This window comes from Lepeophtheirus salmonis, chromosome 5, assembly GCF_016086655.4.
Source record: "Lepeophtheirus salmonis chromosome 5, UVic_Lsal_1.4, whole genome shotgun sequence".
Taxonomy (NCBI): Eukaryota; Metazoa; Arthropoda; class Copepoda; order Siphonostomatoida; family Caligidae; genus Lepeophtheirus; species Lepeophtheirus salmonis.
In genome coordinates, this window is record NC_052135.2 from 43,312,739 (window position 1) to 43,456,917 (window position 144,179).

Sequence of the window (144,179 nt, forward strand, 5' to 3'; positions counted from 1 at the left end):
CCTTCCCAACAAAGCAAAGGCGAAAATCCTTTGAAAATAAACAAATACATTTCGCTCTTTTGAGCACATAATCCCCTATTGCCAATATGTTAAAATGTAGAGAGCCTATTGATAGAGAATATTTGAGAGTGATACTTTTGTCTTCTGCAATTATGTTAGATATGCTGTTTTAAAAATACCGAGGATGGGTGTTGATTCCAAAGATTATACTATTGACATTGTTAAATACAAACTGCCCTATCCAGCTTTCGGATGTATGAAAGTTTTCATGGAGGGCGACTAACAGATTGATAACTATGTTTTGAAATATTTAGCATATGATTGTTTTTATATAATTTTGTGTCTGTCTTAAAGAAATGTTTGATTGTTTTTAGGTATAGGTTTTGGCTAGGAGGTCTAATTTGAGGCTGAGATGCTTATTCATGTTAGTATAATGCAATTCCCTATAGTAATTTATAAACTTAATTCATTTATATAATTAATTACATAAATAAGTCAACAAAAATGTATATTTTATGATCTATATATAATTCTGGATACACTGATTACGAATTATTTGTTTAAACTTTGATGTTATATATTTACTTATTTTCAATATATTATAATTTAATATCACGGAATTTCAAAAACTTTAACCCATAATCTAAAGAAATTTCTGGAAAAAACAAAACAAATTTTGGCAACGTACTTTTTTAAAAGGCTGTCATATCGACAAATTTGACAACCAAATTTTAGTCCGGTGGTATACCCTTCCCTCCCCCCTGTAATCATGGATCTGACTGCTGAACTAGGCCATGGAAAATTCTAGATACCTAGAATAATTAAGCCCATTTTTTATTCCTAAATGAGGGGAAATTACAATAAGAGTTTTCGAAAATGGGTTTATACTAAAAAAATTCAAATAGAAGTTTATCGAAAGAATATATTTAATACAAAATAACTAATTACAGATTCGTGATTAAAACGTCAAGTACTACTACAATTATATAGTTTGTTTTTTTTTTTTTTTTTAAACTAAAAAAAGTTTTATAGAGTTATTTAAAAATTAAATGTAATTTTATAAACTAATATCACGTTAATCTTCATATTATAAAGATGATAACACAATTGAACAATTAGAGGGAGGGGATTTTTAAAAATGATATGAAGATATTAATCGAATTTATCTATGACAGCAGAAAAAATACAAAATGGAAAAAAAAAAAAATCTTTGGAGATGTATATTTTTAAATAAATCTTTTTTTTTTTAAATTAATCATTGAATATTTTTCTAAGATATTATTCATTACTATGTATTATTAGTATATTATAAGGATCTAAAGAAAAGTGTCGTTTTCATAATTTTCAGCCTAAAAATGGAAACATATCGAGTTCAGAACAAGACACAGAATCAATAAAAACTTTTTTTTAATCATAAAAACACTTTTATATAAGTTTTATAAATCCTACTTTTAATTTGTGGATTTTTTTAAGGGTAAAATATGATTTTGAACGATAATAGTTCCAAATTACTATAATCCCAGATATTTCAAAATTTAGGTGACTGAGTGAAAAACTGGGATCAGTTTTGGATTCTGAGCTCAAATAAAAATTCATTTTTTGGCTTTAAATCTTTTGTACAAAGTGTTCCCCTCCGTTATTAGTGATGGATAAACAAAGCTGTTATATACCATTAACTTACTGGTAATTAAGTCAATATAGACATACAATATACATATATCAAAATGTATTTTTCGTACATCGTCACTGATGATTATATATTTCAATATATCGAATTCAATTTATTAAGCTATTCATCAAGTAAGTTTTTTCATTTGTACTGGCTGCCATTTTATGTTTAATATAATATGCCTAATAAAACATATGTATTTTATACGAAAGATAGCATTTCTAGCATACATGTTATTTAGTTTAATCAATTCATCTTTTCTCCATTAATTGTGATGTATTTACATAGAGACAGTCAAACTTATATTTATAAAATATGTAGTAAAGCTTCGCATTTCCATCCATATTCGGGATAACCCATTTATAAATGTCCCAAGATGAGATAGTAAATACTAAATACAGATAAATTCCAGTAACTTATTTTATATTCGAAGAAAATACATAAATTTGAAGCTAGTTGCAAATTAATCCATGTTTCCAAAATTAGAAGGTGAACTTATAACTAATTAAATATTCATTTGTAGTGCTTTGTTGGGCATCATTTGATATTATGTAGATTATTGTAAAAAAAAAAAAAATCATTCTTTCAACTTTTTATTTTGTTGCAGTTTTTTGTATTCAAATGTAATTTGTAGAAAACTACTGACTTATGACTGTTATTATAGCTAAATAGATTAAAGCAATAGCCAACTGTAGAAATTTATTCAAATTAGCATTGTGTTTCGATCTGGAAATCATAGATCCGTCTGATACCGTTATAATTTTTATTGGACTAAACTAATTCGAACCTTTAAGGAAGTTATGCCTGGAGCAGTATAATAGAAAGATCCTATCTAGATCGGTCTCATAGTAAAATTTGGCTTTGATCGCTCCGTTAAATTTCATTAAAGACATATTTTATTGATGCATTGTTTATGACGTCATGTAGTTTAAACAAATAGTGAATATTGGCACTATGTCATCATATGAAGTTTAATGTGTTCCATATGTGTCCAACTTCTAAAATCGGTCCACTTTTCGAAAAGGATTAAATTTTGATCAATGGTCTGAACTGTAATATCATACCAAATCGATCTATAAGAACCCACTTAAGACCAAAGATTGTGTCGTTAAATGTTGGCCTGTCTAATTTCAGATCATACTTTGAAAGTTCTTGTTATTTATTCATAAATAATATTACTTAGTCTAATTTCTTTTGATGTCTAACTCAAAATTTTATTTTTTAACTTTTGGAATATTTGTCGAGTAGCATTCAAATGAAATTAGTACAAAAACTACTCATTGGTATAATCTCTAATTAGCTTTTAAAGAATAACAAACATTTTTTTTGTATGTTGCGTTTAGCTTTGGCACGTCAGAGTCTAATTAACACTTTGTAATTAAGGCACAAAAAACATTATTCTGTTTAACTTACACAATAATAACATACATAGTTTCAAAGTTATTTCCCAAAATTTTCATGAACATTCAATTTTATTGATCTTTATAAGGAGAATATGAAATAAGATCAAAGTTAACAAATACAAACGTAAGTATACATAAGTATTATACATGTTTACGTGTGTGAGTATTAGCAATCCGACTCTAACAATAGTTGTGGGTATATTTGCCAAGTTTAATAAAAAATATCTAACAAATATTTACTGTTTATTTATTTTGTTTTAGCAGATATATTTTATAATAAGTATGTATGTCTTGTAAAAGTTACAATTTTGTACAAGTTGTAACTTGTATAAGTAAATTGTACCTCTGGATATCAAAAATTTAGAGTGAGGCTTGTCATGAGAATAACATTTAATAACATTCCATGGATGGTCAATATAATGAATAGTGTAATTTTTGACTATTTTTATTTACAGTACTAATTGATAAGACGTTTTCTGTATAATAAAGCTCAAATACCCACAGGCATACTACTCGTAAACACATAAGTAATTTTAATTTTTCAAATGAAAATATGGCATCAATTCGTATTAGTAAATTAAAATTAGCCATCTTGTAATTAAATAAGGCATTTTATGACGAAAACATTTCTACTTGTACAAATTTTTTATATAAGTTGCAACTTGTACACAGCATAAATAATACTCAAACAGCTTTATAATAGAATATTCTTGAAAAGAAAAACTCATCCATCAAACAGATGATTTTAGACATTCTCAGAATGAATTAATCAATTATAAATCCGCTATCCTTCAATTACTCTATGTATTAAAAAGCCTAGTCAAACAAAACTGAGATGTGTGACTAATACATATGAAAATAAATAAATATTCCGTAAACTCATTACCCTGGGGTCAAAAAAGTGAAAATTTGCACGTATTAAACATTACTATTACCCATAAAATATATATGAACACATATTAGAGTGACTCTTAAATTGGTAAATTTCAAAATATTGGAGGGACAATGTCCAAAATATGTTCTTTTTTTGGTAAAACCTAAAGAAATACTAAGTGATTCCCAACCTTTTGATCCTTGCCGAGCTACTAGGTACATTGGGGGGAGGGGGTGGCAGCTAATTTTGTGACAAAACTTAGATATATAAAAGGGATATTTTTTTTATGAACTTATGTATAAAGGATATTTCTTTATTACCTTGAATAACATCACGAAACCTTTGACAATGAACCAAAGATTATTTTTTGGGTAATCACTGATATATATGTTATACATCGGTCTTGAGGTTTCTAACTTTCACTTTTTTTAGAAGAAAAAAGAAAATTTATAAAAACAAAATAGTCAATAGCTATAAGGGGAAATTGAGGAATTTATAAATCATATAGATTTCCCGGCAAATAATTATTTTTGAATAAAAAAATTATGATAATATATTGTTTACCATGTATACGTTTAATAAGAAATAATTATGTTAAGGGGAAACAATTTCATATTTTTAAAACATTTTTTATTCATTTATTATAAACTAGCAGTAGTAAACAATGCGTTGACGAACAGACTAACCCTGCTTTAATAATATAGAAGATAACTCCATGAGAAATATTAAATTTGTATCGCTGCTTTTCATGAGCACACTCACACGCAGTTACTCAATACTTAGATGATCTCTTCTTAAAAATAAATAAATAATAATAATAAAAGCCTGATAATTTTTTTTAATATAACACGATGAGCTATAAAGAATTAACTCCTTCGTTCCTAAACTTCATCTAAATTCAAATTTTTAAATTTAATACATTGTACTTCTTTTTTTTTTTTTTTTTTTTGTATATATGACTTAACCTACACGCCTGCAAATTTCATACTCTCTTTTGTTAAATTACACACACGCTCGATTTGTTAGTTCTTAAATAAAGTATCTAGAGTCAAAAATGACTACTGATAGCATAGATAGACACAAACTTTTCTTTGTTTATATAAATTGCTCCATTTTGACGTAATTTAACTTTTTCAGGTAAAATGTATTTGAAATAAAAAATAATTGTTAAATTTATCAACTTCAAATTGTACATATTGTATAACATTAGCTCTAAACTTTCTTTGGAAAAGCGTTTTTCATAGTAAAAAAGTGGATATTTGTTCTTGCATAAATGATTCCATTTAAGCCTATCTAACATTTTGGAAAAAGTCAATTTATACTTAAATTTACTTCCTTTGATTTCATTATTCAACAATTTCATAAATAATAATGCATTGAGGTTAATTACTTTGAATAAACACAAAAATACTTTTACCTAATGTATTATGAATTTCATAGCTATTGTTATTATTTCTACTGTTTATGACTATCCTGCAGATTCGACCTCAATCCTGCTACAAATAGTTGTAATGCACTTGTGTGTAAAAACTACCTAATAATCATAAGCATTAACAAGTTTTTCAGTCATCCAAGGTTGACTCATTGTCAGGACTACCCTAAAATACAATATATATGTAATTTATTTATACACAATATATTCAGTACTAGAGTTTTCATCATACCAACATTTGCCTACCAATTCCCAGGTCCGGGGTGACGGAAGCCCACAACGTCATTAACTTGACTATTAATACAGTTTAGAAAAATGGTACCCAAAAAGGCTTGACCTTTAAAAAAAAAAGGTAACTAAAAGATAAAATAAAACCTTCATTTTGAAAAGAAAGGGTTCATGTTATATTTTCCCAAAAAAGTATCATCATGTTAGTGTCATGTGAATATTGATTGCATTCTTGTTGTAAGTCCTTGAAAAAGTATCAAATTTTAATACATCCTCGACAAGGAATCATTTTTACAAATATCATGGAAAGTATCTGCGTCAATTTACTATTTGAATGCTCATTTCTGCTATTAATCTTAATTTTGGCCTAACTGAAGTATTTATTCTTCTTATAAGCATTGGATCCTTCATGTTCCAGATTGATTAAAGATACGTCATATAGCAGAAATTGTTCTAACAAAATATTTTATGCACGATTCATACGTGTCCTTAAAATTTAGAGTCAAGTCGGATAAGACGTCAAAATTATAGTATATATACAAGTCCTCAGGATATTGTGTATACCTTAATTCCGAGTCAACGAAATAACTACTCATGTCCAAACTTGACTTGGAATCAGAGCGGTATGAACTCAAAATTTATGTCATTTGGCCTTTGAACCACGAGACAAGTTGTACATTAATTAATTGAATTCTACGAATGATGTATTCACATTTTGAAAAATAAATAAAAGTGATGTATTGGTGCCAAAATTTTAAGGATGCATCGAAATTGGATACAAAAACCTTCCCATCTTTGATAAATGATTTCATCATAAATAAATTTTCTATAATTTTAATCAATCTGATTTAAACTTTAATTCGGGGGCGTCCGCAAAAATATATTTTCGAGAGGGCTTAGCTTTTTTGTTTTGGGGAAAAAATTGTGAATTTTAATTATTTGAAAAAAAAAAATCGAGATATTAAATTTTCGGGGAATTTTTTTAGAAATCCAATGCTCTTTAAAAGAATTTAATATTTTTGGAAAAATTTGAAATATTAATTTTTTGGAAAAAAAAGATCAAATAATAGTTTTTTGGAAAATAAATTCAAATATTCTTTATAATATGTAGGATCTTAGAGTTTAGCAAATAATTTTTTTTTTTATTTCCTTGATTGCAATTGTATTTTTCGATATTTGATACATCCCCATTTTGTATGCAGAACTGCATTGTAAAATGGAAGTTAAAGAATTTTCGGTCCAAGCTGACGTAATAGCACTTTAGTAATTAAAAAATGACTATAGTTAATAAATAAGGATCAAATAATATATTCAGACATATTCTTATGTAACATGGACGTCATTACTGTCAAATTCTAAAAAAAAGGTATAACACTTGTGACACTTTGACTTATTAAACCTTTTTACGATTGCATAGATAAGCACAACAAACTTTTGGAATTATCAAAGAGTCAGTGTATTATCCTTTCCCCTATCTTATTGAGTTCAAAGCAGCAAATTCTACGTTTAGGAAGCTGTAACTTTTATTGAATCACTCAACCTCCCATCCAAAAAGAAACATAAAAAACTCGAAATCAGTTAGTAGTAAGCCAATTCCCCCCAACTACATAATTATTATTACATAATTGTTGGGAATTGTTCAAAGCTTAAAAGGGAATAATTCTATTTCAGACAATCAACGTTCATAACACTGATTAGTAAAAAAGACGCATAAACATCACTAGAACAAGGTTAGGCAACAAGAAAATGGCTGAACAAGCACGACAGATTTATTAAATAAATAAATATCTCTCTTTCTACTTCTGGTGACTTCCTTAGGACGAATCTTGGTTATTAATACAACATAAATTTTAATTAAAGTTATCACCATCAAAGAAGTGGTTGCTCGATATTTCTTAAACGATATTTTACGAAATATAATGTCAAAAGCAAGTTTTTAAATTTTCTAAATTATTACGACATAAACGTAACGCATGTTAACTTTTTAAATTTATGCAGTACTAGTAAAGGGTTACCCGGCGTTGCTCGAGCTAAGGAAGGGGAGGGAAATCTACAATTATTGAGGACTATTTCATGGAAGTTTTAAAACTTGTTACAAAAATTGGATTTGAAACAGTCGCTGTCACTGTGGACACTCATTCAACAAACAGAGAATTTACCGCAAGGAGCTTGGAAAAGACACTTCATCTTCCTTCATCTGGAAACCATACTCGGCAACTGAACAAAAAATATTTCTTCTCTTCGATCCAGTTCACATTTTCAAAAAATTTTACAATAATAAAGTATTATCATGTCCATTCTATGACGATGAGGGTTTTGTCATCCATAGAGACTTTAATAATGTCAAGAAAACGTATGAGGGACAATTTGGGTAGTATCGGCAATTGGAGATTGCAAATACCATCTTAGCTGCCGACAGTTCCTGGAAGCTGAAAAAAAGATTAGTCTGTCTCTACTTCTTTGGGTGGTAATTACAACTATATCCTAGATGAAGGAAATTTTCTCGTCGGAAACTAATGAAAAAATTGACGAAATTGATCACAATGTTAAATTTTTTTTTACTTCAATTCTGTCAGATTGTTTTTTGGTTTTAAATATACTATCAAGCCGCAATGGTATCGTTTATTACCTCAGTAGATATGTAACTCGTTCCATATTGAAGAAAAAATCTCTCTACTGTCAAAAAAAAAATCTTCGCCGGGAAGCACAGCTTTAATAATGAAGAAATATTTAGTTCTTTAATTGGTATGTCTCATCCAAGATCAGTTTTTGTGAGGGCTGTTAAAGAACTATTTCTTTCTTCTGACCTGACTTGGTTCTGTGGTTCATGTTACCAAGGCTATTGTTTGAGTTCAAATTTTATCAATATATGTACCATTTTTTCAATATGTTTTCTAAAAAATTTGCCTCTGATTCCAATAGTAAAATTCATTCAAATAGAAAAAGAAATAATCTATCTAAAATACGTAGTACTTCAAAAAAGATTAAAAAACTTAATTCTTACTAATAATTTAATTATTGATATTAAATATATTATTTTGAAAATTTATGTAAGTAGTATTGTATTTCATTAAACAGAACAAATAATCAAAATGAAATAATGGTGAGAATCTTCTTTTGTTTAATTCCCCTTTCCTCAATTTTCTTCCTTTAGTATGTCAAAAAAGGGAAGAAAAAAAATAGCAGCGGATATTCCCTGTTTGGGACTACAAAAAGTGTCAATTAAACTCTTAAAAATATTACTTTTTATTTATCATTCCTTGATTTTTAAGGTTGATTTGTTTTTATTTATGCATATTTTTATTTTTATATTCTATAAGTTTGATATTTTTCATTCATTATGTTCATTACATTATTTAATTTCTTTTTTTTCTATAAAACTAATCAGTTGACTTTGAATAATGGCTGCTGTTATAAAAGGTCGTGTGGTGTTGTTCCAATCCTGGATATTAATCAATGAAGTATCATCCCGATTGCGATTAGGTAAACAGTATGTTCGTAAACTGATATCTCCCAAATCACTTCCATCTCTTTCGTCACTCATTTTTGATATCCTGAATTGTCTATCTCCTTGCTTAGAGCTTCCTAGTCATTCCTCAAAGTCAACTGATTAGTTTTGTCTCTTCACCACTTCGACTTCTCAAAATACCATGACAAACACAAAGTTGTGAACGCGCAGTAGAAGAAGTAACCAACGCTTCTGCTCACATTTGTGGACAAGAGAGATATAGCAAAGCAAAATTAAAAAAATGTTTTATTTTCCCTATTAAGTAAACAAATAAATAATTCAAAACAATTTTTTATTCATTGTTTCTTTCTTGAAAGGTAATCGAAAATAAAAGGAATTAAAAATTCAGGATAAATGAAAAATATCAAACTTATTGATTATAAAAATATAAATATGATTCAATAAAAACAAATCAAAACTAGAAAATTACGGAATAATAAATAAAAGGTCGTATTTTTAAGAGTTTAATTGATTTTTCAAAGTCCAAAATTATAAATTGGTAAAATAGGGTGTCTTGTTTTGCATAAATGAACAACCAAAGTATATTTGATAATGATATATTAAACACTTTGAATTAAAAATTCAGATTTTAGTAATAAAAATGATGAGAAACATCAAAATAAATGCGAGTAATATGCGGTACCAAAGAGAATATATGTTCATTGGCAACATATTTGGAACTTAAATACTTATATCATGAGGCAAGTTAAAGAAAGATTGCTTAAATATTGTTGAAAAATATATGTTTCATCTATAATACTTAATAAAGAATAAAAATTATGTAACTCGATTCCATGCAAAACCAATTTTTTTATTTTTTCGACATGTTAAAGATTTTTAAATAAAAATTGGCATCTTCATATCTTTTTAAGTTAGGATGTAATTTATGACGTCAGTTAAAACGCTTTATTATGAACTAAAATAGAGTATTCCATTTGATTTTTATACTAATTTATATAAATTTAGGTGCATCGTTTAGAATTCCTGTCATTTCAGACTTAATTGTATTTTATTATTAATTAAAACTATATAGTTACATAATATTGAATTAGTAACACAAACCAACAAAATTAAATTCAAACCGATATTGATACTTAATCTGACCTCTTAGAACCAAATAGTTTTTGTAAATGAAACTTTATTGGCTTATCTTCTAATCAACTCCTTCGACCAGTTTTTTTTTTTTTTTTTTTTGAAAATACAAGGCATTATTTATCTTCAAACATAATTCTTCAAATACGGTGGTTTTTGACATTTAAATTACAATATCTCAGGAATGGATGATTACATATGAATACAGAATTTTGGGAAAAAATCAAAATTCAAATATTAAGTTATTCTGAAAAAATTTCAAAATCCACAGTTATTGACAAAAATTTCAAAATCCACAGCTATTGACAAAAATTTCAAAAATCACCAGCTGTTCAGAAAAAATTAATTTTCTTCGAGAATTTAATCAAACATTTAATATCAAATGTATAACTTTTAGAAAAAAGAATTGTAATTCTATAACTTTTCACAAAAAGTTATATTTTGTGGAAAAAAATTAAAAAAATTATTGTCCAGACATTAAATTTCTTGGAAAAAAAAATCAAATATTAAATTTTATAGTAATGAGGAAAAATTCATTTTTTGGGGGTGTGGGGACAAGTCCCTCCAGCTTGCCCCCTGCGGACGCTTCTGAAATAAAAGCACACATTTGAAATCAAAACAAAATTTTGCAAAGAATAAACTAATTTTCGTGTGGTTTTTTGAAGATTCAATATATTTAAAAATCCAAATCTAAAATTCTCAAAAAAACGATTTGAAGACTATGTCAAGTACTACTGAAATAAATTTTTGGAATTGGAAAGGTGTTTTTTTTGCTTCATTGTGTAATTGATAGTTGGCAACAACAACGAAAAATACAGAAGGATATCTCTCAAATATATGTAGCTATATATTTTTTTTCGCTTTTGTCCTTTCCATTTTGACAGTCTAGTTTGCGAGTACATACAAGTGAAAAAAATTAAATTGATGTAGATTAAGTAGCAGTTGCGTCAAATACTGGCATAAGTTGATGTACTTTTGTCTAATTCCTCGTTATGCTGTTGTTAAGGATTTCTTACCAAATATAAAATATTATAGAGGATTGACAATACTTGAAGAGATAAGAGATTTCAATGAATTACGCAAATATCTTTTAAGAATTTAACATTTATTTATTTTTCTCCTCTTTCCTACATTAAAATTTATTTTGATTGATTGGTTTTGTTTTAGCCCCTAACTTTCTTTCATAAAGTAATTAAAATCTCTAAACAAATAACCTAGGTAGATACTTCACAATGGTTGCTCCGAAAAATGGACAACTCCTATGTATTCATGTCAGCTGTCGATTTGTCTACTCCTCATAAGGCTTATGAACGTTGATTTATTTTGCTACAATGATCATATATGTACCTATACTAGTATGAGCCTGCCCATTCCATGGACGCACAGGGGATGAAAATCAAAAGTGGGATGTGATGACAATAAACTAACTTACTCCTAAATTGCCTGAAGTGAAGATCGCTTAATGCATGCACCAATTACAAACCAACTTTAAAATTAGTGAACATCTTTCCGTGATAGATTCAATTATATTCAAAACTTGTTTGAACGTTCGTGTTTGCTCATAAAAGACGGAGCAAAATCCCGACTATTTGTTGCGGATATATAATTGTAAGTTCTTATTGGACTCTTGGACTCAGAGTAGAATTGGAGATCGGCATCTGAATAATACTTGAAAATGTCCTTGTTTATATCCTTTTTCCCTTCCTCTCTTGTCAAAGCTGATTGTAGCTGATATAATGAAGCTTCATGAGAATTATTCTTTCTCTCCTTCAAAACATTCTTCAAATTGTTAGGGTTACCATGTAGATTTTTGGTTTCTCTTTTTTTAACATTCATATTCCACACTGGATTTTCACCTTTGTTTATATATATATTGTGATCTTGATACTACCAATAGTAAATTAAAGGGCCACCTAAATAACACACCGGATGCCCTATTTTACATCCTTGGACCATAAAACGATCTGGCATTCTCACAAAAATTAAAAACTCATGTTGTACATACTCATTCATGGAATTCTAGATACATGAAAGTCTATTCACGTAATTTTGATTCTCTTTCGTTTCCCATTCGAGTCACTCACAGATCCTTTTTTTATATACTTAGAGTTCTTATGGCATAATTTGTATTTAGATAAATTTTTGGTGAGTAATTCTTATTTAAATAAACATATTAAGAGATATCCGTGGTAAGTAATCAGTTTTTTTTTTTTTTTTTTTTGTTAATTTAAACAATAACGATTAAAGTTTGTGTTAAAAATAATTGTTTCGATTAAAATTGGTAGATCTAAAAATGTGAGGAAGACCAATCTTTATTGAAATTTGTATTTGGGCCCTATTTTACTCTGATATTGTAAATAATAAAAGAAAAACGGACTCATTTGGGAAAAGGACAAATACTGTTTCTATTTCAGGTATCTGTAGTTTCATGACTCATTCATAGTACATTCAAGGGAGTAAGTATACTAAGTTATAAAAAAGAAAAAGGGCTTTAGAATGCATAGAGGAAAAAATACATAGAGACGACAAGGTCTGCAAAAGTTTCAGTAATATACTCCAACTTACAGTTCAAAGAAATGACGTCTCAGATGATTTTTAATAATATATATTTATTTTAATGGACTTATATCAGATCCGGTGACGCCTTAGGTTAGAGGCATCATGACTTGGACTTATATCGGCGCATGAGGAATTGGACTCAGAAGCATAATAACTTCGACTTGGAAAAAGTATTTGCTCTAGACATCTAAGGATCTCTAAGCGACTGGGATGACAAGAAGGATGTATTACATGAATTGGAAGAGGTCGATTCATTTAAGGCGTTTAAATGGCCTCCGGCAAAGTGATTAGAGCATAATAAATAATGAAAAGAAGTCCCTACAATGAGCAGTTTTTATCTATTCATCCCGAATCTCTATTGACTATTATTATTAAACTTGAAATTAAATTGGGGGTTAGGATTCAATCTATGTTTTACCTGGATCTCTAGAAAACCTATGGAAACTACGTCCAGATGACGAACTTTTATCCAAATGGAAACAAACATAAACAGCACAATATTTTAAGATTTTAGAAAAAGTATATAACTATAATTTATGAACAAATACAGAATATGAAGTTCGTAAATTGAGATGAGTAGTCCCAACTGTGGAAAGTATTTTCAAATTTGATCCATTATTACAAAGTTGAACAATCAACTTCTTCCCTTTAACTGTCATTGAAAATAGCATAACCCTTATCGATGTGTAGTTCATTCCTGCAGGCTAAATTTTTTAATCTACTACTGCCAATAAAAATGAACTTCTTTCTCTATGAATGAATGTTATGACCAAGGTTAATAGAAATAGAACGTTAGTCCATAATGCACCGTATACGACTGATGGTTGACTTCCACCACGCTTTTTAATATTGACGTCATAGTCTATGAGGGGTTGTGTGTGATGTCAAAATCTGTCTTTCTTGTGCAGAGTCGGTACGATACATCAAATTAAAATTTTTAGCAAGCCCGATTACATGATGGACAACCTTGTATCTCTATTAACCTTGGGGATGACTGATGAGTACTTTAGTCTAAAGGAGCGTTCACTCATAAGCACAAACAAAACTCATTTTAACATAACAGTGTAATTGTTTTATTCAAATCTTTAACATACATAGATGAATTATGATTGGAGATGGGATTTGTGTAAGAGCGTAAGGAGAAGGTGGGAGAGAGACAAATGGTTTACTGAATTAATACCCATATTTATATCAGCTGCTTTTTATAGGATTTTGGGGAGAGAAATTGAATTACTGCTATAAAAAGGATAACCCTCTACATTTTAAATAGAATTAGTACAGGGAAAATATTATTATTACATTTATATTAATAAATATTTGTTTAATATTGCATTTTAAAATCAATTTACACCAAAAATAGGCGGGAATTCTTCTTTGAAAGGGAGATGTTAACACAGCACCCACGACTTATTAAATAATGACAAAAAAAAAAAATAGAAGAGCACACATATGAACCGTTCTTTTTTTTAATTGTTTAACTTAGCTTTTTGTTTACACAGATTCCTTCTTTAATTATGATATACAAATGAGACCAATAACAAATATAAATAGTGTTATTGATATACGCATTATTATGACTATAATGTTAACTATTATATCAACAATATTTATATGATTTACATCATTGAGCACAATATACAGTAAACCCAGTGACTTGCTGTCATATATACAGACATTCAGAATGAAAAACATATAAATATAATGTTATTTATTAGGTGTTTTCTAGTTTATTTCAGTCCTTTATATTTGTTACAAATCATTATGAATCTTATTATTGATCTCATTTCTTGAAAAAATTTCAAATATCCAAACTTTGAAAAAAAATAATTTTATGATTTATCTATTGTGTGTTCTGGAGAAATAATTGTTATGACCATAAATATATTTGTTTATTTTTTACTCTTACATCCTTTGTTTAGTGTATCCAATAGCAATACTTTATCCATATACAAATTTACATGGAAAATAAATCAGAATACTACGCCCCCCTCTCCGCGTAAAATACAAGCAGGGTTGGGTTTACTTTGTGTGGGCCCTTTTCTGTACTTTTTTAAAATTTGAATGTTTTTTTTTCCTTTTTTTTATAGTGAAGAAATTTACGAATCTTTTTTTATGAGAAATCCTTTCTTCTTTTTATTGTCGAGGTGATATTTTAGGAAATACATTTTTTTTTTGTGAATGTTTTTAGGAAATAAATGTGTTCTTAAAAGAACCTGTGCAGGACCCCTTTTTTAATAATCAGGTACAAGCCGTGGCAACCTGCTGCTACATACTAAGATCGATGATCTTTTGCAATTTTTAGGAGGGATATCATGTAAACTATTATTGTGGCCTTTTCCTGATGAACCATATAAAAAAAGTTTTTATCAATTATTGGAACCCATTCACTCTAGTGAATTTTTCTTCTCCTTGTTAAGAATTTACACTTAGAGCTTGATAGATCATACAGATAAAATTAGAATTGTTGTAAGATATTTCATCCATGACTAATGATAAACTTTTCATTTTTATAGATGACGCAACTTTGACCGTATGACAGCATTAATTAATTTCTAACATTTTATTTTTTGAAAAATTTCTCATGTGTATTGTTCAACTCTCCATTTGAGAAACATAAATTGAAAGGTTGACCATCATTTTGCATTGCTGCAATTTCCTTGTAATAAATAGGTAGTATGTATTTTATTGACTTCATAAATAAGCTTACATTATGCCATTGAAGATGTTCTGCTATATTGTAGAACGTAATCTAAATGATATTAACCCTATTAAAATACCGATAGTTGCAAATATGAAACATAACAACGAAACACGTATTTATTAGAATATCCAACCATTTTTCTTCAATTTGCAATGTTTATTTTACGTTTTCAACGACCCTCTTGGTAAGTATGAGTATTTATTTGTAGTGATGCTAATCCAAAGCATTTTCTGTAAGTTAAAAATGAAACCAAAGTTAACATGGCAACTTTCATAATTTGAAGAATGTTTTGAAGGAGAGGAGCTTAGCTGTCATAATATTTCATTAGATCAGCTACAAACAGCTGTAACAAGAGAGGAGGGGAGAAGAAATAAACAAGGTCGCGGGTAAGAATTACATACTTCGATGTTGATCCTCAATTCTGCTCTGAGTCCAACAAGGAATTGCAATTATAAGTACGCAATAAATCCTCAGGGTTACTTTGCATTTTTTTATGACCACACACAAGTGTTCAATCCGTTTTCCTAAACTATATCAATGATAGCTTGTATACTGTCTTGTTGTAGAAAAGAAAGGTCACTCCTCAGGAACTAAATAATAATGATAACAGTTTAGGATGAGAAAATACACTCTCCAGGTTACAAAAACAAAAAGGCGAGTTAAAAAATGGGACCGATTAGCATCACGTGTTGCTTTTATGATGTTGCATCAGTACAACTATTAGTGCTCACTTTAATGGGAATATACTTAATAAAAAACTCATTGTAATGATATTTAAAAAAATATTTTATGATTATTTTGATACATATATTGTAGTTTCTATGTGATATATATTTTTAAATTTTATGGCCTTCTTTCTTACTTTGCAAATGTTCAACAAAATGAGTTAGAGGTATAAGTTCATATTTTTAATAAGTCAGACATTATAAATATTCATAAAACTTTCCTTGACACTCCGGACAATGTGTTACAAAAAGACTTGTCTAGGGAAAAAGGAGGATTGCAAAGTCTATCACTTGGTTCGTATCGGCTTAAGGGAGGGAAGAAGTTTTAATAATAGCTGTAGTAAAAAGAAATCAATTATTTTTCCAATAAATGGCTTTAGTAATGTGTATCTCACATTTTATAAATGCAATCGGGTTACGACTCAAAGATGAACACCAACAAAAAGAAAATACGTCATATTTGAGCTTTTTTCTTCGATAAAGACGAAAACGCAACCCAAGCCGCTGAAAAAGTGAATAGTTGATATCGTAGCATCTCATGGCTGTTTGCAGCTAATTTAATGAAACGTAATGACAGCTCAGCTGTACTTCTCCGAATCATTCTTCCAAAATTGTCAGGGTGACAACGTAAACTTTTGATTTATCTTCTTTTCTTTTTTTGGCATAATAGCAGATCTTATTAATTTTAACTATGTACAATATACCGGGAGGGGATCTAAAATCCGGAATAAGTTTCGAGCTTAATATCTTAGCAACCCTGAAATCTATGTTTATGAAAGTGTGTTCACCAGATTTAGCTGACAAGACTGGGATAACAAAAAATACAAATCCTCGAGATGTGTTCCGAGTACAAACACTGTGCAGTCATTATTGTGTGCCTTCGTGCCAGGTGCACGCCCAAGGACGCAAATAACTCCATAGATAATGATACTAGAGAGCTTATAGTAATATAAACATATCCAGTCTCAGGATATAATTTTAATTGGTGCAGTTTTTCAGAATTGGGTTATGGAACTGGACTTATTGCGGAAAAAAACAGAATTTTGAAGACCTTTATGTTTTGGGGGAAAGGAGATGTGGCCTCCTAACTTGCTGGAACTGAACCCTTTAGACTTCTATGTGTGGGGTGTCTTCGAAAGTGTTATGTATTTAATATTTCCTTACATGTTTTTATCTTCTTATATATTCGTCTATGTATTATAAGTACTGTGTTTTACGTATTATAAATAGTCTCGTCTTTTGTAAATATATTAGAGTATAGTTAGAATACACATGAACATATAAACTGTGTTACATTATTCCTCCACGTGAATTCTTCTCCTCATTTCTCTCGGTCATCCTGGATCTCGCCTACTATAAAGAAGTTTGACTCCCTCCCTCGTCAAGACGCAAAATTGGCGACCAGGATGGGATCAGGATCACGTGACCTCCCTGCTGTGGGATTGTCGGCGAAGCTAGCCCTGTTGGAGTTGGATAGCCCTTTTTCGTCGATGGGGAGAACGCTCGTTCGTCTACGGAAGGCGGAGCAATATGGACTGTGCCTCAGTTTGGGCCTCGTGGAGGAAGGAAGAGAACCTTGGTCACTTTCAAGAAGTGAAGTGTGTGTCCGGGTCAGGGACCACATAATTAAAAATGGATTTATTCCTACGCAATTTTGGTTCTCTACTGTTCCTACTCTCCCGTTCACATCATTGGTTAATGGATGTGGAACGGTCTCTCTTCTGGATCATCCCGAGTTGGATGAGGGTACATCGAGCAAGATGTCTCCCAGGGACGAGCAGGGTGCTCGGGTCCTTAAAACCTCAACAAGGGTGAATGTTATTTCTCCCAGGGACGAGCAAGGTGCTCGGGTCCTTAAAACCTTTATGAGGAGTATTGTCCTCCCTTCTCCGGTGCGCGTGCTGAGAGCACGGCACGTCTATGGAAATAAAGTTTTGCAGTACAAGGAAGAATGTTTTGTCCGCGCCTGGACATGGATGGAGCGGATCTATAGGCTGCTGTTCATGGAGAGGAACCTGTTTAAGCACCGCCATGGATTTGGTGCTTAGGGGGTGATGTTATGTATTTAATATTTCCTTACATGTTTTTATCTTCTTGTATATTCGTCTATGTATTATAAGTACTGTGTTTTACGTATTATAAATAGTCTCGTCTTTTGTAAATATATTAGAGTATAGTTAGAATACACATGAACATATAAACTGTGTTACATTATTCCTCCACGTGAATTCTTCTCCTCATTTCTCTCGGTCATCCTGGATCTCTCCTATTATAAATAAGCTTGTGTCTCTCCCTCGTCAAGACGCAACAGAAAGTGAGAGAGAGAGTCCTATAAGCCTGCACATAACACTGTTGATTCCTTGTGAGCTTCCATTATCGAAGTAGTGGCCAACATGGACAATGAGTTCCTTTATCAAGGTCTGTGCCAGGTCTGGTTGGTTTGAGTGATAGACTTCACTATGAACCCTTACTTGTCAGAAAAAAATATTTATGAATTGTTGAATTAATTTTAGAAAATAAATGGTAATATACATTATTCTTAAATTGCCCGGATTTCAAATCCCCACCCTGTATAAATACGTAATACTATAAAGTATACAGGAATACAGTATTATGCAAAATATCTTTCTTTTAAATATCTGCAATTGGAAATAATAATAAAGACAAAGTATTTTTATATTGTGCAATGATAAATATTGAAGGAGATAATGTTGGGTTAAAATTTATGTATTTCGCATCAACAAATTAGTTGAAATCTTATCAAATCTCTAGATAAATAAATTTATTTATTGTCCATTATACCTTTTGTTTGATCCATTACATCCATCCGTGATTTTGAAGGCTATCTTTAGATGACTTATTTCCTAGCGAATGGTACGATTAAAAACATAGCAACCTATAAAAAAAAAATTTCGACGGTAGAAAGATTAAAAATTTATCTACATTAAATATAAAATGAACTTTCTCCATTTAAGTAATGAAAATCCAGCTTTTTTATGGGGATCCTCAAACCCCTTATAGACTTTCGAACACGCCTCCTGCAAGTTTTTTCTCATCATAAATTGGTATTTTTATAACGTTCCTGTATTTATTTTATTATACATTTTTAAAACAATTTACAGCAAAGATAGGCTAAAATTTTGGCCTTTCAGAGGGAGATGATAAAATCATGACGGCCTATTAAATTATGAACAAAACAGAAGAAAAAAATCGTTTATCTTTTTTTTTTTCCTTTATAAATTTTGTTTTTTCATTACAAACATGTCAACTTTGTTCATACTATGTAGATAGTAAATACCATTGAGCAATGTATTTTTTTACTTCATTTTATAATTGAAAGCTTAACATTTAAATGGATACACCTTAATAGATGAAGAACCCGTGGAACATCATAAATTTATTTTCACTTGTTGGATTAGATCTAATAAGATTAAAAATTTCACTTATGATTAACCAACAAACAGATAAGCTAACTTATTACGTACATAAATGCCATATATTAAAAATAATTCGTGTACAAACAAATATATCCTTTAAAGTAACATATATTATTATATATCTACTCAAATTTTCTTTTTTTTTTCTAATATGACGCGCTGAGCTAATGCTACACACGCTCTTTTCTACATTATTATTTCTTATATCAAGTAGTCTCGCAGTTCTAAAGGTAGGTTTACTGATGTACTTACGCATGCAAATCGACCGCATATATTCTTTCGTATTATTATTATCATTCCAAAATTTTCTACTATAAGTAACCTTTAGATTTTAAGCGCACATTCCAAAATGACTTTAAAGCACATAAATACAAACTTGGCTTTATTAATATAGACTTACACATTAAGGTATACGTATAAAATATGAATACACATTTTTATCTGCATAATACCTCACTCATGAGTTTTAAAAGCCACTGCTGGTAAGTAAAAAAAAGTGAAATAACGTCATAACTATGTAAAATAAAATTTGCATCTACGAGTCATAGACTATGACGTCATTTTGCTTCTTTTTTGGATATAAATCCCGGCAAAGCATATGTAATTTACTACTCACAAGCATAACACTATTTTCTAGAGCAATCCTTGTTTTGTTTACAGTATATTTTCGTTTTCTTATTTGCTGTAAAATGAGCATGGGTTTCAAAATAGTCATGGAGTGGCAATACTTTTACAGGAGATTTTATTTGTAAAATTTAATGCCTCTATACGATGACTTTTTTATAGTTCTATTCTATAGGTTTACAAAAGTATATAGATTTTAAAAAAGTAGCTCCTTTTTAGGGGAATTTCTGATCTTGTATAAAAAATTTCAGATCTTCTGTCAATTAACTCATTCTTCGGAATATATTTTGACGTCTCGAGACGAATTTAATATTTTCTTTATATAATAATTTCATTATTAAACTTGATTTATCTTCTTTTTTTTTTTTTTTAATAAACTATATTTTAATTTTTGGTTTTGTTTTAGGGAAGTAAATTTTCTTTTGTTTAATCATTTATATAATTTTGTCCGTCTCATAAAATATTGATCGCAAGGGAGGGGGATGGTCCAGTGTATGTATATGCGTTACCTAAATCTGTGTTCAACATTTTATCCAATATTTCCTTGTCAGCTGTTGATTTTTCTGATTCTTTTATCTCAATCTGTGTTCGGAATGTTGAAAAGTGGAATTTGAATTAGTTCTTGCTATACTGTGAACAATTCCATAGTTGAGAAAAATTAGCCAATTACCAAATGATTTTGTGCATTTCTTATGTTTCTTTCAAAAGGAAAGGTTGCATGATACAATAAAGGTATGGTATGAGAATTAAAGCTTTAAAACTAAGTGACGAAATGCATCAGCTGGTTTGAGTAGATTCCTGGTTGTACTGATTTATACAAGATGTTGCTTTTTACGGTATCACAAAGACGTTACTTTACCATTTTCTCTCATGGCGTATGCACTTTTTCCTTCTTTCGCAGAATTTACCTTGTTAATTAAGTTAAATTGGTGAATTTATGAAGGTGCGTAGTTAGTAATTGAATAATATTCAACGTTCTTAATAGTGGACAAAGAAAAAAGTATTGCTACAACCTCTACTTTTTACAAATATTGATCAAGTGTTCTTAGTTGAGCCACTAGATGGGAATAATGAGAGATTCGAATTAAATGAAACGTCGATATGTTGTTTAAAAATTTAAGGGCAACCAAAAACTAATGTGGTCACCCTGGCAATTTGAAGAATGTTTGGGAGGAGATCAGCCTGTTTGTCATGACGTTTCATTAAATTAGCTGTTAGCAGCTATGAGATGATGGAAATAAATACAGACCTTTCTCACCGTCTAGCAATGATATAGGTAGGAATCACAGCGATTTTGATCCTCGATTCTACTATGAGTCCAACAAGGACTTCCTATTATAACTCCACAAAAATACACTTCGTCTTTCACGCACTAGTGATTATTTTATACTTATTGTTCTCCCTTCAAGAATAAAAGAATAATGATGATAGCTTTAGTTAATAAAAAATTCTTTTCAGGGTAGTTACAAAAAGAGCACGATCTGAAAATTTCATATTTTTTTAACTGGGCTGCGAATAATCATGGAAGTCAAGATATCTGGAATAAAGACAGGTAAATTTAATTTTCTCATATGAGTCAATTTTTCTTTTATGTGTCCTTAATACCTAGTAAATAAAAGTAAAATATGAGCTAAATATATTGTGCTGGCTCATATTTTTATTATGAATTTTAATAATTTTATAAGTAAGTGTTTATTTCAAAAGAATGACCAACGAAAAATGTAAGTAAATACAAATTATGCACTAAGCACCGTAAGCGTATAAACTAAATTATATTAAAGAAGAAGGAGTATGACTCAAGTGGAAAAAAGGGGAAAAATGACGTCGATAGACTTCAGCCATGTATCTAGTATTACATAGAATAATCATAGCCACTGCCTTTTTTTCCTTTAAGAGGGGAATGAAAAGAAGAAGAGAATAAATAATATTCCCCCGCCATCAGTTTGTTATGTTGCAGCTTACTGAGGGTGACTATCGATATGTAAATATTTGAGGAAAATTCTGTTTCTTCACAGCTTGTTTGTGGCTTCTTCGCTTAGTCAAAAAAACAAAGGTAATTCATAATAATCAATTATCAACAACTTATATTATCTTATAAAGTTTTATTTTTAGTGCGTCCAATTTGATCCAAAATGCCCAACAATTGCTGCATACCTCATTGCAAGTCACGCTATAAAGGCTATCTAAAAAGATATGGTGTCACACTGCATGTCTTTCCAAAAGATGCATCTATTAAAGATGCCTGGCTTCATGCAGTCTCTTCACAAATGAAAGGAGAATACGAACCCTCAATTTATTCAAGAGTGTGTTCTTTGCATTTTGATGATCAGAGCTTTGTAAATGAGTCTTCAGATGAACGAAGAAAATATCGACAAACATCATCCAAACAATTAGTACGAAGATACCTGAAAAGAAATGCAGTACCGAACATTATCCCTAAAAAGGAACCCTTAAAAATAAATAGTTCAAATGATAATCTAGTATCATTAAGGTTAGGACTGGAACAACTAAAACAGGAAAATGCATCAGTTGAGGAAAATAATATTTCAAATGATACTTCAGTATCATCTAGGACAGGCATGGAACAATTAAAACAAGAAAATGCACCGGTTGATGAATATAATATTTCAGATGATACTTCAGTATCATCAAGGATAGGGCCTGAAAAAATAAAACAGGAAATCGAACCGGTTCTTGAACATAACTCTTCAGATGATGCTTCGGTATCATCAAAGATAGAGACAGAAAAAATAAAACAGGAAATCGAACCGGTTCTTGAACATAACTCTTCAGATGATGCTTCGGTATCATCAATGATAGGGCCAGAAGAAATAAAACAGGAAGACGCACCAATTGATGAACATAACCTTTCAGATGATACTTCGGAATCATCAATAATGGGACAGAAGAAATAAAACAGGAAAACGCACCGGTTGATGAAGATAGAATAGATTCATATGACGAGTTAATAGTGAAACTAAGTTCCGAATGTCTACCTCCAAATGTTATTCTTAAAAAATTAGATGATCGCCTACTTTTTTACAGCCTTTCTTATGATCGTGGACCGGTCCAACCCTACTTTACTGTTATCGTTAAGTTGGATTTATCTTTTGAACTTTACTCGAAAGACATTTTTATTGACAATAACGCTGTGAATCATCTTACTTCTAATAAAATTAAAAGTGTTTCATCCTTATTGAAAGTTCTAGCATATATGAACTCTTTCAAATCACTTGAATTAGAAAAGTCCGTCAATGAGGCCATAAACACTCTAAAAGTTGTCATAGATAAACAACATGCCACAAATCAACAAAAATTAACAAGAAAAAAACTAAACTTTATCATCCAACAACTAGAAATCCTTGAAGTTAAGCCTAGTAGGAGACGCTATACTCCCGAATTACTTGCAACTGCAATGATATGGAACAATATTAGTCCTGTTCTATATAAGAAACTACAAGAAGATCAAGTCCTGACCCTCCCACCCCAAAAACATCTCTCAAAACTGGCTAAATCATTTATCAAGGGAATAGGATTATCTACGAATAAAAAAAATGATCTGAAAACACGATTAAATACGCTTTCTATTGCTGAACAAAAAATCGTTTTTGTTTCCGTAAGAAAAATTTTAGAGGCTGAAAAATAAAGTTAAGCAACTTTAATTGGCCTAATTCAACTTTTGTTCCTCTAAATTTTTGTTTCAAATGTTACATTTTTATCATTGTTCAATATTATTTATTTTCTATATATTGAATTTCCAGTTTTGATTTTAGAAATCCAACCTAACTATATTTCCAGTATCTATAAAACAAAAATAAAGACATGTCATAAAAACTAATTTTTTTTGTTTCTTTCTATAAAAAGCTGTCAATTATTTTTGTTTCTAAGTTATCATTTATTAAAACTATACACAAATGAAATGTTTTAGGTTGTATTCGACACAAATACTGTGGCAATTGCGTAATTAAACTTTGAAGCTAAGGCTAGGATAAAATCAATGGATACGTACTTTAAATAATCGATATATTATTTAGACATTAGCGGTTCATAAGTAAATTTAATTTTTATTCGGTAAGTAACATTCTTATCTTTAATATAGACGATGAAGAAAAAATGGCTAGGGGAAAAAATGAGTTTTCCTTATTTCAACATTTCTTACCCTTCATGAGGCCATTTCAAAAAATTCCGTGGTCATTTAAGATCTCTAGAATTCCATAGCTACAGTATACACAAACTTGTAGAAGTTTCATTTTCTTAGTTCTTGAGAAAAATTGAACAAAAACAAACCAATGGTAGTTACTCGTGATATGTCGATTACTAATCTACAAAATTGTAAATAAAAATATTCAAAACATCACCAAGATACTCTAAGTATCTTGAACATCACATACAGATACATCAGTGAATCTAACCAGGGCTGGCCTTACGCTACTGCGACCGCAATGACCCCGCACTTCTTTTAGTCACTTCATTGAAAAAGTCAAAATCTACTTTATTAAAAATCAACAAATGAAATATGGGAACAATTTATTAAAAATGGTCCTATCTAAGGAATAAAATAAAACATATATATATGAAGTCCCCCGTAATAGCCATGTCAACCTTGAGTCTAGTCGAGGATTAGTCTTGTAACTAGTACACACAACCCCCTCCTGACTGAAAAATTGTTGCCAAAATTTGTAGAACTTTACTGAAAGTTCATAAATCTTATTATGGGGTCGAAGTAACTGTTCAGATACGCAACGTTATGTGAGGAGTATAAATCATATCAAAACACACTTCATATGATGCAATAAGTGTCCACCAGTATTTCTTAATATAATTATCATAAAATGCAAACAATGCATCATGGAAGCCATAATAACAAGATGTCAAGTAATATAAGTATGTATGACGGGGTAAATCTAGAGCAAACAAGAAAAAAAATTAAATGGGAGAGCTATAAGCGAGGAATGTACATCACCATCATAGAAGGTGTTGTTATTAATTCTATAACATAATAGAAAATTCGAGGGGTTCACAATTTAGGGACAACTCTTCCAATGGGAAATTTACCCCCATAAAATTAAACAACTTCAAATATTATTTGAAGTTTTCTAGAATTTTATAATTATGTGAAGTAAATTTATCCCTTCTTCAAATTTGGAAGATTTGAAAAACTGTCCTGCCAAGTTTCTAAGGCACTACTTCTGAGATATTTGGAGTTTATACTATGAAATAAAAGACGGTTTCAGTACTATAAAAAAAATGGGATGTCATTTAAAGATTCATAGGTAGTACTGTGTCAGTCCTTATGTAGTGCCGTCCAGTTCAGTCCTAAAAACTTAGGTCCTAGATGACGTCACTCAACTTTATTATTATTTTTTTTTAAATTATTTTTTGTACTAACAGCCTCGAGGACAAGGTCCTAAGACTAAATTGAATAAATGAGGACTGCCAAAACACTATTCATAGCCCATGGGAGACTACTATCCTGAAAAGCTGAAAATTATATTAATTTGCTTATATTATTAAATCTAATAAAAATTCACATTGAAACGAGACTTAAGGATAAAATCCTCAGTAATTAGGCAAAAAAAGAAATTTATTATATCAATATTAATTACAAGAATTTGAGAAACAAAGTATGGTAATGATTTAAAAAAATGATGCAAAGTCTAGCCATCAATTAAGGTTCTGAATTTTTAGAAAAAAAATTGGACTAATCACAAAATCCATTTTAATTTATACAAGTGTTAATTGTATTGGAATAAATTTTATTTAGTACAAATCCCAGTATGAATTCCATTAATTTATTACAATAAGAGGAAGTTTTTAGGAAGTGTTTTAGTCCTCATCACTATCAAGTGCAGCACGTCGACGATCAAACTTAACTTTTGTCTCAACAGTAGAACCAGAAAACCTCTGTAAAAGACCAATAAGGTCATTTTCACTTAATTTTCCAGCAATTTTACCAGTTCGTGCCATCTGGATGATAGCAGATTCTATGCGTTGTCCCTTTTCAGGTTTGGCCAAAGACAGAGTATTCACTAAAAAATATATACAAATTTGAAATTATAAGTATATGACATAATTGATTCCGCAATAAACACTGTACGTCTTTTAATGACCCGTTATCATAATTATTCAATGAAATATGTATATGTCCATTAAGAATAGAAACATTATCTTTTTTGAGGTAATAAATATTCAGCTCCATTAAAATTTTAATATATATTTTATATAGTATTTAGGACTGTAATAACCTTTTTCCCAGGCTATTACGAGTCTGTGTTCTAAATTGGCTATACTAATGTTCTCCTCAACGTTACAAATGATATCCCAAGATAATAATTTCTCTAGCCATATATCATTTGGGACTAAATATGGATGACAGCAAAAACGGTATTTATTTTTATAAAGAATTATTTTGTTGTATTATATGATAATACGTCCTGAGTAGCTTAGACAAATAGTTATATTGAGATTGTCTACTTTCCACAGAATCGTCCATGCAGTTCTGAATTCATATTTGAGAGACTGATTTTTTATAGAGTTTTCTGTATTATGAGTTATAATTTATAGTTTTGTATTGGTATAACTGAAAATCAGGGGCCCATACAGCGTATTAACTAGAGGCTCTCCCATAAAAAAAATATTAGTATATTTATGAAATTATTGATAGTTTGTTTTTGCGGTGTCGGGTTGAAAATATGCGGGGGGGGCAGTCAATAAGTAGTTATATATGTCCATATAAGGGAATTTGGGTAGGAATTGTAATTGGATTTTTTTAATAAAGGGACGTTTCTTCATTTTTTATTAAATTAAATTCTTTTTTTGAAACGAAATTCGGGTTATTCACACCTTTTTTAAAGAAAATAAGTGTTATGATTCTTCTAATTTTACTAAAATGATAGGACAGTAAATAAACATTTAAATATTAAATGCTAGGGCCTTTGTTTGGGTCAACCTGTATCAATATGAATTATTATGAGTGATTTGAGTAAATAAATTTACGTCTAGCTCGGGCTTCTTGACTAAGAACTTGAGATAAAACGGAGTTTTTCATGTCCTCCATAGCATTTTGCTGCTCTTGTGCTTTTTTGGCTCCATCCTGGCTGGAACCCTATTAAGTTAATTACATATTAATTATAATCTATGTAGAAGATCAGTAAATTTATATAATTATAAATAGAACTTACAGATTGAGCCTGCATTTCAGCCATCCTCTTGGCACGGATTGCAGCCAATTCATCATCTTCCATGGTTGATAAATCGTAGTTTCTCGAAGGTACGAAACGGGTGTTAAGCTGAGAAAACTTTTATTTTTAGCTATTCTTTTGAAGAATAGTAATAGACTAAGCAAATAACTATTACGGTTCGAAGAGGATTTACTCATAAAAAGCTTTCTCAAAATAATCTCAGTTAATAATAAACAAATAATAATCAAAGAAGGGTTTATCACATAAAGACATGAGGCTCATAATTAATACAATATCATTATAAAATGAGATGTAAATCGTAGTGTAAATAGTGGAAAGAGGCTTGAAATAAAGTAAGTTATCCCTACAAATGTTTACGAAAATAAAATAAATGCCGCAACCTCTCGCAACTATGACGTACTTGGACTTTCAAATTCTAATAATACTAGGACTGATAAAAATCTTTTCTTAGTCTCAGAATAATATATAAAATAGTTATTTATTAATAATTATTATGGAAGCAGGATGGGTGTGACCCAACTAAGTTGGCACGCTTCTCAATAACTGAAACAGTGTCTGCTGCTAATTCAGTCCAATGATAATAATTATTAGCTTATGCTACAAATTTTTTCAATGACAAATGTAAATTATTAAGTTCCTCTGGTTAGCTTGATCCGGGAAATAATTTCTGCTTAAATAATAGGATTTTATTGCTTCATTTATTTACTCAGGAATCTATTCATCAACTAAAGTTCTGATAAAAACTATTCTATTGATAGAAGTACATCTAATATCAACTTGAAGATAAATTGATCTAATTTATCGGTATTTTAAAAGTCAAGTGTTTACCTGAAAATTATTGCATATTTGGCAGAGCCATAGTTTGGCCTTGTCAGAATACTGCTTATCTTAGAGAATACATTTTTGATTTGCCTGTACAAAGTCGAGGAGCAATAAATAAGATAGATGAACAAAAAAAAAACACGGACGAAAATACGAACGATTAAATGAACGCCGTTCATTGACTTTAATTTGGGGGAACTTCTTCTTCTACTAACAGAATTTACCTGGTTAATTCAGTTAAAAGGGTGAATTCATGGAGGCCACGTAGTCAGCGGCCTCTATCAAGTTATTACTTATTGAGTAATACTAATTTTCAAAGCTCATAACCTACTTAAAAGGTCGGTAAGAGTAAACTCTTTTACAAATATTGATTACTTGGTCTTCGTTTCGCTACTTTACTTACAGCTTTGTACTTCAAAGAACCTCACGACTTCAAAGAAAATCAATACCACTCATCTGTATTCACTAGTATGTCAAAGAAGAGGCATCCGTGGTTTTTTTGTTTGTGATGATGGATAATAGTTGCTCAGAAATTTCATATATAATTTATTTTGTTTAATGATTCACTTAAACTTTATTGTATCACGCAACCTTTCCCCCAAAAATAAACAGAAAAAAGCCTAAAATCAATTGGAAGTTTGCCCATTCCTCCTAACCATGAAAATATTAGCCTTTAATTGTTTAGGATTGTTCACAGCTTAACATGAGAAAATTCGAATTCAACCCAATCAACGCTGAGAACACTGATTAAGGGAAGATAAATATTGACAGATGACAAGAACATACGATATTTTTTCTGTTAGCACTGTTCCAAAGCTATAAGCCTAGCGGCGAAAAGGGGGGATGACAGGGGAGGGGGGCTTTAGCTACCTCCAATATATATATATATATTTGAAGATTCAAGTTAAAAATTAGTAAATAAACTCACAAGAACAAATTAATTTAGCCTCCAAAAAATAAAAAAAACTGTAATGTCCCGAAAGAAACTTTTTCCCCCGCCAAGTGCGTTGAATATGTCTTTAGAAGACCATATGCAGACCCCATGAATTCTCCCTTTTAATTGAATTAACATCGTAAAGTGTACATCTTCCAAAGGGAAGAAAAGGTTGCGTATGGACAAGGACTGCTTGCTTATGGCATATGGAAAAATGATATAGTGACGTCATTTGTAGTGTTATAAAAAGGGACATCTTATGTGAGAAAAACTATCAGTACCACCATGAATCTACTCAAGCTAACAAAAGCGTTTCGCCACTTTGTTTTAAAGCTTTAGCCTCATACCATCTTATTTACTGCAGTTTATAGTTCCGACTCGAATGTCCCTGATTAGAATGATGGATGAGTTAATACAAATTTATAGAATACACGCTGTTGATATTGTTTAATCAATATTTTCTAAATGTAGATTTTTATAACTTGTAGTTTGTACATAGCTATGTATAATAATTATACAAAAGAATGTCGTCGAGTGAAAAGAAAAAAGTGCCCAAGGATAAGAGCAAAGGTAAAGGAAGACAAAACATTGGGGGATTGTTTGAAGATTCATCTAAGGTAGCAAGTAAAACAGTGGATATCCTGGATGAGGCAGCGATAGAAAACGCCTACAACATTTGTCACAATGTCCAAGATTTATTATTCTTTCGAGGATTTTATTGGGAAGGCCAATGTAAAAAAGGGAAAGGAAAAGGTCGCAAAAAGAAAGGGAAGAAGTGAACTCAAGTGTATAGAGGCTGTTAGTTTTTTTGTTTATTAGAAAATGTTGAAAATTTGATCAATTATATTATATATATAAATCTATTTCATTGTTAAGTACACTAGTCTATATCTTTATTTACCTTGAGTCCTTGATCCCAATGTTAATGCCAATGCTGATTTTGGAGTGGAAGAGGTTTTACAAACAAATGTCTAACCAAGGGTTGGTTATTTTCCAAATATTTAACGTCCCTCCACACTTGATGATATAAATTAGATGCCCGAGAAGGGTATTCTTCTAAAATATAAAAATGGTTATAAAAAAAAACAAGTAATCTGAAAAAATTTCAGAAAATTTCACAAAAAAATGCTGCTGACTTACGATAAAACCAGCTCTAGCTTTGCATTATTAAGAATAATTTTATTATAAATTATGAATTGTACAAGTATATATTCAAGATTAACTTGTAATTGCACAAATAAAAAACCTCTGTAAATATTTCTTCCATTAAGTCTCGCATATTCTAAAACCACTAGTTAATTAGAGATTTTATTCTTACTTTAAGAAATCACTATCCACTAGGGCAAGCTTATCGACTGACAGTCCAAGGTCCTTCTAAGTGTTGTAATTGGACCTTAGGTTTTTTTACTTTCATGATTAAGGTAACCCCGAGGGATAGAGACACCAAAAAAATGTTCCCTATAAAAAAGTCCCTTCAAATAGGTGTAGATAGAGTGCCACCTACAATCTTCGCAAGGACGCTAAATTGTCTAAGGCCGGCCCTGTTCAGGATTTTATGTAATACAAAATAAACAGAGAAACACTCATTTTGTAGACTTGAATTCAAGCCAAAAAAATGAATTTTCCTTTCAGCGCAGAATCCAAAACTAATCTTTGTATTTCTTTCAGCCATCTGAATTCTGAAATATCTGGGATTATAGTAATTTGGACTTAGTATCGCTCAGAGTCATTTTTTTACCTTTAAAAATCCCTAAATTAAAAGTACGATTAATAAAACTGATGTCATAGTGTTTTATGATTAAAATGTGCTTTTATTGATTTTGTATCCTGTTGTGAACTCAATAAATTTCCATTTTTAGGCTGAAAAATGACATTCTTCCGCAGACCCTTATAACTTATTCAAAATAAATAGTGATGAGGAATATCATATCAACGATAATAGTCCCAAATTATTATCATCTCAGATATTTCAGAATTCAGACGACTGAGAGAAAACTGAGATCAGTTTTGGATTGCGCTCAAAGATAAATTCGATTATTGTTTTCAATTCATTTGTACAAAATCCCCCACCTAAGCGTTCCCCTGTGTTATACATACATTGGAGCTTGTTTAACCAGACAATAATTCATAGTAGTTGAGTAGACATTAGTGTTGAGACTCGGTCCAGCATCGATTTTTTTTTTTCGGTTCGGTCTTAACTGATTTTTCTAGACAGATTTGGACCGATTTTTCGGCTAATCCGCTGTCTCAGACCTTGGACCGATGTTTTTTCGGTCTCACTTTGTAGACCGATTTTGATTCGGTCTCACCTTATGGATCGATTTTTTTTTCGGTCTCACCTTATGTACCGATTTTTTTCAGTTTCATACATTATAAGAAGCCAATTTTTTTTTCTAGATCAACTGTCATTCATTTTTTTCCAAAAAATCTCAAAAGTACACAATAAGTTCTAGAAAAAATACTTTATACATATAAAAAGCGCCGGTAGGATCAAAATTAATCTGAGCTATCTCTGTTTAAATTTTGTATAGCTTCATTGTATTGAAAAAAAAAAATATGATGTCATGTTATAAACAATTTATCTCTAAAATCGGTCTAGACCGATTTTTTCAGGACCGAATTAGACTGAATTTTTCGTTTGGACCGATTTAGGCAGAACTTTTCCTTTGGACCAATCTAGACCGAATTTTTATATGAGACCGGTCCACACCGAACTTTTTTGTTAGACCGAACAAATTTGATCCAACAAAAAATATTACGGTCTCAGACCGGTCTAGGATTTCCAGACCAAAACCCAACACTAGTAGACATGTACTATTTTGATTTTCAAATATAAGATATCTGGCCCGATTAGTCTAGACTTTAGAACGAAAAAAGGAGATGACCAGATAAAAAATACGGTTGATCATCCTAATCACTTTATTAAACTTAATATATATGTATTCTCAGGTACCTCAATATTTTCTATGTGGGTTTTGTTCAGAACCACCTTTGCCTGACATATTTTGTTCTCCAAACCAGGATTTTTTTGAATTGGGACAAATAGAAAAAAAAATTGACCATGACTCATCTCGATAACTACATCATCACTCGTTTTTATATGGATAATAAGTTAATAAGGAATTTCGAAATTCACTTATTTCCATATTACATATTGAGATCAGATTTTTTTTGCTAACTTCAAAACAATTTGTAACTACTTTTGTAATTGGTTCCACTACTGTTTAAAACAGTCCGTGCTACAAACCAACATGTAATTAAGTTGTTTTTTTTTGCTTCAAAAACTATCAAGAGTCAACATGCCACCCCCAAATCCCCTGCTACTCTTTGACTTCAATAATTAATTTACCACTGAATACTAATCCGATTAACTCAATTTAATTATTAAATTTAGCAGAAAGAAATATATTTGCAAAAAATATAAAGAGGTTTAAAAATTTAAGATGATACTTGAGTTTCAAAAGAAAATGAATGAAAAAAATACTCCGAGGTTGTAAATTCAGAAAATGATTTACAATAGATTGTGTGTAATCACCACTCTTAAAAAATCGTAGCTAATGCAATTCTAATACATAGATGGGTATTCCACAAAAGTGCTGGAACACATATTGTACAAATTTGCTTCAATTTGAAGAACGCCAAGTAGCCTGTACATATACATCAATATCTAGAGTAATTGGTTCCACGGATATACCCGACTGTTTGAAACAGTCTCTGCTACGAACTCACATATAAGTAAATTGTGAATTCCATTGAAAAGGTCTTGGAATGAAACTATACCAATAATAGATATAATGGTTAATCCTGGAGAGATCGATTCTGGACTAAACTGTTGTCTAATCAGTGTTGTCTGGAGTTCTCAAACATTGGAGCGGCAAAACATATTTCCCTCTTGTTGAAAAAGAAAAGAGGAAAGTAAAATTTTTCTTTTATAAAATTTAAATTATTGGAGGGGCAAATGCTCCCCACTTCCAACGGCCGTGCCAACTATGACAACCTATGAATGATAATTAATTTGAAACCTCTAAGTTCAACATGTCATGTTTAATTTTTTTATTTATGTTTATCAAACTAAAAAAGTACAACCTGTATTTGATTCATAAACTTTTCAACCATCATAAATTGACAAACTATAATTTAAATTGGTTTACCATTACACATAATGTATATACAACTTTCAAATATCAGATGTTTAAAATGCTACCTCATAAAAGTATAACAAAATATTCAGCTTTAGAATAGAATGTTTTTACAATTGCGGATCTCCCCTCCCCCTTCATAAAAACAGAATATGCACATTACTTAAGGCGGAAGTTAAAATTTCGCAATTGATGTGAGCATTTTTTGAAAATATGTACCTTTAGTGTCTCTTATCATTACATTTAAATAGGTAGAGTTATAAAAAATATGACTTAGTGGAATGTCATCAGTGCATCACCAGAAGATGGGCTCCTGTAGTCTGTAGTCAACTGAGCTTATTGAATTTTGGCTTCTTTGCAGAAAATTTAATATTTGATGGATTTTTCTAGAAAGTTTAATATTTGATGGATTTTTCTAGAAAGTTTAATATTTGATGGATTTTTCTAGAAAGTTTAATATTTGAAATTTAATTTAGTTATTCAATTTTTTTTCCTAAAAATTTAATTTTTAGTTAAAAGCTGAGGATTTTTAAAATTTATTTCCACAAAATTCTTTTTTTTTTAATGAATAGCTGTGAATATTTGAAATTTTTCTCCAAAAAGTGTAATATTTGACCAGAAGGTTTTTTCAAGTTGGGAGGGGGGCAAATGATATAATAGTGACGTCATCAGGGGCACAGGGGCGCCTGCAGGGTTTTTTTTTTGTGGGGAAGGGAGCAGGGCTGGGCCTTTTTGCTCTTTTGACAATTTGGACTGCAAAGTTTTTTGTTATTTTTTTACAAATGCCAAATTTGACAAAAAAAAAAAAATTTCGAGCGACAAAAAACTTTTTTTTTAAATTTTAGAATACAAATATTTATAAAGAGTCGAAACTTGAACAAATAACATTAAAAAAAAAAAAAAAAAAAAAAAAAATTGATTTTTTTTCTCTCGAAAATTTAAAAAATTTTAGACAAGAGAATTCTGAAAATTCTGAAAAAATGGGGGATATAGACCCTTGGTCCCTATGGTTCCGGTGACACTGTTTGAGTCTCACAAGAACTTATAATTCTCCAACAAATCATCAGTGTTACTCTCCGTCATTCATGACTCAAGTCCTTTATTCTAATATGTTCCTTACTGAAGAACTAAAGAATAATGGTAACAAGCTTGCAAAATAGAATAAAAACACTGTTGAAATTGCCAGCTATAAAATTTTAAGACAGTTATTTTTTTACAGCTCCACAAATAGCTTATTTTTGTACGTACAGACATGGGAACTTGGACTGGAGTCCATATTTTCACGCAAAAGGCACAAGAATATCACATTTCCAATTAATCTCATGCTTTCACGCCACAAATTACATTTCATATGCATCATCAATCAAAATAGTTCAAAATATGTATCTGTTTTTAAATCCCAATATTTCAAAAGGAAGACACCTGCAACCATCGTAGAGGCCTAGAAGCAAATCACAAGTGCAGGTTAATGCTTAATCTGAATTAAATTATTTTTTTTTTGATTCATACATTATTCCCCATTTAGCAAAGAATAGTGGGGACTTAATTGAGATCCCGATTAATTAACGCCATTGTACATCACGTAGTACGATTCAAAATATCACGCCGAACACGACGTTAACCCACTTACACAATAGTTTTGATTGTATATTGTTGTCAATTGTTGATGAGTCTACATTTTTTCCCTAATCAGTGCTCTGAACCTTGAATAGTTGAGCCATTACTTGTTAAGGTGTGAACAATTCCCAGCAAATATTAAACAATAATTTCACCCTTGAGAATAATTGGCTAGCTACCAACTGATTTGGATTTATCTTAGGAGGAAAAGTTGCAGTATACAATAAAGTTAACGACGTTAGAGTTCATATCAAAACTTGACAGTTTTGAATAACTAATTTATTCTGAACTCAAGAAAAACCTTAATACTATGGGCGTTGTGCACTATATAATAATTAATATAGACAAAAAATAGATAAAAATATTCAAGGAATATTACTTTTGAGGGAGGACTTGAGACTCGATTTGGACTTGCCGTTGTAGAAGGAGTTTTTCCTGCTTCTGGTTTTTTATTATACTAAATCCAACTCATTTTTCAAACTTTTCTTTATTACCAGTCATGAAACATAGGTATAATTACACAATATAAACAATTTATTGCAACACTATGCTAAAATCTACATGAAAAAACCCCTTTCTAAAATTTGCAATACATTTTTGGCCTTGTTGATTGTAAAAAAAAAATATTATTATATTTATATTAAGTTCCTACAGCCTATATTCAATTCTAAGATTTGATATACATCGTTTTCTTCATATAAAACTGTTTGTCTGGCTTCACACTCTTTGATGTCTTACTGTGTCTACCAGATTTTTTTAAATAGTTCTTCTTCAGTTCCTTTTCCTTTTTCAACTTGAGCCTTGCCTCCTTGTTCTTCCAGTATTTTAATATATAGGGCTCCTTGTCCAATGGATAAGAGTTCAAGGTACTTTGAATTTCTTCGTCAACAGTATCTCTCCGTCTTCGTTTCTTACCTAAGAAGGAGGTGGACCAAATTGGAGTAGAGGCTGCGGCTAAAAATACACTTCCCGTGAAAATGTTGTTGCCCACATTTGACAAAGAGCTTGATATATAATTAGTAAGTCTTCCAAGAACACCTGGGTCAGGGGTAGTCGTTGTGGTTGTTGGAGGTGGAATAAAAACAGTCGTGCGTCTGGTAGTTCGCCTAGTTGTTGTTGTGGTCGTTGTTGTTGTTGTTGTCGTTGTGGTAGTTGTTGTGGTAGTTGTCGTCGTTGTGGTAGTTGTCGTCGTTGTGGTGGTAGTAGTTGTTGTTGTTGTCGTAGTGGCTGTAGTCGTTGGAGCAGTAATGACGGTTTTTTTGATAATTTTAAATCCATTTAATCGATTTATACTTCCTCCGGGAAACTTTTTAATTTTTAAAGTATTCTTTAGAACAGCATTCTCCAAATTGGTTTCCTTTTCCCCATCTTTAACCATTTCTTTGTCGTCCTTTATCATATCGCCTTCCTCTTTAATAAATCCCTCAGGTAATGAGACTTCTTCCACCATTTCAGATTCCTTCATTATTTCTTTTTCTTCTTCTCCTCCATTCATTGGCATTACCTCTGTTACAATCGTTTGTTCTTTAACCTCAATAGGCTCCTCCTTCACCATCTCTTTTTCAATAACTTCACTGTCTTCTAAATCATCAAAAAAACTATCTAATCCAACGTTCAATGTAGCATCGTCTAAAATCTCCCCAATGCTATTTATTTTCTCAACTGATGATCCAGGCAATTTTTCATTATTTTTTTCATCTCCAGACATTTTTTCCTTAGTCATCATGTCATCACTCATTGTAGCATCAGAATCCATGGAGTCCTTAGTATCCATGGAGTCCTTAGTATCCATGGAGTCCTTTGTATCCATAGAGTCCTTAGAATCCATTGAGTCCTTATTATCCAAAAACTCCTTAGAATCTATTGAGTCCTTAGAATCCATGGACTCCTTTGAATCAGTTGAGTCTGTAGTATCTGTGGAGTCCTTAGAATCCATGGAATCCTTAGAATCCATTGAGTCCTTAGAATCCATTGAGTCCTTAGAATCCATGGAATCCTTAGAATCCATTGAGTCCTTAGTCGACATTTCCTTATTCACAATATCCTTAGTGGCCTCGATTTCGGATGTTTCTAATACTTCAGGAACAGACTCTTCACTCATTTTAGAGGATTCGACCATCTTTTCCATATCGTCGTCCTTTTCTGTCTTTTCATGATTAGCCTCCACTTTTATGGAATCATCCTTATTGTGATCCATCATATGTTTTTCAATATCATTTCCATTGACAGTAACCAATTTATCAGTAATCATTTCATCATTTAAGACAATCTTATTCAGGATGCCTTTAATTTGATCCACGACATTGTTTTCATCTTGACTCTTTCCCTGTAAAACTGTTTTAACAAATAGTTTGAGAGGTTTCTCATCATCTTCAGCCCTATAAATGAAATTAATAAGAATATGAAAAAAAAAAATTAATTTTGTTTGATAAAAAAAATGATTAAATGATCCAATTTGAGTTTAGGCAATTTGTCTGTCTGTCTTTCTGTCATGAGTATTTTTGTTAATTCAATGTCTTGGTAAGTAAAATGATGTGAACAGAATGTGTAAGTAAAATTTTATTACAAACTTTCTCAAATTAAATTTGAAATAAATAAGTAAATTTCTACATTAGAATAATTCGAATATTTATATATAACCTATTGATTTTTTTGATTTTTTTTTTAACTTTGATCCAAATTTGAAAAGATTCTATGTAAATAACTTCCTAATATCATATAAATTTTTAAGAGTTTCTATGAGATAAATTTGAGACTAAAAATTTGAAAGGACTATTTTTGGGACGAGTTGAATACATCGGTTTTGCTGTGGATGAAAGTGTCTGACTGGTTAAAAGAGACGTTATATTCTTTTTGAATGGTTGAAAAGAAGCTGCTGTTGAGTCAGTTATACTTCCTATGGCATTATAGAGCTCTAATAATTGTCGGTTATTAAGTGCATGTGATTCTTTAACCTCCTTTGACTTCTCGTGTAAATTTTGTACGATTTCTGATATAGTATCACTTTGAAACTTTTGAGCATCTCCCAACTTTTCACGAAACAATATGTTTGGTTTTTCTAATATTGGCACAATAATAGCTGGACTACTCTTTCTATTCCTGTAAAAATATAATATGTCCTTCGCAGTTAACCAATCCGAATCGTTATTTATATTTACAAGATCCAGATCTTGAGTAGGTGTGATTCGAGCTCTTCTATCAATAATTTCATCCGTAATATTCTCTGGATTTGACACATAAAAAGCTGGACTATACTTCAGAGTCTCACTATTTCTCTTTCGTAAGATATCTGATAAAATGGATTTGAAAAGTGTGGAGTTACTTCTCATGAGATCATCGATTCTTTTTCTCGTAAACAAGTCATTGTCCACAATCAAAAACTTTTGAAATCTTTGTTTAAGTGAGTGAATTATGGCCTCATTTAACTTAATCCCATCCTTTCTTTGTCTGGCAATTTGTTGAGATAATTCCCAGTATGGAGAAATACCAGCTGAACGCTTTGTTTTAGATGCACTCAATAAGGGAGCCCAATATGGACTTGGTCCGGGCTTTATTTGAGTAAAAAAATTGGCCAATGAAAGTGGAGTGTTATCGTTTAAAGCTCTACGTGGAAAAGGTCCATTTAAGTCAACTGAAGAAGAATTTCTTCTACTTTGACTTGGAGTGGATCGAAGAATGGTCTCCAGTAACGAATCCGGTTTCTCGTGATTTAATCTATCTTTCAAGAGTCTTGATAACATATTGCCCTCGGATAAATTTTTTGGTTCATCTACTTCCTTTGGTGGAGTTTGTTTGTTTTTGGATTGGGATGGATTCATGACATATATATTAAAGTTGAAGACATTGATTACGGGTGCAAGGGAAGAACTTGAATTTTGTACTATCACTCTTTTTTCTTCGAAAATTTGACTAGCTAAAGCAGATATATTTTGAGGCATGATTTCCTGACTTCTATTGAGGATATATTGAAGATTCATATCAGAGTTATTAATCCCTTCTTTCGACATTTCTTTTGAATTAGGAGTATAGTTTTGAGAAGAGTGATTGACAATGTCTCCAGTAACTTTTTCAATAAGATCTTTCAGATCAAGACCAGCAATTTGTGACAAGTTATAAGCATCCCCAAAAGTATTTTTTTTACTAAAAAATGCTTCATTTAAGAAAGGTGCTTCTTTATTTGAGGCTGACAGTCCTTTTGGTTCCATCATTGTTTTTTCCAGTAAATGCCCATTGTCATTAAAATCATCTGTGAAGCTGGATAACTCATCTAATAAACTTTCTAGACTAGGTTCATCGTCGTTGTGTAGTTTGTCGTCATTAAGATTTGTAAGACTAATTTTTGTCTTATTATTATTGACTTTTAAAAGATCATAAAGAAGTGCCTCGTCTGGATTAGGTTTCAAATAACTCAACAATGGATCATTCCGTGAATGTAAATCATACCTTATTTGTTCCGCTAATTGACTTTGTCTCCCGGATACGGCGAAGCCTGCATAGAATAGATAATAAAACCAAATAAATACTTAATCCAACTCTATAAATATTCACATAATTGCATGCAAATTATTACTTTTGTGTTTTAGTATATTATTATTTAACATCCTGTTTACTTTCAATTTCATTTTCTCTGCCAGAGTTAATTAGAAACATTTTTTTAGTAAATAACTTTGAACAATATTTTTATGTCTATGACTTGAGTAGTTATATAATATTAAATTAAAGTATGTGGAACCACAAAATGCACTAAGGAAAAAGAAGAAGAAAGTTTGGTATTTCAAATATTTAGTATGAAAGTTGACATTCAACAAAGTGAATTAAATATGGGTTAAAGCTACTCCAATCCAGGTCAAAAAATAAAAAAATAATTAAAGTGAGGGATTTACTATTTTTTGCTTCGTTGATTCTCATGAATAAGAAAAATAGTATATTTATATTCAACAAAAAATTATGCCAAATCAAGTATAAATAAGTACGGAGATATATTTAATATAAAATAGTTATTTCTGCTCTATAAGACGAAATTATTTTATTATTATTATTTGTAAAAACAGTAACTAAAAGATTGAGAAATTTTAAATCTATATACATATTTATATATAAACGAAGACGTATTATTACTCAATAAAAAGAAAAAAATGCATAGAACGGCTTTTTTTTTTCTGCTTATCATTTGCGAATAGATAGTTATGCACATTGAATATAACTGAATAGCCAAAAGTAATTTTTGAAAAACTCATAAAAGAGAAATTTATATTTTTAAATTAGCTACAAATTCCCATAGTGATTCATAAGAAAGAGAAAATAGAAAACGATTAATAATCATAAAGTGGATGGGGTTACCTGTTGCATGTTGAATCAAAGCAATTAGACATAGGGCAGGAATCAAGCTATGAATTTGATATATTCTCTTCATAACGAATATTGCACTAAAAAAATATATGGAACAGAAAATATTTATTTATTCTATGATATTATCTTTTGAAAAGATATCAATCATTAGAGCAATTATACCTCGGGTCTGTTGAATAGAAATTGAATATGTATCTATGGTCTGGTATTATTCACTTTAACGGTTGATTTGAAACTAAGTGGACTTCTTGAAGAAAAAATAAGTTATTGCATTTTCTCCTTAGATCCATGTTTTCTTCTCTTTCCTTCAACAGAGATCCCTACGCTTCCCTCCTTGGAGTTTTTTTTACTCGCGCGTAAAGTAAGGTTTTGAATTTGGGCACCAAAAATATGTTTTCTATGTATATTATTCATATATGATATTACTATACCTTACCTCACAGAAAATTAAGGATATTTATAACAGCTTCCATTTTTTAACTCCAATAATAGCCTTTTTTTAAATAGGGTTGAAATATTATCTTCTGACATAGTCGTACCTTTATTTCCAGCCATATGCAAATATCTAAAAGATTTATGCCCCTTCAAGACAAAAACAAGCAAGAAAGGTCTTTCTCAAACTTGAGTCTAGATTATGCTCATTGACGAATTATTATCAATTTTTATTAATAAATTATCCGGATAAATTTCTTGAGGGTCATCGCAAATTGCACTTAAAGTAACAAAATCTCCTCCCCTAATTAAACCCTGATACACATTTTATTTGAAAGGCCATATCGGGGTATAATTGGGTCTCATAAATTAAATGAAGTTTTTACAACACAGTGAACAGTCTGAAGTATTTTATTTCATACCAAAAAATTTAAATATGACGCCTAAACTTGAACGAAATATGCACATAAATATTGGGCTGTATATTTTTACCAATGTGATGTATTCATTATTCTCAAATTTTTCGACTTTTAAGAGTATATTTTAGGCGATTTCGAGTAATTTTCAGAAAATTTTGGGCTGTTGCAAAGTCGAGTTTTTTCCCTTCAAGTAATACACGGTTTCAAACTATTGAGTGCCTTTTCTTCAAAATGAACAAACAACTCATTTGTGCCTAGAGGCTGGAAAAGTCCTACATCAATTAAAATGATGTATCATCTTAAGTTACCTGTAAATTAATGACTTGACCTTAATCTTCATGTAGGACTTTCCAACATAATATTATGTACATAGATGATAATAGCTAGTGTAACCAATGCAATTCCTCATAAACAAATTATATAATAATTTCTTTGCCCCAAAGAATCAAGGACTCTTTAATCCACGGTCTAAATATCGGGTTCTTAACATTGCTGAAGCTACTGAACACAATCAGTTTCATATGAACATTAAACGAAACCTTTGTTATTAGTCAATCATATGAGATCATGTGGGCCTTGAACTCTCCCAACCCCCTGAGACTGACTCACAGAAATATTTGGGGTTTCGATCAACCCATGTTAAGTACTACTGATCAAAATCAATGGCAAAATATCCATTCTTTAGTCTAACTGCGTTTTTGGCTTGAAAGATTCTACTCTCGATCATTAAAAGTCTTGGTCTCATTCAGTGTTGTAACAACGAAAGGGCATTAAGAGTCGTGCCCAACTAAAGTTATACTTGTGCCCCAAAGTAGAATATAAGCATATTTGAAATTTTCTTTTAATAAAACAACTAAATTTTTGACTGCATTCTAAATTATAGTCCTTAACAATCCTTTTCAAATGTGCCCTCAAATTTTGGGCTTAAAAAACTTCAAGAACAAATAAGTAATAAACTAATCTTAAGCTATTACACCCGCAAAAAAATTCTAGTCACAACCCTGGCCCCTCCTAGAATTTAGAGTATCACTCTTTGTAATAAGGGTTGTTTACAGGACTGGTCTCATTGCTTATACAAAAACCAAAGCCACAATTTTTAAAATATTATTAATTTTTTCCTGATCTCGACTATCCTGGCTTGGTTTGTTTTGATCTTGAATAAGGTGTTTTGAAATACAGCACTAAATATGTATCCGAAACTCAAGTTCAAGAGCCCAAAATGATAACAACCTCGAAAAAAATAAATGTAATTTGTTTAAAATAGTCACTTCTTAAAGATTATAACTTCATTTTCTCACATCATGAGTGAATAAATTCATTTTCTGAGACATTATTTTCTTGTTTCATAAAATATATGATATTGGTTATAAAAATCTTTCAATAGTGGACAAATGCTTCATTGAGTATATTTAAATGTGTATTTAAAAATCGATAGATTGCGACAATGAGCCACTCCTTTGTTGGATCGTATTTGAAGATCTCACTTACGATATATAGCTATTGATCCTACATAGTTAATTAGCGAATGAACTATCCATTCTATGAACTAATATTACTCAGATTTGGATCCGTTCACACTTTTTCCCTTTAGCCCTTCTTAAAAAGAATCAGTTCAGGCATTCATTCGTTAATTTCTTTCCGTTGATTAATAGGTTACGTGGTTATTTACAGACTTAATCCATGAAGCCTTCTGTACCCCATAGTGTACAAAAAAATATTATTTGTCTTAAAACAATGGACAGACAATGATCGCATTGGGAATATAACTTATTCTTCAGTGAATCCTTTACTTTTGAACATGTGAACAGGAATTCGTTCATTCCCGTTCAAGCGCTCAAAAATGAACGGAGTGCATTAAGTTCCCTTATTTGCCGTTCAATCTCATTGACGATATGGTTATTGATAATAAATAAATAGTGAAAGAGTAAAATATCACTTCTATGGGAGTACTAATGGACATAATTTGTCTTAGTACTTTTTCTGTTGTTAAGCTGATGATATCTATAGTCTATCTTTCTCTCTCTTTTGATTGGTTGCCATGTTGATGTAACTGTACTCAACAATGTAAAAGTAAATAAAACAATAGTAAAAAATAGAAAATGTATATTATTTCTTTATTTTAAATGAAAACAGGGAATCCACTTTCCGTTTTTTATATTTTGTTATTATTGTAATTTCTTCAAACCAAAGGTTTCCTTCCTCAAATTTTCCTTTTCATTTCATTTTCTCTCTCTTTCTTTCTCATTCCTTTAACATAACACAATATTATTTACTAAGGAGGTTTGCGGGCACCATTATTTTCTTCTTCTTTCATGTTGTATATGTACATACATATATATTATTTTTTTAAATACTCGTTGTCCATAGTAGGTCAATGAGACGACTGAAGGCAATTAGTCATAGACTGCATTCAAATCAGTCCCAATAATGGGCCCTTATAAATATAATATACCATATATTTGCAAATGTATGGATATAATTTATAGGTCCTTAGATGTAAGTTTTATGTGTCTACAAAACATTGGTATTTCAAGCTTCAAGTACCCCTAAAACGTAGATTTTTTTACCGTTTTAAAGAGAGGAATGGAAAAACCTGTTTTTCTTCTTCTTTTCCTAATGATTATTTAAAGGAATGAATAGGGTTTATTTAAATTTTATTTTTATAAATAAGGCTCGAGGTTTTTTTTTCAGTGAAATTCATGAGTGTCCTAAAAAAGGATTCATAATTTTATGTCTACTAATGATAATAGGCGGAGTTTGGAGGGACACAAGGGGCTAATCTTTTTAACTTCAATATTTGTTATATGAACAGGTATTATATATGTATAAGTGTATATTGTAAGGTGAACAGTCCTTTTCCGGACATCTCCTCTTTTTACATCGCATTTGGGGCGTACGGGAACTTTTTTTTATAAATTTATAAAATGTCGAGTCTTAAGTGGGAGAAACAATGCTTGTTGGAAATGACTTATGACAATAGACAGGGTTTGTAGAGGATCAAGAGAGCCAGTGTCCCTCGGATCCTCAAGATCAGTGGCGCCAGAACCATTGAAACTTCACTTTTGCAGAATTTTTATAGTTATCAGAAAAAGAAAAGATTCTTCCTGTACAAAAAAATTTTAAATATCACAATTATGAAAAAACAAAGAAAATCCTGTCGAAATGGTAAAAAAAAGAAGCCCAACGGCGCTGAACCTCCCAAAAAAAACAAAAAAAAAACACATACGAGCTCTGTTGATGACGTTATCATTATATAATTTGGCATCCTCAATTTCAAGTACATTCTGGCGCCGATATTTTCCTAAATGGATTCAATTATACTCAAAACCTGATTAAACATTCGTGTGGGCTCATAAAAGACGGAGAGAACCCTGATGATTTGTTGCGGAGTTAAAATTGTAAGTCCTTTTTGCACTCCAGTAGAATTGGCCATCAACATAACAGTAAATCTAGCAAATGTCCTTATTTATATCCTTTTTGCCTTCCTCCCTAGTCACAGCTGATTGTAGTTGATCTAACAAAAATTCATGAGCATTGTTCTTTCTCTACCCTTGTAGATACTTCAAATTGTCAATGTTACCATGTTGATTTTCGATTTTTTTTTAACACGCACATTCTACACTGGATTTTTTTATAGTTTTAGGTTTTCTAATATTTCGGGGTATTATAATATTGCATCCTCATTATTACTCTACGTTTTTATGTGCAAAATAACTCATGGTTACTTTATACTTTTATGTTTGCTCTTCAAAAATCAAATAATAATTATAACAGTTTGATAAAATTTAAGAAAAACCTGTTAAGGTTGTCAACTACATACTATCTTGCACGCTAGAAAAACCTTAGAGTTTTCAACTCGAGTCATAAATATATTACAAAAAAACTTAACTTTTTATTAAAAAATGTAAATGTAATTCGGTCCTTGTTCACTTTTGACGGCTTAGTTTAGATTTTTTCAAGCTTTTTAATAGGATATATCATTCTTTGTTCACAAAATTTCAGGGTTTAATAAGTTTACAGCATGATAATAATAAATGCATTGCTCAGAAAGTTCTTTTCAACCCAAAACCCACTTTTTATAAACAATTATCTGAGCCAAAAGAAGGAAATAACAGTTCTTTTCTTGCTAAGAGTTTATGAATGTTCGTTTTTGTATAAGCAGATGATTAACTGTCTTGTTTCCTACACATATTACTGTTTATATTTGCAATTTCTATTGTATTATTTGAAAACATCATATTTGCAAAAACAACAACGAAAATACAAAGAAAGAAATAAAAGTTGTTGTCGTCCTATTTTTATCAAATTTACATTTGGATAAAAGTGAAAATCATCATTAAGCAATCAAATTAATATCAACATCAACAAGGAACTACATTTTTTCCGTTTTCACTCTATCCAGAGCCAAAGAGACAATAACTTCCCTCATTGTATCTGGAGAATCAAAGAGAAAGCTCTCTCAGTCCCATTTTCCCCCTTCTTAAACTAACAGCATTTTCAGATTCAAATCAGGACATATAGAATGCAAATATAATTTTTTTTAAAAGTGATGTCATCCCGAAAACATAAATGTATGTATATGGCCCGTCAACAAAAAATCACCATACATATAATGCTTTTTCTCAATTTTGAGTCTATTTGCACTTACAATTATTAACTGATTATCGTCCTTTTCGATCCAAAAGTTATTCTGAGCAATATTTTGGAGTCGTCACAATTTGGACTTAAAGTGTTGCAATGAAAGAATTAGGTATTGATTTTTATGTATTTGAAAGGGGTCATATCAAGTCCAAACTAAGTTTCAAAAATAAAATGAAGGGCTTAAAGTTTTTGTCATATTGTCTTTTTCTGTTTGAAATTCCAGACAGCAAAACCAGAAGGTTGAAACCAATTATCGTAACCTTTAATAAAAAGAAACGAACTTTACTAAGCGATTCATAACCCGTCAAATCTAGATTTAAAATACGTTTATAGTTCACGTTCTCTCAGATTTAAAAAATCTGATTTTTTTTATATACTTCAGTTAAAAGTAGATCCAGATATGATCAACTTTACAACTAAAAAATAGCAGTTTCCTTTATTCAGATTTGACTGTATTATTGGAGTAATTGATATGGATAACGAGACAGATTTGTTCGCTTCCGTACAAGGTACTCCTGAAAGTAATAATACTTTTATGATTATGACCCGTGATACATTACATGACGATTGATGAGTATAAGAAGATGAGAAGCGATCCACTTCACCTCCGGCCTCATTATCAGCTAAAGATCGAATCTGAGTCTTTGTCTCACCTGATAATCGATAAGAGGCAAACGTACAACCTCCTCCACATAATAAGACCTTCCATCTCCTTTAAAGATCTTTCCAAGTGCTAATTGTTCGAATAACTCGGAAGAGTCAAGAAGGGGCAGTTCTTGATATAAGCGATTGGGGCGGCATTTCTTGAAAGGCGGCATGAACACCTGCAAAATAAAGTAATCATTATCAATCACACAGTTACTGAGCAGATTTCATAAGATATTATAATCAATGACGTTGCATCAAGGAAGGCAAGGAGAGTCAGCCTATTTCTGGCAATTTTGCTGTTAATGTGTTTGTTATTTAGCGTATTGTATGGTACTCGTGTAATGAGGGATGTTAGCAATTCAGCCAAATTTGTCTGTTATTTGAATTACATGTTATATTTATAATCTATATAGCTATTTTTTTGATTATTGGTATTTACTTGTATAATAGGTGTTACACTATGTGTTACTTGAATAAATAAGTTACTTTGATTTGGTGTGTCAATTTTACATTTGGAAGGGAGGGGGGATGTTGAAGTTGGGCCAGAGCGTGATATCATCTAGGAACGCCACTGGAGTTGAGATCTCTCTCCTCCTACTCCAAAAATATATAATCCTTATTATCAATGCTGTAAATCATGTGCGTTTATAAGCTCGCCCGTTAATTTATAATTGGTATTATAAAGAAAGGATTTTCTTTCCCTTGGCAGTTGCCATTATAATTTAATTCCTGAGTGGTGAACATCCTTTTCTAAATAGATTCAATTACATTCAAAACCTGACTGAATATTTGTGTGTGCTCATAAAAGACCCTGAGGATTTGTTGCGGAGTTATAATTGTAAGTCCTTGTTGGACTCAGAGTAGAATTGGGAATCGACATGGGAGTAATTCTAGCAAATGTCCTTGTTTGTATCCTTTTCACCTTCCTCCCTGGTCACAGCAGATTGTAGCTAATATAATCAAACGTCATGAGCATTATTCTTTCCCTCTTCCAAAACATTCTTCAAATTGTCAGGATTACCATGTTGATTTTCGGTTTCTTTTTTTAACATGCCCACTCTACACTGGATTTTCATCTTTGCATATTATTAAAGCTTACAATAATTGAATTTCAACTCTCCGCTTCCTTTGTCTTCAATTTAGAGAAAGAATGAGAAAATATGACGTACGTGCAAAATTTAAACCAAAGCTATACAAAGTATATAATTGACTGGAATATGTCGAAAAGTACTATATATACATACTGTATGTATATATATATATGATATGAGAAATTCTCACTTTCAGGATTTTTGTTCAAGCTTGTTTTTGTGTTAACCCACCATATATCTAGTGTTGTTTTAAGAACACTTTGGTTAAGACAAAGACAAGAAAAAGACAATGGGAAGCCGGGTTGTTATGCTTTTGGTCTTTACAATAACACAAAGGTTTTGAAAGCTTCATTCAACTTTGTTACTCTATATATTATTTATGATCGAATTAAGATAAAACCTAGAATTTGAGAGTTCAAACCCTTAAGTGAGCACTAGATCTTTAAAAATTGGTTTCTAATTTGTAGATCAAGAATGATCTCGAAAACTCCTTAACCAAGGTGAACCTATATATTGGTTCAATAAACTGCAAGATGATCATTTTGAGATGTATTATGATTTATAATAGAATAATATGTTATATTTTTTTCAATATATGCTGACCTACAATATATTATGATGGATAAAAAATTTGGTATTGAACTACTTATTTTTAATTGAGTGGTAGTTGAAAATATATTAACACAATATTGAGCAAATGAAAAAGGTGGGACAACACCCTATGCCTCTAACTTGAATCGATGACTGAACCAAGACTGAAACCGATAACACTTCTGAACTTTAACAGATTACAACCTTGCCCATAACTATAGAATAAAGCTAGAGTTGATATACTAATTTTTTCCGCTAAATGATTGTGACATTGGGATATATAAAATCTTCTGTTACAAAACGGATTCTTAATTTTTATACGTATAATAATTGATAAGTCCTGTGGCATTGAGTTTTTTTTCTTTTCTTTTTTTGTTTTTGAATAATTAATTTGTTATGGCAAACTCACCACAAACAAAAGGATTTCTTGATCCAATTTTTACCCAGGGTTATATGTAGTACATATATATGGCTATGTTATTTTTATGGTTGGTTAAATGCATTTCTTCTTCCGAAGAAATTTGATTCAAATATAAATATTATATTTGTGTTTTATTATTTAAGGGCTCAGGTAAATTGCAAGGACTAAGGTTTATTTTGCAAATTTAATGGTTCTTTCCCTTTAAAAAAATGAATACTGCGTCTAATTTTTAGTCAAATAAAATCATTATTTTTTATGGGAAAGGTAGCAAAATCAAGTTTTGTGTGAAGGTTTTTATAGAGAGAGAGCAAGATTAAAAAATATTATATGGTCAAGACTTAATAACACAATCTTTTTTTTATAATTTCCATCAAGCTTTCTCCAAAAAAGAAAAAGAAAAAAAAAGCCTTAAATAAACTTGTATATAACCATTTCCGTCATTATCCCTAACTCGTAGACCAATAGTTACCTATTTTATTAATAGAAGTGATCATGACGTTACTTTGTTAACACAAAAAGTAGCGCTATATTTTCTTGTAAGCTATCGATTTTTCTACTTTTTTTTTACTATAAACAGTGTTCTGAACGTTAATTGCTTCAATTAGAATATATTATTGTTAAGCTGCAATCAACTCCAACAATTTATTAAAAAAAATTCCATAATTTGGTGAGAATTAACTAACCGATTTTGAGTCATTTTTTCTTTCTCTGTATAGAGGAAAAGTTAAGGACTCTCTGCAAATAAAAAATACTAAATATATTTGATAATGATTCATTTTGCAACTCTATATAATTATCACTCCCATTTTTGTTACTCCAAATTTAATCCAGAGATATTTTTTTAATTATTTGCCAAATTGAGTGATTAAGTGTTCATGAATTAAAATCTAATTTAAAACAGCTATTAGAGCCGTTGTAACACAAATAATGACAACCACCCCATAAATCACGGTATTACCTCGCTAACACAAAAACATAAGGTTTATTTTGTTGTCAGCTATCGATGTTTGGATTTCTTGGATAAACATTTTTCGTTTTGCTTTTCAGATGAACGTATTTTCCTTGTGTAGTGTAAGTTTTTCGTCCAATAACAAACAAATCTTGAGAATGATAGGTTATACGATAATTAACTTATGAACAATCAATTATAACAAGTTCGCGGCAAATAATTAAACGTTTTATCTTTAAAAATTGGAGTAACATGTCTTGGAATTATAATTGCATGGTATTGCAGTATGAATCATCATTAAATATATTTTTTCGGCCAAGTGACCCCGAAACGTACATTGTATAATAAATAATATATATATATTATTGTAAATGTGACACAATATCGATGCCAAAAAACCAACATCCTATACTGTTCCATACATTGAGTACAGCATTAGCAATCTAATATCAAAATTAACACAAGTTAAAATGTAACTGACAAATCAAAGGACTGAAATCTCCAATATCTTTCAAAGATATTTGTTTATTATGTCTAATTTTATTATATGTCAGACTCTAATATGCTATTACATCATAACACTTTCTTATTTCTATTGTGTAGACAATAAATGAACTGTTACAATGGAAATAATCCAATTTTGCTAATAATTTATCTAATTATCCTACTTTTCAGCTCCCTAATCCAATCAGAGTAGGATTCATTATACAAATTTTTCCATATTATAAGAGTTTTTAAAACCTATTACTTTGATTTAATGATTATATCTCTGTTTATCATTGGCATCAAGTATTGTTCAATAAAGGTGTTAAGTCTTTTTATTTACTTTTAAAGCCATTAGATAGAGTTTAATCAAGACTTAAAGGAAAAATGTTCATTTGATTTAATATAAACATCAACTATGAGCCCTAAGACGACGTTACCTTCAATTATAATGCTATTTCTGACTGAATATGATATAAGAAATAGTTTGAACTCAACAAATCAACGTATATATATAACACTAATTATAGCAACAACGGATACAAAATACATTGGGATTTTCAAAGTTTTGGGATCAATACCATTGTGGTAGATTATAAGGATTTCAATTGTGGTCAAACTAAAAAGGTTTACAAACTTGAGAAACTCAAAAAGAGGACACTTGGGCTTAAAATCGGACATGTAATGCATTTATAAAAAGTCCCCGTACATTATGTAAAAAGAGGTCATGTCCAGGTGAACGAAAACAGTTGCTCACTCTATTGCAAACCTCTTGTAATTTTTTGCTTATTTATATCGAAGATATCGGATTTCTGTTAAAACAAATTAATTTATCAAATATCATTGTATTTATTGGCTGATGACCTCATTGCTGATGTTTGATTAATCATTACTTTCAATAGAACACTTGCATAGGACTACTATAAGACAAAGTGAAACTTAGTTTGTTTGTATGTGAACACTCTTTTGAACGGATAACATTTCACCTCCCCTATGCAGTATATGTCAAGCGACGGGAGAATATGTAAATCATAGCTCCAACAATATTATATTTATATGTGCTGAGTTAACATAAAACAATCTTGAACAAAAATTAAGATAATGTACAATTCCTTATTATACTTCATATATAAGTACTTAGTACATACAGTCCAATAATTGATAGTAATATTTGATAAATTATTGGGTTTGTATTTAAATTTATTGGACGATTTGAGAACCCAAGAATGTTAACTTTAGTTCAGAACCTTCAATGAATTTATAAAAATCATATTTTCCCCGTTATGTCCCTTCAAATAAAACCCATCAATTTCTAATGCTTTCATTGAGACAATGAATTTATCCAACTGTGACGTTTCCAAAAGATTAATCAGAATAATTTGTCCATCAAAATTAAATCGAGACTCAATTTTGGGAAATAATCATATCTGCTTGGTTTTGTAATTATTAACAAATAATTATTTTACAAACTTTGACATAAAATTCATATTATTACAAAAATAAAACAAATAAATGTTTATTGATACTTGGGGAAGCTTCTTATATTTACTTAAGTATTATTTCTTGTTCAAGGTTGATGAAAAATATACATATACATATATTATACCTTTAGTATGTAAAAACAAATAAGTAAGATATCTGTCGAAATATCTTAAGGATATTTCATACTTATTAGTAAAAGTGTATATATTTTCCACTTATGTTGAAACACTTGCCTCAATTTATTCAAATTAAACAAAGAAAAAAAAAGATGTTGAAAATTGATATAAGTACAAAAAATATAAGGTTGTGTGAAAAATATTCAGAAATTAAATATAATTAAGTTTTTTATTTGACGATTTGTAATAAGTAATACATACTTACAGACTTATTAATCTAATCGAATTATTTATTTATGTTTGATTTTGGGGAAACAATTCATCTAACTTTACATTGCTTATTCTAGTGGAAAATGTAATGTTAAACAGTAAAAATCAACAAATCTACCTTGCTTTATCATAAATTCTTTTTAATTTGTAATTTAAGATTTCATTCTTTAGTTTTAGTAATTAAAAAAATATTAATTTCCAAATAAAATCCTTCATTTTACTTGATTTATTATGTCAAATCACATTTTTAAGGAATTTTAATCAAGATAACATAATAAATCAATAATGTTTCGTATGCTGCAATGTTTTTATCAAATGATTTTAACTTTTATTTTTATCTATATAGTTCTTTAAAGTCGAAATATGGCTCTGATTTGAAATTATACTCTAAAAAAAACATTTTTTCAAAGCATCTAAAGGTCAAATCTATGTTGATTTATGTCATTCATGATTTTTAATCTGACGACATATTTACATAGTTTTATGACGTCATTTAACCATGCTCACAAATTTTTAAATAGATTCTCATAAATGAGAAAATGAGTCTAGATCAATATTTATTGACTTCAGATTAAACACTAAACGGCACTTGTGACTTGCTTTGAGGCATTTAAGACGTGGTTGGGTGGCTCCCATTTGATACTTTGTAGGTCAAATAAGTCACTTTTAATTTTTTTGATTTTGATTAGATACAAATGCATAATATATGACGACTGATAGTTATATTAGCTTTAAGTTTGCCAATTACGGGAGACACGAGTATCTTGTATTAGATACTAATTTCATGACTGGGAAAAATTGGTTAACTATCACCAACTGATTTTGTGACTTTTTGTCTTTGTCTTTTTAAAGGAAAGGTTTCAAGATACAATAAAGGTAACGTAATTGTGTTTATAGAATAAGTCATAGGGTTAAACTTCATATTTAAATGCTGGAAATGTATTAACAAAAGTTGATTTGTCAACTGATATGTTCGCTCTAATGAATTGCTGTGTGATAAGATTAACAGTCCAAAATTGAAAAAATCCATAAAAGAGAAGATTTATCACGAACAGGTTGTTTTCTCTGTACCTTTTTTTTTTTTTTTTTGGACAATTACTATTACATGACTGACTGTAATTATGTAATTGTTTATTTATCCCACTTTTACATTTTGTTTTGTTGTATTTTGTTATTGATTATTTTATGAAAAAAACAAACAAACACTGTAACTACTATTTTCTTTGTGTCTTTATATTTTCTTTTAATTTCATCTCACTTCTTGGACAGGTATTCCAAATCGTAATTACGTTTCATTTTTACTTATTACCTATATCCCTCAAAACTGGATATGCTCCACCCATTCCTAACACATTTCACAACAAATATCAGGGGAAAGGTTATGGAACAACAATATTCAAAATACAGCAATACCTTGACATACGAACTTAATTCCGTCCTGGACAGAGCTCTTAAATTAAAGCATTTAATCCCATAAAAAGTATCTTAAAGAAGGTCTATTTAAAGCTGTCCTTGTATCCCGTCGGCATCTCTCAACCTGCTCGTACTTGGACAAGGTATATGAGTTATTATTTTTTAGCCGCACCAGCCAGATCTGACGAAATAAAATAAATAAGTTGAATTTCCGTTAGTCTATTGGTCAATCAACGTACTGGATAGCTGATATATAGTACTCCTTGTATTTGTAAGATATATACTTATTACGTCACATAAATGGGCTGGCTTTTAAATTTTTTTTCCCATGAAAACAGTGTCTTGATATACTTTGTCTCTAAGTAACTTGCTTGGATGAGTAACAATAAAGTTACTAGACTACTCCCAGGGGAATCCACAGTGGGGCTGAAGGGGCTGTACCCCCCCCCCAATCGAGAATTTCAAAAAAATCATTAATATGAAATAAATTAAACCCCCCACAAATCAATTAAAGGATTTCTTTTCCAAAAAAAAGGTTTTTAAAAAAAAAATTCTGATTTCGTATATAAAATAAAGGTCATTAAAGGATTTTTTTTAAATCAACCCAACCCCCCTCTAATATATATATATATGTGTGTGTGGACGCCGCCCCTGAGTAATTTAGTTTTAATTTCGTCATGCAAATAAGATTTTTTTGATTACAAAGGCCAGACGAAGTTTTTTTTTTTTTTGATTTTTTCCTACTAAAACAAAAAATATCTCTGTAATGAAATAAAAACGAGATTTAACGTAACGAGACGAAATGTGACGAAGCAAAGACGAGATTAAATGAGCTAAAACGAATAAGACACTATACGAAGACGATACAAAATGTGACGAACAAAGACAAGATTAAAAGTAACGAGACAAAATAAAGACAGAATAAAATGTGGTGAAACAAAAACGAGGCTGAATGAGGACGAGGGGCAATGTGACGAACAAACACGAGGTGATAAGTGACAGAACAAGAAAAGACAAAATCATTGACTCAGGCAAGCAACTGTTTTGTTAGTTTTCTTGTTAATTACAAGGATGGGCTCTGAAGAAATAACTAATTTTCGACAATTTTTTTTTATCAAGGGTCCTGTTCGAGTTTATAGTCATTTGACTACGAGTCAGGGTCAAGTTAAAGTAAAAATACTACTTAAGTCGCACTTTAATTCAAGTTCATAGACAGCTCTGTTTTATATGAAATTACCCTCTACTCTGAAAAATCTACAATTTTTCTTTGTATCTCCCCAATAAAATCCGGGTTTGACAAGGTTTAAGATATGAAGCCTAACTGAAATAAACACAAACTAAATTTGTTATGAAAAGTTTCAATGAAAATATATGAGTATTAGTCCACCTTGATAAAGTTCCATTTCTATTGAAATGCACACTTTTCAAGGCTAGATATCATCCTTATTTTACAGAAAGATTTCTATTAACAAAATCCTGGATGATTCATACAATAAGATCAAAATTCTAAGAAAGATTATTATTAACAGAAAAATTCTAAAGGAAAGAAACTTGATTGTTAAACACACATCCATTATTTAACGGTGATTTATACGAACTCTTTTTATGTTTTTTAACCTTATAGTGGTACCCTACGCATCATATTTGATCCATGAGATGTGTATTCTTGATTTGATAAGTTTCACAATTTTGCTTCTCAAAAACTTCATAAAAATAATTGCAAATATATAACTTATAAATCATTAAACAAAAAAAAAAAAAAAATCCAAATTTGTTATTAGTTATATAAAGATAATCCCTTTTTTTAATAAACATCAGTAAGAAGAGACAGTCATTCACTTTGAATGTAAATACAGTTCTCAATTTCTAATCAAAAGCTCAAATAGTTCGATTTAAAATTTAAAGAATATCATATCTTCGATTTAGACAGATTTACAAAGTAAAAGTTTGTTCTATTTTGACTTGTGTTGATTATTTTATGGTGATCATTCTATTTTTATCGTAAAATTTGAGAAATTTACAACTTTGAAGGATATGCATAAGTTTTAAACATAGATCAATATTACATAAACTTGATGTATTTTGACTTCCTTGGCTCTTGATTTATTCCAAATTCGACAAAAAATTGCAAGAAAACTTTTCCTCTGAGCTCGAACAAAATCTTGAATTCTACACGACTCACGTGTCTTTTGTAAACAGTTCTTGATTCTTTAATGTGCTGCTAGTTGGCATTAATTACTTCCAAGACTTTACTGTATTTTCGTTGTTTGTTGTGGTTTAATGGTCTATTTTAGAGGGGAAAAAAACAAAACATGTTTTCCAATAAATACATTTTAGAAAAGCAGAAGAGGACAATTTACTGTTTCATTAAAAGAGTTAATTATATTATTCAATTTTTAGCATATTTTTTAGAATTTTGGTATTAAAAATGCAATGTTAATATAAAAAAACGACTAAAATCGGTTGGTTCTTCAAAATTATGTATTTATTATGTAATCATTGTTGGGAAGTGTTCACAGCTGAACCCGAGTTAATAAGAATTCAACCGATTAACGTTCGAAGCATTACTTATGAGGAAAAAAGAAGCAGAAGAATTGGCAGCTGACAAAAAAATACTGTGTAAATTTTTATCACATTGAGGTAACACTGTGAGTATCAAATCATTCACTTTATCATTTTGACCGGACTAATATACAATTGTTGTGTTTCGAGTCCATATTTTGATTTCCAAAAATAGAACACTTGGTCCGATCCGTCTTGGTTTTAGAGTGGAAGGGTTGATCATTTAAGATTATAAATAAATAAATTAATGTTAGATATTTTGAATCTGTTTTTGATTAAATAAAATTGTCTTTCTTTATTTTTTACTTTTGTTTATTTTTAGTCGATTTTTAACATGCACTATTTTTCTGAAAAAAACGGGTATTTCATAAATTGTATAGAAAAGTTTTTGGATACCCCAGTAAAAATAATGTTAAAAAAGACATGTCTCTGGACATAAAAGGACGATTGGCATCTCAGTCAACAAATAGTACTAACCAAATTTTAAATTGTGTAGTTTATAAGTACAAATAACTCAATTTATTTTTTGTCAGCTGTCTATTTTTTGCTTCTCTTGTCCTTTATTCATTGTGTAAGACTTGGTTGCACACTAATTAGCTGTTGTTATGCTGTAAAATATTTCATAATATCAATTAAGAATAATCCCACAGTTGGGAAAATAACATTATCTGCCTAAAAAAGTACAATTTTGGGTCTCTTCTTTCACTTTATAGAGGAAAGGTTGAGAGATACAAAGACAATTGAAGTTTGTTTGGAAAAAAAAAAATTAATTTCATTTTATTAATTTTGTGAAAAAAATTTTCACAAAAAATGTTATACTTTAAATATGATTTTATAATTTTTTTCCAATTAAATTTTAGATTTTGAGAATAGGAATGGGTTTTTGAATTTTTTCTTCTCAGTGAAATTATATTTTTCAATTTTTTTTTCCAAAAACTCGAAAACCAAGCCCCAAAAAAAAAAAAAAAAGTATCTTCCAGCAGACGCCCCTGAATGCCGAATACTTCTTCCCAACTACGGAATTGCTATATATATTATTTGTACTGTTTCTTGTTTTAAGGGTATCGCAAAAATTTTAATGTGTAATTCCATTTTATTTTTAAATTATAAAAAGAACAATGTTTAATAAGTCAAATTTAGAATATACAGGAAAGTTATATCAAAATATTGCATATTATTCTGTGTTTTTTACAAATCATGGCGTTATCTTATTAATATAAGAATTTAAACTGTATTTTGTTGTCAATTGTAGATTTTCCCCTTAAATAATGTTCGGAACGTTGATAGGTTGAATTTGATTTAGCTCCTGTTAAGTTTTGAATATTTTGCTACATTAAATAAATAATGATTCAATAGTCATGATTCATTTTTGGATTATTTTTTTGGGAGGCTAGAAGGTAAAATACAATATAATTAACAACTTCCTCACTAACATAAAAATTTACACTGTACTTGGTTGTCAGTTGTCAATTTTTCTGGTTCTTTTCCCCTTATTTGTTTTTTCTGAACGTTGATTGGTTGAATTTGAATTAGCTCTTGTAAAAGTTGTGAACACTTCCCTACTACTAAATGAAGAATAATTCCATACTTCCAAAGAATTGATTAACTACCAACTAATTTTGGTTTTTTTTTGTTCCTATTAGGAGGAAAGTTTACGTCATACAATAAAAGTAAATTCATGAAGTAGAAAAAATGTTAAAATTGCAAATATTTAATTTGAAGACTAAAAAGAACTGTTCTTCAAAAACACAGAAAGTGCAAAATAAAATTTAATTTATTTCTTGGTTGATATTTTTGACGTGTAGTGTACAATTATTACGCAATTTTTTTTGCAAGTATTGATTGCAAATTTTCTTATAATAAATCTAATATACTCTTTAAATGTCAACCATAGGAAATGAGCATTTGAACATAATTTTATAAAAGGTAACCTTTAGCTCATATTTAGAATTTATAGATATAGTTGTCCACATCCGGTTTAAAATAATATTTATTAAAATATATTTTGAGCTTAACAAATTTTGATTCGTTTATCCTTCATTACACTCAAATTTTATTTAAACTATTTGATCAGAAATGTTTAATGTAAAATTACTTCTTGAGTTTTTCATGATATATATGTATATTAAACTTCAGCTTACAATGATGATTAAACTGCAACAAATATAAACCTATGAATATAAATTAGCAAAAGGCGGTGAAAATTCTTTATACTATAAGTCCAGGTAAAGTCTTCACTCATAAGTCCAAATCCCCAACTCAAACAAACTTAGCAAACTAATTAAAATGTAAAGCAACAAAATAGAAAAAAAACATATAAAATATGTTTCTAAAGAATATTTTACCGGAATAATTAAGTATTTAACTAAAATAAATAATCACAAAACCTCCTTTAAATATTATTCATTTTATATAATTAAAAAATATTTTTCAGTATCAAACACATTTAAAATTATGGTTAAAAATAAATAACTACACATTAAATAATTATCCTCGATTTATGAAAAAATTTGATTATTGAGGCTAATGACTAGATTTTGATATTATTTAGTGTTCCTAAGTAAATTTAACGGGAAGTTTATTATAATATTATAGATATATTTATCATGCTAAAAGCATAGGTCAACATTTTTAGATTTGTGCAAAAAAGCAATACAGGAAAGTTTTTATATTTTGAAAAATGTTTTTTTTTATTTTGACATGTGAACAAAAATTTAATGAAGAGAATAGATTAAATGATTGAAACAACAAAGAAGTCTAATTTGAATAAATTAAAAGTCATTCATTTCCTCCGAGGATCAAATTGGTGTTTGTCTTCTTTTTGCCGACTCATTCAAGCAGGGCAATTCTCAAAGTTGCATCACAAATCTTTTTATCATTTCTTCTTTTTAAGTGACGCAATTTAAAAATACGAAAAATAGCAACCACGGTTTATGTAGTATGTGGTTTATTCCCTGATTACGTCTAATACAAAGCTCATGAAGGATGATTATCATTACTTTATCCAATTTTCCAAAATATGTTATTGCAGAAAAAATGAAATGCTCTTATACAAATCTAACATCCTTGCTGTTAGTTTCAAAGCAAAAAATGCAGCCTCAGAAAAGTTGCTAAAATTATCTAAAAACGCGTTCTCCCCTTCATCATCAATCCTTTTTGATGCTTTATTAAAGGAGATTCGTCCTCTTGAGTCTCTACGTAGGAATTCGTAGTCTGGCATTAGAAGCCGATTTGGGGGTATATCATAATCGATCCTTCGAATGACATCTCTACCATATCCTGGAGTTTCTTTACCATGAACTATACTTTGCAGGGAGGTGGGTTTAGAGGGTTGAACTTTTTGACGGCGGGGGTGTCGTTGTCGATAAATGTTTCGAGGATGATATAGAAACGAACGCTTTGAGATTATTCCATCTAATAAAAAATATATATATATTGTAACATTCTTACTAGATTATATAAAACCAGGCTTGGATATTGAGTACCGTTCATCCTTTCCGTTCATGGGTGATCCCTTGAACGGAAAAATTGAACAGTTAATGGAAAAAAATTGAACTCCGTTCATTTATTATTGTTTTCCATAGAAATCTTTTACTGATGGATCAATGGCAAATTGCTGACAACATTATCAACTTTTGCCAAAATTGAATTGGCTACAATAATACTTTTTTGTCCGCTAGGGGACGTTAAATTACTCTATAACCAATTACACAACCTCCATGAATAAAGTGTGTTTCATCAGTATACTGTTAAAATGGGCATCTTGATAGGAAAGATGCCCATTTTTAAAATTTGAACAAAAATGGATGATTTTGTGGACTTTTCATTTTTACAAAAAATGAACAACAAGAAATTAACAAATAACAGCCCGAATAAAAGTTTTTTAGAAATGCACGGATAAACAAATGAAACAGTATACATGGGTCCAAGCTTGGTAAAAGAACACATACCTCCAACGAAAATCCTGGAATTTTTTTGTGATTCCACTTCGATTATTACAATTAGGAACGAGGATACTAAGCATAAACAAGCGTAAAATATATTCATGGTTAACTCACTGTGTTATATAATAAAAATGATTTTTTTTTTTACATTTAAAAAAAAAAAAAAAACTAACAGAAAAAAAAATCGTTCGCCTTTTTTTTTTCAGGTATGAGATTTTCACTTTGGATAATAATCAAGCATCCTTCTACCACAGAGTTTTTACTTTGCCCAGAATTAATATAAGGTACCTAGAAGCCGCTTATACAGATTTTTGATCATCTTAAATGTATATTTTTAGCATAGGGGTCCGGCACTTTTAGGATTGCCATAATATAAGCATTTGAAAAACTTCATTAAATAATTGAACATCAACAATTTAGTTGAATAAAATATGGAAATAAATAATCTCATATATTAATTATTAAAATAGGTTTACTCAATCTTGGGTGTTAATTTAACAAAGAAAATGAAATAAAGTGTATTATAGTGTGACCTCATCCTTAAAAGCTATACGCAAGCGTTTCACTTTTTTTTGTGGAGCGTATTCTTTCTCTGTCTGTTTTTTTTCTCTTTCTTTCTGCAAAAACAAAAATAAAAAAACGCGAAATTTATGAATTGATAATATAATTCTTCAAATCCTCTTTATAAATATTTATATATTAATCATTTTATTTTATTTTCTAATGTAACTCGTACGAATGCTTATGAAAGGGTTTAAATATTATGTTGATTTCGAGACGGAGGAAAATAATATACTAATCTGTTTTTCCTTTGGTTTGTGGTAATATCTCATTAGTATGTAAATTTACACTTTATTTTTGTTAGCTGGCGATTATTCTACTCCTCGTGCCCCATATTAAAGTTCTAAATGTTGATTGGTTCTACTCAAATTAGCTCTTGTTAAGTTGAAAACTATAACCTACAATGAATTAAGAATAATACAACAGTTATGAAAAGTTGGATAATTAGTTTACCAACTGGTTTTTGCCCTTTTTTCCCTCTATATCTCAAATTGGAAGAAATGTTGAGCGATACAGTATAGATTGCATAGTGTTTTTCCTTATTAGTCGTCTGAACGTTGATTAATTGAACTCGAATTAGCGCTTGTTTAGGTATGAGTAATATTTTAAAATAATAATAATTGACAAAAGTGGGGACTTGATCTCGAGACATGCGACTCGACCTGAACTTAAGTCCATATTTTTTTTTTTTAAGGGAAATAGATATTTTTTAAATACAAGCACCTAATAGTCCGAATTAACCAACATTGTCGAAGAAATTTGCTAACACGTCAAGTTCTTTCTCGATTACGCCTTCCAATTTTTTGAGAATGATTTTCTTGTTACAGGTGCAAGAATAAATTATTAACTGCACTTTGCTGGTGATGACCTCCACCGTAAAAGCCCTGGGAAGATTCGGATGAATGGCAACTACCCAAACAGTTTTTGACGTCAAGACTGGTAGATTTTCTTTGATTTTTACTTTGCACATTCGCACCAAAGGTCTCATCTTGTTACACTCGTAGAGAATGTGTACAAACGTTTCTATTTTCTCGCTACAGAATGTAATTTATACTTTCATCCTCATTATTCAATTTATTCGTAAAAATTGATGAGGTAGCGATTCAGTAGCAGAGCCATTTTGCTTAGATTAAATAAAAGGGTTCTTAAACAGGGCTGTTGTATCGATGTCAAACATCGGGATACCTTGTCTGTCCAACCGTTTGGCTACCAGTTTTTCCGCTGAGAGTTCTCCAAACCCTATTACATATTTCCGTTCTTATTCTTCTATTTTTATTGACTCCAGAGGTATGAAAAAGGAGAAGTGAAGTAGTCCTCCTGTGGGTTATAAATTTTCGAAGTCAAATTCGACGTTCATTCCAAAGCCTAAGCTTCTATTTTTTTTTGTGTGTGAAAATTACTGAAATGAGGTCCCTTATAACTGTGAATATTTACATACTCAAGAAATGAAATCAAGCAACAACAATTCCAGATCCATCAAGGTAATCTCATACGGCAATGACTAAATCTCTTACGATTAAAAACAACCGGTGAAGTTGCCCATATTTTCAAGACATATCACTCGACTTAATCTCACAATCAAAGACTCGTGACTCAATCTGGACTAGAAAGCCATTTTTCGCTAAACTCAAGAAAAGCCTTGGCATTATGGATCCTATATTATGATTATGGACTTGAAATGAGCTAAAAATAAATCCAACTGTACTCCATGAAGATATTTAAGGATTTGGATTTGTAAACAAAGTCTTGAGGCTCGACATGGATTTGCAGTTTCAGGGTTTTTTTCCATCCTCTAATTATTGAAGAATAACTCTACATTTATGAAGAATTGGCCTGTACTTAACTGATTTTGGGGGTTTTCTGTTTCGTTTTGGAGAAAGGAAGATACTATACAGATCATAAGGCTAACAAATTTATTTATTTTTCAGAAAAATCATATGAAATCGTCTTAAATATTATACCTATACTAAGTACATTTTGGGGCCTGAGAATGCATAATTTTTTGCTACTCTAACCAAGAGAAGAAGAAAAGGCGGGAACCAAGAAAAATAATAACAATAAGAGAAAGTAGAGAGTAAAATGGTTATGTCTATTTTGGGGTAGAGTGGTTTAAACTAAAAAAACACAAAATTTCATAAGATGAAATAAATGTTGCAAGCAGTGTGAACGACTTTCATCTTCATAATTCTTAACTCTTCCTGTGTCTATGTCAAATTAGTCTTTGGTGTACACATAATAATCTTCATTATTATGAGAAAAACATTTTCTTTTGAGTAAGTTTGTTAGGTATCTTATAAATGAGCCTTCATGATAATTTCTAATAATAAGTTGGAAAAATTAACCTAGTTTCTTTTCTGTACTTAGGATCAAATATATTAATTATTAACATTGTATTATGAAATAATAATCATACTACAGTAATACCTTGAGATACGAGTGCTGCAGCATACGATGTGAATTTTGAACAAGAATTGAACATTGTATATTTTTCGATTCTCGGTGCTATAACTAAGAAACATAATATTTTTATTATACCTAATTCTCAGTTGTCCTCTTTAGGTGGATTAACACTAGAGTGGTGCCAGTCCTTATTTTGGACCGCAGTCTAGTCCAGTCTCGCTACAGTCCTCTCAGTTCGGTCCTAATAAACTTTTCAGTTATAGGACTGGTCCTTATCGGTCTTTTGTAGAAACTACAACAAGCTAAAATTACGTAGTTACTACTAATTACATCATTTGAGTTGCTGAAGTTACATCATATGTAATTCATAATCTCTTTCTAAAAGACAAAATACCTGTATAAGATGTATAACTAAAGCGTATTATTATACGTTCTAGTTATCATAGACTATTATACATTATATTTTTAATCCTAGCTATGAGTGAAGAAAATAAAAAGATAGCTAGGACTGAAAGACCGATGTATCAGTTCTTGGAACCGTTGAATGGTAAAAAAGATCGGTCTGATAAAAAAATAGACTGAAACGGGCGTGGAAAAACGACTGATAAGGAAATCATTCCCAGAACTGATCCACACTACTTGTCGGTCCTTCAAGAAGGGGAAATCCATCCTTTGTGACGTCATTGAAGCTATTTTTCCTAAAAATAATATGTTCGTATTATATTGTATTTTAATGAAAACAGTATATATACATATCTTATTTGAATTAATAAGCGATCAACATTTACAGGAAAAATTCCAAGGAACGACGGTTAAGGACTAGACCTATTCCTAAGAACCGAGAAGACCGGTCTTAAGACTGGAATGTACCAAATAAATAAGAACTGACAAAACATAAGTTACCATATATATCATGCATTTAAACACATACGTGTATAGACAATTTATTAATAAGAACTTTGTATGTTATAATCTTCAAACCTTAAAAAAAAATCCTTTCAAAATAAAGAGGTTCTGTGATTTAAAATGTGTCTTGTTTGTAGCAGGATTATAGAAATACAAGGATATACCATAACGTGTATACGACTGATATTCAACTTTCAACACGCTTTTTAATAGTGACGTCATAAAATATGATTGGTTGCATGGTTTGCTCAAAGTCAGTAAGATACATCAAATTGAAAATTCCAGCAATAGTGACGTCATAGGATATGATTGGATGTGTGTCGTGTAAAAATCTGCCTGTCCTGCTCAGCAGTCGGTACGATACATCAAATTGAAAGTTCTAGCAAGTCCGATAACATGATAGTCTAACCCTATATTTCTATTAGCCTTACTTTGTTGGAGTAAAAAGGCCATGATAAATTAAATTTTGGAAGCATGAATATTACTGCCGTAATATTTACTCCCGCCCAAACACGAAACATTTTAAATCCCATAACTTATTTATTTCTAACAAGGAGAATTGGTAAGATTTGAAGACTATAATATACAAATTTCCTAGACATAAACTTCATCTAAAATCATAATATATGTGGTGATCCATTATAGGCTTCAGAGCTGAGAAGATTTGTAGTCCCTACCAGAACTTGTTAAATAGCGAAAAAATCCAATTTAAAGATCATTAATGCGATTCTGGGCTTCAACACATGTAAGCTCTTGTGTTAAAGCGGCCCTGGGGACGAGATGTGAGATCCTATTAATTTTTTAAAAAGCTATTTCTTATCAGATAAATTGATTTGCCTTACGAGTATCAAGATATCCCTGTATTTTTACTGTTTTTTAAGCAAATGAGTTTGTTCTTTTAAATAATCAAGCGTCTTTCATTTACCAACTTATCTTTTTTAATATTTTCTCAAAGCAAATGAACATTTTACCTATTTGTGTTTGCTGTGTGGAACTTTCTAAAATGACATGTCTACATACAAACAAACAAAAATCTTAAAATTAGATTCAAAGTTATTAATTACATGAGATCCATAAATATCTTTGTCGCATGAGTCACTAAGAAATCTATTTAAGTTATGCATTTGTAGTGGATGTAACAGATTTTCAAAAAATATGTATTTGCATTACTTGAACCAGATGTGTGAAATCCAGTGGTTTCTTTCTCTCAATTATTAATGATAATATAATTATTTTATTAGATTGTGCTGTATTAGAAAATAATTTGATAGATGAATGGAAAAGTAAATGTTTTTTCTCTTATATACAAAAAGCATTTGAACATATTTTGTCTAACTTCTAACTAATATACTAATTAACACCTAGATAATATATTTAATGTCCCATTATGTGAAGTCTCTAAGTTGCTTACCTTTTTATCAGGGATGGAAATTGAAAGAACATGATCATGCTTTTCGTCATTTTGAGAGGCTTAACGGATTATATTTTTCAGTCCTTATCAGTGCTTTGATTAAAGATACTAAAAAGGAAAGAGGAGACAAGATGGTTGAAATAAAAAGTCAACAAAAACCATGCATATGAATTATGTTCAGAATTCACGTAACCTCGATAAAAAAATATAGAATATAAATACCCTTCGTAGATGATTAAGCTCAAGGTTAATATAAATACAAGGTTTGACCATCATGTAATCAGGCTTGGTAGAGTTTTCAATTTGATGTATCGTACCGACTGCTGGGTAAAAGAGAGAGATTTTGGCGTCATAAAGAATAGAAAGGGTACCAAATACAAATTCACAAAAGGCCAAAATTGAGAAATGGGACTACGTTGTGGGCCAAGAGAGAGAATTTTGGTATACTTGGAGTATGATATTATTTCTTATTTACATTTTACGATATACATCTATTATTACTAATTGAATATTATTACGATAATAATACCTATTCGCCATTTCGAAAAAGTATAATGTATTGTCACAATGAAACTGTCAGTTGTACAGTTGCCATTTGTGATTCTCCTAACAACATAATTTACCATCATTTTCCAAAGATTCCTCAAGGAAGGAAAAAATGGGAAAGTGCTTGTCATTGAAAGGACCCCTTAGGAAAATACCCTAGAATGTGTGAGAATCATTTTGAAGAAAATGCTTATAAAATTGATTTGAAAGGTGAATTGCTGGGACTACTTTTAAAAAGAAAAGTGAAAAAAGATGAGATCCCTTCCAGAGGTCTCATACCTGGAGAAGGATTTGAGCAAGCTCAAAGGTAGTAAAATGAATTAAGATAGTGTACTATTTTGAAGAAGATTCTTATAAAATAAATTTGGAGACATTAGATAAATCATCCCAAACCAAGGTAAAATCAACTCAAACACTTGTGTTAGAAAAGGTTAACGCATTTAATCAAGCATGTGTATGCCGTTATATACAAACTAGTAGGGATTCTAATACCACAAAAAATCCACTCCCTCTAGAACTCGAGTTACAAAGAAAACAGAATGCAAAATCTTTCATTTGAAAATTAGATTATTAAAATCCAAATCTAATTTTTAGGAAGCAATGAAAAGAGAACTGGAAAAGAGAATTACTCAATCTCAATATAAACTCATTATCAGTGGAAGCAGGTTTGGAAAATGGAATGAGTAGGATTTTTTTAAAAGACTGATACTGAAGTCTCTTTCCTCAAAAGCCTACCGTTACATTCAATTCTGTGGTCTACTTCCGGTTCCTAGTGTAACAACCCTCAAACGGTGGATCCGAAATTTTAAAACAGCTCCTGGAATAAAATCAAATATTATTAAAATTATCGCTCAACAAATCTAATCCAACGAAACTCCGAATGGAAACTTAGCTGTCTGGCGCTTTGATGAGATGAAGTTCCCGACCAATATCAAAAAGGACTTTGAATGTGTCTATGGAGTAAATTTGGATGTACAAAAGGATATTCTCCAAAACATGATAAATGTGATTGGAACAATGAAGCAAATTAAGAGAAATAAAAATTGTGAAGTGGTGTTGCCTAAGTCATCTGCTTTGAAGCCCTACCAAAAGAACATAAAAGGTTCTTATAAATCTTTGATATCATTATATCAATACATAAATAATGAAATTAGCCTTCCATATATATTGACATCTCGTTTAAATCAAGATTGTCTTGAAAACTTTTTTTCAAGAATAAGATATATTGGACGAACCCACTCTCATCCTAATGTTGAAGGAGACCAATGTTTTGTTTCTATATTTCAACAAATTACAGGTTGCAGTATCACCAATGCACTAATGTATATATAATAATCCTGCATCTCCTTTTAGGTCCTATTTTGAGCAAAGCAGATTTAGAAGATAACATAGAATTTTATCAAGACTTTGATCATATAATTTATAGATAAATAATGATGAAAATACAGTAGAACAGCCATCTAATGATTTACATCTTCCTAAAATCTATGAAGATGAAGGACTTATGTATGTTGCTGGATATGTGGCCCAATCTTTACATCAAAAATTTCCCACTCTGGGATGTAATACTTCCAGCCTCCAAGTTCCTCCAAGTATATTGCTTAAAACATTGTCAAGAGGGGACTGCTTCAACCATCGGAATCTTTTTTGGAATTTAGCAAAAAAATACAGAAGCATTTTAATAAATTTCATGGGAATTTTTTTTGATACCGAACCATTTGTGATGGATCGACTCATCAGCATAATTGTGGAAAAGTATCCCAAGGAAGAATATGAAGTTATACAAAAATTTATTTGCACTCGTTCATTAATTAAAATAAAGTATATTAATATTGTAAACCATAGTAGCATAAAAAGAAAAATAGTAAGTAACGTGCGAAAAACTACTCATTTCATTATTTAAAAAATAGAGACGAAATTATATATATATATATATATTTTGAGGCTCATTATTTAATTATTTATTCTTCTTGTGTCAAATCCACAAAGAGTCTTCATGGGAACTGTTTAACTGTGGATTAATCGTTATATTTCAATAAAGTATTTGTTTTGAGATACTTAAGTTGAATTAAATCATTACATAACAATGCATTTTATGATTTTTTTTTTAAATTCATGATCGCTCGTATATGTAATTATGATGCACTTTATCACAATGCCCTATTCTTTAAACCGGGAGTGACGAAGTAACACGATCTTTTGTTATATTGAACTCTACACATTCTCCAAGGAGTTTTCATCTAGTATCTTCTATTTGATGAAGAGTGCTTATGATAATTTATAGCTATCCTAATAAATGACAGTCAATACAAATAACTTATAAATAATTACAGTATATATGGATTGAATATATTGTTCTTGGATTGAATGATAGAATGGATGATGACAAGGCTGAAGAGTTAACACAAAATAACTAATAAGCCTTCAATTTAGTTTTCCTAATGGATTTGAGTGAAATCCGACAATCTTCTTTGTTCCTCGCTGTAGTCCACTATGCCAAATTGATCCTCTATAAAAACTGCAACTTAGCTTCATATGCTTCACAACGACGTGGAAAATCCTCGATGGACTTGAATGTCTTTTAATAAAATGAAGACCTTGTCAAATTGTAGAATTAAGAATACGATGGAAAATGCAAACAAAACCCACAACTACTTATACACTATGACGTCAATATTAAAAGCGTGGTGGAAGTCAAACATCACTCATCAGCAAGGGTGATAATTTTGGTAGGAATAGAAAAGCGTGCGAGGAGATGGTTTGCAACTAGTTTGTCTGAGACTATTTTCTTCGCTTAAAGACATGGGTAGGATCATTAGGTTTTCCAATATTACATACTCAATAAATATTACTTTTTTATCACTTAAGGCTTAGCTATGGTTGATAGGCTCCAAGAAATGGTGTTCAGAAAACTCAAAAAAGGCAAAAACAACTACTTAAATGGTCACAACAACGGGGGTAGTTGCATTGGGTGTAGTGTTATAATTAGCAATAGTGTATATCCTTCATGATAATAGTATGTTGTTATACAAGCATAAATAACCGGGGGAAAATCTTTTCTGATGCTCATAATAAGTAGTAATATCGCCGGACATTACTACATAATTAGCTTTTGCTCTAAATCTTTACGATGAATTTATTTCTAACATTTTTTTATTAGTATATTTATTGTCTAATTTTATGATTTTGACATTTACTTTATTATTAATAATTAGTTAGATCTCATCGGTAGAGATATATCTATCCTGCTCGCAATTGTATATAGCAACTTCCACATGAAGAAGAGGGGTAATTATCTTTTTGATTAAACCCCACGTCTCGCTTGTGTATTGCAACCTAAAGTTATTACATATTTAACTGAATTCCGATGTTAGAACAAGAAAAAATTATCTGGATCAATCTATTATTTCAATATTCTGTATTTATAATTTATTATTATTAATAGTTATATGATTCCAATTGTTTAATTTTGTATATTGAACATAAATGTATGATGGTATATTTTTTATTATGTAGATTATATTTAATTAAAGCCTTCTTTTTTAAACTTGGAACTTCAAATATATTTGGAAATGCTCTACTTTGTCGTTTCATTAGCTATTATTCTGAGAATAAGGTTAATTCATTTTGCTAATAAATATTTTCGTTATACCCGCAAAAATCATAATAAAGCATGCGGATGATAATCACATCAGTTTTTTAAACAATGACGCCATATGTATTTTTTCCCCTTCTCCTTGCACGCGTTTTTCTCTACAATATTATCAACTATACTCATCAGTCGTAAAGACGTAATGACTAATGAGTAATGGCATAACCTTGTATTTATATTAACCTTGATTAAGCTTTTGTATTTTTGTTTTAAAATAACTTTTATAATTTTTTAGAGCATAATTATGATTCAGATACTATGAACTATGGTTTTAACTAATAGTTTATGTTTATGGTTAATTCTAAAAAAAAATACATAACTCTATCCGAAACGTTGACTTCTATTAATCACATTAGATGAATCTTAATATAAAAGACGTGATATAACAATGAACTGCGCAAGAGATCAAAAAGCGCATATACCAAATTTTAAACGAATCAGAATTCGAGATAAGAAAAAGCAATCTTTATAGATATATATGACACCTCTTTCCCTTACAGTCTCTTTCGTTTGAATGTTTATTGATTGAACTCAAATGAACTCTTGTTTGGCTATCAAAAATACTCAAGTAATAAATTTTGGCGAATAATTCCACAGTTTGTAAGACTTATATTTTGGAGAAAGGTTGCAAGACACAATAAAGAACTAGTCTTACTAAATAATCATAATTTTGAATCAGTAATTGTCCCCACAGCCTAGAAACCTACTACTCCACTAACAGTTATGAAGAATTGACTCAATGAAACCACTGATTTTGTACCTATTGTTCTTGATATTTTAGAGAAAAGTTTGAGAGACTCAATGAAAATAACGTCGTGATCTAAAAAAATATATATGAGGGGTGAAACGGTATCAAATTTTGACAATATAAAGACATGGTGGTTTACATTCGCTATAGTGATATGAATAATACAGGGTGTTAATATCAAATCGGCGGTTGCGTATGCCCACAATTTTGTTATGATGAAGCTGTCTGATGTCGTTTCTTTTTGTACCAGCAAAAATATTGTTGTATCAACAAACTATAGTGAAGTTTGGGGCATCATGACGATCGCTGCATAAGATATGAAGAAGATTGAATTGACAGAAGATGAACTGCGTGGGACCGTGACAGTAATTTTTTTCCCAAAAACATGGAGATCACAAATTAGGAGGTATAAAATATGTCTTAAAAGGTATTCGATCTGGCAACAAGACTCAACACCTTACTATGTCTCAGACAGATCACTGAAGTAACTGAGTGAACACTTCTATGACTTAATTGGGGAGGAAATATTGCTCCTCTGCATTTCAGATCTTAACCAGTTATATTATTTTATCTAGGTCTACTTCGCATCTAAAACAAATCGACCATCTCATGCCATCAATGACTCTCTGATTCCCAACATCAAGGGGGAAATTACCAACATGCCAAGGAACTACATCGCAAGCGTGTGTTCCTCTTCCGGGACTGGATCCAGTCGGTGATTTATGTAGGATTCAGATACATCATATGAGGTCTTTTCCAATATTCATTTGTACAACTCAAGCTAATTTTCAAATAAATCCGCCGAAAAATGTGGCCTCAGAAATAACTTAATTATTTTTGAAAAATGCACCAATTTCATCTTAACACCTTGTAAATATTTTTATGAAAGTTGAACCCTTGAACTCAACACTCAATACGATACAGTTGAGTTTAGAATTAAAATATATGAGTCTGAAACAAGAACTGTAGCAATTTTTCCAACAAAAGTCATGTGATTCAGAAGTTTTCCCATGAAGAAAAGTTTTCTCTCCTTTTGACTTCGAGCTCCGAGCCGGGCCGACCTTAGCTATGGCGGGCCCTACTCCAAACGGATTATACGTGACCCAAATCCCGCTCAGTGTTTCTCATTTATCTGAAATGACTTAAAAAAGAATATCTAGATTAAAAAATTTCAATCAGGCGTGAGGCCTACTCGAAATTAGGCCCAACCACAACCGGTGGCCTCAAGCCAGTCCTAGCAGTCGAGTCGGGGGTATAGTGAAATTTTTCCGATGCATATTATTATGTATGTTATGGTTGAAAGGTACAATGATTTTCGAACAAAATAAATTCTGCCATAACTTTCCATTTAATTAAACTTTATTGTTATATACATATAATGGACATTATGAATAATTTGACGCAAAGGTGAACTTAAAGTATGCAATGCATTTCAAAGCAAAATATAAGTCATCATTATCAATATTATTATGAAATCATCAGTAAGTCAAGTAAAGCTACTTTTAACGATAAAAGTTACGGTTATTAAACATTTGTTTTCATTCGATCATAATTCCTGTGAAGGTTAAATCCTTCTATGCATGTGGCCCATCAACACAAAAGTCAAATACAGCCTATAAGTATTTTTCTCAGATTGTATTTTTTAACGAATTATCATCAATGTTTGTATATAAAGCGAGTAGTAGAGAGTTGCAAAGTAGCAAATACCCATTGTCACAATAAAATATATAGAAAATGATCGATTTTATTTGAAAGACCACATCGAGGACAAATTAAGTTTCATAAATCAAATGAAATTTTTAAACTATAATCAACATTCCTGGGTATTTTAATTCATCCTTGAAATTGAAATACAGTTTTTTCTCATTTTCTTGATATTTGTTCATGATTCATTTTATGTTGACTAATTATTTATCAAGTCGTTAACTTTATTTCATCACGCAACCTTTCCTACAAAAAGAAACAAACAAAAAAAAAATCCTCAAATCATCTGGTAGTTAGCCAAATAAGTAAATCAATCATTACAATTACAAATTTTCTCTTATGTAGTTATTCACAATTTTTAAATGAATGACATACATGGAGAGTTCATGAGCGTCGGTCACATTTTTGAAAGGGAAAAAGGGGGTAAAAAGATAATCCTTCATGTCCGTTGGTAGTATAATTTAGTATTACATGGGAAATGTATAAAAGATAATAACATTTTTGTTTTTGATTTTATCCATAATAAAACTGATTCATATTTAACTGAGTTGTCATTTTTGTAATTTGAACACACACACGTAAACACATTTAGTGGGTGATTAAAAACTTTTTTTTAATCACCGGTATATGTATTTTAGGGATTAAATGGTCGTCGGGCTTAAAATAATCTCTGACGTTCCTAATGTCAGAGCTCTGGTACTTCTATGGTAATCATGCTATAATAGCGATTTCCATTTACATTAACGTGGGGATTATCATTATTAACGAAAAAATATAGCCCAATGATCCCTCCAGCATGAAGTTTACACCAATCAGACTTTTTTTCGGGATGTAATGATGTCTTGTGAAGTACTTGTGAATTGCTGCATGCCCAATAACACATATTTAGCTTATTAACAAAGCCATTGAACCTAAATGAAAATCAGTTATTTTTTATTTCGGTTGTTTTGATAATATATTTGGATAACTTACTATCACTGATCAAGTTTATATCGCTCCATGATGAAATGTATACTTAAGTTTCTAAATGTCAAGAAGCGTCCCTAATGAAAAACTTTTCATAATAAATAGTTTTTTTATATGTTGGTGAGTATTTTAACATAGGGGAAGTTTTGTGCAGAATAAAATTATTTTCGTTTCTATGCAAGATAAATAACTATAAAATTCTGAGATCTCTGCAAATGGCGAAACTTTAGAGTGATTTTTCTCCAAAATAATTTTGAATATGCAATGCTTCTGCATCTTGTAAACTGGTAAAGCTCATCTTACAAGCAAAATAAGCATGTATTGGAGAGAAAAAAATCGAAGAAAATTTATATTTATGTGTCCAAGAAAGTATGTTGAAAAATTTACTTTAGCTTCTATTACTTTGACATAAAAGACATCCGTCCTCATTTTTCTTAAAGAATCTTTTGGAGAACTTATATATGTTCATAGAAATTAATTTAAAAAAAAGTGTAGGCAAGCAGCTGCAATCTTTAACTTCAGTAAAGCAAGAGTCTCTTTATAAAACAAGAAGACCCGTAACAAAAGAAAAGTATGAGATATGGAATCCCTTATGCCATTCATGCCTTCTTTCAATAAACAGTTCTTTAAAAATATCACAATTCAAAATGCTAGGAGAATTGTTGCAAGTGAAGATTGGAGTGAGCTCAGTGAAGACCATAATATATGTTATACTGAAGTTGTTTTTTCCATGTTTAATGATTTTTGTATTAACTTGTAATAACAGTTTCATCGTCGTTAACCAAGTTCCATGTTATATTTTATAAAAAAGTCAATACTAAAATATTTTCAAATATATGAGTAAGCATTGCCATGTATACATAAAATTATTAAATTAAATAAAAAAATATTGTTAATTTAGCTATATAATTATTGATAAGCATCAACGGAAAATGTTCATTTAGTCAAAATATGATTTCATGGCCTGGGCCCACCTTAACACTGAACGTTCCATAAATATGGATTTCATAATATTATATCCTAAATAATATTTTAGTCGATACTGTATTATAATCAAGAATAATAAGAATTTTAATAATTTAGTGCAGTTAATCCATATGTAGATGATACCTCGCTAACATAAAGTTACATTTACTTCGAGGTTAGATTTATGTGAGATCGCGAGGAGAAGGCGGGAGCGAGACTTATGGTATTGATAAATTAATCCCCATGTTAATCTCAGCTATTTGCCATATGTTTTTAAATATAATCATGATATTTTATATCATAACCGCTATTTTAAATGTAGAAGGTTCTATACTTTACAGCAGTCATTCATTTTCTCCTAAATATAACAGGTAGCTGATATTAACAATATGCTTAATTCAGTAATACCATATGTCTCGTTCATGCCTTCTCCTCGCGTTCTTAAAGAAATCAAATCTCTAAGTAAATGTAACTTTATGTTAGCGAGGTATCATCTAAATATGGATTAACTGCACCATATTAAATAAAATTAGTATCATTCTTGATTTTATAGTAGGATATTTACAACATAACAATTCAAGGAAAGCTTATCAAGGATCAAAAAATATTCCAAAATATCATGGAACAAAATCTTGGTTGGTATTATACATGGTATCTTATATATTATCGTATCGGCTTGAGTCGATAAATTAGGACAGGAAAAAAGAAAAAGGAAAAATTGAGGTTTTTTAGGAGAGGGATAATTATTCTTTAAATGTTTATTTACGTGATTCTTCCTCTTTCAAGGACTTAAAGAATGTAATTTATAATTACAGGAATTTTAATATTGTCTCTATTAATATTAAGAAACTACTTGAATGAAAGACATTTGGTAGATGAAAAACTTTTTTGATCCTCATCCCCGCCCTCCCTTCCAAAAAAAAAAAAAAAAAAAAAAAAAAAAAGGTACTGGAAACGTACAGGGAGAGCAGTTGTGCACTAAGTCTGAATTTTTACCGGGTTTCCTTCAATAGAATATGTTGAACTTAAACTTTAGTCAGTTTGAATATACTAACATCATAAGTTCATAGTTTAAATTTAAGTAGAGTTGGTACAACCAGGCCCAAGGGCCGGTGATATATATTGGCAGTAAAGACAATGCCGGTTGAAGGGGGGATTATTTGGTAGAGTGGTATAAAATATTACCTTAGTACGTGTAAGATCTTTTTTTGATGGTCAATTTAAACAGTGTTTTTTTTTGTCTTTTTTTTTTCCAAGTTATTTTCATTATTCTTTCATTATTGAAGAGAGAATACCTATACATAAAGACATCACAAGTATGTGTGCTCATAAATTATGGAGATCAACACTGAGGATTGGTTGGGGAATGGGGAGTTATTAGTCTAAGTCCTCCTTGGTCTCAGACCAGAATTAAGGATCGACATTGGAGTAATTCCTGCCTATGTTCTTGCTAGATACGGAGTGACATTTGTGTTTATTTTCTTGCTCAGAGTTAATCTAATTAAACATCATGACAGCTAAGCTGTTCTTCTCCCAAAAAATTTTATAATTGTTAGGATTACCACTTCATTCTTCGTTATATTTTATTTTTACACACTGGCAGGTCATAATTGATATAAATACAAATATATACAAATACAAATTGATACAAATTTGATAATAAAAAAGATGCCCAGAAAGAGTAGATCTTCATGAATTTAATAGGGTTGTTTGATGCTTAGAGAATCCGGGACCATGGAATTTGATCTACCTTGGGACTCTACTGTTCACCCGAACAACCTGAGGTTATATCATGTGTTATAGCATATTATAAAATATGTGGAATTATTCGGGAAAAATCAACATTTATTAGATTTTTGAGAAATCACAAATAACAAATTACCTAATCATCCACAAAAAGGGAATATGTTGCTATTTAAATTATGAATCTTTTAATATAAAGTAACTGTCCCTCTTAATGAAAAGTTTTTTAAAGAGAAGCAAAAAAATCCCTGTGTATTAAAATATCAAAGTTCGGTTTATTCGACAAATGGGAGACGTCATCTATCTTTCAAAACTGTTTGAAACAAAACTTTAAATGTATACAAATATTATGAAATAAAAATGAAACTTTATGATTTATTTAACATGTTTTATTCCCTTTTGGAAAGAGGAAGTTAAGTTGCTGCACCCTTTACATGATTGACTAAAACCGTCTATTTAAAAAGTACTTACAACACTAACTACGCAACATCCTGGCGAATTCTGCGAAAGTGAGAAAAACTTGCTGACGTCACGAGAAAAAAAATTGATAAGTGGTGTCATCTGGGGCACTTCAAATGGAGATCTCGTTTGGGGAAAAGTTTTTATGTAGGCAAGCAAATTTGGAGAAAAAAATCATCACGTGGTCGTCGTTTCGTATTGAAAAAATAAATCCTTGAAATAAAAGAGGTGAATAGGCGCAAGTCTTAGTATAAAAGTGCTTTTAACGACGGTAACAAATCCGGCTAGCTTAAAGCTATGTTCTATTTAGTCCAGATTATGAAATAATACGGGTTTTCATTTAGAGCTCTTCGGGATATTGCTGTTTATTAATATAAATATAACTTGAATAATTTATGTTTGAAATAGAAATAGAAATCTTGCAACAACAAATAAAACTAATTGGTTCCATCAAAGATAAAACTCAAAGATTAATGAAAATTAACAATGTGAAATAAAGATATAATAATTTATATTTGTTTAAAGAAGGCTTCGAGTTCCAACTAAAACAAATTTGCCTCCAGTAATTAGATGACGGTCAACGTTCAGAAATACATATACAAACCAGAATTATGTGATGTAATTTCATAAGCCCATATTTACTTAACATATTATGTAGAAATCGTTTCCTCTGAAAATCACAAAACTTAAATTCCTAGATATTCTTTCAAATAATATATAAAACATTAAGCAAATCCAATTAAACTTAATTAATCGCTTTTAAGCTATAACAGATTTTACACCGTTGATTATTTTATTAAGCCATATAATGTAGTATAAGTATTGAACCAAATTGAGAGATTTAGAACTGTCAATTACGAATTCATAAGATAGGTGGGGTCAAGTGGATGTATTTTAGATTTCGGTTCATAACTCTTCAGTTTCAAATATTATTATAATTTTATTTCACACAGAAATGTAGCCCATACTATGGGATATCAATCAATCTAATAATAGTATAGCTGGTTTGAAAACCGCAAGCCTCTTTCTGAAGTGAAAATCTATTGTTTTAGATACAGTAATATTTCTAGAACATAGTAAAAAGATCTTGAAGTCACATCTATCATCTTACGAATAAATTTTTATTGTAGCGTAACAAAAAGCATCTCTCCATTTGCTCATCTGACATTTTATTAAGTAGAGGGCAAAAAATATTTCCCCCATTGCTCAGTAATTGCTCATTGAACGAACAGTAAGGTACAGTTGTATTATATTTTATAAAGAGCTCTTTGACAATTGGCACTGTGTGTAAATAGTCGATGTTTTTCACGGAATCATCAAGGAATCGAGTTACTTCACTTGTTGCAGTACCTTTGTTTGTATCTGTGTCTTTTCCAAATACAAAAAAATCCTCGTCGGAATCATCATCATCTTCCGAGTTACAAAGAGAACTTGAAAATTGAGATTTATTAGTCATCAACATTGAAGCTTCAAGGTTAATTAATCGTCGTAAAATTACTTTTTCATCAGAAGAAGGCCAGCAAAGGCGAAATTTAGGCAGAGTCACGGTCGCCATTTTAGCACTATGACTTTTTATTATCTCTTCGAAATGATTGTCAAGAGCCTCATTGACAGCAGTGAGAACATGAGCACAATGGAGAAGATGGGGCAATTTATCAGATAATTTAGTTTTTAGGCTTAAAATTGTGGGAATCAAGTAGCCATAATAACATCTTTTGTCCCCCCTAAGAACCTCAATTGACTGAGCAAGAGGCTGTAAGGCAGATATGTACTCCCTAAGAAACGTAAATTCGCTATCCTGTAACCTTGGAACCTCAAAATAATTGCACACTTCATTCAATTGCTCCTTTTCCAATTCCATTAATTTTGCGATGAGGGTGTACTGAGATATCCATATATCGCACGAAGGAACGTACATTTTCATCGTTCCAATATCTTGAAGAGCTTTTAAAACAGTGGCAGACTCCTGTTTTTTATGCCAAATAGAAGCACATTTTCCCATAGCACTTTTGTACAATGAATGGGATGGCTCTTTGAGTGCGGCTTTATTTACAACATCTGTTGCAATCATATTTAGGGTGTGATATGCACATTTTTGAGGAATCGGGAGATTAAATTGAGAACCGTCCTGTTCTTTAGAATTAAGGATAGCACCCACATCAAGAAACTGGACTTTATTACTACTACTATTATTATCAGAATAATCTTTTTCAAATTCTGGAAACACTTTTACTAAATGGCTATTATTTTCTGTTACCACAGCACTGAGTTTACTCTTAATTTTGTTTGTGTCCAGTATTTCATTAATAATAGAGGATATGTTTTGATGGTTAATGGGAACATTGACTATTTTTAATGATAGCGCTGCAGATTTCCTTCGGAGTGTTTCCTCGTCAATCCAATGACATGTCAGACATAGATAATTTTTATTGAATGCACTCCACATATCGATAGTTGCGCATATAGTTTCTATATTTTGAAACATTAAATCCAATTTTGTTCTCATATATGTATATTCATTCTCAATCTTGAAAATCAGATCCTGTCGACATAGAACAGATTTTCCCACGCTGATTGTCTGAATAAGATTAATGAAGGATGGATTATCAACCAAATCGAGAGATTGAGCACTCTCAATCATGAATTCATAGAGTAACTGATCGACAGTACTTTGTGAAATTCCATATTCTGATTCAACTTGCAAACTGGGTTTTTTAAGTGGAGGTGGAGAATAGTCACTATTAGTTGGTTCTTGCTTGCAAACTGAAACTAAATTGGATTCCTCAGTATCCTCCTTCATTTCATTAGCGTACAAATGCTTTCTCTGAAAAATATAATTGAAGCTTAGGTTAGTTGGAAATATAATTAATCATTCTCACCATCAAATGTTTCTTGAGGTTTGATGTTGAACTTTTGGAAGTGGATAAGATATTGATTGTTGGAAGGCAGAGTTTGCATTGTACTTTAATATTGTTGCCCTTCTCATCAACGGGATCGAAACTTTCCTTGTACTTCCAACCTTTGAATGCACATTTCAGTGTTGGACATGTTTCCATTTTTCAAATAAAATATTTTCAATCGAAAAAATAATAATGTAATACTCAGAATACTAATTGTAATTGAGCTGCGTTAGTAGTACTTGTAGTGTAGGAAATTACAGAGAGTAGTCCAACTACGTAGCGCCGTTACAATAATCTAGCCTGCTACTTTCAAAAAGAGAAAAAGATAGGGGAGACTGAAACAGTTAATATTATTTACTTGTAACAGGAGCGTAATCTTCACAAACTTGAAACGAAACAAACAAAAAATATATATATTAAAAAAAAAATCCATGATACAGCATACCATTAATATAATAACAAATATTACAAAATACATACCTTTGATTAACCAGATAAAGTATAGAAAATTTCCTGCCTTAATTCCACTTCTATGATCCATAATATTTTTTTTACTACCTTAAGTATTTGGAAATTCATTGAGTAATTTTATAATTAACAACACCTGATACATAACTCATAAGACTTTAATGTATTGAAATAAAGACTTGAAATCGACTTGATCTCCCAATCCAAAACTCGCAACTCAAATTGGACATGAAAGCTTTTATACTAAAGTCAAGAAAAACCTTAACACGATGGATCCTTTATTTTAATTATGGACTTGAAATGAACTCAACTAATATGATAAATCTGAGGACTCGATATAAAATATTCGAGAACTTGGACTTGTGAGTAACAGCCGGATAGTAGTGTCAATATTGAGTAGAAATACAATGAAGCTATTCATCTTTTTTATTTACTAAAATAATATTAAATTACTTTATAAAATATTTAGGACATTATTAACAGTTCCAAATTTGCAAATTGATACAAGATCGAACTTCCTTAATTAGAGGTTTTTAATTAACTAAATTTGATAAAATTATTTATAAATAATAGTCAATGAATCGATAATCCCAGGATCAAATGAAATCATAATTAAAATACTAAATGCATTAAAAAAAAATTATGACAACCAATTCCAGGACCTGTAAAGGTTGTCACATTTGAAAAACAAACAAACAAAACATTATACAAAACTAATAATTTTTCAAGTATCACTAGACTCAATTTAAGGTGGAATCAGGATCATAATTCATAATACATAACGGTTATTAATAGAATCATAACATAAAAAAGTATTAATCTGCTATGGTCTTCCCTACATTGAGACATGATGAGTAATATTATATGAGGACTATTTTAATATAGACTTTGAATTCAAACTCTAAAGAACCTTAATTAATAAAATAAAGTAAATATTATATACAATTTTATAATAACAAACTATAGCTCTATGTAACACAAACATAAACAACTATTTCATAATAGGCGTATCGTTATATAAATAACTTGTGTTGTGAAGTTTAATCCTTACATAATCACTTTGGAGCAGGACGAAGATAATAAAGTAAAAAACTGTTTATTTTGAAATTATTGAGGTTGGTGTTCCGAAAGATATGTTTTTATTGGTTTCAAGTTTAATGAAATTGTATTAATAAAAAGTCATATCCATCCCTCCTTTCGAGGTTGCGTGTTTTATAAAAAATAAGCTCTTTTCTCTTAGTGTTAAATAAAAAGAAAGGGAGGCGGAGCTAGATCGAATTAAGTAGTTTCAGTACATGCTTTTGTTATTATTTGCGTGAATCGAATACATTTATGACGTCATGTCTCAAGAATCGCGGGATTCTTTTCCGAAGCCTAATAATCGGGATTTAATACATGAACCCGGCTTCTCAACCGGAAGTAAAGATGATGAAGAAAAGACGGCGTCTCAGGAAAGTGATGGACTCTGGAATGAGTTTATGAGGGACATTGACCGAGAGAAGTCCAAAGCCAGTAATAGTAGTGTGGCTAGGAGATCCACAGGCGGACTCGGAAGTCTCACTTCTGTAATCAAGAAAGAAAAGAAACAATCTCCTCATCCTAAAAGGCTCAATAATGGTTCTCCTCTCCCTCCAATGAAGAAAGTATCAAATGATCTCTTTGACTTAAGCACAGAGTTTATTCCTTCGAAAGAGAAGAAAAAACCTTCCGGAAATCGGAATAGGACACTTGAGGAAGTACAGTCATCGTCATCATCGTCCAAGTTTGTCCCCATTACCAAAACAGAGGATCATGTTTCAGATTCCAATGATGGTAGTTCAATAAATGATACGGGATCATCGGGTGCTGTAAAGAGATCAGGTGGTCTGGGCTCAATAATGGACGCTTTATCCACTAAAAAAACTAAAATAGGCTGCCTGGACAAGTCCAAAGTGGACTGGGATGCGTTTGTTGAGAAAGAGGGCCTAAAGGAGGAACTGGCTACTTTTAACAGGGGCAAGAACGGTTTCGTTGAGAAACAAATGTTCCTAGAAAGGGCGGATCTTCGTCGTTTCGAGCTAGAAAAAGGCGCAAGAGAAAAGACTCGAAAACCTCATATGTGATTACCTTGTTCATTGTGTATGAGTGAAGTTTTACATGTATAATTTTGATGTCCAAGCTTACGTCGTCCTCTTGATATAGTAACCTTTGCATTTATTTTACAGGCAGTTGATATTAATGATGAAAGACATGATTAGTTTGACCCATACTATTCTTTTATACGATGATTTTTTGACGTCTCCTTCTGCCCTTGTAATGGTCAAGGAAGGGCTTCAATTTGAAATATATTATATATCTAAATAATAATATGAAAACATTTAATATAATAATAATTTAAAAAAAACCCCATGTTTGTTTCTCAGATTTATTTGTGTCTTGCACCCGACAAATTGCATCTGTATATCTATCCTGAAAATGCGCATATCAACACTAATTTAGCTATAAAAATCAAGAAGAATCCTTCCCGTACAGAATAACACTTCTTTTCCACTCAGTTTTGCCAAAGTGCTTTATAGTTTTAAATCCATTTTTAGAAGTAATTTCGTCAATAAATCCCGTTAACCATTCCTGGTCAGCTCCTTTGAACTTTTTTTTCTCTTCAAACTCAGGTTGTTTATGAATTCTCATCCGTCGTGCAGCCGTCTGATAACATTTCCAAGGCTGAGGTTCAAGTATAAGATAAAGTCCTAACATGGAACATTTTTGGAAAAATCTTTCTAGTCCAATGTCTCCAGCATTTAAATGAATCCACATAGAAATTGAGAAGCAGGTGACCATATCAAAGGATTTTAATCCTCTAGAGCAAAGGAAAGGGTAAATTGTATCATCCAGAGTTTTTGAGTCCAAGATATCAGCGCACTTAAAAGTCAAATCATCTTTATTAAAATATTTTTCGCGAGCTCGATCAATTAAAGTCGGGTCCAAGTCGATTCCCAATATGTCCAGAGAAACATTTTCATCACATTGTTTAAGATAAGTATAAAGAGCCTCAGTTAGTTCCTGGAATATCAATAGTAAGATATAATTAAATTGTGTATCAATTATATTAATTAATGCCACTTTATTCAAGTCTTAAATTCCTCCATTTGTTTGTACCTTTACAATCTAGGAGTTGTAAAAACTCCTTAATTTTGGGCTTCATGACATTTCCAAGACGATTCATCAAATCTTGAATATCTAAAGCCTCTGGTAATAATGCATTTATGATAACTTTAACAGACTCCAAAGAACCCGACACGATAGCATGGTCCAATGGCGTCCTACCATTATCATCTTTTGTCTGAATAACCTCAGATTTGACAACTCCAACTAAATACTCTAATGTTAAACTTTGTCCACCATTTGCAGCCCAGTGTAACACAGTCATTCCTCCTTTAGAGCTCTTTTTAGAAAATTCTGAAGTGGGATCAATGAGAAGGGCAAAATATTTTAAAATTTCCCAGTTCCCCACAAAAGCCGCTACCATAAAATAATTTCGTCCCATTTTGTCAAAGGTCTTCGTGTCAATGAGATCATTATAACATAGTAATTTAACTACATCCAGGTGGCCACCGCGAATGGCTTCCATAATAGGAGTACTTCCAGTACTATCCTCTTCTTCGAATTCATAACAATGCACCAATCTTTCAATAAGCCGGAGATGCCCATGCAATGCAGCAGTATGTAAAGGTGTCCGTCCGTTGTGACTACGAGTTTTCCAAGCATCAGACTTTTGAGAGATAATGTATTTCATGGCATCAAAGTCACCTTCGCGAATGATCAAATGGAATGGAGTCCAACCGTCTTTATTTATCCTGGACAAGTCAGCATTTCCATCTTCAACTAAAATTTGGATTACTTTTAAATTATTGATTTTCGTACATGCAAGCATTACTGGAGTCCAATCTGCTCTCTTTATTGGATCTGGATCGAGTTTACATTCCTTTATGAAGAATGACACGACTTCAGCTTGGCAAAACTGTGATGCATCATGTAACGGAGTTTTACCTTCTGAATTCTGTATATTCCAAGGAGTACTTTTGGGTAATGAAATTAAAAATCTGACGTACCCCAATTGAGAGGCAAAATGCAAGACGGTGTCATTCAACTTTGTGAGAGGAGTTGTCACAGATGGAGACTTGGAGGCAAAGTAATGGATCAATGCCTCCTCACACTTCAAATGCTCATGGATTTCCATGGAGTTAGATAAATGATTAGAAGAAAAGACTTACTCCAGTGTTACAACCAATGTCCAGACAAACAATACGACGATCCTTAGGAAGTGAAATATAACTGAGTAAATTCTCGGACTGAAGGAGTTGAATTCGATTAGATCCAGGATTGAATTGATAATAATTGATAAAGTTTCCGTACCTAGCAGAGCCTGCCTCTTGACTTTCCTTTCCCTAAGATTAAGCTTCGTCATTAATTCAATTAGCCAAATTATAAACATTTAATTTATTACCTCAGACATTCCCAAACAACTCCTTTTATAGGAATGAAGTGAAAGGGTTGTGAAATGTGATTGATGAGAATTCAGCGGAAGTTTATTCCTCTATTTTGCCCATCACGAAACTTGACATAATAATAAGAAAAAATGGATATTAATATCACTATTAGTTATTATAAATTGATGCAAGTCAAACTTGATATTGATGAAATTAGACTTTAAGGAAAAGATTTGACATACGCTCTTTCCGGTAATGTTACACGCTTTTAGCAGTTAATAATTCTGGATAAGTTATATTTTATACGAAATGTAAATACTACATAGGAACATAATTGGCTGAACGCTATAAAAAATAGTTGTTGTTATTGATATGTTAATAACAAAGTTGAATCGAAGCATCCACAATAAATAAACATTTGATCTTAATGATTGCCACAAGGATATATGTCACTTCCGTTGTAAGGTGTAATCCAATAATATTTATTGTGTTGCAAATAATATGGACTTTTAAATATCCCATTGCTAATTGTATGCATTCCAATGATATTTCCTTCTTGAAAGAAAAAATTATTGCATAACTACATACTATATATGTAGTCCGTCAACACAAAAGCAAGCTAATAGGATTTTTCACTAAATAAAGTATGTATTACGTTTGTAAGTTATTTGACGAATTATTGTCAATTTCTATGAACAAATTCTTCTGATTAATCCATTGGAAGCACTGCAAATTGTACTTAAATTAGAAAAAAAATCATCGTCACAATAAAATAATTAAAAATTTGGTAGATTATATTTAAAAGACCATGTCGGGGCCAAATTAAGTTTCATTAGGGTCAAATGAAGATTTAGTTGACATTCTTAGATATCTCAAGTCATTACAGATATTTGAATGTAAAGCCTATAATTTACCGAAATATGTCAATAAAGTATTAAAGTGTTTATAAAAAAATGAGATTTTCTTCATTTTTATTCAATATTATTTTTGTGCTGACGTACGCCAAACATAGAAACTTAAAAATGATTTTAGAAAAAATTGAGAGGTTATTTTATTTGTTGATATTCCGTTTAATAATATATTTTATTATGATATAATCAATTATCTTTTTAGTTTCCTAATTCCTAAATACTCGTAAATAATTACTACATGACTTTTGCACATCTTTGAATCTTATTATCTAAACTTAATTGATGTTGTTGTTCCAAGATATTATTCTGTTTTTTTTTTATACTATCAGGATATTAAAAGACGCTCCAAATAATATACTCGTATACTCAAAATGTTCTTCACTCGGAACTTAATTTGAATCTTGTATTTATTTCAAAACAAAGTTGTATCTACATTAATGTTATATGTATATAATGTATAAATTTTGCTCATTTTTGTAAGCAAAAACGACAACCACGTTATCAATTTTCTGTCAAAATTTAGTTGTACACAAAAAACTTAATCCCACAGCGTTACCTCACTAACACAAAAAGGTCACTGTACTTTGTTGTCAGCTAGCGCTGATTATGTTTTTAATCACATAATCGGTGTTTTAAACGTTAATTGGTTGATTTCAGATTATATCTTGTTAGCTTGTGAACAATTGTTGAATAATAATTCCACAGTTTGGGACGAATTGGCACACTACCAACTAATTTTGGGTCTTTTTTTCCTAGTTTCTTTTTTGGGGAAAGGTTGGAATATACGATAAAGGTAAAGATGTGCTTCTTGTGCGTGAGATAAACCCTTATGAATTTTGAGTTACCACACATGACGTCACATTATACTAATTATTCGTGACATATGCAATTTTTTATTTCCTTCACAGAATTCACCATGTAAATTCAATTAATGGCATAAATTTATGAATGTTCCGTAGTTAGTTATATAATAAATTATGGTACCACTAACGGAAGAAAATATAATTATATCCAACTTAACTCACCCATTGCCTTTAACTTTGGTCCTGCTGAAAAAGATGTACAGTCAAATTGAGTCTAACGGCTATTTGTTTAAGCAGTAAGTAGCCATTTCCAGTTTTCAAATTTAGAACTGTTACAAAATTGGAAACTTGGTTAAGATATTAACATCTGGTATCTGAGCTAAGAGATCGTTTTTCATTTTATATTGCCTAACCACTCAATACAAATTATACTATATGATACTAACCAAGGTTAATAGATGTATTTCTATTAACCTTCATACTGACAATATTTACAAATAAATGATTTTTTTACATGTCACATTAATTTCCCTACTTTAAGTGCAATTTGCAACACCTTTAAATGATTACTAAGAATAATTCGTTTGTAGAAATTGATGATAGTTTGTCCTAGAATACAAATGAAATCTACGTTCAATTTTGGAAAAAACTTATTAGCTTATTTTGTGTTGACGGGCCACATATATATATAATCATTAAAACCTTCATAAATTTTTGATTGAAAAGTGCAGTTAGCACACTTAGTATGGCCAAAAGTATAGAAAGAATAAAATAAATGTACTATAAATAAGTACAGAACCTTACCTAAATTAAAAAAAAATTAAAAAAACCAAAAATGTTGGTGCCAGTTTACTATTTTTACCTATAAAAAAGGATAAATCCTAATGGGAATAGTTTATTTTCATGAATGTAATATGTTTGGATTTGACTGTACTCCATTACGATCCACTTTCGTCCATCAATTCCATATTACTTTCTAAATATTTTCTCCTGAGTAATTTTAAATTTTTTTTATTGCTATAATAATTATTCCTATTATGAAGAAATTAAAAAAAAAAAGTTGTTGGACAGTTATGCATCGGGCAATTTTTTTAGTAACTGTGTGGTAACCTTTTAGTATTGAATTAATGATTAATATTTATTTGAAATAAAATTAATCTCAAGAAGGTGACATTTAAGCAAAAAATGTTATTCGGCGTAAATCTATATGTGACACACGGTGTCAAGGAAAAATGGCCGAGGAAAAAAAGGAAATGTGTGTAAGTGGAAAAAATGGCAAAATTCGTTTTAACTAATATTATACCTATCAGTGATAGGTATAATATTAGTTATCACCAATCAATGTTACTAGGACAAGGTTAGGCAACAAGAAAATGGCTAAGCAAGCACAGTGGATTTATTAAATAAATCTCTCTCTTTCTATTTCGGGTGACGTCATTGTCATTTTAATATATATTATATTGGTAAAGGTATTATATCGGATTAAAAGAATCATGGCATTTTTTCCACATATACACTTTTTTTTTCTCTTGCCATTTTTTCCTTTGAAATTTTTTCCACTGCCATTTTTTCCTAAAATTGTGATACACTACCTATCAAATGTTTTTGATGAGTTATACGATACACATATTATTAAAAAAAAGAATATATATATATATAATATATATTTTTGGAAGAATATCATAAATTACAATCATAGCTCAATAAATTATAATATGTTATAGGAAATATTTATTTAGAGCTAATAAGTTTTATATATGGATATAATTATAGCTATAAACCAATTAGTGAAACAAAGACCACGTGATAAAAAATTCAAAATATATGTAGTTGATTACGTAATAACTTTTTTGTCAATAAAGGGTTCGAGTATATTAAAATATTCAATTTGCCATCAAGATAAAATACATAGACTGATGGTATTTGTGCAATAGTAAGGGAAATTTTTTGATGTTGCGACAGCAGATCATACAAAAAAGATAATCGAAAACGTAGTATTTCCCGCTATAAGCTTCAACGATTTTATAGTATTTGTATAGGCGTTGTAAAAAATATCGATGTGAAATTAAAATTTGGCATTTCAATCTAATAATGATCCCGATTTTTAATCGAATCATATAATCACACTAATTAAATTGATTTCAAAATGTAATCCGTTTGTTAAAACGTGAGTGTGAGATGATTCCTGGTACCAAGGGTCGGAGCATATTAATTGGATTAAAATATTAATATACATTATTGTTATAAAATAATCTGTTTACCAATACTTTTCATAGGAATAATTAAATCGCCTATATATATATATATAGTGCACTCTATGCATTTTAGTTCTATGAATATTACTCTATAACCACAATGAATTCAACCTTTTTACCAAATATACCAAGTAAATTCTGCAAGGGAAATAAAAAGTTGAAAATGACAGAAAATTATAAAGTGACATCATCTTTGGTATCTTAAGAATGTTTGGGGAAAAAGATGCTATTAAGACAAGGAATCTACTCAAGGTAGCTGCTGCGTTTCACCACTTTGTTTTAAGGCTTTAGATTGAAGCTATAACTATTAAAAAATAACACAAAATTATGCAAAATACAGAAATGAATGCGGCTATACATTCAATGACATCATTTGTAAAATTAGCTTTTTAATAATCATATATTTACATTTTGGGAAATTTTTTACACCATTTATTGTATAGGGCGTAGGAATTGTTTAAATATTTTTATTTTTTTAGATTATTTTTATCAATTTTTAAGAACAATAACAGTTTTTTTGAAAATGTGTAAAATTGAAAGTTTTTGATTTTGTTTAATCTCTAAGTTTATAAAAATAGGAATTATTTTGTCGATATAACACCACTAAAATTAGATTTATAATTTTTAAACAATAAGTGGTTATAACACTTTTTTGATAAGGCAATACGTTAGCTATCTTGGAAGATCACATGTGAGAAATATGGATTTTTAAAAAAATTAATGATCCTTTGTCAAAACTGCTCAAATAGAGGATTCCAAATCTCATTATCAAATATGATGTGTATTATGTTATAAATTGAATTATAATCTATTTTATATTTTGTTGAAATTTGGGACAATGTAATCTTACTGTAGATGCAATTAAAAAAAAATTTAAAATTAAGAGAGTGTTTTATAGTTTTTTTAGGAATTAAAACTTAAAAATATTTTATTATAACATATCATTTCCCTTAAAACATTCGGATCTTTCTTTGAGAAAAATATACCCACAAAACCTCTTTTCTTTCTTTATTTAATTTTTTAAGATATGCCAAGGACTACTTTTCTTCTACTGGTCCTTAGATATACATATAAGTCACATATTTCTTTAAAGTATCCTTCATTTACAAATTATACTTTAGATCTTCGTGTACTATTTTTGTTAAAAAATAGACAACTTTGGTATCAATTTAATTCAGGCTTGTAAGCGTTTCGTTCAAATTTTTAATCAACTTCAGCGTTCCGCGTTCCAATCATAAGGGAGTGCCATATACACAGTACGACAGCGAATCGCGACTTCCCCTTTGATAGTGCCAGGAAGTCCTCATTTGAGAACTCATTTTAAGATTTTACAGTACAATAATTCTGCGAATATTAGTGTTCAAATGAGCTACAACTGATTAAAATCTGTTAATTTATTTTCGAGATTGAGGGCAAAAGTTGAAGTATAGCCGATTTGATTACCGCCTACCACTTCAATAAGACAATAAAAACTGGACCGTGTACTATTCAAGAAACTCCAGGAACGATCGCTACCTCTCCTCGCAATGAGGTTCCACAGGTCAACCAAACTAAGTTCCCAGCCTCCGTGAGGAAATCGTGGCATAAGACGGGAAGATAATGCCCCCATATTCGTTTCCAAAAGGCCTAAAAATCTGGGGAAAGGAGTACCAGAACGTTATCAAAGAGGTCGTGTTGCCCCGGGTGAAATCCAATAACCCAGAGGGAAACTATGTGTTCCAGCAGGACTCCACCTCGGGGGGAAAGGCCAGAACCACGCAGCAATGGCTCGAGGAGAATTTTTCCCATTTCCAGAAGCATGATTTGTGATCACCCTCCTCGCTCGACATGAATCCTCTCGACTACGGCTATATCGAAAGTAGGAACTGTACCATTCCATACCCAGCATCGACGCGCTAAATATTTGTGCCGAAATGTAGTGGGCGGATATTTCCGAGGGCTGCGTCGTCAAGGTGTGTGCCGCCTTCAGAGCCAAGCTCGAGGTCATGGCGGTAGCATAGGGCGGCCATTTCGAGAAATAACTTTTTAATAACTGTTTTTTTGAATGATATATAGGCCACTCGTTCAGCACTATGTTGTTTTTGATGAAGTTGATTTTTCGTAACTTACACTAAAAGGTCGCGTCTTCCTGTCGTTCACTGTATTTGCATGAGAACCAAAAACAAGAAATACTATGTAAATATCGGAAGATACCTAATTATCTTATTACATCACTCTTGTTATTTCATTAAAGGGTTCTCAGGGATTGTTAGCGGCCTATTTGCTTACATTTACCGTCAAATGATAAGCCTTGGTCCCATGATTCAGAATTGTTGAAGCGGTCAAATTTATATGTTCGAGTTAAGATGGAGTACTAGAAACTTTGTACATTGATTAGAGGGAGTCGGCAGAAAAATCGACAGCTTCTTACATCTTTTTGTATGTTTGTGAGGTAACATCGTGCAGGACGTTAATATTTTAGGACTCATGGAACCCTACTTTTACTTTCCAATATTAATAATAAATGTTATAATAATGTTTGTGATTAATCATAATAACAACTATTATATTCTATAGGTTACTTACTCCAGAAAACTTTATCAATAACTTTTTATCATGAAGTAAACCATCTTCGAGAATTGACGGAAAATGTATTGAGACATTATCCTTCATTCTTGGATAAATATTATCTAAAGTCTAAGAAATGAGGTTTGACTTGGCAAGGCTAAAGTGTAGTTTCTCACTTAATACAAAACAAACAATCTAAGCTAGATATATAATTCTGATTTTTTTTATAGCGTGTTATCGGAAATGGTATAATCTACTTATCCACATTACAACTTCCTTGGTTAAATCAATTGCCCAACGTATATTTTTATTCTATGTATGGATATATTTATTCAAAAATGTATTTCATTCATCATGAAATAACTTGCACTCGAGACTTGCGGCTTTACTTGTAATTGAGTACATATTTTATAGACTTGTGTCTCGAAGTTATCTCACAAAGATAGACTCGCGACTAAACACTAAAGTTAAGACTCAATACTTCGTATGATTTTTTTCTGGAACATGAGGTATATATTAAATCCTGTAAAATGAAAAGGAACTCATATACAATACATCAAACTTGTTTTGTGATCAACTATAATATTATGTATTTAGATTAGTTTGTTGGAGCTAGACATAAATGTATTGTATATATATGTTAGTATATTTTACATACCTATATATGACGTGACCATGGGTATATATTAAATCATATAATTATATAAATTTGATCTCCATACAAATAGATCTTCTTAAATATCCATTCTAACATAATGTACTTAAGTATTACAAATAACTAGTAATAAAATTATAGAAAATTAAATAACAAAAATAAACAAATATTCTATTTTTAAATATCGTCAATTGTTAAGAGGCTTTCTAGCTCTATGGATCACTTTCCTTTGAATTGAGGGTGTGCTAATGAAGATTTTTTCTTCAAGCTCTTCTCTTTAGAGAGGTTTCTTAATAGATTCAAATTCAATTATTTACCAGACCGTCCCAAACTCCCCTTTGCAAGTGAAGGGCATGATCTCATATTTAATTTTTTGTTAATTAGTATATTTTCTGAAGTTTTTTTTTTTGCATTGGCCCTTCCCTTTGGGGATTTGTATATGGAGAGTAAGACACCTTTTTGACTAAAAAACAAAATTATATAAGGTACGCAATTGTGTTTGGGACTCAAAACTCAATACCTACCTGTTGTATGAGTAAGCTATTAATTTGTATGTTCTTGTTCGAAAGCTATAATTCTCATGAATGTGTTTCGGCTCAAGAAGTCATTTTTTCTCTCATATTTAATCTAATAAGAGAGAAACAAATCTTTATAGTTTTAAAAGAAATCGTTACAAAACCCTTTTTCATTCATTTATGTTGCACTCCCGAACTACATAATTGCAGAAAATATATTTTTTTAGTTTGTTCATGCTCATAATATCTTGGAACTGTGTGACTATTTCACCTAAGAAATGTAGCAACAAGTATAGTTGTTATGACCTGCCCGTATGTTTAAACGAAAATAAACATGGTGACCATGACAATTTGAAGAATGTTTGGGAAGAGAGCAGGTTAGCTGTCATGAAGTATTATTAGATTAGGTGGGATCAGTCGTGAGAGGTAGGAAATAAATTCAAACCTCACTCCATATATAGTAAGGATATTTATAGGAATTACTCCGATGTGGATCCTCAATTGTACTCTTATTGAGTCCAACAAAGACTTATTTTTATAGTAGGGATGGGAAAATTGTCAGAATGTTTGTATATTTCCATTTTTAGGCTAAAAAATGGTAATAAACGACATTGTTCTTTACATCTTTATAACTTATTCATGATACATAGTGATGAGGGATATTATAGCATCTCCAGGGATTTTTGTTCCAATTTGTATTTTATAAGCGATCATATTTAGAAATATTAAAAATCTCTACTCATAGTGAATTACTTTATTGTTTCAATCCTGGTATCTCATTCCCAAGGAAGGAGTTCACTCTACTCCCTTATGAGGTTTGGTAGTTTTCCTTGGATCCTTGGATGAATTCTTTTTCTGTCGTCTTTCATGCAATTTGGAATCAAAATTCGAATATCTCTTGAGATGTATGATCAAGTTGGAAGTATCTTCCTTGGACTCATCGATATTCCTTTTACAGGGATTTTGAAATTGACATTGAAATCGGGAAAGGTATGATGATAATGATGTCTATTTGTTAGTACACAGCCATAAAAAATGCAATCACAAGAAAATCGAACAAAAATCCTTGGAGGTGCATATTTTTTAAATAGATTTTCTTTAAATTATATATTGAATATTTTACTATAATATAAGCTATGATATTCTTCATCACTATATATTTTGAATAAGTATTAAGGGTCAAAAGAAGATTGTCGTTTTCATCATTCTTTGGCCTAAAAACGGAAGTATATCGAGTTCAGAAGAAGAAACTTAATCAATAAAAACACTTTTACATAAGTTCTATTTATCTTACTTTTAATTTGGGGATTGTGTTAAGAGTAAAAATGACTCCAAACGATAAAAGTCCCAAATTACTATAATCCCAGTTATTTCAGAATCAGATGACCGAGAGAACAACTGAGATCAATTTTAGATTCTACACTCATAGATAAATTCGATTTTTGTATTCAATTCATTTGTACAAAATTATACCCCCCCCTCCTCTTAGTCAAAAATACAAACATAATCCGGACTATATTTTGAGGAAAATCCTTTTAGCTTGCTTTTATGTTGATTGGTCACACATTTTTTTGTCTCATTCTTTTTAATGAACAAATTTTAGTCCAGATATTCATTGGTAACTATGAAGGTAGTTTATAGTTATATGTATCTAATTAAAATTATAAAAACAAAGAAACAGGAATATCATGTCCATATTATTAAGCCAAATCCACGTCGGAAAGATTCCTTTAATGATGTCTAAAGTCCTTTTTTTTTTTTTTTTTTTTTTTTGAGGAACTAATAAGTACATTGCAATTGATTTTTTATTTTATTTGTATCACTACATACGATTAACATGTTTCGTACTTTGATATGATCTCAGACTTGTCCGCAGTGAAGTAATTATCTTCTGAGAAGAACTTCATGAGAGTTGTGTGCAACGTCCCAAGACTCTTAGAGCCTCTTCACAGTCTTGTATACTGTCACGTAGGAGTCGTCAGTGACACGAAGTATCTCCTGGGCATTGTTCCAGACACGGCTAAATTCCATGACTGTAGTTGCTGTTTGTGTTTTTTGTTGACACAACTTGAGTCATCCAAACCACCCATATAATAGCCGTGAATTCTGCTATCTTGTAGTATGATCAGTAAGAGAGAGGGTGAAGTCAGCGCCGATTTATATAAACGTCCTTGTATGATGTAAAAAAATAAACTAAACATTTTTCCTTTTCTTGATTTTATTAAAGAGAGTTTTTGTATTGACATCCAGAAATCCAAAATTAATAGGAGTTGAATCCTCTTTAGTTGGTTTAATTGATGAAAAAATCGCAACTATTACTCAATTATGTAGAAACTATAACATTAAATGACGGTTGACCACGAAACATAAATATTTAAAAAAATATTGAAAGGTTCCTTATATGTAACATAGTAACTTTCTATAATATGAGACCATACCAGTGAACCTTTTCAAGGGGCAGTGAATCTTCACATCCATGTACATTGTACGGTATATAGGAGTGACCATTGTCTTGTTTTCCGCGCTACAGATTAGATTCATGTCATATTATTTTTTCATAAACCACAGTGATATAAAATTTAACATTTCAACGACGTTTCATTTTTATAACTTGTGGGTTTATTATTAAGATTAAAGTACATTCAGTGTATTAAATAAAGCATGATTAGGATCACGATTGTATATAAAACAGAGATTATAATATTCATTCTTTCCGTGCATACCTGGTTCGAGGTCCACATTTGATTTAGGGCATTCCTTCATATTATTATTCCGTTCTTAACAATCTGTGAACCAGGACTTCTTAGGATCTAGCAACACTTTCATCTGCTTTGTTGGGAGTCTTTGTTGTATGAAGCATTTCGATAGACGTCAGCATGGTTGATGTCAGCCATCTTGGAGTATAAAAAACATTTAATAAGAGTACAATTCTTTTTTCTTTTATATTATGGAAAATGGCGAACCTTTAATAATGACTCAAAAAGTTGATAAGAAAAAAATTGTGTACGTATTATGCTAAAAAATATTTAATACTTAGTCAACAAAATAAATTTAAAACCAAATATTCAAATAGATTGAGACTTTTTAGTCAAATTTATCTAATAAAATAAAATATATTGGTAGTACTTTAAAAAGAAGTAATACATTGAATATTTGTTAATTTCCGAAAAAATTTCTCCATGCAACCATAGAAACATTTCAAACCATTTATGTTGACAAGACCTTAATCTAGATCCAATTATTTCTTTTGTCAAAAATAAAGTTTTTGTGGAGATGAAGATGCTTACAAATATATCCAAATTTTATAACATTTTGGTGGTGGAGAGTGACCTCTATGACATACTTTACGGAATTCAGCATAAGAGGTTCCTTGGAAATGCAACCATAAGCCTAACTTTTTAACCTAAGGAATCCGAACTTTTTTTGAGACCTTTAATTATTTCACTCTTCATAAGATTCAATAAGAACTTATGTGAACTTAATATATCCTCCATTTTTTCATAACCCGGATGACCTATTTTTTATCATAGGAAATACAACGATCTGGTATGCACACAAAAATTAGAGTTGAATCCATAAAATAATAATTAACATATCCATTTAAGGTACATAAAAGTGAGTAAGTATAATAAGTTACCTATATAAAGGAATAAGAGAATGTTATAACAACTATTGTATGTCACGCTGAACAATATTTTTTCTTGTTTCTATCCTTCTTTTTTCAAGTAGTTAATTTGGCTGTGTCTTGCAAACTTTGGAGATTGTCTACAGCTTAATAAGGGGCAGTTATAATTCAACCAATTAACGTCCAGAATACTTAATAAGGCAAATGAAGTAGAAAAACCCATAGGTGATAATAAAATTATTCTATGATGTTTTTGTGTTCAGTGGCTGCATACTAAGTTTTTATACATATTTTATAATTACATACTGAGAAATACTAATAATTAATCACTCAAACTCGGGCCACACAAAATATGATCCCATAATTAGAATTGCAAAATTATATAACTTAAATTTTCATCTTCAAAATAAGGCACAAACAACATGGATCCCTCAATTCCAAAACAAATAAGAACGTTAGGGTGATCCTTATTTTTTTTAAATGATTGTATTTATGTGAGGCACAAAACTTTTGTAGAAATTTGGACGAAGATTGTCAAAGTAATTTTTATTTATAAAAATCTTGTTTACGTTAATTGATGTTTCGTGATTCATGACTGAAATTATTGTTTCTAAAATGTAAGGAAATAAAAAGATATTTGTTTACATTTAAGGAATGTAGTTACTTTGAAGTTTATCAAGAAGAACATATAATGTAAATTTTTAAGACCCAACAAATCTGATAATCACTTACAGTACTAAATAAGTAGTTATGCTTATGAGATTTTGTAGATTTTAGAGTACTAATAGTGTATTACAATATTGTAACAATGCAACATCAGACACAAATTAGTTCTAATTTGATATTGAAATTTTTGCATATGTTTTTGCATGAATGTAAGATTATATTTTAAGGGAGGGGGGGGGGTCCAAAATTAAATTTTTTGAAAAAATCAAACATTCATGGCTGTTTGCAAAAAAATTTCAAATTTTCATAGCTTTTGGCCAAAAATTTCAAAAATCTAAAGCGATTCCGTTAAATTATTATTTTGGGAAAATTGGATATTAATGGGAGGGCTATAACCCTCAAGCCTCTGCCCTGCGGATACGCCTGATTATTAACATGAAGGATTAATACTTATACACATGGTTATCTTTATTGTGTAACACAACTTTTCTTCCTAAAAGAAACAGAAAAACCCCCCCAAAATCAGTTGGAAGTTAGCTTCCCAGATGTGAAACCATTAACACTTTCAACCAGTGATGTGCCGGTCCTTATTTTATTAATTGCCCATCTGTAAACAAAAATAAATAAATAAAAAAACTCGGAAAATGACATGATCATCCTCAGAATTTAAATAATATTCAAAAGGAGAGCAGCTTAAGTGTCTTACTGGAATCGAATTAGCTCATGGACAACGTGCTCGGGAGAAATGATTCTATTGTACTAAATGTGCGTAGGTTCGCGCTCCGGTCATTCCTAAGAAAGAAATATACTTTATGCATATGGAATTCACACAAGATTCCATGGGTTAGATGGTTTGTAATACTATAATATAATGCACTGCATCTGACCAATTAAAGAAAAAAAAAATAGGAAGGAAGTGAACACAAATATTAATCTGCAAAAACAGGGAAAAGAATGACTCCGTTGTCAATATTATTTTTGGTTAATGTAAGAGTTAAATGGAGTAGATCAATGAAGAATTCAGTAAAATAATTTAAGATTTTAAAGCCAAAGAGCATAGGGTAGGGGGGAAAGGTTACCTAAAAATACATCCAAGGAATCCAGGATCCAGGGTTACCCCCAAGTACACCGCGTAACTTGAGGGCTTGAAAATATTTTCATGGTTGTACAAAATACGGGCAATTTTCCTCGAGGGCAATTTTCTCCAGGGCAATCTTCTGAGAGCAATTTTCTTCAGGGCAATCTTCTGAGAGCAATTTTCTTCAGGGCAGTTTTCCGCGCGCACTCCTATTCATATTCTGACTGTTTCTCTCCATTTTTCATGAAAACACTCACTTGTAGTCATTCACTACATAGATAAGATCTATGTAGTGAATGAAAGAATAATGATGACTGCTTGACAAAAAAAAATAATGAAAAAAAACAACATTGTTCAGGTTTTACAACAACAATAAAAACCACACATTAAAAAATACTAAAGATTTGTAAACTAGAATACATATATGTACTCCCTTTTTTATAATGAGACGCTGAGCTAACACACGCCCGTAAATTTATCTGCGTTCACCTTAATTATTTTTTCATATATACTCCTCTTTTCTTTTCTTTTTCAATATAATGCTTCAGCTACACAGGCTCATTGTTAAACAGTAGTTATGCTCAGACAAACTTTCCTTTATAAATATAGATACCTCCCATTCAATCTTTAGCGATAATTTACGTCATTCACGACCACATACGCTATTAGTTACACTCTATACTTATATTTTCCCCTTTTTTCTCCTCAATAATGATAACTAGGAATTGCAATATTGTTTTAATTTAAGTGAGTGTAAGTTAAAAAAAGTATATGTTGGTAATAACATATAATTGATTTTATTAAACATTCATTCCTAATTTTACAATACAAACGAATCAGCCATCAAGGATCACAATACGTAGTTTATAACTAGTGATAATAATTGTGTGAATAATGGGCATGTTAAAAAAAATGTCACCGAAAGTCAATAAGGTAACCCTTAACATTTGAGAAATGCTTTGGTGGAGATCAGCTACAATCAGCTGTGACAAGGTAGGAGGGGAAGAAGGAAATAAACAAGCAGATTTGCAAGAATATTTAATGTCAATCCCCAATTTTACACTGAGCCCATCAAGGACTTACCATTATAACTCCACAACAAATCCTTAGGGTTTTTTACGTCATTTATGAGCACACACGAATGTCCAATCCGGTGTTTCTGTCGAGGAAAGGATGTTCACTACTCAAGAATTAAATAATAATGACAACTGCTGAGGAAAAGAAAACTAATTCTACAAATTACCAATTAAAAATTAACGGACGAGGTAGTAAATTCACAAAATTTACATGCATCAGTATTTATTATGATCTTTGTACGTAGATATGTTTTCTCTCAAATCTACCATATTTCTTAAGATATTCAATGGGCCGGGTTTTTATCCGGACTGCAATTTTCAAGCCTAAATTGATGGCAACTTTATTTAATTAAACTGATCAGACAAGGAAACTCGCGCGCAAAAAAATGCAAAGGATTTACAGACCTAAACATACATATATTTAGAGAAAAAAAATATTGAATAAGTAAAAACAAAGATGGGGTTAAAGTTTTGAAGGGTGGAAAAAAAAGGATAATAATAAAAAGAAAAAATAAGTCTATAAATAGAAATATATTATGAAGTTGTTCAATGACTCTCTGGGGAAATTATGAGGATGGATTTTAAATGACCCTGAACATTTTTATTTCATTCTTGTGCAATGTAATTTTATAAGTATGTATATGATATCAATTTTCTTCATTAACTTTGTCTCTCTAAAATGAAATAGTATAACATATTATGTATATTATACTGGTCCTTAATTTGGATTTTTTCAAATATTGGGGGATTATAGCCCAAAAAAGTTCAATTGATTTAAACATGACAAAATATAAGGTATGAGACATATTGATCAATCTTTAGAGGTTGCACATTGCCATTTGAAGTATATAAAACTCATAATTTCTAGATAAAATAAAAGTTAAGTCTAAATGGAGTAATTTTTCAAATATAACTATTTTATATGAATTAACAATATTTCAAAATTTATTATGCAATTTTCCTCTTAAATGGTAATTTCTTATAAATAAAGTATGTGTGTACTACCTCTGAGCTAAGCACCGTCACTGAATCCGATATACATACGTCAAAGGTCTTATGCTTTTAAGATAAGTTCAGGAAAAGATGAATTGAGAGACACATGTATCTTTAATTTAATTCACAAATACGTCCTTGCACTTAGATGGTCATAACTCATAACATCAACGGAATGACTACTTCATGGTCCTCCATCATTTAAAAAAAAGGACATTGAGCTTAAAGTAATCACTTATTCTTCCATAGACATTCTATGGTCTGAAATGTAATAAACCGTTGAGACACGTAGAGACGATAATGATCACCATTACTCAATTAACTCAGATTATGGATCCATCGGTGATAAAACAAAATAAAAATAAATAAAGAGATTTTTAGAAGTAAAATAGTATAAGAATCAACCCTGACCATCTTATTTCACCTCAATTGCCTTTCAGTAAAGAAAGATGTCCCTTCCTCTTAATATACTTCATTGCAAAAGGAACACTTTTATTTAAATTGAAAAAGTGATATATTAAAGTGTTTGTTTTAATTTTTTGCCAATAATGTTAATCTCCTTGGCAATAAAAACAGTGCTTATATGACGATCGGACTCGACGATTTCCATTATTTTATCCACAGTATCGACAATTGACCTTCCATTGCGTGGTACATTTTTGACATCAAAATCGAACAGAATCGAGGAAACCAAAATACTGTGTAATTGGGTGTTACAGTATCGGAACTATAAACATTATTCACATTCTCAGCAACCTTGCCGTGTGTTTTCACCTCTATCCATAAAAAAAGGACTGTAAAGTATGGCTCATTTTGTCTTTGCTGGTGTCCATATTTGACGTGCACTCAAACAATACCGAGTCCAACAATCACAAGACTGTCTGAAGGGTTTTGTTAGTACCAAATCTTATATTTTTAACAATATCTAGGGTAAACCAATCGCACTTATACAAAGCGAGATACACATTACTAAAACCATATATTCTAAAAATAATTGATCTATTTTTAATACACCTTTAATTGAATAAAATCTAATCTTATGACATCCATCTGCCATACTGCATATTTCTTTGATAGATAAACCCTATCTTTCGTGATGGAGTACCACCCTGAATATGAGGGTAGTATAAGAACCGCATAATCACTTAAGACTGGTTCTTTATCTAAAATGGTTATATTTTACAGCTTGCTCTATTTTGAAATAGATATGACTACTTTTCTAAAAAAAAACTATAATAATAAGAAACTTTAAATAGGAACACAACCCCCAAACAAAAATCAATATGCCTTTCCTTTTTATCAAACAGAACATTTTTTGGACAATGTCCCGCAAACATTAAAAAAAAAGAAAATTTAAGAGCCAGTCTAAAATATATATATATATATATTAAACATACTACTAATGTAAGGAAAATTTAAATTTTGCACAAAAAATAAGTGTCAACAACGCTCACTGAATAAATTAAGAGTGTTTAAAACAGGACGACAATGAACTCTTATACAATATGAATTAATGTATAAATATTATACTGTGTACATATAACAAAGTTTTATTTCAATTTTTTACATTGAATACTAAATTACATAGAGTCAGTTACGTGTATGGAGTTATATACAAGTTGGGTAGTGAGATAAAGAAGGGTCGAGTACGAGAGAGAAATAGGAGGGTTATTTAAATAATTGCATGCTTTAATATATAGGTATACTTATATTTTATAAACACACATTCATCCGACCCCGCAACCCTCCATACGAAGTTTTATATTGTACATTCAAATAAAATTAAAAAGGGGAGCACATCAATAAAGTCTCAGATTTCAATTCAATTGGATCGATAAAAATATTTAAAAAAAAAGCTTCATACTTAGTAATTAAATGGTGTATATATTCTTTAGCTGGCCCGTTTCTTCTTTTTTTTTTTTTTTGAATTGGTAATCTGGAGAATATTTTTTTTTTCCTTTGCTGTTGTCATTATTATTTAAGTCCTGAGTTGAGAACTTCCTTTCCTAAATATATTCAATTATATTCAAAACCTGATTGAAAACAAGATTTTCATTACTATATATATATATGAGCTAAGGAATCGTACTCCCGACTCGAACTAGAGTCTCACACTTTATATAGCAGTATCCTATTAAATAATCTTTTTATAGGATTAAATTTAAGCCTATATGGTCGAAAGGACATATTTAGGAATCACACAATGGCTCAGTTCCTTCAAGTTTAATAAATCCTACATTCCCATGATGAATTAATAGAACCAATTTTAAATTATTAGTGATAAATGAATGGAAGCTCAAAAGTCGGACTTGAATCGCTTTTATTTAAGTACATTTAAACTACGACTTTCATAGTGAAAAGACTCTCAATTTGACTTGGATTGGAGCTAAAAGACTCGAATCGGACTTATAAACAACTCTTTGACTTGTAATAATGACAGTCTCGAAGATCGGTGATTCAATTAGTTCGGTATATACGGTTAACCAATTTATCTGTCTGTTCGAAATATTGAAAATGAAATAATTGAACATAAGTTTTACAAATAACAGTTATGACGTCATCATTGACAAATGAATAAGGGACCAATGAGGCATTATTGACTACTAAGTTTTAAATTAATGAACATGAAAAAAATAAATTGTGTGATTATAGTGTCATCCTTTTTATAGAACAACCTCCCCCCTGTGAATTAATGATCTATTTGAATGCCAAAATAGGACTGCCAAATGTAATTATTTAATTTTTCTCGTACCTTGTCGATCCAAAACAAAATAAGTTGAAAACATCTAACAATTGTATACGGATTGGATTTTCTGTACCTATGTAGTAGTGATGTCACGATACCAAATTTCATTCTTTTTTGTTTTAAATATAACAATTTTCATTGTAAATATTTCCTGATAAATATAGGGGGGTGATATTATCGTATCATTTTATAACAAGGTATACTCATGATCGTTACTAGTTTTTTTTTTTGGAAGGTATTGGCTTTTTACTTTCTTCGTCGAATAGACAAAAATAACTCTTTTTAAAGACAAATTAAAAAAAAAATGACAAGAATTAATCTTTTTATTTCGAATTGTGACCGAAAACATATACATTTTTAAAACATAATTTCATCTTTTGACAAAAAAACGTTGTCTTTTTGACAAATTTGATAAAAATGTTCGAGTCAAGGATCCCATTAGTTGTGACAGAATGGAGAATCTTTATTTATGTACAGAATATTAGTTGATTTATAATGAAAGGAAAAATTTCATCTTAACGATTATTTCAATGACGTCAGAAAAAAAATACATGCAAACCTTTCCACATTGAATGGAAAAATGATGAGATTTGGTCCGATCAATATTTATTTAAGTAAATGTTAGAAGCAACATTTATTTCAATTATTATACAATAGTGTTGGATTCGTGGAATCTAAAACTATCGAGTTAGAGTTTAATCTAGTTTTACAAATAATATCTATTTCGGACGAGTTCAATTTTATGAAAATTGTCGACTTTAGTAAAGACGAGTTTTTTTCGATACTATAAAAGTGTTTGGATCTAACACCAACGATTATTTGTTATATATTATTTTCAAAAGAGTTGATGTAGTTTATGAAAGAGAGAGAAAGGGAGTATACGTACAGTTTCTAGCTATTTTTAAGAATGAGGATGATGCGCGGATGTCATCAGTTTTTATGAGGTCGCGGTAGGAGACTTCACACACCTACTAGATGAATAATATAATATGAACATTGAACATTCATATACCGGGTGGAAATTAAAAATTTCCATCCTATGAATATTATTCTTGAATGCTTTAAATGCTTCTTAAAACATATATTACAAAACTATTATTATACCTATAGCCAATAAAATTAGTTATTTTTCTTATAAATTCAGTCACAATTGGCTGTTACTATGTGAGTAACACTACCTATAAGGGAAAGAGGCTCAGTACTTACGGATGAAGAATGCATCCAATTTAATTCAAGAGTGTCAAAAGCTAATTCCACATATGAATGACGTTCTGTACACGCCTTTATCTCATCACGTATACCAGAAGGAATACTCTATAAGATGAGTATCTGGACTATTAAGTGCCTACTTTGACTTCTGCTATCAATGTCCTTCTGGGATATTCAATTGCCATAAGACCAATTGTTGTACATTCTTTCTGACATACACCCCCGTCTGACTAAAATTTTATTGCCAAATTTGTCAAAAAGACTGCATTTCTTGTAAAGAATGAAATAATAATTCTATAAAACTTTTATTTTTCTGTCAAAATTGTCAAAGATTTGTCCCATAAGTAAGCCACCTCAAAAAAAAAAAAAACAATGAAAACTTAGCTACTTCCTGACTACTCTATTAGCTTAAAATCCCATTTGGAATGCGACTCGTACGAATTTACGTTAGGACCTTGAGTCCAGTGTCCTACTCTGATACCAATTATGTAAATACGTTGTATTTTTTTAGCTGGCCCATTAATTTGTAATTGGCAAATTTTCTTTTCCTTAGCAGTTGTCATTATTATTTAATTCCCGAGTAGTGAAAATCCTTTCCTAAATAGAAAAACCTGATTGAACATTCGTGTGTTCTCATAAAAGACAGAGCATAACCCTGAAGATTTGTTGTTGAGTTAAAATTGTAAGTCCTTGTTGGACTCAGAGTAGAATTGGGATCGATATCGGAGTAGTTCTAGCAAATACCCTTGTTTATTTCCTTTTCTCCTTCATCTCTTGTCACAGATGAGTGTAGCTGATCTAATGAAACGTCATAAACATTATTCTTTCTCTCCTCCAAAACCTTCTTCAAATTGTCAGGATTATCACGTTAATTTGTACAGCTCTATGTATGAGTGAGAAGATTTTAGTTTCCACCCTGTATATATGTATACAACTTTGTCGACTAATAACACTATGACGTATATGGTATGTATAATAAAAGAAGTGAGAGAATAGTCTTTATCATAGAGTGCTCATAATAAATATCATATTATAATAAAGGGAGGGATTTTTATATATTTCATTTTTCGCATGGAAGGAAGAAAAAAGAAAAATGTTGAAAGTTGTTTATTTCCCCTTCAATACTTTTTAATGGTTGAATCATGGTACATACTACAAACTAACGTATGTACTATGTACATTATTAGACTGTTCCGTTTTTGGGTTTATATTCTTTTCCCCTTTGAATAAAGACCTTTTTCTGCATTGGATAATCAAGAAACTGAGTTTGACAAATATGGAGGTCTCTCATGTCATTTTCACCGTGGTACACCAGTTCTCATGAGGCCTAAATCATACTTTTGTTCTAATTATTTTTAATATATTTTTACCAGTAAAAAATATTGTGCATCTTGATTATTTACCATTTAAGTGGTCAAAGATGTACTTAATGAGTTGCAGCTTCTCTGTTCTGTCAATCAGAATGCTCCTGCTTTTTGTTGAACAAATAACATTTTAATTAGAGCCAAAGTTTGTTGTAATATTAATTCTGTTATCTATGGTAAAACAGAGAAACTGTAAATCATTGAGCACATATCAGCAGAAATAGGAAAAAGTCCCTACTGTAGAGAGTCTAAGTTGAGTCTCAAGTCTTTGCTCCTATGTTGTTAATTATTTTCATCCAGTTCTCTGATTTCTTTTTAGTTCATTTCAAGTCCATAATTATAATATTGGGTCCATAGTGTTTTGTATGAGTTCGCAATGAAAATAGTTGTCGCCTCAAAGTTAAGTTGTAAATATTGCCTATCAAGTCCAACTCAAGTCATGAGTCTTAGATTATGAGATCTAGTCGAGTCAGAAGTCTGAAGTCCAAGTACCCACCTCTGGTATTTGGTTCATCAGTTAAAATATTCTGCATCAAGGGTTCTAAGAATTACTCATTTATTTGTGGGAAAGTTCATTCATGAAGTTAATACTATAATGGAAGAGGGCCCGTTTTTTGTAGTTGCTACCTGAAAATATGTTTATTTTTTATTTTCTAAAGCTGTTGTCATTACTTTTTCATTAAAGTAGAGGAGATAAGATAAACTATAAGGTGTAATCACAAATATTTTTTCTCATAAATGATGGAGAGTAACGGTGAGGAGTATTCAGTGCAAGTCCTTGTTGGACTTACTTTATGAAGGATCGATATTGACGTAATTCTTGCCTAAATCATTGCTCGTTAAGGAGTGGGGTTTATGTATATTTTCTTCATCTCATAGCTGCTCGCAGATAATTTAATGAAACGTCATGGCAGTTAAGCTCCACTACTCCAAAATATATTCCTCAAATTCGTAAGGGGACCACGTTAATTTTCTGTTTCTTTTTTTTACTAACTGATGGATAGTATTATTTTCATCTATGGTAATGTTTATCCTTTTTGTTCATCAACTTTCATTTCAACTAGGGTTAAATTCTGCTATATCACTTCTCATTATCTTACATGATTACAAAGAGATCTCCAATATTTTTTATTAATAAACCAATTACTAACTAATAGAAAAATTACGACTTATGACGCATAGCATCACCATATTTTGGATGATACAAAAGGCTTAAAAATGGCTAATTTTGACGCAAAAAATAATTTTTTTTTCAAATTAAAATAGCATTTGCTACCTCAAAAAAAGACATCAGAGACCTCAAATTTTACCAAAGCCAGATTTTGATAGTACCCAGTAAAAAAATGTGGAAAAGTATTTACCAAAAACAGGGACATTCTAATGCGCATACATAGTTCGTTACTGTGGAGATGAATGCATAAGAAAAAAACAAGGAAATAAAGGGAGTGTATTGCCAATAAAAGCAAGAGAAAAAGAGAGGGACTCACTCCAGTCCTTATTTCCTTTTTATTGAAAAAGAATATTCTGAGGAGGGGATGAATACTTTTTTGCAATTCAAATGAGATGAGGGATATTCAGAAGAGTTAATTAACCAATAGTTAATCCATGACTCCTCCACTCCACCACGTCTTTTCTCCCCTTCTATGAATGTAAAACATATAAATCAATGTTCTTAGAACCATAAAAGATGATACGATGAGATATTTGTTGTATCTCTCAACATTTCTTCCTACAAAAAGAGGGCCCAAAACTACCTGTTTAACAATAAATAACTTGATTTCAACAAATCAAAGTACGTTTAAATATTAAAAAATAAAAAGCTAAAAAAGAAAAGTGTATACGTTGTGATGTTTTTTGTATCTATCTCTCAACCTTTCCACCTTAAAAAAAAGAAAGGAAAGTAGTCTGTAATGAACTAGTAGGAGTAAGGAATATCCACGACTTGACATTCAATCATTCGAATTCAACCAGTTTTAAGGCAAGTCCCATAGATTGACATTCCAATGAGTCGATAGGAACGGTCCTAAGACTGGACTAGACCAAGTAAATTGAGACCGGCACAACACTAATAATTAGGAACATGAGTAGTGAAAAAATCAACATCTAAGAAGAAGAAGAAGATAAATATTAACATTTATTTTTAGTGGGCATGATGTGATCGATACTCTATTTCTCAACCTTTGTTCCAAAAAAGAAAATGGAGAATGGCACAAAATCAGTTCTTGGCACGTTATTCTCTACTGTAGGAATATTCTTTATTACAAAAATGTACAAATTGTTTGCATCTGAGCATGAGATTAATCAATCAATGTTTAAGATATTAATCATCAGAGATTGGGACTCGAGACGATCAACTTGACTTGATCTCACAATCAATGATTTCAAACTTGAATTGGACTCAACAGTTCAGGCTTGAATTGCTTTGTAACCAAGATTTTGGATTTCTTTTTCTGTTCTTTTGGAAATTTAGTTGCAAAAATTTAAAAAAATGACTTTTTTTTTGAGACAATTAACTTTTTTAAAGCTAACTTATAACGAAAAACTCTGACAACTTGTCTAGTAAAATTGTTATGTTTTATATACTTTTTATAATTAGATGAAATTAATATTATCAAGAGCTCAGTCGGGTCTGGAAAAAAATCATATTTTTCTTTTGACCTTATGGAACTTTTTTTTTATACCCACGCCTGATTTTTCTACATAGGGCAAAAATTCACCAATGCACCTATGTACGTATCTGCAAATCACTCTATAGAGAAATCAGGGAAATAATTATGGGGGTTGCATTTAGTCCAATCAAGGTGAAAGTTCTTGATGTGTATCTTCATTCTCAAGTCAATATATGGGCAAAAAAAATTATATGCAATTTATGCAAGAACGGAAGAGTAATTTTATACATTAAAAAAATCTTGACGCAATGAATGAAGAGTAGGGGAGACCGAAGACAGTTGCAAAATACTTCTTTCATACCTATGTAAATCTACATTTCACAAAAATTATACAACAATTGTATAATATTATGTAGACCATTGTGGGGAAAAATCCCTAATTTTTGTTATTTTATCTGAGATATATTAGATTAAAGTAACTTTTTTGAAGATTATTATTTTTATAACCATGCTGTCAATTTTTCACTGTTTTTAATGTTAATTAAATTATTTTTTGAGATATTGTAACTAGTGTTGTTATGATTAATTTTTTTTTATGCAAAAAGTTTGAAACTTTTTTTTGAAAAAAATTTTAAAAATTAAGTTTCAAATACTAAAATATTTAAAAAAAATTTCAAATATACAATTCGATATTTAAATTTTTTTCAAAAATTCGCTTCTATTCACAAAAAATTAAATTTTTTATATAAAAAAGTTCAAAAAACTATGCCTATTCTCAAAATATTAATTTTTTGGGAAAAAATTTCAACAACCCATGGCTATTTTCAAAAAACTAAATTACTTTCAAAAAATCAAAAAACTTCGCATCTATTCACAAAAAGAATAATTTCTTTGGAGAAAAATTTCCAAAATCCATAGTTGTTCGCAAAAATCATTTTTCTTTTTAAATATTAAATATTTTGGAAAAAAAAATCAAAAATTCCCAACTGCTCTCAAGAATAAAAAAAAATCAACAATTTAATTTATAATTTAAAATTTTTTGTAGATCAATTCCAAAATCCCCCTTTTGGAAAGAAAATTAAATTAAATTTTATAGTAATAAGCAAAAATCCCTTAATTTGAGGGGGGCTATTTTTTTCATAAAATTTAGAAAAGTAATAAATAGTTAAATCTACAGGATTTTGGGTTAAATTTTGGTTAAGTTTGTAGACAAATTTCTACAAACTTTATTTTATTTACAAATATAATAATATTCCATTGTTTTTGCAACTGAAAAAAAAAATGAAAATGCAATTTTCACAGGTTTCTTTTTTTGCCCATAACTTCTTTGATTTTGATTATATTTAGAAAACGGACTTATTCGTAAAGTTGCTTTTTAAGACGCCAGTCACTTTTTGATTTAAAACTCAACCCCCTATCTAGTCTGAGCATTAACCCAATCAATCAATGAATGAATAGGATATTAATAATCAGAGATTGGGACTCGAGACTTGCGACTTAACTTGATCTCACAATCAATGGTTTGAGATTACTTTATAATTAAGCTGTGAACAAATTAGTTGTCTAAAAAAATGTAATTAAATCAATTTTTGCATTTAAGTTTCCAAAATAATTGTACACAAAATCTAACATCTTGGTTTTTTAATTATTTTTATAATTACTCATAACATCAATCATGTTTTCTTTAGCCTAAGTAGGGCCTGAAAATTTTTAAAAAGTAAATATCTCCAGTTTATTAGTGATCCTTAAAATATATATGTATGTTATTATATCTTAATTTCTAACTCAAGTTCGATTTTTGAAATCAAGCAGTCAAACGGTGGCAATTGAAATATTTGACCAGTTGCATTAAAAACGGAATATTTACTGAGATCATCTCTAACCAGAATCAAAGAATATCATACATATGTAGGTTTGCTTTGTAATAATTGGGCAAGTCTAAGTTTAATGAGCTCGGAACAATTGAGCCAAAAGTGTTGCAACTGCCTACCTTAAAAAGTTGCGTGTACAATGTTATGTACTATGTCATAACATGTATGAATGTCTTTGCACGATCACCTATGTATGCATCTTAATAGATGACAGAATCATCCTTTTGAGCCATCATTAATCTTTTTGAACAAGGTTCATTCCTCATTTCTGATTTGAAACTACCTACATAGAGTACGTACTACTTTTAATTAATTCTGTAACCAGAAAGCGGACCTTTTATTAGATATCTGAATATTTATAGGTGAAGAGTATCTCTGGAGATAACCTAATACATATCCTTATCTTATCTCATCACAAATAATGCATTAAAAATTAAAATAATCTTCTCGTATCACCCATAAAATATAGATGCATATGAAAGTAATTTATTGTGTACGTCAAAATGAATGATTATATTATTTTGCAGGATTGAGGAGCAGGGTCTTTTGTGGCCCTCTTAATGGACTCAAAACTTTTTTACTTTCATTATCTTTGAATGAATAATCCTAATTGAAGAGGAAAAACAGAGACAAATATGGTCAATAATAATAATATAATTTATCTTGAGGTGAAATAACAAAGTCAAGTCGCAACTTAGGACTTCTTTCCAGACTATGTTTTGTTTTCATAAGTCCACAAGCCTCGAAAGAAGTTAAATTAATACCCACAAGCAAACATGGAAATAAGAATATGCCCGTTTCCTTGTGGATGTTTCAAAATAGGAAGCAAGTGTTTCAAAAGCATAACACTGGGATATTTTAAAGATTTTTATCAGGTAAGTCCATACACTCGTATGTACCAGCTAATAGGCAGACACATTATTGTAAATCTTTGGATGGAAAAGTGTTACAAGTTCAAGTCCAATCATGTTTTAATGAGTAGTCTTTAGTTTTATGTGATGTGTTAACATAAAAACAATCTTGAACAAAAATCAAGGAACGAAAAAATTATACATTTACTTTACTTAATAAAAACCCAATATTTCACTGATATATTTAGGTAGAGTGGGCATGAACTTTGTGTACTCATGATAGGTTTTAACAAGGAACATAGTTAGTGGCATCATCTTGTGGCAAAATAATACAGCTCCCTGAAAGATAATATAATATATACTAATAAATATTAAATATGTATATTACTCAAATGGAGGAGGGCTCTGTATAAATTCTTCCCAGCATGTGCAATTGAGCCAATTTTTTTAAACAACAAGCTATGGACTGTTACACCACCTTGCAGATAATAAAGATTATTAGTTTTCTAATGCCCTATTGTAGGTAAATTATTTAAATTTCTTATTTAAGTTGAGATACTAAATATACTTATTTTTGAACCCTCCAAAAGATTAATCATAATAATGTGTTGATAGCAATTGACGGTAATTCATTTGAAGAGCACAAATTTAATTTAAACTTAAAAAAAAAAAAAATCTAGTTTGCATTTGTGTTGACGGAGTACATACCCTATTAAATTAGGATCGTTAATATTTAAACGTCGAGGATACGGAACTCGAGTTCTACACTTAAACCTCAATAAACTATGACTTCTGACTAACTAAAAAAAAAAGAAGATATTAAACTTAAAATTTACCTCAAATACTCCGGACTTGACTTGGACTCATAAAAAGACTGATTGTGAACAGCTCTGGATCTAATTGAAGTATTAGAAAAGTGTTTTATGAGTCATAGATGATTATATAAAGTAAAACATATATCTTTATTTTTTATAAGAGACTAAATTTTTTTTATCTTTTTGCTTTCAAAAATCAATATTTATATTACTCAGAACACAGTTTTATCAAATAATCCCAGTAAATTCTAAATAATTTTAGAGCCACTTCTAGACGACATAATTTTCACTTCAGATTACAAATTGAATTCTTTTTAACTTGGGATAAATTATAGTATTAATTATTTTTAATTATATTAGATGCATATAACTCCGCGATATTTAAATAGATTGATGATGACATAATTGGTTAATACATATGATCTTGTCATACCAAAAATTGTTCTCATGTTGTTACTTTTACTGCATCTCACCCTTTTTCTATTAAAAATGGCCAAAATCAGTTAATAGCTAGCCAATTATTAAATACTATGAAATTACTATTCAATCATTGGTAACAATGATTCACAGTAGCTTAAAAAGGCTACATATAATTCAGCCAATCAACGTTAAGAAAAACAAATTGCTTTCGCTAGCAGGGGGTGCACATTCATTACAGAAATCCAGAATTTGTAAAATTATTTAGATATAAAATCTTTTTTTTGTGTTTTTTCACATGAAAGTTCGATAAACGGATCTTCCATATCAGACGACAGCTGTGGTGGTAAAAGGGGAATATCCATTTATGTTATTGAGAAGAGCTATCTTCTGGGAAATACTTTTAATAATGATCCGGAACAGACTTATAAAAAAATATGTAAATTCATAATTATTCAAGTTTGGATGCCGCTAAAATTAATTTCAATTTAAACTATATCCTTCTTTTTTGAACATCATCTTTTGACCCCTCTGTTGTGTCCAACAACCTCCACTTTGGGGACCACTGATCTGTGGGACGATTTTTACGTCTATTTGGATGCATCTTTAACATTAAGGATGGATTGTTATTATTTTGAAACTGCTACATCCCTAACTCTCATAGTATGTAAAAGAAATTACATTTCTTTTAAATTCTTTCAGAAATGCATTTTTAATATCTATCAATAAGATTAAATCTAAATACAAAGGTCCTTGTAATAAAATATTTTATGATAGGTATATAATAGATATTATTGTTTGACAAATATTTTAACTAATTTTTAACACCCGACAAAGTTTTTACAACTATTGCAACAGCTACATTTTCTACTTTAATAGACATTGTATTATGATATTTATAATGCCTATGTATCAAGTTTACGTCATACAAAGGCCAATACCTACTTTTATTTGTTTAAATTCGATTATCTAGATTATAAATATGCAAACATTCGACACTTATCATCAAGTAAATAATATCTTTTAATGCACAAATGGCTTAAAAATAGTGTTGAGACTTTGTCCAAGACAAACTTCTTCCTAGGTTTGATATTATAATGTTATTTCTGTTCAGATTTGAACTGATGTTTCGGTCGTGCGGATCGAAATTTACTCGTTTCCAAATCGTGAACTACTTTTTTCGGATTGGTTTACTCTTCCTTTGCATTACATGATATAGACATATGACAGGTTTTAGTTATTGACTATAGAATTTTATAAAAATTTAAATATATACATTAAAAAATATTAAAGGACCAAATTAGTTTACATATACCAACAAAATAATAACGGTCTCAAACCGTTCTAAGATTTCCAAACCGAACTCCAATATTAATTATAAACTTGCTTGGAACACAGTAAATACGTTTCTGTTGAAAGATTATGAGTAGACATCAAAGATTATTGTTTGTTATGTAAAGTTTACATATTATGTTCTGATAACCTAATCTTTAGTCTTTTTTTTGTAATGTATGTAAATGTAATTAAGGAACGGTATATATATAAAACCAAGAAGTAAATTTCACTTGTTCTTGCGACCTGGACCCCAATTGTGTTATATCTGTGACTTAAATTATGCTAATTTTACTACAACTTCAGACTCGACTTGAACTTGACGTAAAAAGATAAGAAACTTGACTGAACTTCTTCAGGCTTAAATAAGAAGACACTACACATCCTTCATTATAAATTATTATTCTTTTACACTAGAGTTGGCAGAACCTAGTGTTGTTTGGTTTACTGTTAGCGGAGTACTGAAGCATTTAAAAGGGTAATTTACTAAATTGGTTCTAGAACCGGTACTTACAGCACCGATACGTCATACAAAAAGTGGCCATAGGACATTACCTTACCACTCAAATTTCAGATCCTCCCTCTTAATTCAAACAAAATTGTCCATTGTAAGACAAGCAAGAATGAAAATTGCAATTTGTAGAAAGTAATCATATTTCTGAAAAAGTTCCGATCAAAACAAAAAGCAGACGAAGGTGTAAATGGATGTGAATTGCTCATTAAGAATTTCCTTTTTTTTTAGATTTTATAGAAAAAAGTATTGTAGAGTACCGATACCTATTTTAGTACGGGACTGGTACAAAAATGTTGATATCGTGATAACCCTAGTTCAGTGATTGTATCATTACTCGAATGTTTAAAAAAAAAAGCTGTCATCATTATTCTATGGTTTATGAGGAGATAACATATTAATATAAAAGACGTGTGCTCATGAAAGACTGAGTGTAACATTGATGATTTCTTGGGGATTTATAAGTAAAAGTCCTTGTTGGACTCGGAGTAGAATTGAGGATCGACATTGTTGTAATTCCTGCATATATACTTGCCATATACAGATTGGGATTTGTTTTTATTTCCTTCTCTCATAACTTGTTGGAGATAATCTAAAAAAACATCATGACAGCTATGCTGCTCTCCTCCCAAGCAGTCATTAAACTGTCAGGGTGACCACGTCAATTTTTGGTTTCTTTTTTTAACATATAGGTAGGTCATATTTTAACAATTCTAACTATGGGTCTGTATTTATTTTTTGTAATTAAAAAAATTTATAGGGTTATGAATAATACAGTCATAAAAATGAAGAACAAAAACTAAAACCTTAAATCTCTTTGGATTACTTGATATCCATTTGCTACGTTTGTACAAAAAGGCTCTTTCATTTTCTATTCAAAAATCAGCATGTTGCAATTAGTTTTCACATTCTTGATGCCAACAATATATGCATAAATCATCAATTAAGTCTATCGGTATGAATATTCAATTTCGATCTTTGAATTGGCGTACTTGCCTGGCCGTAGATTAAATAAGTGCACTTTTAAAATATGTTTATTTCTTGCAAAGATAAATACGTATATACGAGTACTATCTATTAGTGTTGAGACTCGGTCCAGCACCGAATTTTTTTTTTCGGTTTGGCATTAAATAGTTTTCTCTAAACAGATCTGGGCTGGTATTTCGGCCCAAACCGCGGTCTCAGACCCTGGAACAATTTTTTCGGTCTCACTTTATGGACTGATTTTTTTCGGTCTCAATTTGTGGACCAATTTTTTTCGGTCTCATATATATATTATGAGAGACCAAATTTCTTTTTTTCTATATCGACCGTCATTGATTTATTTTAACAAAGAATAAATATTTGGATAACCTTAAAATCTCAAAAGTATATGATATGTTCTAGAACAAATACTGTATACATATAACATACATTTATTCATGCAAGCTATCTCTGTTTAAACTTTGTATGACGTCATTGTACTTGAAAATACATATGATGTCATGTTATAAATAATTTATCCATAAACTCCGTCTAGACCAATTTTTTTTGGTAGTGAACTAGACCAAATTTTTCCTTTGGAACGATCTAGACCAAACTCTTCTATGAGACTGGTCCAGACCGAGATTTTTTGTTGGACCGAACTAATTCGGTCCGTCAAAAAGGATGATGGTCTCAGACCGGTCTAGGATTTCCAGACGGAAACCCAACACTACTATCTATGTTATACTTGGGCTTTCAAAGCAAATCGGTATTACCTATAAATTAGTGCAATACGATACATTGGGATTCTTATAAATTGAAAATATAAATACAAATTAAAACTGAATACTCGATGAACTTTTAGAAACGACATAAGAATAGAGATGTCAAAATACGAGCATGTAAGCCTGCGAGGATAAAATTGTACAAGTTATTATATCCCAGTTTTAACTTGTATATACAAATGTCCTTACACGATCAAAATGTAGGGATTTTCACTGCTCCATTTCTATCTACTGTAACTTTAATATTAGAGAAGGGAAAATGAGTGCTTTGGGCGGGAAAAAATTAACTCGTCCTATTAAATTCTACAAAGTTGTCACTTTATTAATTAAATATCATAAATATAATTGGACCAGCGTATCAAATGATACTTTGTTCAATTTCGATATCTCATATTAATAATTGTCCAATATCTAAGATAATTAGAGATGAGATTTTTGTAAGAGTGCAAGAAGAAAAGGGGAGCACGACGTATGGTATTAATGAATTAAAACTATTGTTAATATGAGCTGCCTATTATATGATTTTGGAGGGAGAAAATGAATTACTGCCATAAAGAGGAGAAGCTTGTACATTTAAAATAGCATTTGTGATGGGGAAATATTATAAATATATTTAAATTCATATATATTTATTTTACAATGCATTTTTAAAAGAATTTACACAAAAATAGGTAAGGAGGCCTACTTCAAAGGAATATGTTAACACCACGACGACCTATGTACAAAAAAGTAGAAAACCACGCGGGAAAATCGTTTTATATTATAATCGAGAAACTTAGTTTTTTCTTCACACATATCCCTTCTTTAAAGATCATATCATGATAATGTGACAGTCCTAATAGGTTAACTAAACTAATTTAAATGTTAAATGGCTGGTAAAAGGGTACTTTTAAATTTGGGACGTTTTTCAAGTACTGATAAAAGGATCAAGATAGGACAGGAAGTGGAATGGGACCCAACTTATTTTAATATTAAGGACTGGTACAACAGAATATGTTGGTATATACAAATATATACAAGCCGTATGACAAATAATAAAACAAGAATATAATTTGCTATTTCAACGAACTTTAATATGTAACATTCGTATATATATCTAGGACATCTAAAATCATTCTTAGGATCAACAACATGTAGCTTCTTGTTATTAGTCACTGCCACTCACATACAGATGCTAGGCATCTCCCCCCACTGAAAATGCATGCTAAAACAATGTTAAAAATAACACCAGTACCATGATTCACATTGAACACATGTAATATGTAAACAAGTTGGGGAATCTATGTGAGTCAAATGATGGAAAAAACATCGACTTTATTTTTTAGTAAAATAGTGGGTGACAAATGGACTCAAAGTTTGCATATGAAACGTAGGGGAGACCAAGGACAGTTGTAAGTCTCTTATGTATTTAGTTCAGCTACTTCGAGTTGGCTTGATTCTGATTTACCTAAATTTAACAACACATTTTGTGTACTTTATTTTTTAATTTAATATTAGTTATGATATGAATATTTTCGAACCGGTTCGTGTACCAATATTTGTATAAGTATTTCGATACTTTACGACTAAACATATAAAATATAAATTTCGTTAAGAACAATTCACACGTGCTTTCTGAGCATTCACACGATTGTTATGGAGCTAGCCCATATAGGAGAATGGGCTACTTCAGAAATTTGATCACATTTTTATTCTTGGTTTGTTTTTGATGAACAAAATTGTACTAATATACTTAGGAGGTTAAGTCATGACTATGGAAATTTGTAATAACACTTTCGTATAGAACCGGTTTAATGGTATAGAACACCGGCAGCACTGCAGCAAAAGTATAGCCAATAACACTAGTTTGAATCCATTTAGAGATTATACCTATTTGAAATTTCTCTACAAGTTGAAAAGATCTTGAAATTCAAGATTTTGAAAGATCCATCATATTATCTATCAGGATGAAATTGCATACACATGTACAATGAACATAGGTCCAACTTTTATGACTCATGTTTTGAGTATTTTTCACCTCTGTGTGACACATTGGTATACCTACAATGTACCTGGTTTTTTCTCACTATCCCATACAATAACTTAATTTATTTTTTGTCGTTCTTGGAGGTACATTGGTACATTTTTCAATTTTTATAAGGACACGTTGTGTTCTATTCAATACGGATTCTTAATTCATTAGACAATGACAACAATTGTTTTTCACCTAATAACAGGGTGCATATTTATTGTAGGTTTTTAAAACTTTACATTCAATACTTAATTATGAAAAATTATATAAGATAACTTAATACCACTGAATTTCTTAAGCCATAAGATTCTAAGTGATATACACACCAAATATACCCATTTTGAGTAAATCTGTTGGTGTAAACATAATAAATACAACAAATAATTGATTTGATTGTAGGGCAACGGTGCAATCAGGAGATTATCGAGATCGCCAAAGTAAACTTCAGTCTATCCAATGGATCAAAAACATATAGCAGGGATACAAGACCCTCTAGAGGTTTATAACTATTCAAAAGGGGCTGATAAAACTTATGCAGCTGTCCAGGAGCTAATAAAAAGGATCCAACGATGTCTATGAGAACAATGGGAAGAAACATGAAAGTTTCAAGATCAACAATTTAATTACGGGTCGAAAAGCTTGGTTTGATGTACGGGTCTCGAGGGAAATGTTTACAACAATTCTTATAATGTGTGTATCGGACAAAACATCCAGCTCAAGTTATGGTTTTGGGTGCTATTGCTAGGAAAAAAGAAAAGAAAACATCCTCTATTTGGGTGTACCGCTAAAATCAAATCAAATATCTTTGTTGTGTATATGCATTATTTGAAATCTGATAGATGAATAAATTCAGTGGTACCAACGGCTTCTAGAAATTTTTACAATATATATATATTTAAGTTTAAAAAACCGACACTAAATATGTGCCACCCTGTTAACTAGGGTTTCTCATTTCCCGTGAAACTGTCTTTAAGTGGAATCCCAAGTGACATATTTTTAAATTACGGTATCCCAAAAATTAAAAAAAAAAGTGAATCTGTAAAATTTATTAATTTCTATTTATACTTTAAGAAGAAATAATAAATTTTAAGCTAGTTCTACTCATAATATATACTCAATTCTCATTATATCATTATCAATACTAAAGCGTACAATTCTTTTTTTTAAAGCCTGAGGATTCCGTTTTTCAAATTTTGGAACCTGATCTAACCTGCAACATAGCGTTTACTTTAGTGAATTATTTAATTATACTACAATGACATCAAAATCATATGATTTCCCATAGGTATGAAGTCCCGATAAAGCATAGGAAACGGAATCTCATTAGGAAAAACCTTCTGTCGACACATTGTCGAGGACTGGACCTCCTGATAATTAAAAAAAAATTGTTATAAAATAAATATGACTTTTTTTAAGCCAATAGTCCGATATCTAAATGTTAAATCTACCTACATTTTGGTCAATAAACTGATTGGACTGATTGAATGGAAAGGAGTATTCCAATGTGTTGTTTTATCAGTATTCTATTAATTCAATAAGTTAGTTACTGAGAATTGTCATCGAGGGAATAATGTCATTAAATGTGTCAGCTTATAATTAATACTAACATTTTTAACTTGAAGTAGCAAATACAAATTTACGTGTGATCTAATTGTAAAAATTAACAACATATATATATATATATATACGAAATAGTGTTGAAACTCGCTTTAAAACCAAATATTTATTTTTGTTTCGTCCTTAAGTTATTTTTTGTAGACCGAAATTTTGGTTCTGGCAGCGATCTCATACCGCAGATCGAAATTTAATTGTTTTCAATTTGTATACGGATTTTTTCAGTTTCAATCTATGAACCGATTTTCTCCATATTCCTGACTTATGAGTTGTACAAATATAATTTATACAACACATTTAACTTCAAATGGTCTTATTGTGCCAATTTTCACCATTTTGAAACATACATGCCAAAAATTGTAGCATTTGAGAAACAGATGGCCGCTTTGGATCTTAAACTTTTGACTCAAATTGTAAATTTGTCAACATTTGCTGACGGACGTCATTAACAGCTCATCCATCGAATCAGTCTTGACTGAATTTTAAAGAAGAACGATAGAAACCGAGTTTTTGAACGACCGAACCAGACAGACTTTTTTTTGGGACCGATTTAGATCGAGTTTCTTTCTGAGATTGATCTTGACTGAACTTCTTTTAAGGACAAAATTAGTTTGGTTCACTGATAATCATGACGGTCTGAGACAAGTCGAGAGTTTTCAAATCGTAGCCCAACACTAATACAAATTAACATATTAATGATGAATATATTTGGATAGTTACGTAATTAAAACGTTATAGACATCAAATTAAAAGGGTATACAGAGTAAACAATTAAGCACAAACAGGTGCATATATATAAAACTACGTAATCACACAATATCGCCCTGGAATAGACTTCAACCATAAATTACAGGTAAGTAGATTTAAAAAAAATAAAAATGATGGGATTTGATTAATCAGATTTATAATAAATTCAATGGGATGAGCTGAGTCAGCTTCGTTTTTGATTATAACAAAGATGAAAGACGATCGTGAGCCAAGATTTTGATCTTCTTCGTCCTAGAGTAAACGAATACATAGGTTGTAGCTATACACCAAAATGATTCCATGACGATAAAACTGACTTGTAAAAAGAGCAGAATTTAATCTTTACCATATCTCTCAACCTTTCCACCTCATAAAAGGGAAAGTTAAAACTATTGTTGACCAATTCATCCCGAATATGAAATTATTCTTTATTTTATAGAAGTTGATAGCTTAAGAAGCCTTTATTTGTAAATTGTCAAAATCGAAGATTTTTAAGAATATGTTTACAAATTGAGTAAAAATTACCTAATTGACAGTTTTTGTTCAAGTTAAAAAAATAAATAAATGATTTTCTACATATAACATCTCTAAAGTTACAATTTAATTCTTTTTTAAACACATGGCTCACTATTTCGATAAATTAATAAGACATTTGCAGTTTTAGAATTTTATAAGTAAGGAATTCGTATATTAGTTTGTTTAATAGTAAATTGATTATATATTTGCAATTGGATCTGTAAAGTTTTTGTGTCAAAAATTGCCATATTTCTCCAATCAAGGATTTCAAAAATCATGTAGTAACAATGATATGTATGTCATTATATGTCTAAGATCACGAATAAATGAGAGAGTAGTGAAAAAAGACAAAATAATTTTTATATTAGTGAGGTAACACCTTGTCTTACGAGTAGGTACATAAGGTATATTTAACGAGCTGTTCGTGCTAAGAGAACGCCTACGTACGTGGAAAGAAGTTGACCTCGTTACGCAATTTTTTGGAGGATTACCCACATTCATACATATTCTCGTTATAAATCCTCTGATAAGACATTATGTATATAGTTATAATAATAATATTAGGCCATCATTAAATGGTGATTACCGTTATTTTTAATGATTTCATTTTGGGAGTATTCAACCTAAACGAACAATGCAGTTTCATCAGTAAATAACTTTTCAAATGATCTGAAATAGTAACTGCCTCTCTTAAGTAGGTGAGTACATTATAGGGTGTCTCATTTCCAGGAAAATTTCCTTAGAGTACTATCATAGGAAATATCGTGATCATTAACTCATTTTTGTCACTTTTACTAAAAGTGCAGGGTTTGATTTTTTAGAGCTTTTTTGATTTCCATAATCCAAATATAATAAAGTAAACCACAAATTTAAATAATATATATATAGACGTGCCACGCAAAAAAGAAACTAAAAATCCCTTGAGGTTAGCCTCACTTCCCTGACGAAATAAAAAATGTATTGAATTCCGAAGACTTGTTGATCTGCAGTAGAAACTATACTCAATGATGCCAATATTTGATTTTGGTAGGAAAATGGTCTTGTGAGCTTAGAGTCTCGTTTTGTGGAAGAAATAGCTTTTATTTAGTATCTAAGGTAAGGAGATAGGGTTATCTATTTGTTTAAAATTTGGTAGAGCGTAATTATATCTTTAATAGCACGTCTATGAGACAAAGTGATCTTTTGATTGTGCATTCATTGTTCTCTTTATCGCTCAATGATTGAAAAAATAACACAAAACTGGCTTGTACCTTTTCTAAGGACTTAACCAAGTAGTTTCTTGAAAGATTCCAGATCTCAGATCCGTACATTAAAATCGGGAGGACATAAAGTTTTACCGTAAATGAAGTGTCACGAGTTTTGAAGCTTCTTTCAATAACTACCAAGTTTCGATTGGCCTTCTTTATACTGTAGTTTAAATCTTAAATCTCAGATCACGAGAGATGTAAATTTCTAAGTCTAAGTTATTATCTACCACCTTAATAATTTGGTAAATGAATTCTTTTTTGGAGAAAAAAAGTAGGAAACATGCAATAATTAAAGGAGGGATTTTCCGGTAAAGTAAATAATTTATGTAGTTGTATAACTTCAATAAATCCCGAAAAAACGGGATCCCTTGAGATAAACCTTACTACCTAACACACAAATTAGGAGCTATTATGCATATTTTAAAACAAAGCAAATATCTGTCGTAATCCGTCATATAAAACTATTATTTATTACATTAGCATTACAAAATATATTGCCTGCAGATAATACAAATTTGATACAAAGGGTTTGTTATGAGTACAACCTATGAATGATAAAATCATTATTATAATGTTCCAACAGCTTATCATGAGATAGCCTAAAATATTTTATTAATGAATATTAGCTCGTTGTTGTTGGGAGTACTGAGTAAAGATGTTAATCATATAAAGAATTCTAAGTGATATTACTTGGATTTTTGGTGTTGGACAAATTTAACAGAATGTGGGCTTTTTTTCTTGGAAAATCCAAACATTAATAATACAATTTAATATTTAATATTTTTTAACAAATAATTTTAGAAATATGACAAAGAATTTTTTTTTTTCAAAATTTGACGAATTTTCCAAATAATTTCAAAATTGTAAAAAAATTGTTTGAAAAAAAATTGTGATCGTTTCAAAAAATTTGAAAGCAAGATTTTTGTCAAGGAAACGAATCTTCCCCTGTAGTCATGGTCATGCACACTGGTCTATATAAATTTATTCTATTTGATTCATGCAAATATTTTGAATAATGAAATAAAGAATATCATGAGCAAATTTTAATATAAGTTATAAATTTTTAGATAAAAATTGGTCATTTTTTGCCTCATGTACAGTTCCAAATATATTAATATTGTGCGTATTTTGCACAATTTTTGACTCATCGTATTATTCGGGAGGGGTCAAAAGAGGAATAAAATGACCAATGTTGATCCAAAAATATCCTTTTTCTAATTAAAATAGACTGTATCATGCCGAAAATAGCTTTAGAAGCCTCAAACTTTGCCAAAGTCAGTTATTTGACCGTCCCCAGCAGAAAAGACATTTATGTTGGAAATAAAAATAGAATCCCGTAAACTGGAAAAATTAAATGTGCATGCTTAATAAATACATAACTCTAAAAATAAGGCCATTTGTAAAAATTAAGATGTAAAAAAGATCATTTAAGTATTATTAACCTATACAAAATGTCATTTGAAAAAAAAAGGGCATCCGTTTAGTTCAAAATTATTCGATTAACGTTAGACAAAGCTTGAAAGTTTAAAATATTCGATTTTTACAATTTTTTTAGATAATTAATTCTCTTTTGTCCTCATTACGGGTGGACTAAATCATAGAGAAACAAAAATAAAGCATTAAAAAGATTTGCATCGGCTTGAAAGACTCATTTCCATGTCAAGTACAAATCAATTGGAAAAATGGGTATTGAACATTAAAAAAAAAAAATCTTTGATGACCATCTTTTAGAAAACAACCAACATTTCTTGTTAAAATATTTTTGCAAGGTCCAATATTGCCCAAATGTGGTTTATTTACCCCCTTCCCTACGGTATCCTACGTCTATGCTAAAATTATATTCAACCAGTCTAGAGTGGGGCATGGGGCAATTACCCCCTACAACTGGGCCTGGGCCAACTGATGTGCTGAAGGTGTATTTTTTGTACTAGAGTTGGGCTGCGGTCTGAAAATCTTTAACTAGTCTGAGACAATTATTTTTAGTTTTTTGTGAACTCATTAATTCGTTCCTTTAAGATAGTTTGGCGGGGACCGGTCCCAAAGAATAATTTGGTCTCGATTGGTCTCATTTTAATTTATTCTTGACTGATTCTATATATGAATTGTTGATGACGTCAGTTGTGTTTTTCATCGGCACATTAACATTACTTGAAGTTAAAATAAGTCACATAAATATTATTTGTACGGTTCATAATTCAGGATCGGTCCAGGATTTAAAAATATTAAATTTCGTTCTACGATCAGAGATCGCAATCAGGGCCGAAATATCTGGGCCTGGGTGTCATAATAAACTCTTACACTGTTCAACCAAGTATCGCTTGACTGAACATCCCTGGGAATTACTAGTAGTCTGTACATTGAAAAAGCATTTAATGTCGATGTACATATTATTTAGTAGTTGGAATAATAATTATATAATTAAATCTTTGCAAGTTCAATATAAACATTTATATATGTATAAAACATAATCTGGACAAAGAATGATTAAATTAGTGATCTTAATTAATAAATCGTTCTTTCCTCTTCTTCTTGCCCAATACAGTATATATACAATGTACATACACAAATGAATACATTCTTATTATATAGTTAGTTAGAATGAAGACGACCTCTACCCCAGGCTGTTTCTCTCTCTCTCTCCTTTTTCTCATTGTCCCACTAAATATGAATGTGGAACATATATATTAACTGAGTCATAGTCTTCCTGCCTCCATGAATGCGTTATTCCCTTTCTGTCCTACGAATTATATTCTTGTTATGATTATAACAATCCCCTCGTATTTGGATATATACAATATCCATTAGGGTGGAGCTTATTTATTATGTAAATTGTTGAAATGTTGGGTTTCTAAGATCCAGTGCCCCACTCTTGATTTGGGCCTCACGCCGGATATAATTTGTAAAGACACAAAGCCAAGATATATGAAACTATTTTGAAAACGACCTTATTTTTTAGAAAATATAGTTTTCAAAATAAAAATATATATTCATTAAAAAAAAGCGTCAACAAATAAAATACAAAAATAAGTAAAAAAATAAAATAGAGTATTTTTCTTTTTTCTACCAAAAAAATGATAAAATTTTTTCTAAAAAAGTAAGAATTATAAAAAAATGAAAGGGCTTAAACCGACCCTGTTTTAAAGTGTCAAACAATGTCGGAGGTCCTTCCTGCATAAGTGTGACTTCTACTAAATTTTATTTGCAAACTTTCTTAATTAATATAAATTTGAAGTTAAATCTGTCAAATTTGGTTATATAGGTATTTCCCTCAAACATAAGTGAGAAAAAGGTCGCTAAGGTAATTAAAGTCCGAAATTAAATATAATTAAGTAAAAAAAATATGTTTCTGCAAATTTTGGTCGACATCTCTCAAATCGTTTGACTTTGATGGTGTGCCATGCTAACAATTTAAACATATGGTTTGGAAAATTAAGAATAATTCCACTATAATTACAGTTGTTTCGTACAAATTTATAAAAATATTTATTGGGAATTTTGTTTAAATAAATTTGTTAGTTTAATCAAAAAGCTGTAAGGTGTAGTATATTTTCAGATTATTTTAAAACCTAAACACAATTTTATCTAAAAGAGTGTCAATTTCAAAAACTTTGAAGGCGTTGAAATGACAAATGATACCTTTAAACCAAAAGAAACACATGAAGACCTTTCAGCTCCACCCTAATATACATACATAGTACATACTTAAATAATGAATCTGAGCGTCTAATTGAATATGATAATTAGGATATTATACATTAATACATAGAGAATATTATTAGTTATATTAATTTTTCATTCCATAGTTACATATTAAAAAACTAAAAAGAGAATGTATTTTTTATTGCTCAGTAAAATTGGACTCAATATTATCCTGTTGCTTATATATATGTATACACTTTAAGAGCTCATAAATTGTAGATACAGTTTAGAATGGTTATGATTGAATGGAAAGGTTATTATACAATGTTTATGGTAGATTGCTCCTTTTTAGATGAAACAATAAATGTAGTCAAACCTCTATTAAGAGGTCAGGCAGAGGGAACTGAAAAAGTAATCATTTTTTGCAAGTTACCTCAGGTTTGGTATTTTGTGAGAATTTAAAAGTTGAAAATAGTAGATAAAATAATACAATAATGGATAAAATTTACGTCTATGCAGTAATGGCAAAGCATTCATTCTCAGATAAAGAGGAAGGGAAAAACAGAAATACAGGGAAAACATTCATTTATGTCCAATGTATGTCCTTGAGTAAGTTTGCGAGATAATGTTTCAAAATCAAATACAATTTAGTCATTTTTTGAATAATTGTAATAAGTAATGAATATTTTAGAGAAAGGAAAAGTCCAAAAATTAAATATAAATAAGTCGATTAGATTACTTAAATCTGTTGGCTGTTGCTAAGTTTTTTATACAAATTTAAAAGAAATATATCTTATACAAGCTACGAAATGTAATATTATTTTTTTCAATTCCGTTTTTTAGAAGATGAATTTAGAGTTATATAATTTATAATTGTTAAAAAATTAAAAAATCTCTTCACTAATATTTATAGTAGAAATAAAGTTTTATATTGATCAAATGTTCATTTAGCTGTTTTTTTTTTTTTTTTTTGGGGGGGGGGAACAGCCCAAGAAAGTAGTTTCGGTAGGAATTAAAACGAGGTAACAGAGGAGTTCAGTGAATAAATATCAATGTTGGTCATTTAATTTTTTTTTTCCAAAAAAAAGGAGATAGGGTTTTACAATAGTATCATACCACTTTGAATTTGCAGGAAAATATTATCTAATTCTCAATCTTAGCCTTCCAAAAACAATTGAATTTTATTGCAGATGTGAACACTATGTCTAGACGAAGTTTAGGCACCATATACTTTTTAATGATACCTTAAACAGTTTATGTTACCTTAGTGGACAGTAGATTTATTTTTGCACCCAGCAATTTTTACTACCTTAAATATGTACTTAGACATATCAGAGTACATTTTTTTCATGTTAAGCAGAAAATAGAAAATTGTATTGTAACTGTACTTGGCAGAACAGACTCTAACATCATTTTTTGTAGGCTATCGTAGTTTTTAGATTTTTATACTAGCAGTCTGTAAACGTAGGTATTATACTAGTGTGCGTTATTCTACGATGTATTTACTATTATTTGTTAAAAATAAGTTTATTGTATACATTAAATCTTCTTTTTTTTCAAAATAATTTTATAGACAAATGTAAGAATTTGCATTCCTTAGAAACAGCTGGGTTCATTTTTGACAAAAGTAAATCGCAAAAGGGACGTGTAAGGCCACTGTTGATATAGTGGAAAGAGTTAAGGGACTAACATTTTGAAACTAATACATTTAAAAATTAAGTATGATTGTTTCTTGTTTATGATTATAAAAAAAGTAATACATCTTTTCTAATTATTTAGATTTTTTTGAAGTTTTGCTTAAAATTTTTTTTTTTCCTGTTTAACTCAATTATTAACATGCGCCAAACAATCCTTTAATACATGGGCAGAATATATAAGATGACATGTATCGGGGGAAAAGACGGTTCGTTGTTCTAACTTATTGGTAATTGGAGTGACACAGTGTTTCAGCACAAATATTAAAATTTATACTATATATTGTATATTGTTGTCAATTGTCTATTTTCTTTGCTTATTTTAGCTTTATTAGTGTTCAAATCGTTGTTTGGGTCAATTCAAATCAGCTTTTGTTTAGTTTGGAACATTTTCTTATTATTTTTTTTTAATAATAATTCCAAATTTGGGGAGAATCGGGTATGTTCTACGGAATGATTTTGAACATTTTTTTGTTTTATTTTGGAGGAAAGGTTGCAATATACATTAAATATATTGACATGATAATCAAATGAAAAAAAGGTTAAAATATATGTATCAGTTATATTGTATCGATTTTTGAAGTTCCTTAAAATATCTAATTACATTCAGGTTTACACAAATTTACCTTTTTCAACAACGTCAAAGGGACCAATCGTCCTTTATTACTCGGGTATGTCTTCTTTTTACATTCTGCTTAGGGATATCTGGTTACTTTTTATAGATCTATGAAATACCCAGTTTTCTATATCACTTCTTTAATAAAATATATTTTTTTTTACAATTAAGTATATTATACATTGAAGATTTTCAATTTTTTGAATAGTGAGATTTAGACTCAGAACCTCAATCTTAAGTTTGTAGTGTCTATGGATTGAAAAGAGACAAGCAATAATCATTTAGATGAATACTATTTCTGCCTTGTCAATGTAAAACTCATATGGAAGAAATACATGTACCAATAATTACTGAGCTTCCAAAAAATAATGAAACAAATCTCTGCTTACCAGATTCCAGCGATGAAAAAGACACTAAATATAAATATATATATATACATATATTTCAAACATTGGAAGAAGATTGTGATAAACCAATTCTGTTTACTCAGTCTGCCTTGAATGATTTGGTTATAGATCTTTATCTACCAAAAGAGTCTACTGAACTTCAAGACTGCAAAATAATCGAATGCTGTAACTCGACGCAAGGGTATCATTTTATCGTAAAAGTGAAGCAGAACGCATAAGTATTTCCATTGAGATAGTCAACTTGTATATTGTACTTTTGTAGAAGTGCTACTCCTTTAAACGGGACTGCCAGCATATGATAAAAGTGATTGTATAATTTTTATAGACAGTTCAAAAATAAGTTTGAGATGTGTTTTGTTACAGAATGGAAAGTTTTTTTTTTGCATCTCTATTTATATTTTATTTGACTCTAGAACACTTGTACATATAGAACATTATTCAAACGTCTTTTTCTTTTTTCGAATTATTGTTTTTTGGCCTGCATTCTATGTGTCTAGAATTTAGACAGTCCCACAAAAGTTTGTGCCCACTCAGGCCAACTTAATTTGAAAACGAGAATGAACACTATGTGGAGTGCAAACCTCCACCTAAAATAATTTCCCTTTCTTATGGTAAATAATGCGTTCGTCCCTTTTTTCGTAACTTTGAGCACTCAAAAATTAGCTCGAGTTATTTATCACAATTTGTTGTCGATTTTGTGTTTTTAACGTTTTGTGTTACCTTGACCTTTCCAAATTTAATGGCTCCTTACTTTTGACATTTATAATTTTCCTTTAAAATGGTACAAAATTCTGTCCCTAACTTCTTTTTCCGCAATACAGCTTCCAAAAAAAGACAAAAAATATAACTTCCATTTAACTTTGTTGGCGAAGGTAATAAAGAGATTTTCGGATCCAAATACAAGGGGGTTCGCAGAAGGTGGGCTGGAGGCGCAATACCCCTCCCCCTTAAGGAATTTTTGATTTAAAGTTTAATATTTGAATTTTTGTTTAAAAAAATTTAATACATGAAATTTAATTTATTTTTTCACCTTTTAAATTTTATATATGAAATTTAAATTATTTTTTAAACTTTTTTCCCCAAAAAGTTTAGTTTTCTGTAAATAATTTTTTTTTGTGGACAACTGTAGATTTTTGAATTTTTTTTTCAAAAAGTTTAATAACTTAAAGTTTATTCCAAAAATATTCTAAAACCAAGCCTCTTCCTAAAATTAATGCTGCAGACCCCTAAATAAAAAAATCAATTTTCACCTACCCCAATATGAGGCGATAAGTCAAAAATTGTATTGGAGGTCTATCTAATAAAACTCCATTATATTTTTCAAGTTGTCATATTTTTTACATATCTAGTTTAAATATGATATAATCAATAGTAAAGTTAATTAATTTACTTTTTTCCAATTAATAGACAGGCATATCATGCATACATATAACCGGTCCATTCTAGTTTATATTAATATGTACAACTTTTTAGCATTTATTAAGACAAATAAAAACACTTATTAATGTGTCAGAACCAGAAACTTGTCTCTTATATGCTTGGAAAGGAGTATGACAAAAGGTTTATCAGAGACACTGTTTTCATTAAAAAAAATTGAAAAGCATGCCCAACTTTGAAACGTAATAAGTATAAATCTTCAAAATATAAGAAAAAAATTAATTTCGTATTTACTACCATTTTATTTAACTAAGAATACCTTTTTCATTATTGGACCATACAATAAAGTGTTGTAAAGGTGTGAGTGTATACTACAAACGCTTTCTGAACTAATTTGCACTTGGGCGGTTCAGTCGTGAAATATCGTGCGTCGAGTATGGAGATATGTAAGGAAGAAATTCGTCACATATTACATTTTTATTAGCTGAAAGGGAAAAACGCGTCGAAAGCAACCAATAAAAAATTTGCAATGTTTACGGGGCCGATACTCTTTCGGTTCGTGTTGCACAACAGTGGTTCGAGCAATTTTGCTCTGGTGCTGTGGAGGGGGATGATGCGCCATGCACTGACAGGCTTGTCGTCTTAAATGTTGATAAAGTCATGAAAATAATTAAGATAGACCGCAGTCGTAGGATTACCTCGAAGCTGAACATCGATCATAAAACCGTTTCGAAACATTTGCTGAAGGCTGGATACAAAAAGAAACTCAAATAGGAGCTTTGATGAAGCTCCAGGAGCTCGGATGGAAAGTTCTTATGCCTCCACCCTACCGTATGGACCTGACACCAGGTGACTACTACCTGTTCCTGTCTATCAAAAATGCGCTCGGTGGTACAAATGTGGCCTCAATATAGTCTTGTGAAATTTGGTTGTCTGTTTTTTTACAATAGGGACAAGGGCTTCAACGAGAAGGGGATTATTAAGTCGAATTCTCGTTGGCAACAAGTTATCAAACAGAATAGGCATAATTGTTTAAACCAGATGATTGTAAGCATTGAAATAAAGCGAACAAATCGAAATTACTTTTTCCCCAACCTATATCACCCATCAAGTGTGTTGAGTGTCCAATTGTGATGAGCTATCAGGCACTTGATACTATAATTCTATGAAATATGGCCCACCTGTAAATAAAACAAAAGAAACTGTTTCGATATTATGACTTTTTATTTGATCATATGTGAGCATCTACGTTAGCAAGTAAATAAATATAAATCCTATTTTGTATCCAGCAAGAACATAGACTGGAATTACTCTAATGTTGATCCTTAATGCTACTCTAAGTCCAAGAAGGGCTTATACTTATGACTTCCCAACTAATAATCAGTTTTACTCTTGTGAATCTTACTTTATATTTAGATATTATCTATTCAAGAATCATAGAATAATGATAACATCTTTGAAAACATTCTAGTATGCGGTAAGGTCATATTTTATGTAACATAAATCAACGCACTCAGCTTATTTATTTTCTTTTTATTAGATCTGCATAGAGCGGATGAAAAAATGATGACTAATGTACCTTATCTCTGAGTATCTTGCAAACCTGTATGCTATTGGTAATAATCGGAACATCATTAAAAAAAATACCCTCGTGTTACCCTAAATATGGTGCCTTGTGTGTAATTAATCGTCAGAAGATAAAATTTAACAAAAAAGTACTTGGATTATTTATCAGCGAGTATCCGTCGTTTTTACTCCGGTATTTGTTCTTATTATATCTAGTACTATTGACGGGCAATTTCAAATATTTTCCTTTTTGTATGGTCTACAACTTACTTGTATTTGATCAAATAAATTATGCAACTTTTCATTGATTTAGTCTTTCAAAAAGTGAAGGGCTTATCTTTCTGTTCTGGCGCCTATTGTCATCACTCATGAGTCACTTACATTAGTTGTATAGTGTATTATTTTCTACTTCCAATTTTTTTTTGCAATTAAGGCTATACTAGAGTGGTCTGAAAAGTTTCCGATCTAAAAAAGATACAAAAAAAATTGCAAAATTCGACATTACTTGAACTTGAATAATAAACAAAGCTCAAGACATGCAAGTAAAAGTTAGTCCAATTTCTAGTACCACTCAAAAAGGAGTAAAAAAACAACATACACTTCTTTCTTATAACAAAAAGTTGATGATATATTTATAAGGATAAATTACATTATATAATATATAGAAGTTTTCAAAGACGGGAACTCGACTAAACACAAAAATTGGTATAATAAGTATAAGACTACAAATTTTTAAAATCAGTTCGAAATAACTCCACAACACACGGATCAGTGTTGGATTAAAACAAATCACATATACCTAGACCAAGTCTTCTGAATTCCACGATATATGTTTGAATAACTTAAATAATTTCATAGATTATTTGCCTTCAATATATTCCTGAATAGCATGTGCTATCATTTTATTTCAAAGATTCTTCCTTATATTTTGAATAAGATATCGAATTCAATAAATATAACCAATACATTTATGTTTAGATAAGATAAGCCCGTCGTGTGTATCAATGACAGAACTCAAAAATCCGAATCCGAACATTTTGCCTTGAATCTAACACTATTTTACATATTAAGAAGTATATGCATGCACGTTTGAATGTATATAAAAACAAAAGTACCAGTTACCTATGTCGTTTCTTATTTTATGTATTTAAGTGTAAATACTTTTTTTCAAAATTGGCTGCCTCTTATGTCAATAAATACACTTCTACCTACAAACGACACTAATGACCTTTATTTGAACAATAACAACAAAAAATCACACATAAATCATATTAAAGATAACTAATATGAATTGTATATGAATAAAAAAATTGCGTGATGTTTTACTGAGTAAAACATTGATTGATGTTTTACTGACTATATTTTTATAATTTTGGGACCTCGATTAATATCTTTTTTTTATAGTTCGGTAGTTTAAGATAAAAATAGTTCCTGCACGAATATTGGGGGAGCTCTGAACCCCGTTCCCCCTTGGTTCATTCTAATGATGGGAATTCCGGCTCTTTTGAGAAAACCTACTCTTTTGCCTCGACTCTTCGGATTTTTTGTTTTTAGTTTTAGAAAAAAATTCTAATATTTTAGCCCTGCTGCATAATTTTGCCCAAATGATTTTTTTTTCCTATTATCGCTTCCAATTTCCTCCTGAAGAAAAAAACAAAATTATAATAAATAGGCAAGAAATCCATGATTTGGAGTGACCCGGCTCCCGTCGTTCACTTTAAAGAGCCGGCTCATAGAGCCGTTACGCACGTGAACAACACACCACTAGTTTTCTACACATATGGAATGAATAAAATCTAAATATTTTATAACTATGTTCAGTAGCTTTTTAGAAATTTTTTCTCTTTTAGGTAGCTGAACAAAAATTGAAATTAATATATATATACTATTATACTCCGTCTGCTGAATATTGCAAGGTTTGTAGGTATTCTATAATAAAAAAAATCGGTCCATCGCTAATTTTCATTTGATTTATTTAGTAAGTCAATTAAACCCTTCCAAAGTTTTAATTACGACTCACTGGGACATTCTGTAGTTATAATGTCATTTCTACATCAAAACTAAATACTAAATTTGAAGCTAAAAACATAAATTTCAAATCATTTTATGTGTGACGTTTTTTGCTCAAATCATTTTATCGAAAAAGTTATTCAAACTTAACATCCACCTCATCTAAAAATGATTACGTATATGGGATTGAAAAAAGTCAATACCCTAAAGTACATACGTATATGCTGTATTATCATTGTCCCATCCAATTACGTTACCTAAGAAGAAGACGAACAAGAGGGTATCAAGTTACCCCCTTCACATGATACAATATACATAATATACTAAGTATAAAAGCTACATACATATGTGTGTATGAAGGAAAACTACTTCTTTAAGCTTGGATTGTTGATGATCATTTTAATTGGAAGTTCTTTCGACAAAGAAGCCATTCCACAGCATTTTAATATTCATCCAATATATAGGGAAGACAGGGGACAGTTGTAACTAATTCCTGTTGGTCTCAATTTATTCGGTCCAGTCCAGTCTTAGAACCGGTCCTATTGTTTTTTAGGACTGTAGGTCCTTGAATTTTCCCTAACAATCTCCACAGTTTATTAAGGGAAATAAAATATTTATTGAGAGCATATCTGGGAAAAAATAATCCTGTTTTCATTATAATGCAATATAATAACAACATATTTTATTTCACTTAATTAAATAATTTATTCTATTATATAAAGGAAAAAAAACCAATAACGACACGAAGAATCCAGTTTACCTTTTTTTATGACTGAAAAGTGGGACATGACTGGACTGCAGTTCTCAGTTCTAGCTAGGAATCGACACAAAACGTGTTGTAACAGTCCTTTTCTCTTGACTGTCTTAAAAAATCTTCATAAAATTGTCATCACATTTCTAAAAAGATAATTGAGGTTATTGGGGAAATCAGAATATAATTTTTATCAACTTTTCTTCAAGATATGAGATAGACAGATGAGACAGTGGCAAGATTTATTGACTTGCCCTCAAATTTAATTTGTGGAACAACTATTATCTGGTATTTCTTTAAATTGATTTTATACAATAGAAAACACATTTTGGAAATTTGTGTCTTGATATTGATATGTGTTAATCCCGTACTAAATTGTAATGACACGTCCAAATTAATCTTTGCTAAATGACCTAAATGATAGATAGCACATAGTTACGCCAACAAAAATCAATTCTTATCAGAATACTTTCATTAGACATAAATTAAAAATAAGGAATATACTTTAATTTTTACAAAACTAATTAAATTAGTAAATTTATATTAGTGAAAATGACGCCTTCTAGAGCGTGAGCAGACTATTGGCCGATAACATTCTGCCCAATGCCATTTTGCCGAAGGTCCATTTGGAACATTTTTGGCCGAGGAATAATATTTAATCCATATATTTTTTTTTACATACATATTGAAAAATATAATTATACATACTATGAAAAATAAATATGTATATATAAAAAAGAGACAAAAAAAATCTCCCTTTGACCAACCTTCTCCATTTAAACTCGTTTAATGCAGCCAAGGCTTAAGGGCTCGTGAAAAAAACATTACGGTAATGTGCTACAGACAACAAACAATGTAATTTGATTACAGCTCGAGATCGTTGGCTCCCCCAAAACCATAAACAAGAGCTCGTGGTTCGATGGCTTCCTACCCAATTTAGACTCTACAACCTGCCTAATTTCTTTTAGTTTATACTTCAGGACGCTGCAATCCCTACAATTAGCTGTTATTGTCTTTTTTTTTACTACCTTCCTTGCAGATTGCCCCTTGAAGATCCCTTATGTGAAAAAGACCTGAGACGAGATACGGTATTTCAAGTACATCTGTTTTGGTGTAAGGATAGGATCCCAAACACGCTTAATGAAGTCTTGAACTTTTTTTATTTCACTCGCAACCTCTTTAAATTTGTCTGTGCGTTCTTGCCTAGACATGTTGTCCCTAATAGTCGATGTGCCCACTATGAAGGGGTCCCCGTCTTTTTTCCTTTTTGGATGGAATGAGTATTGCTAGAGTTGATTCTTCAGCATCAACAATAGAGGATGAACCCTCTTGCATTTAACACATCTTCCACTGTCAATAACCCCAAACTATTCTTCACTTTTTCAGGTAGATATATGGTAATCAGCTCATTTCCTTCGATTGGGCCCCTAAGCCTATAGTTAGCCAGTATGCTCTTCGGGATTCAATCGGACCGCTATTCATTTCTCTCATCGGCGATACTTTCGATACTTTTTACCTTCAGCTTTTAGTATCGCCCTCTTGCACAGGAACCCTACATGTGGGGGCCTCCTCCTCCAAGATAATAAAAGTAGATTCCACTGTAATTTTAATTGAAGCATTCCCAAGCCTCCACGTTTCTTGGGAATGAGCAAACGACTCGTCCCAACCGTTTTTGGGAGCCGAACGAAATCAATTCTTTTCTTCCTCCAAGTATGGCACAATGTCTCATCATATGGGATACATCTCAGGATGTGGTGTGGTTTACTCTTGGAATTACCACTTGATTCCAACATTTTATTCTCTCTACCAGGGTGAGTCTATGTTTTAAAATTTCATCAATAGAGTTGCTAATAATGACATCTATCTTCTTTAGGTTTATTACATTATCTTTTTGATGGAGATGGCATTTCCCAGGTTTGTTACTTCTTCCACTAGATTGAAGTAACATAGATTTTGTGGAATCGTTTCATATTAGTAAGCATATGAAATTTAGATGTATTCACCCTTAAACCAGATCTTTCTCCGAATATTTCAAACACTTCTCTCAGCCTCGACGCTTGGGAGTCAATATTGCAACCACTAAGAATGACAGTTCCATCATCTGTATAAAACAGGTTCGTACCTTTTTCCCCTCCAATATTTGCACCTCTAATCTTGGGATCTAACATTTTTTGTAGGCGAGCAACAGATAAAAGAATCTCAGAACAATCAACAATGGTTTTTAATGACATCGTTACATCTTCCATTTGATGACCAGGACGGAACCTGAATTGAGTTCTAGGAAGCTTTTTGTTCATAATCGAGGATAACCTTTCAGTAATACAAACATGAATAAATTTGATTCTCAGTTTCAAGTAATGTGATTGGACGCCAATTTTTAATCTCTGTTTGTCTTTTTCTTTTTTGGTATTAAAATTATGAGCCACTTTTTTCTATTATTTGAGAGAACTGGGCCAAAAAAGAATTGTTAAAAAGTTTTGCAAGGATAAGGTTAATTGTGGAAAATGCTTGTAAAATTCAGCTGTGAATCTGGTTATACCTGGTGATTTTTCTAACTTAAGTTTTTTTGGTTATGTATTTCCAGATCTCCGATGGAGTAAATCTCTTTGTCAAATCCCTCTGCTCTTTCTTGGCAGTGTATAGGCGCTGATAATAGTCCTGAATGAATTTAATCTTCTGGTATATGGTGTATTTTTTTGTATTTCAGTGTCAATGACTTGGAGTATATCAACTCGATTAGTTTTTTCCATGGTTAATAATGAGATTTAAATTTCTTGAATTTATGTATTCATTTAAAGTACGGGTTACAGTAAGTGCCCCTTCCATTTTATTCCGTTTCTAATTCTTCACACAATATACATTCTTCTTTTTCTTACAATAATTTTCTTTTAAATCTTTTATCGTTCTCTTCTAATCTTCGCCTCAGTTTTACGAGCAAAAGTTCAGATTCTATTAGCAGTCGTGTGAAAAAGACTTAATACTTCTTCCACAGTACATCCAAAATTTTTATCTTCCTGAATGTCATCAATTGCATCATCGATTGCCTCCTCAATCTCAGCAGTTCCGAGTAACTTTTCATCTAATTTCAATCTCGTAGGCTTATCATTTTTAATGCTCCTATGAATAACTGCATCGAGAACGAAAGGATCCAATAACCTGTTTGAACTTTGCCTTGTCAGTTTAAATTGATCTGACATGACCATGTCGTATACGTAGATGTGATCTATCCTGCTTTTTGAGGGGTTTCCCTGATAGTCTCTGACAAAGGTAGGTCTATTTCTTTTTCCCAGGCCTTAATTCTGAAATGTTCGGGAATCCAGATTCTGATGTGAAGTCTCGTTTTGATTTTTCTGCCACAGTGAAGTCGCCGGCTATTATGACCCTCTCCTTCTTAAAATTTTGCTAAAATTGTCTGAAATTTTATTTTCACCAAGAAGGAATATATACACATAAAATCTGGTATATTGCACCCGAAAAGCTTACACCAATTGCTGAAATAGTTCCTTATTCGTTGTTAAAAATGTGGCTCGCAGTTAAACCATTTCTAACCAACATTTAATCTATTTATATATACGACTGTATATTTAAATTCAGTTTAAAATGATAGTACGATAAATCAGTATTATTCATATGCTTTATATATCATATGGGTAGGTTAATTAGGATTATTTCGAAGAAAAATAATTATTTTATTAATCAATAGTCAGTATAAAAACACAACACAGTGGTATTCGTTTGAATGTTGATCAAATCTTTACCATTGTAATAATTTAAATAAATTAACTAATACAATATCAATTCCGATGGAAGAAGTGCTAATCTCTTCTCTGTTATCAACTAATTATTCTTTGACATGATGGATTATTCATATTGGAAAATACTCATGGGCTGACGATCAAACATAATATCATTAAGGAATATGGTTGATAAAAGAAATATTTTTCAACAAAAGCAAATTCATTAATTTACCTTATTTGATGTGCATATGTAGCTTATCAGCAATACTTATTTATCATTCTATCATTTTAAATTGTTCACTATAACATATAATTTTATATATTAAAATATTAAATATCATTTTTCGGCCAAATGGTCCTTAGGCAAGACATCTGTTCAGCAAATTGTACTTGGGAAAAATGTACATTTTGCAAATTCTCCTTTTGCAAAATGTCCTTCTGCAAAAATATTTTTGTTTAATTGTCCTAGAACTCTTTTAGAGTGTGCTCTAAAATGTTAGACTTTTTGAAGAATGTATAGCAATGACAGAAAAGGTGAGATCGATTTTAAGTTACAAAATAAGAACCGATATAAGCCTAATATTTACGTACATAAATACACCTAAAAGGCAATCATTAAAAAGTTGATCAACTTATCAAAGCTCTTCAAGATTTAGTTTAAAAAAAAAGTTTTCCGCTAATTTATTTAATATGAATAGCTAGATATAATTCAATTAAATGAGTAAAACATAGATTCACTGCTGTTTTTGTGATTTCGATAACCAAAAAAGCAAAATATTCTAAAAGAAAAGTATTTGAGTTTACATTTGTATCCTTCAGAACTGTACAGAGGCTGAGAAAAGTCTTGAAAAGTACAATCTATCCTCGAAAAATGATACATAGATCCAAAATTATGGTTGAATAAGAGATTCAGCCGCCAAGTTGCCCAGGTCTGAATCCTATATACTATTTTGAGTAGGGGTATCTTGAATCTTATACCAATAAACGTCTTCATACAACAAAAATCTCTCTAGTACGCTCCATCAAGGAGGATGTTACCAAAAATAATTAGAGTCTCGTGAAGAAGGCCTACCCTTTCTTCAGAAGCGGATTGAGAATGTTATTGAGATGAAAATAAATTATTTCGATAGAGTACATCATTAGCTGCTTAGGCATTCTTTCTTCTGACACTTATTGGTCAGATGGAGTAGCAAAGATACGGTTTGATTTCAAAAGAATAACGGTAATTAGCCACTATTCACATCCTTAAGAATAATTTTACACTAGCATGTTGCCTACTAACTATAGATCGCTCCATAACTATACTTTTTTAATAAAAATCTATAAAAATCACGATTTTATTGTATTTTTTGCACAAATGATTTTTTTTTGCGCCAATTTCGTCGCCAGACCTTGTCTTTGTCTAATTAACTACAATCTAATAATTACTATAGCATAATGAAAGAATGAAATGTCAAATCATGAATGTGTGATGAGTGGTTGTCATATATTTTAAAAAGATATATTTACTTTGTATAATACAAAAATAATCTAAAAGAGGCTCTAAAGTTTGAACGTATAGGATTTAAAAAATAAATTATGTAAAAATGCTCATATTAAAAAATATTTTGTGTGTTGTGATGCATATTGATAAAATTCACGACATCATATTTCGTCGTTCCATTTGATTAATATGTATAATGCAAAATAAAAAAAGTAATAGGTAGTTGATGATATCAATCCCTTGTAAGTATTTCAATGTTGAAATGACTTATTATAAACAGAGAATATTTTTCATGTAATAGTTATGGGTACTTAAATGATGTTATTTAAGAAAAAATGATTTCACAAATGAATTTACTCGATATTTAAATCGAAATAGAACAGAGCCAAGTTTCTTACAGTGGATCAGTGGTTTTGCTATGTAAAAATATACAATCTTTTTTGTACAAGTTACAATTTGTACACAACAAGTGGCCTTTTTATTCGATCCCATAGGAAATATAAAATTAGTCTAATCTGAATGAGTCGATTGACAAAGTTTACAAATAAATGTTGAGCTTAAATTTGCAAAAGAAAATTTACTAAAGGTGTTTAATATTGTCACCCTTGACTAAATGCATTATTACCGCTTAGCATGTCGCCCGCACAGTTTTTTTTAGGGAATTTGGCTCCAATATGACTTGATATGGATCCAATGATTATAATTACTGTTCCAAAAACTTTATTGGCCTTCCTTTTAACAATTAATTACATGAAAAACTCAAGAGGAGAAGATCTTATAAAGAAAACGTCCCACTGATTTTCTTTCAAAAATGTTTTAATTTATTTATATTATACATCATGCCAACCTTTATTTAACAACCAAGACGATTTCAAAAAAATGGATTCAAATTAAATCAATAATCCGATTTTAATTTTAAACCAATGATAAATGAAAGCTGAACCAAATTTTATTATTAGTATTCAATATAATTGCCTTTGGCGTCAATAACGGACTCCACTCGACCTAAGAAACGGGAGCATGTCTGGATTAAAGTGTTCCTTTTGGTAGATTGGAGAATTTCTGCTGGATCCTGGACATCAGGTCTGGTTTTGTGTTGCAAGAGGATCTGTTGATGTATCACTTAACTGTTCCCAACACAAATAACTCCATAGAGTCGAGGTCCGGTGAGTTTGGAGGCCAATCACTGGGTCCAAAAAAGTAAAAAAAAACAACTCTGACAACCAGGTTCACGTTTTCTTTGCAGTGTGGCATTACATAATCACCTATAGACTCCTCCAGTTCCTTATTGACTTTCCAGACAGAAGAGTTGTCCAGGTTTAAGAAATTTGCAGTCTCAACATTGTCTCGTCTGGTGCGGATCGAAACAAGGGTACTATGCCTTTTCCACGATTCTGAAATTAATTTGTCTTTGATAGACACCATTGTTTTACACTGACGCCAAACACTTGTGCCTAACAGCCAAAAAACAAACAATGTCCTAACTGTGCATACATAGATGTCACAGGTGCTCAAAATTCATTATTAAACAGCAGCCGCATAGTGTACTTTCAAAGTTTTATGAGCAGGCACTCTATTCTATTAGAAGCAAATATCTTGTTTTGAGAAGGCTTAACAGAGTCCTGGCAGAATACTTTTATTCAAAACTCCAAATATACATTCTGGTTGATTTTCACATGGTATGGACTCTGATGTTTGTGGAACATCATTACTTCATTTCTGTATCTTTCAACTTCCATTTCACCTCTCTACACCATTAGTGGGGAAGATAGAATAAACAAACTTTGTTTACATAGAAGCCCAAAAAAGTTTGTGATTATGTCAACTGAAGCGTCAATCTTTATAATAGTGATAGTAATTGCCATTGAAAATTAAGGGACCATTTACGTAAGCCACCTTGTACAACCTATATATAATTATTAATTCCTATTTGAATAAGGAATTTTTTTTTAGGCATATGCAATCAAGAGGCTACTAAAGGCATACTTAATTAAAACTAAAAAAATAAAAACCAACTCAAGATTAGATATTGTGAATCTTAATTTATGAGTTCCTTCCTTATCCAAAAATACCAAAAATAAATACAACTTTCTATTTTTTTTAAAAACAAATGTACACTCACAGATAAGTAATGCACAAAGGTATTTTCAAGAAAAATACGCGGATTACACTGAAACATGTCGTACAAATCGTGAATCAACAATTTTTTTCCCATCAATTATAATGCAACTCAAGTTTTCTCCTCTTTTTACCTGCGAAATAATTACGTTGTAGTACTATTTATAAAATAGAAATATAATCCTGACTTAAGTGAAGATTCTTGGACCTATGAGTCTAAAGTAGCAAAAGTAAAGTATAGGGTGACTCCTAAATATGGACGATTAAAAATGTTTAAAACTCCAAACGGTTGTTTTTGACAATAAATATATTTATTCAATGCTATTCAGAAAAACCTCAAAGTTATACCATTTGGTATATTTTACTTAATATGCCAGCCTTTGCTTTTAATAGTACCAATCAGTCTCTTGACATTATTGAAGCTTGCACGGATGATATTCTCGGACAAGTTAGTCCATACAAGTTTGGTTTTGGTCTTTGGCTGATTTGAGATTACTATAGTAGGGCAGTTAAACTTTTTCTCTAGAATGGTGTATATAGTAAAGTTTACTACAATCTGGAGAAAAAGATGGACATAACTTCATGATTCAAATTAGATAAAAGCAACGAAAATGAAGATTTACTGCAACAAGAAAAGGCTCTTTGCCAAACGGCATCTGATGCCAAAGTTTCAAGATAGAAGATGAGGAGAATTGTTTGTAATGACCGAAAGATGTATCCATACGATTATGGCCTTTTTTGTTTATCAGGATTGGTTTTAGCATAAGTGAAGTCTGGGTAAAAAATAAATGTGGGATACATTTATTTGTTATAATTTCTTCTCAGTGTATTAGCTGACATTTTTAGAAAAGTTATGTCTAGTGCAGGCCTTAAGTATAGATCGGGATTTAGGGCATGTGCCCCTAAAATCGTGTCTGAAAGTATGTATCGTAATAAAATTAATTCAATTTGTAAATTAATTTAAGAAGAGATGGGCTAGTTGGCGTGCAATGTGTAGAAATGATATTGCATTTTGAGTTATATTTTAGTAAAATTCAAAACATTATGCAACTTTGAACACCAATTTTGTAAAATAAAAGTGTAATATCGACTTAAGATGTAATATTGATTTTATTTTTGGCAATTTTTTAGTCAACTTGCTTCATCAAACACTAAACCGATTAAGTCCATTTCAGAACCAATAAAAAAGTAGTTGAAAAATATATCCTAATATTTGAGCTTAAGAAATAAATTAGTAAAGATTGTTAAAATTATTCAAAGATTGTATATTTAGAAAATGAGTCACAGTTCAGAATTGGTTCTACTCCTCAATTATAATTATAGTCCTAGGAAATATAATATTTTCCTCGTTGAGACTGGGACTTGGGTTATTTTTATATGGATTCAAACATTATTTGGAACATATGAACTTGAATATGTACGTATTAGGATATAATAGAATTAATTCGTTAAAGAAAGTTCTTGGTCAAGGATTTAATGACTAATATCTAAATGTATAACAAATTAAAGGAACATTGAATTCGTTTTGAAAAGAAAAGAAAAATCACGAATATTCTGATTAAATGAATTGGAATTTCTCTACCTATTCTTGTTATATAAGTGAAAAATAACATTTATTCAACCAAATTATATCAATTTTTTCAATCATGTGTATTAATAGTTAGTGTTGTGTTGACTTGAGTCGAGTCAAACTGAGTCAATAAATTAGAAAACGATAACTAAATAAATAAAGTAGGTAAATATACCCCTGCCCATTAATTAATTTCTATTCAATGATCAAAACATGTTAAGGTAATTAGGGATAAAGATCGAGCGGACTCAACAAAATATGAAATCGACACGATTTTTTTCGAATATGAAAGTCGACTTAAGTTTTTCGAATATGAAAATATACTCACTCTTTTAGTTGAGTCAAAAAATTATGGATATTATATCATTTTTTATAGGTATTAGTATTTTCCCATATAAATTGGTTTTGGAACCATTTGGGCTTAAAATTATTTGGCAAAAATGGCGTAAAATCCCCTTTTCCCAACAAAAATTTCAATATATATATATATATTTGGCATTTATTACCTCAAATTTTTACAAAATAAAAAAGAAATAGACAAAAGAAAACAAACCAAACAAAACACGTAAAAGCAAAAATAAACAAGCCACCATTCACTATGTCATAATGAAAATATTTTGTGCAAAAAAGTAAAATTGCTCTAAACATTATAAAACTTTATGATTTTTAAAACTCCTCCAGCTTCTATTTCCTTTCTTTACCATAGGGTGTAAAAATATACTTTGCCATAGTAAAGACCGCATTAACTTTTTCACAGACTGTCCTTCTAACCAAAAAAGGCAAATGATGGTCACTTTGGAGTTTGCATCCGAAAGAGTTATCTATAACCAAGATAACGTCTATATATTTTCAATATTAAAAAGGTCATCGAACTCTCCATACTAAACAAAAGATCCAGTGGACTCCCTTTTAAGTTTTTTATTGAAGGGGACCTTATTGGAGTGACTATTTACTAACCATTTATAGGACCGATGAATACTAATACTTGAACAATTTTTAGGGCACGTGGAAGATAATCAATCAGTACAGCATTTTTTTTTATATATTTCTCACAAAAGTATGAAAATACAGATTCAAGTTTTGATTACTGAACCGGTACGAAAATACTGGTATCGTGACAACACTAATAGGCAAAGAATGAATCATAGTTTTTTTAAAAAGAAAATCCAAAATAATTTTTGCTCAGTCATTGAAAATAAATCTAGTGATTAAAAATACTTTCTTTAAATGACTCAATTGATATGCAAAAGAATAGTTTTCCCCCCTAAGCACAAAATATAATCGGCATTTTCCTTAATTAATATTTTAACAGGAATGTCACTTATTTTGTGCAAATGTTTTTGTTTTTTTTGTATGTAGGACAAACCGAGTAATCTATTTAGTTTTCTATGTCCTACTTTTTTTTTTTGTATTTGTGTCTAATAAAGTACATGGCAGTATTATGGTAAAATAGTTAGACCCAATTTTGTCTGTATAATATATGTGTTCATTAATAATCATATTTCATGTGGTTCTACAAACATATACAAAGTGCGTACGCTAAAATGTCCAATTCATTTTTTAATGTTGTGCAACAAAAAGAGTAAATTCTATGAAAAATCTATATAAAATTCTATATTTACAAAAAATAAAGCTTCATTTTCAAAAATTGATCAAAATTTGATAAAAAATGAGGGAGCAGAAAAGACACAAACAAATAATTCATAATCTTTTTGGGCGAAAATTTGGATAAAAAATGGCATTACTGTGATCGATTGTTGGAGTGAGTGTTCTCTCTGTTTGCGTATTACAAAAATACTGGATTAAAAATAGAGAATATTATAGGGATTTTTTTGCAAAAAATTTTATATTTCAAATTTGTTTGGCAAAAAATTTAATTTTACAAATTTTTTCCAAAAATATTATTTCCTTTTTTTTCAAAAAAATTCCCAAAAAACCAAGCAGCCCCCCTCCCTACGCAAGATATAATCCTGCGGACGCCTCTGTTCAAATTTCATTGTGACACGCCGGTTATATAAAAAATTAGGTTATCAGATAGATTTTTTTCCATATGCGCCTTGTACAAAGGAAGATAACTTCACTGACCCATTTTTAAATAACTTTGAGTAGGTACGAACCACTTTTTTTTAAAATAATATCTACAGATTTGCTAATTAATATATCCACCTACAAGCAACTCAATTATCTAGTTCTTTCCAAAACAGTGTCTAAGAGAAAATTTAATTTTTATGTTTGGGGATTCTAATTTGATAAAATATTATCTACATTTAAAAAAAAAATCGGCAAAAGAAAAAAAGTTATTTTGTAATTAATATTTTTCATAATTGAACTTTTTGTGCTTTAGTTATTACTATTTCGGTTTATAAATTTTTATTTCTTATAATTGTAGTTATTTATATAGTTTACATTGCAACGTACTCTTCCGTGTATTTAATTTCTATTCAACCCTTCATTACAATCCTGGGATGTCTTGACAACCCTATGTTTTAAAAAAATGACTTATTTGATTAATACATTTTTTGTTCTCCTTCAATGTAAATTCCTGAGTTACTTCATTAAATAAATAAGAAGTATTTTAAAATGATTGACCTTGGTTGCTAAAATTAAAAAAAAAAAAATGATTGTATGAGAAAAGAAATAGAATATACCCAAAGAACACGGCTATAAAATTTCTTAATAAGTATAACAATTATTTTTTAATTAACAAATTCGTATTAAGTTGATGAATTTTTATTTTATTTTTTAAGTATATGCACATTAAATTAGATGGTTCTAAACTAATTTGTTTATTCAATCAGAAAAGTAT

The 144,179-nt window shown here is 30.5% G+C and overlaps 6 protein-coding genes, 2 long non-coding RNA genes and 1 other non-coding gene across 11 annotated transcripts; 2 read left to right on the top strand and 7 right to left on the bottom strand.

The window, feature by feature from the left end:
* The first annotated feature begins 22,088 nt into the window (after positions 1-22,088).
* LOC121118232 (uncharacterized) lies at positions 22,089-24,090 on the top strand. The gene is made up of 2 exons (XR_011780246.1): positions 22,089-22,305; positions 22,365-24,090. It is a non-coding gene; the product is annotated as an uncharacterized protein (transcript).
* A 1,728-nt stretch (positions 24,091-25,818) lies between these two features.
* Positions 25,819-28,852, bottom strand: PDCD-5 (programmed cell death 5). The gene is made up of 3 exons (XM_040713004.2): positions 27,434-28,852; positions 27,249-27,357; positions 25,819-26,281 (listed from the first exon to the last, which is right to left on the bottom strand). Exons 1-3 carry the CDS (start codon positions 27,494-27,496, stop codon positions 26,079-26,081), a joined length of 375 nt encoding a protein of 124 aa, XP_040568938.1. The 5' UTR covers positions 27,497-28,852; the 3' UTR covers positions 25,819-26,078.
* Positions 28,853-35,434: 6,582 nt separating this feature from the next.
* Positions 35,435-40,587, bottom strand: LOC121117902 (uncharacterized). The gene is made up of 4 exons (XM_040712427.1): positions 40,478-40,587; positions 40,307-40,392; positions 39,410-39,455; positions 35,435-37,344 (listed from the first exon to the last, which is right to left on the bottom strand). The coding sequence occupies exons 2-4, from the start codon at positions 40,377-40,379 to the stop codon at positions 35,634-35,636; spliced, it is 1,830 nt and encodes a 609-aa protein (XP_040568361.1). The 5' UTR covers positions 40,380-40,392; positions 40,478-40,587; the 3' UTR covers positions 35,435-35,633.
* LOC139905471 (uncharacterized) lies at positions 37,513-39,403 on the bottom strand. The gene is made up of 2 exons (XM_071888694.1): positions 38,125-39,403; positions 37,513-38,065 (listed from the first exon to the last, which is right to left on the bottom strand). The coding sequence occupies exons 1-2, from the start codon at positions 39,172-39,174 to the stop codon at positions 38,060-38,062; spliced, it is 1,056 nt and encodes a 351-aa protein (XP_071744795.1). The 5' UTR covers positions 39,175-39,403; the 3' UTR covers positions 37,513-38,059.
* Positions 40,588-58,410: 17,823 nt separating the features above from the next.
* LOC121117872 (uncharacterized) lies at positions 58,411-59,918 on the bottom strand. Its single transcript, XR_011780247.1, has 2 exons — positions 59,784-59,918; positions 58,411-59,247 (listed from the first exon to the last, which is right to left on the bottom strand). It is a non-coding gene; the product is annotated as an uncharacterized lncRNA (long non-coding RNA).
* A 16,270-nt stretch (positions 59,919-76,188) lies between these two features.
* LOC121118283 (uncharacterized) lies at positions 76,189-79,152 on the bottom strand. The gene is made up of 2 exons (XM_040712853.2): positions 78,719-79,152; positions 76,189-78,663 (listed from the first exon to the last, which is right to left on the bottom strand). Exons 1-2 carry the CDS (start codon positions 78,893-78,895, stop codon positions 76,942-76,944), a joined length of 1,899 nt encoding a protein of 632 aa, XP_040568787.1. The 5' UTR covers positions 78,896-79,152; the 3' UTR covers positions 76,189-76,941.
* Positions 79,153-80,450: 1,298 nt separating this feature from the next.
* Positions 80,451-81,595, top strand: Yeti (yeti). Its single transcript, XM_071888696.1, has one exon. It carries the CDS (start codon positions 80,548-80,550, stop codon positions 81,307-81,309), a length of 762 nt encoding a protein of 253 aa, XP_071744797.1. The 5' UTR covers positions 80,451-80,547; the 3' UTR covers positions 81,310-81,595.
* Positions 81,596-81,597: 2 nt separating this feature from the next.
* On the bottom strand, positions 81,598-84,062 carry LOC121117377 (ankyrin repeat domain-containing protein 16). 3 transcript variants are annotated; one of them, XM_071888695.1, is made up of 4 exons: positions 83,872-84,062; positions 83,691-83,800; positions 82,343-83,631; positions 81,598-82,246 (listed from the first exon to the last, which is right to left on the bottom strand). In XM_071888695.1, exons 3-4 carry the CDS (start codon positions 83,421-83,423, stop codon positions 82,236-82,238), a joined length of 1,092 nt encoding a protein of 363 aa, XP_071744796.1. In that variant the 5' UTR covers positions 83,424-83,631; positions 83,691-83,800; positions 83,872-84,062; the 3' UTR covers positions 81,598-82,235. The 3 variants fall into 3 exon arrangements, with proteins under 3 accessions (XP_071744796.1, XP_040567724.1, XP_040567723.1); XM_040711790.2 differs by having other exon boundaries at positions 83,916-84,014; XM_040711789.2 differs by lacking the exon at positions 81,598-82,246 and having other exon boundaries at positions 82,288-83,631.
* An 11,146-nt stretch (positions 84,063-95,208) lies between these two features.
* Positions 95,209-97,044, bottom strand: LOC139905586 (uncharacterized). Its single transcript, XR_011780464.1, has 3 exons — positions 96,730-97,044; positions 96,357-96,442; positions 95,209-96,257 (listed from the first exon to the last, which is right to left on the bottom strand). It is a non-coding gene; the product is annotated as an uncharacterized lncRNA (long non-coding RNA).
* Between the last annotated feature and the right edge of the window lie 47,135 nt (positions 97,045-144,179).

What these genes read in the sequence shown, in the direction of transcription:
- Yeti (XM_071888696.1), top strand. Translation starts at nt 80,548, where the DNA reads ATGTCTCAAGAATCGCGGGATTCTTTTCCGAAGCCTAATAATCGGGAT.
- LOC121118283 (XM_040712853.2), bottom strand. Translation starts at nt 78,895, where the DNA reads ATGGAAACATGTCCAACACTGAAATGTGCATTCAAAGGTTGGAAGTAC. An exon ending in ACCTCAAGAAACATTTGATG is followed by an intron (nt 78,664 to 78,718) that starts GTGAGAATGATT and finishes TATATTTTTCAG; the next exon opens with AGAAAGCATTTGTACGCTAA.
- LOC121117377 (XM_040711789.2), bottom strand. Translation starts at nt 83,423, where the DNA reads ATGGAAATCCATGAGCATTTGAAGTGTGAGGAGGCATTGATCCATTAC.
- PDCD-5 (XM_040713004.2), bottom strand. Translation starts at nt 27,496, where the DNA reads ATGGAAGATGATGAATTGGCTGCAATCCGTGCCAAGAGGATGGCTGAA. An exon ending in CTGAAATGCAGGCTCAATCT is followed by an intron (nt 27,358 to 27,433) that starts GTAAGTTCTATT and finishes TTAACTTAATAG; the next exon opens with GGTTCCAGCCAGGATGGAGC. An exon ending in TCAAGAAGCCCGAGCTAGAC is followed by an intron (nt 26,282 to 27,248) that starts GTAAATTTATTT and finishes TATATTTTTTAG; the next exon opens with TGAATACTCTGTCTTTGGCC.
- LOC139905471 (XM_071888694.1), bottom strand. Translation starts at nt 39,174, where the DNA reads ATGATGGAACCAAAAGGACTGTCAGCCTCAAATAAAGAAGCACCTTTC.
- LOC121117902 (XM_040712427.1), bottom strand. Translation starts at nt 40,379, where the DNA reads ATGAAGAGAATATATCAAATTCATAGCTTGATTCCTGCCCTATGTCTA. An exon ending in TTTGATTCAACATGCAACAG is followed by an intron (nt 39,456 to 40,306) that starts GTAACCCCATCC and finishes TATTCTATGCAG; the next exon opens with GCTTCGCCGTATCCGGGAGA. An exon ending in CAATTAGCGGAACAAATAAG is followed by an intron (nt 37,345 to 39,409) that starts GTATGATTTACA and finishes TTTCATTTATAG; the next exon opens with GGCTGAAGATGATGAGAAAC.